This window comes from Grampus griseus, assembly GCF_964374135.1.
Source record: "Grampus griseus genome assembly, chromosome: 4".
NCBI classification, from domain to species: Eukaryota; Metazoa; Chordata; class Mammalia; order Artiodactyla; family Delphinidae; genus Grampus; species Grampus griseus.
Genome location: NC_138997.1, coordinates 2,666,972 through 2,811,150, shown reverse-complemented (window position 1 = coordinate 2,811,150; position 144,179 = coordinate 2,666,972). Strand labels below are relative to the sequence as shown.

At 46.0% G+C, this 144,179-nt stretch overlaps 4 protein-coding genes and 1 pseudogene across 7 annotated transcripts; 2 read left to right on the top strand and 3 right to left on the bottom strand.

Moving 5' to 3' along the window:
- Positions 1–73,643: 73,643 nt before the first annotated feature.
- On the bottom strand, positions 73,644–81,585 carry LOC309821801 (mitochondrial carrier homolog 1-like; annotated as a pseudogene). Its single transcript has 2 exons — positions 81,521–81,585; positions 73,644–75,339 (listed from the first exon to the last, which is right to left on the bottom strand). The product of its transcript is annotated as a mitochondrial carrier homolog 1-like (transcript).
- Positions 81,586–84,779: 3,194 nt separating this feature from the next.
- On the top strand, positions 84,780–105,614 carry PPID (peptidylprolyl isomerase D). 2 transcript variants are annotated; one of them, XM_082653971.1, is made up of 10 exons: positions 84,780–85,019; positions 86,315–86,455; positions 89,381–89,487; positions 91,712–91,900; positions 92,745–92,867; positions 93,032–93,138; positions 95,012–95,153; positions 96,840–96,926; positions 104,259–104,301; positions 105,030–105,614. In XM_082653971.1, exons 1-10 carry the CDS (start codon positions 84,935–84,937, stop codon positions 105,116–105,118), a joined length of 1,113 nt encoding a protein of 370 aa, XP_082510097.1. In that variant the 5' UTR covers positions 84,780–84,934; the 3' UTR covers positions 105,119–105,614. The 2 variants fall into 2 exon arrangements, with proteins under 2 accessions (XP_082510097.1, XP_082510098.1); XM_082653972.1 differs by lacking the exon at positions 105,030–105,614 and adding an exon at positions 102,307–102,358 and having other exon boundaries at positions 104,259–104,313.
- A 117-nt stretch (positions 105,615–105,731) lies between these two features.
- ETFDH (electron transfer flavoprotein dehydrogenase) lies at positions 105,732–140,158 on the bottom strand. 2 transcript variants are annotated; one of them, XM_082653969.1, is made up of 13 exons: positions 140,005–140,158; positions 128,140–128,280; positions 127,364–127,593; positions 125,330–125,411; positions 124,768–124,886; positions 122,454–122,531; positions 116,078–116,224; positions 114,752–114,892; positions 113,416–113,559; positions 109,855–110,023; positions 108,020–108,202; positions 107,520–107,741; positions 105,732–106,103 (listed from the first exon to the last, which is right to left on the bottom strand). In XM_082653969.1, exons 1-13 carry the CDS (start codon positions 140,036–140,038, stop codon positions 105,940–105,942), a joined length of 1,854 nt encoding a protein of 617 aa, XP_082510095.1. In that variant the 5' UTR covers positions 140,039–140,158; the 3' UTR covers positions 105,732–105,939. The 2 variants fall into 2 exon arrangements, with proteins under 2 accessions (XP_082510095.1, XP_082510096.1); XM_082653970.1 differs by lacking the exon at positions 107,520–107,741.
- LOC309821562 (protein Hikeshi-like) lies at positions 131,604–132,161 on the bottom strand (the record flags this gene model as incomplete). Its single annotated transcript, XM_082652964.1, has 1 exon — positions 131,604–132,161. The coding sequence occupies one exon, from the start codon at positions 132,159–132,161 to the stop codon at positions 131,604–131,606; it is 558 nt and encodes a 185-aa protein (XP_082509090.1).
- A 245-nt stretch (positions 140,159–140,403) lies between the features above and the next one.
- On the top strand, positions 140,404–142,514 carry LOC309821757 (renal cancer differentiation gene 1 protein). The gene is made up of 2 exons (XM_082653275.1): positions 140,404–140,873; positions 142,247–142,514. The coding sequence occupies exons 1-2, from the start codon at positions 140,673–140,675 to the stop codon at positions 142,400–142,402; spliced, it is 357 nt and encodes a 118-aa protein (XP_082509401.1). The 5' UTR covers positions 140,404–140,672; the 3' UTR covers positions 142,403–142,514.
- The last annotated feature ends 1,665 nt before the right edge of the window (positions 142,515–144,179 follow it).

Sequence of the window (144,179 nt, the reverse complement as noted above, 5' to 3'; positions counted from 1 at the left end):
GCCTGGCTTGGCAAAAGCACTGTAACCTGAGCCCCAGTGACCACGCCTGCATCCGGCCTGACCAGCTGCCATGAAGGACACTGGGGAGCGAAATCAATGAGATCGGTGCCTACCTCAAAATGCTTACAATCCGACATGGAAGGGCCAACGCACAGACCAATCAGTAAATGCTACCGTCACGGGGATGGAGATAAACATCTACAGAAGGAAGGAGAGGACAAGTCTGCCTAGCGGGGGAGAAGCGTGGGGCGAGGTCACAGACGACGTGACACCTGGAAAATGGGTGACCCTCTAGGGTAGACTGAGCTCCCAGCTCCAGCGCGGCCACTTTCACCCCAGGTGACTCTGGGAAGGCACCGACTCCAAAGCTCAGCTGTCCCCCAGTGCAGCCCTTACCTGCCTCACCAGGCTGCTGGGAAAGACAGAGAATAAGGATGAAAGTACTTTCATAACTGTAACGCAGGCCTCAAAGGTGAGTTCAGATACACGGTCCCTTAACTGAGATCCTTGGGTCCAGATGTTTCAGAATTCGGAATTTTTTTTAATTTTAGAAAGAAGCTTATACCACATATTATATAACAGCTCCTTTAGGGCCTGAGGTGTAATCAAACCCCAACGTCGAATAAATTAGAATCTCACCAGCCCAAGGGATGAATGTTTATGCTAAACGGATTATCAAGAGACTATTATGAATAGTTCAGGTCAGTTTCAACTTTTTTTTCAGAGGTTTTAGGATTTGGGGACTGTAGGATAAGAGGTTGCTGCCCAGTGTCAAGGCCAGAAGTCCCCTCTACATCACCCCAGATATGAGCGGTCCTAACGAGCTGGCGGTGGAGGCTGACGCGTAGGGAGGCCGCCGGTGGCCGGGAGCACGGTTCCCGCCGAGACAGCGCTATGAATGTCCACGCCGGTCACGAGCTCACACCACACAGCCTTCACGTAATACGTTCACACAGCAAAGAGAGAACATCATGAGTCACCACACAGCCTGAGGTTTGGGAGCTACGAACAGGGAACTGTGAAACACCGAAGAGGAAAGACGGATCCCACCCATCCTTCCTGAGCTCGGGGTGACGTCGAGTAGGACTCGGAAGCAGGTGGAGTCTGTGTGGCGCTCCCGGTCCCCACAGCCCCTGGCCGCGGCCAGGCTGCATGCCAGACGCCTGGCCCCCTGCCCGGACGAGCATCTGACCCCAGTGCCCCCTCCTCCGTAAGAGACGGACTGCGGCCAGAATGACCTCCAAGGTCTCAGCCTTCCGACGCTTGATACAAACCATCTACTGGGTGTGCAGAGTACAACTCAGAACAGGTGACCTCAGCCGGGTACGAAGAGGACAGCCACCTTCGTGGACCAACTTCCATCCCTGCGTGGTACCCCTCGCCTTCCTACAGGGAGTCTGCATTGTGATACGGAAGCAGCACAAACGCACCTCGAATCGGCAGAACGTTCAGAGATTGCTGGCAAAGTCTGAAGGGGAAAAGCGCAAGTTCTCTCGAGGCAAGAGTGACGCTGAGTGGGCAGGTGTCCCTGAGGGGCACTGCACCAGCCAGGACGCCGCCCTCGCTGGCTTCCCAGGTTCCGTTGTGGTTATCAACAGGTTCTTCCCTTTCTCCTCTTTAAAAACGTACAGAATTTCTAACTACGGCTCATATTTTCCAAAAGGGTTCCTTGAATTCTTAAAAGAGCACTACTAATTCTTTTCCTGTGTTTAGAAGCTATTTTTTTAAAAAGCAGCTTTGCGATCCACCTCCACACATGCGTTAATTCACTATTCCCTGAGCTAATTCTTTCACACTCTTGTCAGCATAACCCAAACCATCAATATGCATCCCTGTATCCCAGGACGGCTGAGATGTAATTTTCACCTCCGCTCAAAGCTAACTTGCATCAACATGATTCCACAGCTTTTCCTGAAGGGAAGGTTTCCCAGCCTCTCCTCCACCCAGGGAAACTGTCTTACTCATAACAGGTAAGTGAATGAATTTCGAAGTAAACATTCAAGACATAGCCTTATACATGAGTTGATTCTAGATCCATTTAACTTGCACACAGATAAGGTCATGATTCTTTTTCCCTAGAGGTTTCTAGAGGTCAGTTTTTCTAGAGGTTTTCAGAGGTTAAAAGCATGATTCTTTCCATAAGATCTTGTGTTTGCAAAATGGGAAAGTCAAACTAAGTAGAAGCTGTACCTATCTTTGGTCGTAAACTATTATCCCTAGAAGAGATGGGTACAGGCGAGTAGGCGGGGGAGGAGTGGGGAGGCAGTGCTGCAGGGCAGGGGCCAAAATAAGGAAAACAGAGAGAGTGGGAGAAAGAGAGAGAGAGAGAGATGGGTACAAACACACATACTCACATACTCTTTGACCCAGCAATTCCACTTCAGGAATTAATCCTACAGATCAACTTACATCGGTCCAAATTGATTACGCACAAAAAGGGATCCACCGCAGCACCGTTTGGAGCAGTAAAGGACTGGAGCTAAGTGTCAGCATGGGATGGTACATCCCTACAATGGGGTGCTACACGGATACAACCCCGAATGGGGAACTCTCCTCATGTGATGACAGAATACGCGCTAGGACATCACTTTAACTGGAAAAAGAAGTATAAAACGCTGTGTATAGAAAGCTACCATATGTATTTTTGAAAAGGAGACACAAGGAAAAAACTCTGGATTTTATTGTATTTGCACAGAGTGTGTCTAGAAAGACGTGTAGCTGTAAGCCTGGTACCATCTGGAGCGGGGGCTGGGATGTTGGGAGAGAGAAGCAAGTGGGCCCCTCCCTCCAGGGCACAGGGAGAGGGCTTCCTGACACCACATGATGCACGTCTGCCAGGGCCGCAGAGCAAGGGAGCTGCAGGCTCGGGGCCGGGCAGCCTGCGTTTGCGCCCTGCCTCTTCCCAGCCGTGCGGCCTGGCAAGCACATCCCTCTGTGCTCCTCGGCAACCCCCCACCTGCAGAACGGGGATGACAGCGGGACCCTCCTCACGAGTGCTGACTTGAGGGTTAACTGCAAAGTGCTTATCGCAGAGCCAGGCCGCTGGTCAGCGTGCTGCAGGGATTCACTGAGCCTCTGCGGCTTTGGGGGCTTCCCTGGCGGTCCAGTGGTTAAGACTCTGAGCTTCCACTGCAGGGGGCGCGGGTTCCATCCCCAGTTGGGGAACTAAGATCCCGCATGCCTCTCGGCACAGCCAAAAAAATAAAAATAAAAAAGTTAAAAAAAAAAAAAGACACTGTGGCTTTTGAATATTTAACCGTATGACTGTACTCTCTCTGGAAAAATTAAAAATAAATAATGAAACTGAGGAATACAGCAGGAACACTCTTTCTTTAAATCCATCCAAGACTCAAGTATTGCCTTAAGACAGACAAGCTCAATGACAGTTTGCTCCAAGAAGCTTCTGAAGCTGAGGCCTGAGGCAGTGGGTGAAGTCCCTCAGGGAAGCGACCTTAATGGATTCAGGGCCTTCAGATTCCATTTCAAACCCGTAGTTCGGCCTTAGACAGTGACATTTAATGAGCTTCCTTCTCAGCAACCATACGCCACATTCTCCTGCCCCTTTTCACCCCCTGCTTCCCCCAAAGACACGATGACGTTTCTAAGAAAGTGACGCCTCTTCTCATTTATCCAACCTACTTACAGCTTTCAGTTTGTGATTACCATTCCAGGACTGTACTGAATTGATTTCCACCGTATTAAATAACTGTCCATTTTTACTGCATAATCTCAGAGACTAGAGACGCTAGTTCCAGAAGGCCTGACGTCTGGGTGCAGGCTGGGAGGCTGGTGGTGGGAGCCACAGGGCGCCCAAGAGATACCCACCTAACTCCTTTCCAGAATGTACCTGAGCTGGCGTCCACAGATGCCCTGTGAGAGGTGGCACTACACCACCTATTCTGTGCAGAAGTGAGGAGACTTTAATAAGGCTGGAACCAGTAAGTGGCAACGGCGGGACTCGAAACAATGTCTCCTGACCCCAAACTCTGCTCTCCCCGCGCTGCTGGGCCATCACCTCCACACCACGAGCAAACCACTCAGCGTCACACGCTCTGCATCCCAAGACCTCACTCTGCATTTCCCTCTCAGGGTCTAAAGAAATGCTACATTTGAAAAAGAAAAATGCTGATGATACAGTGTTAAGACTGAGAAACAGAACACGGGATTATGTATAGAGTATGACCTCAACTGTGTAGAAAAATGTGACCAAGCACTTTTTGAAAAGTTCACAAAAACGTCAGCGACTCGTATCACAGACAAAGGATTAATCTCCCTAATAGATAAAGAACCACCAGAAATCAATAAAGATTTGCAAACCAATGGAGAGGTGGGCAACGGACACAGACAGTTCACAGAAAAACAAAAATAAGATGGTCCTTAAACACAGGTAAAGATGCTAACTCTCACTCTTGGAAAGAGAAAAGCAAATTAAAGTCATGCCCCTATCAGACTGGCAAAGATCCAAAAGGTAAGACAGCCCACACGAGAGAAATGCAGGCAGAGGCGCAGATCGGTGCAGGTTCAGACGGAGGGTAACTAACTGGTCACAGCTCTGAGAGTCACCAGGATCGTTAACCTTGGAACTCCAATCCTGCTTCTGGAACTAAACAGACGCAAACGTGTGAGTGTAGCTTGTGTGCTAAAAGCAGAGAACTAGAAACAACTGGAGAGAACACAGGCGGGGCAAATTCAATCCCTCCTGCTGGACGCACCCAGCAGGACACGGTTGGGGTGGGGGTGGGTCCCACGGCCAAGTCCACACAGAGGGAGCAGACCCTGGGGCACACACTCCTCCTCCTGTGGAAGAAGGAAGGATACATATTCGTATTTGCTTACTTCCGCACCAAAGAAATGTAAAAAGATTCCGTTTAAGCAAATTGAGTTTTTAAAAAGTAGGAAGGGGAAGAATAGTTCTGACCTCTGATTGCAAAACTCACTAGAATATTCGGCTGACCCAGGTAAGGAGCAACCTTAGTTTATCAGGAGTGGGTGTTTGCTCCATTGGTTCTGCAAGGGAGTTCCAGACCTTGTGGTCCACGGCCAGCCACGGACAGGAGTGGGAGGAAGCCAACAGAACAAGGCCAGGAGCTGGCCCCACACCTCCTAAGCTTGGTTTTTTAACTGAACGGCCAAGACGGTGGATGAGTTGGCCTGGAACTGCCGTCCCTGGCTGGGTGGAGAAGACAAGCCTCGCAAAAGACAGCACTGGGTCACCGTCCTCCACAGGCCAGCAGTCGGGACCTGAGGCCGGAACACGCGTGATCGCTGTGGAAAGGCCTTGCGGGGGAAGGGGGAGGAAGGGCTCGTGCTCCACGGGGGTCGCCACGAGGTCTCCGTGACTCCACGACGTCAGTGGGGAGGCCCTGAGCCACGCTGGCCAAGGGGGCTGGAGAAATGGCCCCCTGCCGCTTCTCACCCCCCCGCCCGCCTGCACCAGGGGGACGCCCGGGACCTGTGTCTGCTGTTCCCGGCATCCAAACTGTCATCTCTTCATCCAAAAAAAAAAGTCCGTATAAAATCTGTCCAGGAATTTTTAGAACAGCACCATTCACGAGGCCCAAAACATGGGAAAAACCACACGTCCCTCGCTGGATGAATAAAATCCGGCCTATCCACTCGACAGAATACGATTCAGCACTAGAAGGGAACGAAATGCCATTACATGCCCAGAACACGGGTGAACCTTGAAAACATGACGTAAACGTAAGAAGTCAACCACGAAAGAACATACGACATGATGGACTGTATGCTGCTGCTTACAGGAAACATCCAGAACCAGGCAAGTCTACAGAGACAGACAGTGAATGAGCGGCTGCCTAGAGCTGAGGAGACCAGGGGACGACAGCCAACTTCTGTGGGGGGCGGTTTCTTTCAAGGGCCGTGAAAATGTCCCGAAGTTGATGTGGTGATGAGTGTATAACCCTGAGGACACAGCACATCCACTTAAGTATGGATAGACTTCAAATGGGTGGATTGTAGTAGTGAGTGACATCTCGATAAAGCTGTTTTAGAAGAAAACGAGATTCCACTTACATTCCCCTTTAACCGACCCTGCGCCAAGGGTGGTGTGCAGTGAGGACGACCACGCGCTGCTGGTGGGAAGGGAGTCGGGCACTAACTTCGGAGAATATTGAGTTAAGCCAAAGGGTCACATTTCCTAAAACTTAAACTCCATTTCTTTCACCCTATGAAATCCATGCAGATGTGCAGACAGGGACACATGTGATACTACTATATGCTGCAACATTGTATATAATAGTAAAATTTGTAAAAAAAAAAAAAAAAAAGAAAGAAAGGTTCATTAATAGACTAACAGATACATAATTTGTAGCATATTCACACAGTGGAGTACTATAGTGAATTTGGAATTAACACACTAGAGTACATGGAGTTATACAAACGGATCTCAAAAACATACAGCTGTATAAAAAAGTAAGCTTCAAAATAATACATACAGTATGATGTCCACTTTAAAACGTTAAATACGTGTAACCCAGTACGATTTATGGATACATCCCAGCCAGTAAATGACAATATGCAGAGGAATGCGAACTACTTCTGGAAGGAAGGGAGGGAGATGGGGCCCAGGAAAGATGATGCAGGAAGCATCATCTACTTCCCTAATGTTTTGTTCTTTTTTTAAAAAATCATACATGTGAAGCAAAAGTGGCAAAATGTTAAGATTTAAGAAAACTGGGCTGTGGTTACACATATGGTTAATATAGCATAGTCTGCACTTTCGGTATGATGAGTATTTCATAATAAAATGAAAGTGTTACATGGCTTTTAAAATGAGAAAAAAAAGAAATTTATAGCAAACTAATAAAACTGATTACCTGAATGGGATGGGGAAGAAAAAAGAGGTAGGAACAACAAGATTCAGATGGATATTCTTTGTTGTTGAACCAAGTGAATGTATTATGTCTGAAGACACGGAGATAAAATGCTCTTCAAAATGTTAAGGAAAAACGCTCACGTTCATACCCTTTAAGAAGTGACTTAGGAACCTAGAGAAGACGTTAGGGCTGGAGGCCTGCTTATCTTTGCCTCCAGGTTCCCAGCAGAGGCCCAGTTCGGACGAGCGTGCCCACTGGTCTCCCGGGGAAGAGGAATCAATTCTGATGGACAACTTGCCTTCACTCTTTGGCATCCACCTGCCTGCAGAGCACACATGCTGACCTGGTCCTCAACTCCCGGCCTCAGGTGCACGGGGCGCGTCCCGCGTGGCAAGGCCGGGGCGCCCGAGGATGCTGAGAACCAGTGAGCAAGCGGTGCCGACTCCTGAGCGTCGACAGGCCACGGCCCCTTGTAACCCACGCTGCCTGTTTCCCACCTACCTGACCAATTTCTGTGTCTCAATTTTCAAATTCTGTTGGGGAAGGAAAATGGGTCTCCTTCAGACTTCCTCCAAGGAAAATCTCCAAGGAAAATGCCCTCCCAAGGAGACCATCAGATATTTGAACACAAATAGGGTTGTAACGTCAAAAACTGGAAACCTTCACATCCATTCAGAACATACCCAAGATTTTTGAGGCCATCAATTTCAGATACTACAAAGTCATTAAAAATTGTCTTAAAAATGTTTTATTGGGCTTCCCTGGTGGCGCAGTGGTTGAGAGTCCGCCTGCCGATGCAGGGGACATGCGTTCGTGCCCCGGTCCGGGAAGATCCCACATGCCGCGGAGCGGCTGGGCCCGTGAGCCATGGCCGCTGAGCCTGTGCGTCCGGAGCCCGTGCTCTGCAACGGGAGAGGCCACAGCAGTGAGAGGCCCGCGTACCACAAAAAAAAAAAAAAAAAAAAAAATGTTTTATTGACATGGGGAAAATGTCGTGGTATAATAGTAAGAAAACAGATTTTATATATATATATATGTATTATATATATATAATACATATATATGTAAAATACATATATATCAATATATGGTTTAGTTAATACAGTGCAGCTTACATCCATGTACCAAAAAGGACTGCAAGGAAATAAAGTATTAATAGGAGTAAAAAGTTGTGTGATAGCACTGCTAGTAATTTAGGTTTTCATTTTTATATTGGCTTGCATTTTCCAAATGCTTTGTAACAAAATTGTACCATTGTGATAATCAGAAAAAATGCTTAAGAAAAATATTAAAAATAAGTTTAGTAACAATATAAAAGAAAAAGATGGAGGCATTTAAAAAGGAGAATGCAACTAACCTGACATGAATGCAGCCATGTTCTGAAAAATATACCTGTTAAAATATTTTTTAAATATTTCATATACTGTCAATTAACAAGTGGAATTTAAAATTAAAAACACAATACTACTTATACTAGCATCCCCCCACCAAAAGAAATAGTTAGGTATAAATCTAACACAATGTATACAAGATCTATATGAAGAAAACGACAAAACTCTGATAAAGGAAATCAAAGGAGAACTAAATAAATGGAGAGATATTCCATGTTCACGGGTGGAAGACTCAAGGCGTCAGTTCTTCCCAAGTTGGTCTAAAGATTCAATGAAATCCCAATCAAAATCCCAATAAGTTACTTTGTGGATATCGACAAACTGGTTCTAAAGTTCACGTGGAAAGGAGGCACAGCACCCAGGACAGCCAACAGGACATTGAAGGAGAAGAACAAAGTCAGAGGAATGACACTACCCAACTTCGGGGCTTACTCCAGTTACAGTAAACAAGACAGCGTGGTCCTGGTGCAAGAACAGACAAATAGATCAACAAAGAAGAGCAGAGGACCCAGACTCAGAGTCACACACACTCAAATGACCTTCGACAAAGGAGCAAAGGCAACACGTTGTAGAAAAGACAGTCTTTCAGCAAACAGTGCTGAAACAAGTGGACACCCACACTCAGAGGAAAGAATCTCGACACAGACCTTAAATCCTTTACAAAGTTTTAACTCAAAATAGATCACAGACCCCAAATGCAAGACTTTAAAACTCCTAGAATAACACAGGAGAAAACAGATGACCTTGAGCATGGTGGTGACCACACAGAAAGGCACGCTCCATGAAAGAAACAGCTGATGTGCCGGACCTCATCAAAATTAAAACCTCTGGTCCGTGAAAGACAACATCAAGAGAAGAAGACAAGCCTCAGACTGGGAGAAAATATTTGCAAAAGACAATTCCGATGAAGGACTGGTATCCGTAATATACAAAAGACTCGTAAAACTCAACAATAAGAAAACAAACAACCCAATTTAAAAACGGGCAAAAGACCTGGACAGCTCACAAAAGATGTACAGATGGCCAATCAGCATATGAAAAAGGTGCTCCACAACATATGTCATTAGAGAAATACACATCAAAACAACGAGATACTACCACAGACCCAGCAGAGTGGCCCACATCCAGAACACTGACAACAGCAAGTGCTAAGAGGCTGTGGAGCAACAGGAACTGTCGCTCGCTGCTGGTGGGAACGCAACATGGTGCAGCCACTCCGGAAGTTTGGTGGTTTCTTACAAAACTAAATAAGCTCTCACCTTACAACTCAGGAACCATACTCCTTGACATTTACCCAGAGGAATTAAACTTAGGTCCACACAAAACCCTGCACGTGGATGTCTACAGCAGCCTTAGTCACAACTGCCAAAATGTGGAAGCAACCAAGACGGCCTTCAGTAGATGACTGGATAAATAAACTGGTACCTCCAGATGATGGAACATTATTCAGTGCTGAACAGAAATGAGCTATCGAGCCATGAGAAGACATGGAGAAGACTTTAATGCATATGACTGAGTGAGGGAAGCCAACGTGAAAAGGCTACGAACTGCATGATTCCAACCAAATGACATTCTAGGAAAGGCAAAACTATCGAGACAGTTGAAAAGATCAGGGCTGCCAGGGAGTTAGGGGACGCGTGAACAGGCAGAACACAGAGGATTTTTAGGGCCGTGAAACTACTCTGTATGACACTCTATTGATGGGTACGTTTCATTACACGTTTGTCCAGACCCACAGAATGAATGCCACCAAGAGTGAACCTCAAATGTAAACCGGGGTTTGGGGTGATGATGATGTGTCAGTTGCAGGTTCATCCGCTGTAACACATGCTGACGGTAGGGGAGGGGTGAGTGAGGGGCAGGCAGGAGACAGGGGCTCTGAACTTCCTGCTTAACTTTCCAGGGCACCTAAAACTGCTCTAAAACATAGAGTCTATTTTTATAAAAATTCAGTGGTCAAGGGGACTTTTAAAATATAGGAACTGAGTAATAAGCACTGGTTTTAAGTTTGCAATAGGATTATTCTCTGAAGATCATTTAGACTGCTAGAGAATTCCCTGTGAAGACGAGAACCAAGGACACGTTACTTGAGCTTGCATGCGGCCGCCGAAGTCTCTGTCCCTGGTTCAGCAGAAGCGCAGGCCGCCTCCCCTGGGGCCCGTGCGCCCACCTGGGAGGAGGGGGGCCTCGCACCGGGCTCTGCAGAGCCTACCGTAGTCCTCCATCAGCTCTCGTAAAAGCAGTTCACACGAAGGCAGCAGTCACTGCCTGGAGAGAACAATGGTTAGACACAAAGAAAAGAGGCTCTGTGGCAGGAATGTTTGTTCTCAAGCAAAGGCCAATGGGCGAGAGGCTGGGGGGCAGGCAAGCTGTGCCTTCCTCTCCCACCGCAGTGCGCAGCTGCAGGCCCGACCGCCCACTCACGGGCCCGCGGAGGACCGCCCACTGGCTGCATCCCTCGGGCATCGCCCAACCGCCCACTCACGGGCCCGCGGAGGACCGCCCACTGGCTGCATCCCTCGGGCATCACTGGTTAGGGTGCACGCCAAGCATGTTCCTGCCTTAGGAGCTCTGCACTTACTCCTCCCTTTCCTGAGAATATGCTTCCTCAAATGCCCACGTGGCTTGCTCCCCAGGTGAGACGGTTATGACTCCCTCGGTTGCCAAGGTCCTCACGTCTGTCTGACATCCCTGGGTCCTGTCGGTTCCTAACAGACAGTCGGCATGTTGGAGCTGGAGGGGCTCAGATACCCCATCTGGTGGTCCCAGACCCGACTCTTCACTAGACCTAACCCCAGAGGCTCTGCGTGTTTGTTTGTAATGAACAAAGCTTCCCAGGCTCCACTTCCAGGAATTTGTCCGGTGGATCTGAAGTGAGGCTCCGGAATCCACATTTTAAGAACACACCTTTGGGGATCACCCGCCCGGTCCACCACTTTAATTTCTTTTAGAAGAGAAAACAGAAAGACAGAGAGATGAGGTGACCACCCAGAAGACACAGCGAGTTCCAGGGGGAGATGAGCCTGAGATGGTGAGATCAAGGCAGAGCAGATCCCAGATCAGAGGAGCTTTCCCTAAACCTGGTGCCACATTCTATGTTCTCACATGTTAGGAGTGAGTTTCTTTAAAAAATCACTAAGTGGAAAAACTAGCTTAGCTCTACCAAGGTTTGGGGTTTTTTTTTTTTCTTTTGTTTGCCTTTGGGGAGGGGGAGGCATGAAAGTGAAAGAAAATGTCATAGTGAGAAAAAAAAAAAAGACCGCATTTTAATTCACATCTGTCTGTGAAGACCGGAGAGTAGTGTTTTGTGGGTTATTTTTAACCTTTCTGAACTAAGAAAGGTCAGAGAGTAAGAGGAGGAGGAAACCCTTCAAGATGTAAATGTCTGATGGATGCGCAACACTCCATATAAAGCCGGGATCCCACGAAGGGGAGGCGCGTTGCCGGGAATCCCCCGGCTGGGTCCCCCTTGGTGAGGTCTGGCTGGGAGTCTAATGACATCAGGCGGGTCACGGGTTATCGCTCTCACCAGCTCCCACGAGGCCTGCTTCCCCTTGTTCAGCGGTTATTCAGCTTCTGTTACTGTAACAATAAGGCGATAAGGCGAGCCTCAGCCTGACTCACAACAGGACTCACCAGGAGACCCAGGAGCCGTGGCCATGCACCCGGCCAGCAGAGCTTGGGGAAAAGCCTTCCGCTGCCGCCCGGCGCCTGGCTGTGGACCCCACAGCTGGAGGGACCTGCCTTCTGCCTGGAACACTGTCCCTCTCCACACGGTTCTCTACGGTGACGAGTAACAAGGGCTTCACCCTGCCTGTCGTCGATACTTATCAGAATAAGAGCCAGACGGAGTGTCAGCCAGTTGGCAGCTTCCATGCGGCAGCCCCCGTACGGAGGCTGCTCTGATTCATCCCTGAGAGATGCGGCCTCAGAGATGAATGTTCTCTGAATCTCAAGCAGCAGGGCTCTGCAGCAACTTCTGCATTCCTGCAGCCATTCACTCATCCTCAGATGACACCTCGAAATCCCATCCACCAACCAGTGCAAACAGACTCTCTTAACGAGGCAGAGAAAACCTCGTGGCACAGGAAGTCAGCGAAAAGGGAAGGCAGGCAGGGAGGTCAGGGAACGTGTGGGGCAATGCCCAGGCATCTGGGAGAGTCCCCCCGCCCGCCCCCGCGTCTGCAGCCCCCTGTGGAGTGGGTCACCAGCACTGGGCTGTCAGCTGGCCCGGGCGGGGCTCTGCCTAGGCCCTGCACTCAACCTGTCCGGCAGCTCCATCTCCTAAGCAGGAAGGTTTTCACGGTGTTTCCAGGTGGAAAGCACAGTGAACACCCCCCGCCCCTCCCCACCCCAGCCTGCCTGACCCTCCCTTTAGTAGCCTTTTACTAAAATCTTCAGAACCCCAAGTACCCTAAACAAAGACGGTGGTGCAGTCACGGGCAGCGTATCTCCGTGAGGCGCGCACCGAGGAAAACACAGCCCGGTTTCTGTATTTGTCTTCTCCGTAAGATCCTTGCACAGACAAGCGAAGGCTCTACCTTTTTCAGTAAAATTAGCTCATCCAAATCGTAGATCAATCAGAGATCTACACTCATTACTTCTGCTCCCTCCGTCCTGGTGACCGTAAAGCAGTACAACGGATCTCTTCTGAATCTAAATGTCAAGATGTGAAACTTCAGGCACCACTGACTCTGAAGGGCTGTTTCAGTTCCTCCTCGGCATGTGTGGGGTACACTTTTCAGGGCCAAGATGTGTCGAATTTTCTCCTGCCATCAGGGAAACAGCAGCTCACGGATAAACATGGCAAATCCTCCCAGAGTCCGCATATAAGCAGCCCTATGGATGTATCTAACTTGCTGGGAAAGCTGGGAAAATCAAGTTATTAGCAGCTTTAAGAAAGCAGATTGGAAGCAATTACATTTGAAGCCCAGCATCGTAGTTCGGAGTTCCCAGGTCTGAAATGTTTCATTCCACAAGAACCACGGAGGGAAGATGGAACGTTTCTCTCTCTGCCCTGCACTGCGCCAGGTTTACACCGTGCCACTGTTAGGTACCTGGCACCTCTCCACCGTGTTTGTGGTATCTTTCTCTTCACCTTTGCCTAAGTGGAAAATCATGAGGAGAGAAGGAAAAAGCGAAAAGAAGAAACTGCTCATCAGTGTGCTCGGCTAAGACGACCACCCGAAACTGTGGATTTAAGGTAACCCAAGAGCAAAGCAGGCGTTGGGAGTCACACCTGGCTGGCTGCCACCTGACCTGGACACACAGACAACTCGTGAGCACTTGGGTGCTCAAGCGCCTAACGATGATTCACTCCATCCTGAGACCAACCCGAGTCCCAGAGAAACTCAGGAAACCAAGCACAGTACTGCACACAACGCACACCTTTTCCAGGCTGTACAAAGGGGAAGAGAAAGTGGGAAAGGGACCAAGACAACTGGTCCAACGAGAGATGAATTCCAACTAAATGACACACACGTCACCACGGTACAGAAGTCTAAAAACGTCTCAGCACCTGAGAAGTAAATCTAAAGGAAATTAAACTAAGGAAAGGAGCTAATGGATGTGAAAACTTCTTGTTAAGTTAAAAGTACTGTTTACATAAAAATGATTAAAATCCTGCCTCAAATAGCAAATTCACTGAAAGTGAGAAGCAGAAGTTCATACCGAAAACTTTAGAAGTTCTGTAAGAATTGGTGTGGCCCTGCACGTCGCCAGCTTCTCATGTGGGTGCCACCCCTGGAACCCCAAATACCTACTTGGGGGAATCCAGAATTGCCTGAATAACAGGAATAGGAAGTTCAGAAGGTCCTGATGTTACCCTGTACAATCTCAGAGAAGGAGAGAATTTCAGAAGTAGTCTGAACCAGCTACACAGCTGAACAGTTGAGAGTGAGACCCAGGAAAGGAGGGGACTCGCCAGGGTTACACGGCCTCCGGGCAGCAGAGCTGGGATCAGGATCGGATCCAGGTCAAGACTCGAGATGACTGAGTGTCAACCCACCACCGGCTCCTCCTGCCACTCAGCCGTCCTTTCTAGATGAGAAACAGACACGGAGAGCACACAAGTGAAACTCGTATCTGAACACTCACGCGAATCTCTGTGACCGAGTGGACAGCACGGGATTTTCAATCTATTAGCGCCTACCCTGCGGGGGACTATATACCATTTTACTAAGTTTCCATTGAAGAAATACAACAATTTTTACACGACAGAAATCATATGCTGATTACCTGTCAACCAAGAACGACCTTTATGGGATAAACAGTTTATGAGTCATAGTAATTTTGAGAAAACTTGTACAAGGAAAAAAGCAGAAACATTTAAGCGAATTTAGAAACTTACACTAATCACGAGAATCAGAGCTTACTCTTTGGCCCTCCTCACTGTCTATCTAACTAAAATTTTGGAATGAAATGCACTTCCCAAAGGACTTTTCTGTTTCACTGATATGCACTAAAATTCTTTACAAGTAGTGTTTCAATTAAGAGCTACTACTAATAAAATGAATGAATTCTTCCAAAATGGATGAAATAATCAACCTAGAAGAATACAGCAAGTCATGGAAGCAGCCTAAATGCCCACTGACAGAGGAATGGATAAAGAAGATGTGGCACATATATACAATGGAATATTACTCAGCCATAAAAAAGGAACGAAATTGGGTCATTTGTAGCAATGTGGATGGACCTAGAGATTGTCACACAGAGTGAAGTAAGGAGAAAAACAAATATCGTATATTAACTCACATATGTGGAACCTAGAAAAATGGTACAGATGAATGGGTTTGCAGGTCAGAAATAGAGACACAGATGTACAGAACAAACGTATGGACATCAAGCAGGGAAAGCGGCTGGGGGGTGGTGGTGGGATGACCTGGGAGATTGGGATTGACATGTATACACTAATATGTATAAAATGGATAACTAATAAGAACCTACTGTATAAAAAATAATAAATCAACAAAAGTACAGAATGAAAACCAAAATAAATAAATAAGTTATATGGGCAAAAAAAAAAGTATGTAATTACTGATTACCAAAGATAAAAAATAACGTGTTTTTCTTCCCCCAAAAGGTATTATTAAATTTACGGTGAAGTAATTGAGAAATATGTACCACAGAATTAGCAGGAGTTTGGAATAAAGCACTATTTGCACATCAGGAAAAGAGGAGAATACAGCCAGAACAATGCTATTCCTTTGATGGGCTGCATCAGGAGCCCCGGTTCATCCCAGCGCCTTCCTTCCTGCCCGTGGAAAGGATTTTCCAGAAGAGGAAGCCCGGGCTCTCCGTCACCACCCACCTCCAGCTGGAGACGCCCAGCCCTCCACACACCGTCCAGACTGAGAAGTGAGGCCCCTGGCCCCGCGCCCCATCTGTCAGCGTGCTGATCCTTCGGGGCCGCACCTCCTTTCCCCGACAGCCCCTGTGGGACCACTGCTCAAGCTTCCACACAGGACAGGCGGCACCGCTGCTTGCAGGCGGCTCCAGCAGCAGCAAAGGAAGGGTCAGGAGGAAGCACAGGGCAGCAGAATCCAAACAGCCACTAGGAAGTGCCCATCCTCTACTTTTTCCGTAAAGGGAGGACGTGTCTGCACACCTACCAGCCACCCCGTGCCTGTCTGCAAACTCAAGTTTCCCATCAACACGCTTTTATCTCCCTGGTGCCCAGTGAATTACAGAAACATTTCTCTGAGATTCTGAGATAGAACTGAAGTTTCAAACCTGTTGTCGAGTTCTGGGGGATCGGTGACCCTTCCCACCCCGGCGCACTTGCAAATCCTCGAGCGCGCAAGTGTCCCGTGCGTCTGCCCATCGCTCACACCCCCGGCCGCGTCCCGCCGGCCCCCCGGCCGGGCTGTGGTCCTGGCTGAGCAGCCACACATCTCCTCGGCAGGCCAGCCCTCTTCTGGGTGGTCCTGACTCTCCGCGTGGACCTGGAAGGTCCCGTTGTTGGAGGATTTCCTCAGTGACCAGCTGTGCTTTAAATGATCCCTGCGCTCCCCGTACGGATGCGGGAGGTGACACGAGCTCCCCGGCTGCAGCCTACTAATTTCCTCTTCCAGAAGTTACACAAAAACAAAACAGGAACATTCGCTTGTTAGGTAAATTAAGCCCTCCGATGATTTGGGAAGTCAGATGCATCCCTCACACTGTAAAACACGCTCTCAGCAAAGCCATTACAATCTGACAAGTCCAAGTCCCACTTCCTACTTCTGTTCCTGGGTTTGTGCTGCGGTTACAAAGGACAAAAACACTCAACCGGCTGAGCAGCTCGGACTGACTCACTCCATCTGTGGCCCTGCTGGGGATGACGTCGTAGCCAATTAATTCATCACAAGACCTCTGAATATGGCTCACAGGGCTCACAGGGCTGTGAGAGAAATGCAGTGACTCGCCTTCAGCTGCAAGGTTGTTCTGACACTGGCCACCACCCTGTGAATGGCTCTCCTGTGACCAAGTGTCAGCTGACAGGTCCTACTCTGCAACCTTGCAAAACGGCCCAGAGCAAGGGAGAGAGATGGTTACCCTCAGCAGATGGACGTAGGGCTTAATGCACAGGGGGTGACATGGGGGCGGGTGCGCAGGGACGCATTCTGGCTTTAATACCAGTATAGAATTTAATTTATTTATGCAAGAAAAGCAATAATAAGCTGAGAAGCCATAAACCCTCACAACTCTTGCACTGGATTCTTAATTCCTAAGCATATTCAAGCTGAGAGAGCCCTGAACTAGCAGAACCCAAGAACAAAAGCAGTTCAGTTTTGACTTCTGACATGAATATACTTCAACTGTAAACTGAGAATAACACTATGGTATCATATATCAATATGATATATCTGTGATATATTGATATATACTGATATATCACATACTTCAATATTTTATATGATACATATTTTATATTTTTGTTATATTTTAAGAAATATATTTTATATGATAGTTATATTTTATGCATTTATGATATATTACGTATTTCCATATGATTTTTATGACACATATTTTACATTTTTGTTATATGTTGTGACATATATGCTATTTTATGATACACGTTTATATGTTACACATTTTATATGACATATCGATACACATATCAATATGATTTTTCCATAGTATTGTGAATTCATGGAAAAAATAATTTTCTCTTTTAGAAGAAATAAAAAGCACTAGTCCTTAAAACACAGGTCAAGTCTTGATACAAAAAACTACAAGGGTCTGTCCCAACTTGTTTTCCTCTTGTCATCCTGGAATCTGGCTGAAGAAAATATTAACAGAGCCCTAAAATCTGATGAGCCCTCAGCTGGGTCTTTAGTCTGAGTAAATAAAATCCATACTTCATGGCAAGACAAGAAAAATTTAAAGATAAAATGTTCCTCTGCCCGTGTGGGCCTCCTTGCTCCCCGCCGGCAAGCTCCGTGTGTCTGCACTGACCACACCTCCTTAGGAGACTACATTCCTTCTTAATCCTGTGCGGGGTCTGGATGATGCTCTACTAACTCTGCGTGCAGATCTGGGTTGTGTAAACTGTCTATACGTCATCCGACGTGTAACCCTTTGTCTCACAAATGTATCTAACTGTGCCGTGACCTCTAACGGGCGGGGCGGTCCTCACAGCTTTCTGAGAGACCGTCTCCCGGGTTATAATCTTCAGGTTGGCTCGAATAAAATTTTCTCTTTCTTTCTTAGATCGACTATTGATTAATCTTTCATCGACAGGCTTCAGAGGGCTTTTAAGTGCATCGACACACGGCAGCCACATATATTTCACTCTGCAAGCGTGACGAGGTCTAACGGTCTTGTGGCAGAAGTCTCAGTTACCTGAAGACGTTATTGTATATGTGACCCTAAAGTTCCTCTGTAACAAACCCACAGAAGATCTTAACTACACCCTCCTCTGAGAGAGAAAGACTGTAACACACCTACGATGGTGACCGGCTCCTCTGCGGCACAGGCTCAAATGACAGACAGGACCAGGTTGGGAGAAAGTGAATCCATTTCTCCAGGGGGGGAACATTTGGAGCTCAAGGCTTAACTTCAGCGGCCACGGTGAGCTCACGGGTTCCTCTTTTCTTCCTCTGAACTGTCTGGAAAACCACTCTCGCTTTTTTACAAGAGGAACTGAGAGCACCTCAGCAGCTCTAACCTGTCCACCTCAGCCCAGGCAGCCCAGCAAGCAAAGGCCAGAAGGAACCCCCTGCACCATCACGCCCACCTGACAGGAGGCCCAAGCGAGGTCCCAGGCAGATGCCTCCAGCTCACCAGGGCCTGGCTGGCCTTGTCTAAAATCACGGCAGAAATGAAAGCATCGTTCCATGCGGATGGGGGCAGGGCCTTTAAAAATGCCCAAGTAGCTAGATTCTATAAAATCTGTACAGGAAACACTGGGGGAACACATCCCACTTTCTATGTGTAAAAAAACAAATTCACTTTTAAAACTTCAGTCTCTAAAACTTATTTATCCAGGCCCTGATGAAAGGACATAAAGCCTTTCTAAATATGTACTCTGGACATACACCTTCCTAGCAGTTAGCCGCAAAGCCGTTCAATCATTCTAACATTTTACGTCTTCCCAAGGCTTCAAACACTGTTATAAAAATGCAATTGTATCCCCTATCCAGACGATGCGAACACTTTTTTTTTTTTTTTTGCAGTACGCGGGCCTCTCACTGCCATGGCCTCTCCCGTTGCGGAGCAGACTCTGGACGCGCACGCTCAGCGGCCATGGCTCACGGGCCCAGCCACTCCGCGGCACGTGGGATCTTCCCAGACCGGGGCATGAACTCGTGTCCCCTGCATCGGCAGACGGACTCTCAACCACTGCGCCACCAGGGAAGCCCCGATGCGAACACTTTTAAACGACAAGAATAATAAGAAAATGACAACGTGGTTACAAAGGACATTTGGATGAAATAAGGATGGAACGGCATTGGGAAAGAATCCCCTTAAACAGAAACTGAGCTGACTAGCAGGGAAACTGACCCACACTCAGCCTTCACCTAACATGCCAGGATGAGCAACAGAAGGAATCAGCATGGTGCCCTGTAGTCTTTGTATGGAGACTTAAGCTGTGTTTCAGTGACCGGTGCTTTTCCTTTCTCCATCAGTGTTTCTCCCTAACTTCAGCCAGCACAGCTTGAGCCTCCATTTCCCTCGTAGGCGGTGCTCAAACTTCACAGGCTCCTAAATGCCCAGTGATGGGCCAACCCCACCCCCGGTTTCCAATTCAGCAGATCCGGGGTGGAATCTGAGAATGCGGTTCTAACTAGTTCCCAGGAGCTGCCGCTCCTGGCCTGGGAAGCACCTGCTGGAGAACCACTTCCCCAGTGAACAGCCCAGCTTCCCCGTGAAGACGTCCCAGGCTTGAATTCTGCCGTGATCTTCCAAAAACACACTTTTAACACTTAACACATAACTGCTTGGCAGTAGAGAAGTGTCTGCATCTTATGATGCTACCCAGATCATACATTCTTTGAGGATAAAAACTGGGTCTCAAGACCAGTTCCCTCTGTGCAGGTCTCACACATGACCTCTTAATTGGGTTAGCACCACTGAGTATTTACATTAAAACTAGGGCATGAATCCAGCCACAGAAAGCTGCCTGCCTCTTGACAGTGTATTCTGAGCACAGGGCGCCGCCTGCGCTCAAACTCGCCCTCTCTCTCTCCTACTTAGCGCAGCACAAATTCCTTTAGAAGCTTTAACATCTCGCGTTCACTCCAATCAACACGACTCGTGCTATTTTACCATTTAACGTTTCCATTTAATGTTTCCCCCTTAAGAACCCTAATTCCACAGTCCAAAATCTGATTGTATGTAATAAGGTAGAGATGTGCGTCAAAACCACTACCGCTGTACTCAAAGGGGATGCCACAATATGGCTCTAAACTGCTTTACATTTAAACGGGAGCTTTAAAATTTCTTCAGTAAATGGAAAAACAAGTAATAATGATACTGTCATATCCATTCTTCTGAAACACGAGAGCAGTGCGTGGAGTAGGTGAGAGAAAGGTAACATCCTGTTCAACCTTGGCCCCGCCTCCCGTGACCTCCTTCTTTTCTTTCCCAAAACGGAATCCTCTCCTACGGGCTCCATCGCTCGTTACCACGCTGGATCCCCTGCTTTTCCATAGAGGGTAACATGCACGCGACCATTCATCGCGGCCCCTCCTCACGGTCAAGCTCTCCATCTCCCCACACGGCTCAGCCAGGCTCACATGCTGGGAGACGGGTCCCCGGTCACCCGCTGGCCCCAGCAGCCCACCCGCAGCTCTGCACGCTGGCTGGAGCAGCTGCCGCCCTCACGGACACCGCCCCGACGGGCGAGCTGTGTCACAGGCTGGGAGGGAGGATGGAGCAGCGTGGCAGCGTGAACCCATGGGCCAAGTGCGCAGAAGGCAGGCTCCTGGTTCAGGTCTGTGAGCTGCATCTGCCGCGCTTCCAACCTCACAGCCCAGAACTGGACCCAATGGTCCCGGAGAAGAGCAGAAGCACCACTTAGACCACACGAGGCAGGTTCCTGGCACTCAAGATCCCGGTCCAGGCCAGGACCTCTCTCCAGTCCTTCCAGCGTGGCGCTCCGGGGCCACCTCCAGCCCCCAGGACGTGGCGGCTGAGGACGACTCCATCCCCATCCCTGACTCAGAGTTGGGAGAATTAAAGTGTCACCCTTCAGGTGACAAAAAACAGTGATCACTGTGTGTAAAGAAAAATCAACTCAAAAGCCACAGCTGAGACGTGGGTTTGCAGAGAGAAAAAACGAAGGCCTAACACAGTGCCCCCAAAAGTCCAGGCTCATCAGTCTTACCTAATGACTCTCCCTCTGCCTCTTCACACTACCTTGATGAAAAGAAGGGAAGCATAAACGGAGAGGAGGGGTGGCGGGCAGGGTTTAGGACCCACAGCCGCGGCAGCGGACCCTCTGACGGGCTCATCCCCTCCCTCCCTAATGCCTTTCCCACACCTAGGAATGACTGAGAGCAAGCCCTCCTACCAGTGGCTCTCGAAGCGCGGTCCCCAGCAGGAGACACCAAGGAAGTCACAGGATGCTCATAAGCTCTTTCTTGATCTGGGCACTGCTGCTGTGAGCAGGCAGCCAGCAGAACACGTACATTTCCTGTCTGTATATTCTCGCTCAGTGTGAAGTTAAAAACACGCCTCCAACAAACACATTAAAGGACGCTCAGCGTCACTAATCATCAGAGAAATGCAAATCAAAGCCACCATGAGGTACCACTTCGCACCGGTCACAACGGGCATCATCAGAAAACCTACAAACAAGAAATGCTGGAGAGGGGGTAGAGAAAAGGGAACCCTCTTGCACTGCTGGTGGGAATGTACACTGGTGCAGTCACTACGGAGAACAGTACGGAGGCTCCTTAAAAAACTACAAATAGAGCTGCCGTATGATCCAGCAATCCCACTCCTGGGCTTATATATCCGGAGAAAACCGTATTCGAAAAGATACATGCACCCCAATGTTCATTGCAGCACTGTTTACAATAGCCAGGACATGGAAGCACCCTAAGTGTCCATGGACAGATGAATGGATAAAGAAGATGTGGTATATATATACAATGGAATATTACTCAGCCATAAAAAAGAATGAAATAATGCCATTTGCAACGACGTGGATGGACCTAGAGATTGTCATACAAAGTGAAGTAAATCAGACAAAGACAAATATTATATGATATCACTTATATGTGGAATCTAAAATATGACACAAACGAACTTGTCTACGAAACAGAAACAGACTCACAGACATAGAGGACAAACTTATGGTTACCAAAGGGGAAAGGGGGAGGGGGAGGGATAAATTTAGAGTTTGGGATTAACAGATACACATTACTACATATAAAATAAACAATGAGGACCTACTGAATAGCAGAGGGAACTACAGTCAATATTTTCTAATGACCTATAAGGGAAAAGAATCTGAAAATGAATACATATACGTATGTATAAGTGAATCACTTTGCTGTACACCTGACACTAACACAACATTGTAAATCACCGACACTTCAATGAAATAAGTTAATTAAATTTAATAAAAGTATCACATTTGAAAAAAGAAGGCCTCCTGCTGGGCTAGAGCTATGGACTCAGGCAGGGGGAGGCAGCATGCTTTCGGGGAACGGGCTTGCAGACAGATGCGGGACGAAGACCACGCCTGCCAGGACGTGGCTGCTGGAGCCTCCGCCCACCCTCAGGACGGCAGTCAGTGGGCGGCGCCCACCGGACCTGCGGAAGCCCACCAGACGAGCTCGCACTCGGGAAGCCCGGCAGCGCGCAGCCAGCCACGCGGGCAGTGACAACCCGCTGGCTTGCCGGTCACAAGGAGTGAGCGGCACTGATTTCTGCAGCAGACGGGCCAAGGCGCCAACCGCCATGGGCCGGGCAAGCTGGGACTCGGGGCACCCTTGCCAGTGCCAGGGGAGCCATGCCTCCCCCCGGCCGGCCTCGGTCCTCGGTCCTCAGGGGCGGATGTCCCCTCCTCCATCCAGGAGGAGGCTGAATGTCCCCGGCTCGACAGTCATGTCCGAGTCTCTCTCCTACAACTCTGACCCCGGCCCCGACACGTCCAGATTCTCACTCACTCAGTCCCAGTCTGTGCACTGCGGTGACCAAGTCTCTCGTGGGACACCTCGCCGGCAATGAACCCTGCCCCGAGAACAGTCCCCGCGCAGGAGCACCCCTCCCGGGCACTGCTCCGCCCTCCTCTCCCAACCTACCCAGCTGAGGCTCGCACTCCTAAACGGAGGGACTTTGATCCATACCAAGTTAGACGGAATGGACAATAAAATTAACCGATATGACTGCTTTGATTTAAAATGAGGAGGCAGCGGAGAGAGAACTGAGCTTTCAGATTCAGATCAAAGCTATTTGAAAGTTCACAGCTCTGTGCAGTCCCGATCATGATCCAGATTATTCCCACTCCCGTACCCCCGGACTCTGAGGACAGAGCACACAGCGCCCAGCATGGAAGAGCCTCTCAGCCACTGAAAGAATGAATGCATGTGTCATGCCTTCCTGAAATCTGTGAAACACAGAAAAATTCTGATGTTACAAAGCCGAATAAAAAGAACCGGATACAACACAAAATGGTGGAGGCACTCTGATAACTAGCGTGAGTCCAGAAAACCAAATGCAGAAAAAGGAACCAAAAAGAAACTTCAGAACGGCTGTGCGCAGCGAGACTCAGAATGCTTTTCCTGTTACAATTCTCCATTTTCCATTTTTCAACAACAGCTATGCCTTACTTACAAACTACGGGGAAAACGACTTCACGTTTTTAAACTCTTGCTGCCAAACCAGTAATGATCACTTCACTTCTCTGTTCTATAACAATTCTGAGGGCTTTATTGTAAGGAAATGGTCAGAGTCAAAACAATCTCAGATGGCTGGAAGGAAAAGCAAAGCACGTACACTATGAGACTGCTGTACTACTCACACAGCTTTTCCTTCCGTGTGATTGCTATCAGTAATACTTACATAAGCCAGCAAAGGTAGAGCGCTGCAGCTGTAGACTCCTTTAAAGCACAAAACTCCCCAATTTCCCTTTATTTGGAGACTCAGCTTAGTACCTAGCAGCAGCACAACGTGCATTAACAACGAGAGGATTTCTTTTTTTCTTTTTTTTTTTTTTTTTTGCGGTACGCGGGCCTCTCACTGCTGTGGCCTCTCCCATTGCGGAGCACAGGCTCCGGACGCGCAGGCTCAGCGGCCATGGCTCACGGGCCCAGCCGCTCCGCGGCATGTGGGATCTTCCCGGACCGGGGCACGAACCCGCATCCCCTGCATCGGCAGGTGGACCCTCAACCACTGCGCCACCAGGGAAGCCCCAACGAGAGGATTTTTAAGCTGCACACAAGGAAAGGAAAGGTGAGACTCCAGGAGGTCCCCAAGCTTGTTAAGTGAACAGGTGGCTCTGAGGAGGCTCGCAGTGAAACTGGGGCTCTAACTGCTTTGTACCTCAACCTTAACAGCAAGGGAGACGGCAGCCAGGCTCGCTAGGGCCGGGTCAGAGGTTCTCTGGGGTGACACTCTCCACCCGCGAGAAGGAGCACTGCTTGTTTTGCCATCGCAGTGAAGTGATTCACTCTTCCTGGAGTCAGCCTGATAACCGGCAATTCAGAGACAAGCTTCCGTCACTTTTTTAGGCCCAGTATCAGACCTCGATCTACAACCCTCCCTCCCTATGACTTTTACAGCCTGGCCCGGCGCCCCCTCCCCCGTTTCTCAGAAATTAACGACAACCAGGATTACTTTTAAGACTTCCAGAAGTTAGAAACACACTGGTGACAACGGATTACACAACTTTTAAAGTTTAACTCTGACTCCGGGCCAGGCTGCCACTAGCGTGTGGACCTGAGCAAAGTGTCAGCAGGCCGGGTCGGGGAAGAGGTTCGGGGCTGAGCTCCAGGGCCGGGGTGTCGGCCCGGGAATCACCCTCTGCAAAGCATGTGACCGGGGCACACGGTGACAGAGTCAGGCGGAAGAGTCAAGTCCTGTCCAGCACAGCACCTCACTCGACTTATTAGACCTCAAGCAGCTCTGCGGGATGGCCAGGTTTCAGGGGTCCCATCTCTCCTTTCAAAACTGCCTTAATTCTCACCCAAACTGTGTAACTCACGAGAAGTAAGCTTTGAGAAATACCTAGGAAGGGGCTTCCCGTCTGTCTCCGTCTCTCTTCCGTTGAACATATAGCTATAACATCATTAAACTTTTCCGTTGATGCTTTGAAGCAGATGCTGGATTGCTCGGGGTACAACGCAGAGCTGTACGAGCAAAGGCATGTCCTAAGGTGCTGTCCCTATTGAGACACGGCAGCTCACACCCCCAGGCCACAGCCGAAGCTCCAGCCCCCCTGGCTGAGCACACAGACCCCCTTGCAGGAGGCCCTCCCATCGTTCTGGAGCCCCTCACAGGCCTTGTGCTATTCAGGTAAACTACACGCCTGTGTCGCACGCTGGACTGGTCTCTGATCTCCCTGGAGAAGAACTCTGTTGTGAAAAGGACTTTCCCCCCGCCCACTCTCTCTTACATTTATAACATTTTTAAAAATGCTTTGAAGCATTTATAATTTTTTTTAACATTTATAACATGGGGATACAGCTATTTATCTCACAGAGGAATAAAGAATTCAATCAAATTACTGTTAATGGTATCACACCAACAACTATTATTATTCTAACTATTATAGCCATTGGGATAATTTTGTAATTACTAGGAGCTACCAATTAAACCGTGCTGTAATGAAATGAACCACCAAATAAGATGAAAAAAAAATAAAAAGCAATTGACGCTCTTCTACAATTTATCAAGATAATCTCATTGGTTTTGCAGAATAATTGGTGACCTTGCCTTGGAAACACGCTCTCTAACGACAAGGGCTCCATTCATTCACCCCTTCAGACGTTGATGTGCCAGGCCCCGTTCAGGATGCTGACGACACAGAGGAAAGTGGCATGAGTGTGGGAACAGTCTCGAAGCAGGTGTGCGATGGGTGACGGGGCCGTCCGTGTCCTGGGGGGTGGGAGGGGGAGAGAGGGTCTTCCTAGAAGTACCCAGAGTACCCAGGCCCGCTCTCCCCTCCCCACTGGTGATATGGAAGCTAGGGAGGGAGGGAGCTGCACGTGGCGCACGTGGCGCTCCTGGCCCCCTCCTGACGTCGCCCCCTCACCCCCCAACCACGGAGACAGGGCAGCCGCATCACCTCCCCGGCTACACCTCGTCCGAGCCCCGGGCCCACCAAGACTATGGCAACAGCTTTCTTACTGGCAGCCCTCCCATTCTCGGCCGGCTACAAGTCCAGTCAATAGAACAGTCGACGTACACAGCAGGATAAAGGTAATGAGAGTAATTCAAGGAACCCGACTAGAGGTCAGGTTAAGAGTAAAGTTAGTGACAGAAGGTGCTTCTCGCCTGTTCTTCGGTCTGGTTTAACAGAGCCGCAACAGCAATGCCACCGTAACAGAGCTAACTAAAATGCACAGCTTCTCATGTTAAGTTTATCACTGGCTAATTAAATGCACCAGAGTCCCCAAGCGCTCTGAGAGCTGTCGCAGCCACAGGGACTGAGGGGGCTGCTTGGGAGTCGGCAGAAGTCAGTTACACGCAGAGAGAGCTGGGAAAGGGCGTGAGCTCTGATCAGCAGACGTGCTCCTCCCGACTCAGTTCCTCATGACGAGGCTGGGGACCAGGCGGCCCAGCAGCCCAAGGGCCAAGCACGGTCGGTGGGTGTCACATGAGGGGAAGGACCGCGGTCTGGGGGGCCCAGGGCTGTGTCCGGCTCCGGCCCCCTCACTCAGGGGCCATGTGACTCTGAGCCTCCGTCTCCTCAACTGGAAATAAATGGTGATGGTGAAACTCACTCTGCCTTCCAGGAAGGTGGATAAGGCTGCTCGCTGCGAGCGTGCGAAAGCCCCCCTGAGAAACCGTACCGCTCAGACAGATGTGGTGCATCCTCCTTTCTACACGCCCATCCAAAAGCACTCACTGTCCTGTCTGAGTGGCTAAGCTCACGGACGACTGCACTGCATTCATACAACACGAAGCCAAGAGAAATAACTTCGGCCACAATGACATCTGGCAAATCATCATTTTATCCGAGACAGTCGCCTCCCACCCGCCTCCTCAAACAGGGCCAAGTCTCTGGAAGCTGCAGGCGATTAAGTCTTCCAAAGCAAACTCACTGCAGAGCCCCTCGGGAACGATAAGCTCTAGAACAAATTAGTGCAACAGTTGGGAAGTGAAATCTATGAAATCATTAGCTTTCGAGTGAACATAAGGCACTCTTTCTTCCACGGATCAGTTTCTTTTCCAGCTCCTGGGTCCCTTCCACCACCCCGACTGCGCCCCCTAAAACACCCTGTGTGTCTAACTCTCTGAGCCAAAGCCTCCGGGTTCTTCCAGGACCCGAACCCAGGGCCATCTATTCTGTAAACGCTCCCCACAAGGACCCTTCTCCTGAAGATGCTCCAACATCTACAATGGGAAGACTGAACTCACAGACAGACAGAGCCCCCGAAGGAGGCTGGCTGTTTCCAGCAGCTCAGAAGCCCTCCGACGCCCTTGCTGTAACCTCCCCTCGGCCGCACCTTGAGCCACAGCCCCTGCGTCTCACACAGGGCGACGGTCCCGCTGCTGGCCACGCACAACCCCCGAGAGAGAACACACGCGAAAGCGGTGCTTACTCAGAGTGACCCTGAATCTGCACTTGGTAATAAACAGTTGTCAGACTGCAGTGCTTTAGCTGCTCCATGTCAGGTATTAATCTCTCCCCGGCAGCATGTTAGAATGTCCGCTATGAGCTTCTAAACCAGACGATGAGCTTCTTGAGGACGTGAGCGCCACGTCTTTCACTTCTTCTGTGTTTCCCTTGTGTTGCTAAAAGCTAACATCGAGCAGAGAGAAGGCACTCGGAAAGTGGTTCTGAAGTTAGAAATAACCCCTCTTCAGTCATACTCACTAAGGCTGCCTCACACACAGCTTGTTCACCCAGGTTCCGAAAACAGTCACTCAGGGACAGGGAAACCTCATTATGGCTCAAGGCGGCATAGAGTCAAGTGCTCCTGTGAAAAATAATTACGCATTTAAAAATCCGACTGGACTTAGTCCAAAACGTGAGCTAACGCTAACATTTATTTCGGTTACGGTCCCCCCAGTACAGATGAATGTTGCCTGTGACACCGAATTACACAAGAATTTCCACAAGAAAAGAACAAACTTCTTAGGAGAATTTTTTCTCTGCAGGGAGATTTTTCGTCTTCACGACAGTACTCCTTTTGTTTACAAGAGCTACATTCAGGTACGCTGGCAACTTCCGCGGAATTACAAAGACAAGTGGACCTAAGAATCTGGTCTTTAGAAGTAGTACCATGGAACAGCGTTTTCAAATTATTCCTAGAAATTCAAAGGGAGCAATGAAACACTGTCCCGCAGAAATTTACGGGGAGCCACACGTACAATGTAAAATTTTCTAATACTCACATTTGAAAAAACACAAAGACGAAATGGACGAAACGTGAATTTTACCCTCGGAGCACAGCTCCGTTCGGGCTGGCCCCGGGCGGCCGCTGGCCGCGGCCCCAGGCATCCCCGAAGGAGAAGGCCAGCAGCGTGGACGTGTCCCACCGGCGGCTCCTCCATCTCCAGCCCGGAGGAGAGTTTGGCAGGGAACGCGGTGCAGGGCAGGGGGGACGCCAGGAAGGCCGGCCTTGCGCAGGAACCTCTCAGAGCATCAGAGGAAGCTGCTCAGCCCCACCCCTCGCAGGAGAACCGAAGGGAACGGCTCCCTCTGTACCGAACCACAGGGTGCCCGCCGCCAGCCTCGGGCCGGGCCAGCAACAGTCGCAGGACAGGGGAACTGGGAACGGAGGGGCCGTGGGCGCCGGCGGAGAACAAGGGAACTGCAAGCGAGAGCTCCCTCCGCTCTGCGGAAGGCGGAGCATCTCAAGACCGGTCCTCACTCCCTCCCCGCCCCCCCAACCTAACCCGCACACCTGGCTGACTCTGGGTCCCTGTCCCACTCGCTCTGGCAAAGGGGGCGGGGCTTGTACGCGGAAACAGCACGTGTGTCTGTGCAGCGAGACCCCGCCCCTCCTCCCACGCCTGCAGGGGCCTCTACGCAGCCGCGTCTACACCGCGACTTGCCGGGTTCCCGATCTCGCCTGAGGGTGCGTGGAACCTCTGGGAAGGCACCCACGGCCGCACGCGGGGGCCCTGGCATCTCCTCCGCACCCGCGGGCTGCCGGCGGGGCCAGGCGTGCTGTGCCGCGGGCGCTGCCTCCCCGTCTGCGCCGCAGCTGTCCGAGCCCTCTGCCTGCGGCCCCCCACCCAGGCCCACCCTCCGTCGACAGCATCCACCCACGGTCTCCCCGTGCCAGTCCACCAGGGCTTCACTTCTTTACCTCCAAGCCCTACCAAGCTTGGCTCTGAGGCCACCTCGTCAGTCCTTCAGCCGGAACAAGCCCAGGGCTCATTCCAGGAGCCGGGGCCCACTCTCCGCCTCCCGGCGCCGGCCGCGTCCAGCGCGGTGCACGCGCGCTGTAAACGCCCCAGGAAGATGGACTTAGCCAGCGCGGAACCACTGCTTTCGGGGGAAATACAGGGTCTGCCCACAGGCCTTTCATCGGCCGATGAGCACTTAGCCTTGTTTCACGTGCGGTTCTGTCATTGCACAGGCGCCGTTGCTTCCTTCACACTGAACTCGCAGCCAACAGTGTCAGAGCGCAGGCCGGGCTCGCAGCGCATCCGCACGCCTTCTCCGTCGGGCCGTGCTGCCTGGGCACACTGGACAGCGCGCTGGCACTATGCTTGGGGCCGTTTCCACAGCCGCGTCACCAGCGAAGGGCACAACAATGCAAAGAGAAACCCACCTCGACAGGAAACAGGCTGCGAAGAGGCCGTGTGTCTGCAGGGAAGGCAAGCGCTACCTCTGCCCTCAGCTGGGAGGTGCACGTCGGGTGGCGGCAGAATTCTGACAGCCTGCCCGCGGCCCTGATCCACCATAAAAGCGGCCCGAGCACTGATCTGAGGGTCACAAACCAATTTCAGGGAGTAGGCGAGCTTGCACACATGGAATCCACGAGTGACGGGGGATGACCACCTGGCACCCGGGCCGGCTTCCAGGACCACTCCCTCTGCCCTCCGCAAGCTCCAGAGAAGCAGCTCGTGTCTCTGTCCTCCGGGGGTCCCAGAGACCCCCCCCCAGTTGCGGGGCGAGTGTCAGTTAACCAGAGCCCTGCCCACAGTCACCTGTGCCTCCTCTAGCGAAGGGGAAGGACTAGCGGCCCCTGTTACCTGGGTCTCAGTGTCTGCGACCTGCTCAGGCCCCATCAGATGCGCACACACACACCTGTCACCCACGTGCAACCCTTCCGTGTAAGGCCCACAGAGCACGGAAGATGGCAGACGTGCGCGGCCCTCACGGTTCACCCCACGCAACGCAGGGGGCGCGTGGGACGCGGAGCAGGACACAGAGGGTCACCGCCGAGGTCGGTGTGGTGGGCGGGTCTGGGAGGCCCCACGGAAGTGGCAACTTTGCAAAAGCATTTCCTGCATCTGAACCGTCGCCGGTCACAACTGGCAAAATTCCTAGTATTGCAAACGCACCAACAGTGAGAACGCCCTACAGGCTCTCACTGCAGAAAAAACGTCTGAAGCCTGGAGTATCTGGGGACCCTGAACAGCAAACGAGGACAGATACGGGACTGGAAGCAATTCAGCCTGAGGGTCTGGGGAGAAACCGCAAAGTCCTGCAGGAAATGCCACGTCCCATCCACTGCCACTCCTCTCACCTAACACTCACCCCACACTGTCCAGCTCCCTGAGTCAGGTCTGCAGGGAACTAGCGGACACATCTGAATCACGTGAACTTGGCTTTCACTTTTAGTAAATCATCTGCAGATGAGATGGAAGGACAACAAGGATTTAAAGACTATGAGCTCAAATATCAAAACGACTTATATATATATTTAGTATCTAACTCTCCAAACGGAAAGATAAAAAAAAAATCTAAGAAAGTGCTAGAAAAAACAACAACAACCTGAAAAACGAAGGCATCTACCAAGCTTAGAGACCTTGATCACGTAACAGACATTTACTGGGCGCTTCTGTAAGGCCCCCGGCCTCTGCCTCATGGCACACTGTTAACTCCTGTTACACCTGTTACAACGGAACCGTATGGAATGAACCTTCGTGGGCTGAACTGCTCAGGGCAGTGATGTGCCTCATTCACCCCTGTATCCGAACAGTTCGCTGTACCTGGAATATGGAAGACGTTCAACAGATGCTTCTGAATGAAGATTTACTGTGCAGGGTCCTGTAAGTTCACCCGTGACTTTCAGAGCTCAGAATGCACGCCAGAAGCATCATTATAAGAGGTGGTCAGAGTACTGGCCCTCCTGCCAACGCCCCTGTGATATACCCATTATTCTAAAAGTGCATGAACTAGCTGCTCTCCGTAACAGAATAGCATCTTTACCATCTTAACTATGTGAAAGTCGCTTCCACGTGGTAAGAGCCTGCTGCGTCTCTCTCTCTCACCCACCCCAGTCCTCCCCTTCTGGAGGCTGAGGGCCGGGCAGGGTGGCAGAGACTCTCAGACCCCGGGGCTGGGGAGCACCTGTGGAAGGCGGCGCGTCTTAGAGAAGAAGGATGAAAGGAGCTGGGCTGCCATGAGCGCGTCCGGTCCCTCGAGCTCTGGGGGCAGCTCAGCGAGGTGTGAGAGACAAAGAGACGCAGGAGCAATGACAAGGCGGCCAGGGGCTTGGGAAGGCAGAAGGACAGCGCTCGCGGCCCCTACTGGCAGAGGCGCAGGTAAACGCCCCTCATGAGCTTCCCAGCAGGGGCTCTGAGGGGTTCCATCCACCTCCCGGGACACCAGTCCCAGCCAAGGGTCACGCCCAGCGGGGGGCAGCACCGCACGTGGGACCGCTCGCTGTGCTAACCCGGCCTGGCATGGTACCGCGCTCGCACCGTCTCATCAGCAGGGATTCTATCTCCACCTGCAGATACGCAGAGACAGGAAGCAACCCACCCAGAGTCACATAGCGGATGAGAAGAGGTGGGACAGGCGCGCATGCGCACACACGCACACACGCACGCACACGCTCGTAATCGCACCCGGCGGGCCACACGGACAGTGCTCAGAGCCGTGGGCGTGCGTGGCCCATCACTCCACCAGGGCAGGGGAGGTGGAGGAAGGCTGGACACACTCAGAAGCGGGCCCTGTCCCACCAGTGGCTCTGCCCTGAAAGCCCAGCCTGCAGCTGGTCTTTGCTTTCCACCACCGCCCCTGAGATCCGAGAGATCTCACAGCAATTGATCGCCGGTATCACTCTTCTTAGCGGGCCGAACCTCCAACGGCTTTGAACAAAGGAATCACGGCGGCCCAGCGAGCCCCGTCCTCCCCCCCTTGCCCCTAAGAAAGGCATTCTTTTCACCGAGAACATCCCACCACGGGGTGGCTGCCAGGGCGAAGCCCCATCTCCACCCTGGAGCAGAAAATGCTTCTCTCTCGTTACTTCCGGCCAGAAACTCTTCTCCTCTTGCATCAGCTTCTCCCTCTGCATTGTCTTCCTTCCTGACTAAGGCCAAGTGGCTTCCAGGCTACACGGTGCCCAGAGCATGCCTGAGGGCCGACAGAACCCCCCAAGCACGGGTTTAGAGCCGGGTGGCGCGGCCGTGACCAGAACGAGGGGATGCCAGACACGGCCAGCGCGGACCTGGCGCTCCCCTCGAGTCCAGCCTGCTCCAGCCCAGTGAGCGGAGCCCACTTCAACCCTGGCTCCGAGGCCACGGCACCTGTCGCAGGGGCCTGTCGGTATGCACCGCCTCTTCGCCAGGGATGAAGCGCCCAAAGCAGCAAAGTTCCAACCCCAGAAGCTCCCAAAAGAACCCCAGGCCCAACCAGGAGGTGGTCTTTTCTATCACGTCTCTCCTCATGCAAAGCCCCCAACGAAAGCTAAGAAGCTCTTCGCAGAAGGGGAGGAAAGCTGAGTCGAAGGCATTCTGCTTACAGGGCCGTCGCTTATTCATTTATTCAAATGTGCCTACACACGTGTCGTGCGCCGTATCCCCCCATGAACACACGGACGCGGCACGTCACCCCTGACCCTGCGGGGCCGTGGCAGAGTCAGGCACAGGCAACGCTGACCCAGCAGGATGGGGTGCTGAGGGCAGTGATGAGCACAAAGCAGCCGGGGCCATCCTGTCCCCTGGAGTGTGGGTGCCCCAGCCCCGGAGCACTTACCAAGGACCAGGCGCTGCTCTCACTCTGCAAGGGCAACCCCACGTCAACCTCCTGGCCGCGTCACCAAGTGCTCGCTATGTTTCCCACTATACCGACGAGAAGGCAGCAGCCCAGCAGAGACGCTCAGGAGCGCGCGCAGGACCACACGGCTGCATGACGGTGATGGCAGCAGGACTGCAAAGCCGAGGTCTGGCTGTGGAGCCCACGCCCGCTCCGGCCCCATACGAGGTAGGAGCTGGGGGTTAGCGGAGGAGGACGAGGCAGGCCCAGGCAAGGAGAGCTTCACAAAGGGAACAGGTTCACTCTGACTCAGGTGAGAAGGAGGGGGACAGCACGGAGAAGCGAGACCCGCCCACCACGTGGGGGAGTCCAGGCCTGACTCTTAAGGGCCACAGGTTACAGCGCTGAGCACCACAATACCAGACAAGAGCACAGACCCCACGTTCAATGATGCTCAAAAGAATGCATTTTTACGATGATTAGAAACTATAAAATGCATTTTAGTTACAAACTCATAACAATTTTTAACAAGTGCAAAACAAGGAAACTGCTACAAACAATACATGCCGGAGAGGGTGTGGAGAAAAGGGAACACTCCTGCACTGCAGGTGGAATGTAAACTGGTGCAGCCACTGTGGAGAACAGTATGGAGGTTCCTTAAACAATTAAAAATAGAGCTACCATATGACCCAGCAATCCCACTCCTGGGCTTATATATCCAAAAAAACCATAATTTGAAAAGACACATGCACCCCAATGTTCACTGCAGCGCTATTTACAATAGCCAGGTCATGGAAGCAACCTAAATGCCCATCGACAGAGGAATGGATAAAGAAGATGTGGTACATATATACAACGAGATACTACTCAGCCATAAAATAGAATGAAATAATACCATTTACAGCAACATGGATGGACCTAGAGATGATCATACAAAGTGAAGTAAATCAGAAAAAGACAAATATTATATGATATCACTTATATGTGGAACCTAAAAAAATGATACAAATGAACTTATTTACAAAACAGAAACCGACTCACAGACATAGAAAACAAACTATGGCTACCAAAGGAGAAAGGGGGGGAGAGATAAATTAGGAGTTTGGGATTAACATGTACATACTACTATGTGTTAAATAGATAATCAACAAGGACCTGCTGTATAGCACAGGGAATTCTGCTCAATATTCTGTAATAACCTATAAGGGAAAAGAATCTGAAAAAGAACGGATACACATATATGTGTAAGTGAATCACTTTGCTGTACACCTGAAACTAACACAACATTGTAAATCAACTCTACTCCACTATAAAATAAAAATTAAAAAAAAAAAAGGGAATCGGCCAAATCTGTGGGGGTGAAAACTGTCCACAGTGCAATGCAGGAGCCCAGAGGTCTGTGTTCCCGACCCAGCCCTCCCTGCACGGGCACCCAGCACCCTGGTCAGGGGGCCCGTGACCTGCTGTATGAAATAAATGCAACCACTTTGGAAAACAAAATCCACGTGATGTGAACTATTACAGTTAAGTCCGTCTCATCAATGTACCCTCTCTGAAACACTGGTCCTTAACACCCAGCAGCACGTGTAACCAATACGCACCTCTCTCATCCCAATTTTTAGAAAAGAAACCCATGGGGGACACTGGTTTACGTGGCAATGTGATTCCTAACTGCAGCACTCTAAACCTCCAGCACGGCTTGTTTCTACTCTGAAACCATCACCACTACATTTCCAGGGCTAAATAAGTCTTTGTCTTTGCCAAGGAAAAGAAATGATTCGAGTAAGAGGACCTCGGGCCAGCTGCACTCGGGGGGTGGGGGGTGGGGGGGGTACTTTCTCAGCAACGTCGAAGTACAAGACGCTGCAATGCCTGTCGCCCTCCCCACCTCCAGGCTTCTGGAGCCACAGGTGCTCCTGTGTCAGATGTAAAGGTCAAATCACAGACTTAGGGATTAAAAGAAACCTTCGGGCCTTGAGAAGCAGTGCTAAGAAAATCATCTCTCCCCATTGTGTCTCCTGTGTCCACACCCCACTGAGAAGTTACCACATCTGAGTCGATAACATGGCAAATTAAGGGTATAGCATGAGGAGGAAACCATGAGGAGGAGGAAACCACAAAAAGTCAAAAGGAGACGGAAAGCCCCAGAGATTAAAACTGCAATACCAGGGGCTTCCCTGGTGGTGCAGTGGTTGAGAATCTGCTTGCCAATACAGGAGACACAGGTTCGAGCCCTGGTCCGGGAAGATCCCACATACTGCAGAGCAACTAAGCCCACGAGCCACAACTACTGAGCCCGCGAGCCACAACTACTGAGCCTGCGCTCTAGAGCCCACGAGCCACAACTACTGAAGCCCACGTGCCTAGAGCCCATGCTCCACAACAAGAGAAGCCACCGCGATGAGAAGCCCGCGCACCACAACAAAGACCCAACGCAGCCATAAATGAATAAATAAAATAAATAAATTAAAAAAAAAAACCTGCAAGACCTCTGACACCAGGGAACTTGTCACTACTTTTTTAAGAGATGGAGCAAGAGTCTCAAGGAATAAAGGCCGCAGAGGGCGACTACCGGAGCTTCTTCCCAATCAAAGCTGTGCTCTCTGGGAAGTAAAAACCACTGTCAACTCTCACCACTATGTGAAGACAGCCACAATTTATGGGTGAAATAAACGCTCTCGGGACTTCCCTGACGGTCCAGTGGTTAAGAATCCGCCTTCTAATGCAGGGGACGCGAGTTCGATCCCTGGTCAGGGAACTAAGATCCCACATGCCGCGGAGCAAGTAAGCCCGCGCGCCATGACTACTGAGCTCACGCACCTCAACTAGAGCCCACGCGCCCTGCAGCCGGCGCGCCACAACTGGAGAAGAGAAAACCCGCACACCACAACTAGAGAGAAGCCCGAGCGCTGCAACGAAAGATCCCCATGCCTCAGCGAAGATCCCGTGTGCCACAACTAAGACCCAACGCAGCCAAAAAAATAAGGAAAATAAATTAAGTAAATAAATTAAAAAAAAAATGCTCTCAAGTCCTAGTTGGCCCTCTCATTTCAAAACTGACATCCACAAAATTCAAATGGGAGGAACAGACGTCTGTTCCTGAAGCTGTAAGTGTATATAATTCATGCACTAGTAAACTTAGGTGGCTTGTGTTTTTAAACTGTGGCCACGAGAATCCAAAACAAGTGTCCCTTTATGCATCCGAGAGCCACCTGCCATTAACGTTTTCACTCTACGAACCACAGGTATCTGGTCACTTGTTTTTACGAGGATAAAACAGTGTGAAGCCAGTAAAATATTTATCTTGGACAGAAATCTGGATTAGGATGAGAAAACAGAAGTAGGCATAAACAAACATTTCTCTGGACGGAGAAGTATAAACAGAGTGGTCTTTTCAGTGATGCGTGAAGAGCGAACTCAACATTTTCATGGGTGATCTGAGGGAGAGGCTGGCCAGGGATAGGGCCACGTGTATCTATGGCACGAAACATTTCCAGCAGGAAAATGCCCAACTAAAGTGGAACACACAGTAAGTCCTTTCAGGTTCTTTGAACAAACAAACAGATAAGTAAATGGTACATGAGTTTTAGTTTGAGCAAAGGTCTGATCAGTTTAGAGAATGACGGCATTCAAGCTAGTCTTATGACAAACCCAAGCTCTCAAAAAAGTATATTCTTTTTTTTTTTTTTTTATGCAGTATGCGGGGCCTCTCACTGTTGTGGCCTTGACGCGCAGGCTCAGCGGCCAAAGGCCCACAGGCCCAGCTGCTCCGCGGCATGTGGGATCCTCCCGGACTGGGGCACGAACCCGTGTCCCGAACCCGTGTCCCCTGCATTGACAGGCGAACTCCCAACCACTGCGCCACCGGGTAAGTCCTCAAAAAAGTATATTCTTAAGAGAATACATCATACGCTTCTTGGCAGTGAACCTCAGAAATCTAAACTGGAACTAGCATAGAAAAAGATAAAACAGTCTATAGGTCTAAGGTTGAAGAAAAATTACGTAACCCTGTAACTGAAAAGAAAGAAGGAAAAGGGGGTAAACACAGTCAAGAGGCACGACAGGGTAAACACACTTACTGGTTAAATTCTGCAATGTAAGTGTGGGGAGATGTCCTTAAAGCTTTAAAGAGGTAAGTTTATGCACAGAAAGGAACTTTATATAATGGCTAATAAATTTATATTCCTCTAAGTAGTGATACTAGCTGAGAAAAAAAACAAAAAACAGGCTCAAATAAATACATCAAACATGACTGAGCTCCAGTCAGTGTTCTCGGTGCTATGCAGTGCATGCACTACAGGGCCGTACATCGATATATTCCGCTCCCTGCACTTACCGTATAATCTGGCTGTGTTTGGTTAATTAGAATACCAGCTGGTAGAATGCTGTCGGTGTCATAAAGACAAAACAAAGAGACAGTGAGTGCAGGAGCTGGGAGGGTGAGCCCTCTGAGGGCTCAAGACAGTCGGGGGGCATCTGAACTCTCGGGAAGAGCAAACAGAATTTCGACAAAAGTAACTTTGAGGGAGGGAACAGAAGAAGAAAAGTCTTGTAATGTACAGCATGGTGACTACAGTTAACATTGTATTGTGTATTTGAAAGTTGCTAAGAAAACAGGTCTTAAAAGTTCTCGTGACAAGAAATTTTTTATAACTACGCAAGGTGACGAATGTTAACTAGACACTGTGATTGTTTCACAATATATATAAATAGAGAATCATGTTGTACACCTGAAACCAATATAATGTTGTAGACCAATTATACTTCAATTTTTTCCCACAATTTTATCTTTTTTATTCTTTATTTTTTACTTTTTGGCCGCGGGGCTTGCGGGATCTTAGTTTCCTGACCAGGGATCGAACCCGCGCCCCACGCATTGGAAGTGCAGAGTCTTACCCACTGGACCTCCAGGGAAGTCCCTCAATTTTTTTAATTACACACACACAAAACGGAAAGAAGAAGAACAGTCTTAAGAGCGAGATGTGGATTTCCTAGGCCCTCTGGCAAATACTGGCCTAAACTCTCCCCTGAACGTCATTACTGGGGTGTCCAGCTGCACCTCAAATTCACGCACAGAAACAAACATACGCGTTCCTTTTTTCAAGTCATTTCTCCTTATAACTGCCCTACTTGCATTAACTATGCTACTGTTTGCCCCGGTTACTCTGGCTCAAACCCTGGAAGTTATTTTATATATTATATTGCTCCTTTTTGAGGATTCTTTACTCTTTTTGTTTACAATTCCCTGTCCCTCTCACTTCCTGTCCCTTTTTCCTCGGAAACATGCCTGATGCACAGTCCTCCATGCATACCATTTAGGCCCCCTGGGGAAACTACCTGCAGAGAACGCAGTGGAGGACAGACAAACCCAAAATTACTTGCTGAGCTTTGACGCCCGGTCTCAGCCTTAAATCCTGGGACGCTGGATTGCACCGGGCTCAGAACAGATGGAGAATTCCAGCCGTGAGGATCTCAGAGCCTAACCCGTGTAGGTCAAAGACCTCTTGCTCTGCCCCCCAAAAGGCCACAGGGAATTAACCTGATGGTGAGGAAGGACCCTCACTGAGAATGTGGGCTGGCAAAAAAAAGAACTGTGAAGCCTGCCCGCCCCAATGCCCAGAGCAGAGGTGGTCAAAGTCCTGCACCCCAAATATTTCTAGGGTGGGAAGGAAAGGTGAGTCTTCTGAGCAGAGGGGTGATAACTGACGGTTCAACAATACTTTGGGATTTGTTTTGAAGGACAGCAGCGATTCTGTTATTTTATCCTCGGGGATAACTATGCCTCCACCCCCCGACGATGTCTCTGGGGTCCTGGAAGCCCAGGGCCCTGCGCACAAAGGTTTCTAAAACACAGGGAGAGAGCTCGGACCTAACATACGATGGACAGCAAGACTGTCACCCCCAGGATGTCACCTGCTACGGCCTGCTGATTGGACCACAACCATCAAGTGCTCATTTTGACGTAATTCTGAAATGAACCTTCCTGTTAAACAGCTACTGAACATGCTAGCAGTCAAGGCAAGCTCAGGCCAGCTCACGTGGCCACCACCATGTTAAACACACTACTGACCTTTACGGTCCAGGCCGTAAGGCTCCATCCTCGGTGCAGCGACCTGAGCAGCGGGCAGTCATCGGCTGTGAGAGCGAAGTCCAGCACCGCCCGGTCGGAAGGGAGGCGGCGTGGAAGAAGGAAGACCGATGCTGAACGCACTGTGAAATGCGGGTGCGGCTGCACCTGCAGGAACCAGGCGGCCTTTGACAGCGTCAGCTGCAGGAGGCGGAGGGCGCGGGCTTTCCGAACTGCAACCCCCCAAGCCCGCTACAGTGAGGACCAGTGCTTAGCGCTTCAGTTCGATGAGATTACGGGATAGCTGCAAGGTTTCCCTTCGTCTAGCTTCTGAGACAAACGCCTCTCTCTCTTTTCCCCTTGCTCCCCCTTCCTGTTTGTGAAAATCTAACTCGTGTTCAAGCTCAATCTCCTCTCCTTGGTGCAGGCCTGCATTTCAGGAAACCGTTCATCAATACAGGAAGCAGAGCTACCGGGAAACTGCTTTGGGGGAAAAATGGAGCTCCTGAGCTATAGAAAGAGATATGTGGGGGTTGGGGAGAGATGACGAGGCCGGGCACAGAGGGTTGTCAGGACCATGAAAATTCTCCGTATGATGTTATCATGGTGGACACGTGTCATTACACATTCGGCCAAACTCACAGAACAAGAGCGAACCAAGAGGCAACCCCAAGGTAAACCAGGGGCTTTGTGTGATCATGGTGTGTGGAAGCAGTTGGTCATTGGTTAAAAAACGGACCGCTCTGGTAAGCTTGCTGATAACTGGAGAGGTTACGCATGTGTGGGGCAGGGGGGACAGGGGAAACCTCGGGGCCTTCCTCTCAGTCTTCCTGGATGCCTAAAACTGCCCTAAAGAAAGTCTTTATTTAAAAAGAGAGAGAGCGCACTCCCTACATGTGCTAGGCTTACCAAGTATGGGTTCTGCCACGGGCTGGGAGGGGAACCACACAGGTGACATTGCTGGCTCGGATCGTTTTGGTTTTCTCCCTTTGGAGATAAGAGAGTCCTGGGATTGCGGATGAGGGGAGACTAAGGAATACCATACACAGTAAAACTGCACTAACTTGGATCCCAGCCCCCAAGTTAAGTGAAGGCGTTGGTGCTGCGCTGCTGCACAGCCACCCACGCTCACGCCTGCGGTGGCTCCCCGGTGCCTGCCGAGAGCGAACGCCACCTCCTGAGGAAGACAAGCCGCTCGCGGCCGCCACAGGCTCGGCACCACCCAGAGTCGGGGTGAACGCAGGGAAGCAGCTGGAGGAGCTGCGCGCAGAGACACGGAACGCTGGGCCCTGAGGGTTACGAGACCCGAGGCCCCGCAGGCACCGAGCGCTGTGCGCCAGGTTTAACTGACGCGTGTAATCTCCAGTCCTCAGGACCGTGCAAGGAAAGCCGTTTTACACCCATCTTACGGAAGAGAACCCTCAGAGACGACATGCCCTACGTGGTAAGTGGGAGAGCCGGCTTTGACTCAAGAATACAGACCCTACCGGAGTCTCTACTCTTTCTATTAACCCTCAAAGTGTAGACCGAGGACGCTCACCTACTCGTCGGGGCCACCTAAGTTTAAAACTGAGCAGGGGTCTTCCCTGGTGGCGCAGTGGTTGATAGTCCGCCTGCCGATGCAGGGGACACGGGTTCGTGCCCCGGTCCGGGAAGATCCCACATGCTGCAGAGCGGCTGGGCTCGTGAGCCATGGCCGCTGAGCCTGCGCGTCCGGAGCCTGTGCTCCGCAACGGGAGAGGCCGCACGGTGAGAGGCCCACGTACCGCAAATAAAAAAACAAAAAACAAAAAACCTGAGCAGGAATAATGCCTGCGAGGCCCTACACAGTCCGGCCCCAGTGGGCCCTGCCTCCCAGGAACACTCTTATTTCAAAGAATCCGGCCCATTCCCTGACCCAGGAACACCTCCAAGGTAAGAGTTGTCTTCATCCTCTCCACCCGAGTCCTACCCATCAGATCCCAGCTCCTGGGTAAAGCCTGCCCTGAAGCAGCCAGTCTAAAGGGCCCTCACCCCTGCCTGACATCTCAACAGGACCGTAGAGACTTGGTCCTGAACTCCTTACTGCTTTGTCTTATCAGTCAGTTTTTTAAACTTAATACCTATCATTTGCACAGTTAAAATGGAAGCCCCCTAGAAATAATAGTTAGACCTCATACTTCCTTATAAACCCCACAGAACATCAACCTCCTAGGAACTTCAAATGTTCACTGGCAGAGAGGGAATACAGACCACGTACCGACTTGGGTTTGAATTCCCAGCACCACTAGTTACCCACACAGTGATCTCCAGCAAGCTTCAGTTTTCATCTGTAAATTATTACAACTTTATACCTATAAATTAGCTAATGAAATACCCAACCTCAAAGCGTAACTTCGAGATGATGTAAGCGAATGCCACGCGGCGCGGGTCCCTCCTCCACAAACACTGCGGGGGGGCTCCGTAAACACTCTGGAGAAGCAGCTACTTACAGGCGTCTTAAAAGACTGCAGAGACGCTGTTTACATACACAGCCCATAACACGTCCACCAGTTAATGAGGTTCACAACATGAAAATACATCTTTAAAGTCACAAACGGCTACTTGCATTACAAAAGAATTTTTTCTCATTTTTTATTTTTTGCCCACGCTATCTTATAACAGTAAACAAATTTTTTAAAAGGATATTTATCCACAAGTTCATTACCCCAGCAAATCAACTCTTGTATTTTCCTGTTTTCCTTTCTAGTCCTTGGTCATACATTTATATATTTTACTAACATATTCATCTTGTAGGTACCACTTGATTTGGGGTTTTTTATTTACCATATCAAACATTTGATTATATTATGTTATATTAAATGTGAATATATTAATTATAACAGTATATATGTATTACATTATATATGTATATTATATAATATATATGTTATAATTAACATATATTTTAACATATAGTATTTAATGTATTTGTTGACATATTAAACATATATAAATATACTTTATATATTATATTAAAACACAATGTGACTATATTAATAGTCTTAATCATTTAGCCATCACATAATATCCTACGAAGCTAACATCACAGTTTAGCTACTTTCCTGCTGTTAGACAACTATTATAATTCTTTTTAGATATTTATCATTATAACAATAATGTCTAAAGAACATCTCCATGTGTGAAAGTTTTTTTGCTTTTTTTTAACATCTTCATGCAGAGAACTGTTTTCTTTTAAATCTAGAACAAGCTAGACAAGGGGTCAACAGCTACCAAGCGAGGGGTAGGGTCCGAGTTTCACCACCAGCCACCAGCACAGTTTCCTCCGGTCACTTTAAATCACCTCCACTAAACAGCCACTCACGTGATGCTGCCAGGAGTGTAAGTAGGTACAGCATCTCTGAAGAGCGATTAGGCATAAGTTCCACCCTGGGTCCTGACCCTAGAAATATACTTGAGCTTATGAATAAGCATCTTCTGACCAGGAAGTTCACCATCTCTAACAAAAAAGCCTGAAAACGATCTAAACATCCGTCAACAGGGGACTGGTTAAACTTAGTGTAGTTGTCTGCCCACTAAAATTACCCGGGGGGTGACAGGTAATGACAGGTAATGACAGGTAATGACAGACCTGTAGGCAACCCGGATCAATGAGATCAGGATCTCAGAGAATGGTCTGGGCATTTAAACCTTGCTGGGTCCCTGCAATGTCCAGCCAGACTTGACAGCCACTGAGTTAGTCTTCCACGCACGTTCACTCAGTGGAAGCCGGGCACCTATCAGCAACACGCTGGACGGTGTGTACAGCAACTACCATTTCTGTGAATGAAAGAGAATGTTTTTTCTTGTATGTGCATCGAATATTTCTGGAAGGATACACTAAAAGAAACTGGTATAATAAGGGTGGCCCTTGGGAAGAGAGATTAGGGGTGTGAAATGAGAGGCTTATATTTCAATGTGTATCATTTTATACTGTTTGAGTTTTAATCAGGTGCCCTGAAAAGTTAATACTCTTGAAAAAAATCATCATTTGTGAGCCGTTTCTCAAGGCCACGTGGTACTGGCCAGTGCCCGTGCTCTCAGGGTCTCCACGGAGCCCTGCACGCGCGGAAGGGACCAAGTGCCCTTCTTGGCCTTGTGCTCACTGCTGTGGCCCTGGCAACTCCCTTACTCAATGTGCCAACCTAAAGCAAACAGTCACCGCCCGATACGCCGGGGAGATGTTTGCCTGTGGCTTCCCTCCTCGCCTCTGAGGCCATCACCAATGACACGTGGTCTGGGCCATCTCTTCCTAAAGAACACGTCAGATTTACAAACCCATTTTTAAGTGATTTTCTCAGCTGCAAAGCAGCGACCATTCCATCCTTTTTCTAAAGCGCTTACTTCAGGTAGCATGCAAACGCCGTCTCTGCGGGGTTCACAGTACCAACATCGTTTTCAGAACTAAGTGAGCTGCATCTTCTATTTGAAACAACCGCTTAGCTAATTTCATTCCATCATGTATTTCAGTTCAACAAGCCACACAAAAATTCAAGGAATCTAAAAGGTATAGAACGCAGTTTTACAGTTAGCAACACACAGCTGATAATTTCAGAGGTTCGCAGAGATTATTTAAATAAAATACTTTTTTCTATACGTTGCTTTCAACAGCTGTGGGAGTTTATAACTGAGTCTCAGATATATTACTTAAGTGTCTCTTTTAGGTGTTTTTTTTTACTTTGAGGAGAGGGCAGGTTCCTTTAGAGTATTTACCTTATGATTTTGATACCAAAAAAAAATTCATTCATATTAATGGAAAGAAGGAAACTGTGTGGTCTATAACAAAATTCCTTTGAAAAATGACAATATGCATGCCAGAAGCATCAAGAAAAAGAATAATATAACGAGAGGTCAGATTCTGGAATACCAGAGAATCTTTAAGGATCGTCTGTTTGCAAAACTCTTAAACGTATTCATTCATTCATTCATTCATCGAACAAGTATTTACTAAGTGCAACCTCCTGCCAAGCCCTGCACTAAGCACTACAGCCACGACAAGAGGGCTAGGATTAGAAGAAGTCCCATATCTAACCACAACATGGACATTTTCTTGTTTCATTCAGTTACCCAAATGTATGCTTAAAGCGGCAAATTTAAATGATATTCTTGTTATATTTCTCAATCATGTTTTATAAGAGAACTTGAGTAAATGAGAACAGTTAATTAAGAGCTAAATGCAATCAAATACACTACACTTGTTCCCCGTCACCCCACAGGTTTCAACTGTAGGTTACAAGAAAGAAAATGTCCAATTTTCCGGGTACACCAGGGAACCACAGTTGGCTATCTAAAGTATTTATAAGGTGCTGAAGGCAGAACACATGAGGCTACTGCTTCTTCCTAACACAGCCCAAAATGAAACACCTGTTTCATCTCTGGAGGAACAAGCAGGTTAACGTCTAACTTGTCTCCAACTTGTGAAGGAACAGAGTTGCCATGACAACTGAACGAAAAGCTTAGTGAGCAGAATTTACCAATGAAATACAAAATTCCACCCAATTCCATTTAACTGGTATGTGTGTACTTGTAAGCAAAGGCTAGTTTTCTGTGTGTTAAACCATCAGAATAAATGATAATGTGTTCTGTGAAAAGTTTCATGGATAAAATGTTTAAAAACACACACTCCTTTTTGTCAGAGTAAGCCACAAATAAATAAAATTGAACAATGACTGTTTGACAAGTCAATATTGGCAATGCGGCCTTTCACATGACAGGGTCTCGAGTATACTTAAATCAAGGAAAACCAGATACTTCTAAAGTTAGTACCTTTCTTAGGTTGTGTTAAATTGTCAGGTAAATTCAGGGACATGTTTCATTTCTACTGATATCCATTACACAATGTCACCTAGGGTATATTCAAATAAACAGACTATCAATTTTCCTAGAAAAATCCTTCTGTCATAAACACACAGTATATTTAGGTTGTGCACACATGCTGCATGATTACATTATTAACGTCCAACATTATCCTCACTGGAAACTAGAGTGAGGTCCCCATCAGATACACAGGTTTCCCATCCGCCCCCGTCGGCTTTGAGGGCCGAATTTCTACTGCCCCAGTGACCGCCCTGCATGAACTGGTGGTCATTTTCAAGTAGACATCTGTGAATAATCAGACACCAGTGGTCACTGATTTAAAGATGTATTACTTCAAACACAGAAATGCTCTTAGTTATGATTAAAAGGTCTCAGGCGTGGTGATAAAATCATCTTCGTAAAGCAGACACGTATCTCTTTATAACACTACACTGGACACAAATTCTAGAGCACGATGTACAAATTAAGCAAGATTCAGGGACGAATAAAAATATTCCAAATGTACATATGAATGAGAAGCGCATGGTTAAAGAGAGGGGAACATGATAGCCGCGGACCCAGACTCGTGCTAACACTAAAATCTTATGTAACAGAAAGCGCCTGCCATGCAACACATCCCCACAACATCAGAGTATTAATGGCTGCGTTTAATGGCTGCGCTTATTGCGCTTAATAGATTATACTATTTTGGCACAAACAGAAAGTGTGCAGTAAGAAAAACCTATGTACGTGATGTGTGAGAAGGCACACTGTCCCTTCCATAAGTCCATCACACAGGCAGCTGGACAGCTTCCGGCTGAACACAGAGGGTCGGCAGCCCACCGGCTTCCATCCCCCCCCCCGCCCCCCGCCCCCGCCTCCCACCGAGCACGCCTCACAAGAGTGCCTGTGCGGCTTGAGCAGTGAGTCGTGGACGTTCCGTTTACAGAGGGGTGGGGTTGAGGGAAATCTCCATTCCATGCCCAGTAAGCTGGAAAAGTCCGTCCTGTTTTTCCTCTTCTCCAGAGTAATCATTTCTCACGGACCAGAGATAAAAAGAACGCTTGGTAAGTAAGAGCTCACTAAATATTTCAGCACTCTTACCCGCAAGGGAAAGACTGACTTTTACAGCCAAGGACACGATCTCACCCTGAGGGCCTAACCACTCACGCCCGCCAGGGACTCAGACAAGCGCGATGAAACATTTGCTCCTTTGCGTCCACACCAAGAAAACCAGTGGCTGGGGAAGTCAGCGCGGTCCCAGTTCCCAAATCAGACTCGCCCGCCAGGAGCTCACACTGGCAGCCGGAGCATTTCACGAGCGCAAGGACGACCTTTTACACCCCCTTGGCCGAGGAAACACAACTGTAAAGGCTTCCTTAGGCTGACTTCACAGGCAGACCATGAGAAACACAACCCAAAGCCACAGCGACAGAAACCAGCGCCCTCGCTACATCCACACTCTGTGCATTAAAACACCACAGGCCCGGCCCACCTCTCAAGACCACCTACTCAGTCTAATGACAACGTGTAACATGACTGACTCGGATTTCAGAACCGAAAATTAAAATGCCTGTCTCAGCTTTCAGAGCAGCCAGTCCGAGCCCCTCAGCGTACCCAAGGTACCCCAAATCTCAAAGGTCGTGTCACCTTTTTCCGTATATTTCAAATAAATCTTACCTAGGTCTCTCTCGATCTCCGACTGGAGAGCTGGGTGCAGCTCCTGAGCCCTGCTGGAGACCAGGCTGCCTGAGGCTGGAGGAGGGCCGGGACCCTGCCCCGCCGATGAAAACTGTGCACACAGATACCGCCTGCGCTCACCAGCCTCCCCGGTTACACTGGCCTCCTGAGGGTCCTCACGGACTTCGGTGTTAAGTGCATTAAAGTTCACAGCATACTGCTCTCCGTAACAGGGACTACCACTTATTTTTACGAGGAAGAGGAAGTCTCTAGAGAGTTGTTACTCAAATCAGGTCTCTCCGCCAGTGTTACACTCAGTCCCTCCCTCACGATGCAAAATACTCCAAAGACTACTTAACATTTAAAATAACGTGGTCTTTTAATGCACAGAGTGTAGATGTAGAGAGGCGCTGGTTTCTGTCGCTTAAATCACAGAGGCAGCACGAATTTGTTAGAGCAAAATCCAAAATACCAACAAAATATAAAACACAGAAGAGTCGAATGAAAGCTTCACCCGCCGGTTGACCACCCCTGTTAAAATACTGGTGTGCAGGGCCGCTCACCTTCGTACAGACACACACAATCAACCCCACACGCCCGTCTTCAGCATATGTGTGCATGTGTATGTGCATGTGTGTATATACATAAATACACATGTACGTGTGATATATATAAATATATATATATATAAACAGACATAAAATAAAGATTTGGTGGCTGCAGAATACCAGCCATTGTGCAGCTGTGTCACTTCACTTAACATATTTCTCCTGCTGCTTAAATAAGATTTTATTCTTGGTAGGAAAAACTTGCAAATAATTCTGAAGAATACACCATACTCCTAAAAACCATTCCTGACTGTCCAGGCCCCTCCACCCGGGTCTCAGTGACTGGTCTTAACGCTCCTCTGAAGACTCAGTCTGTTTCATCACGGACACCATCCAAGTGGGGGGAAAAAAAAAAAAAGTAAAATCACGTGGCTTCTGTTCTTCTCAAGTCTCCCATCTATAGAAAGAGAAGACAGTTCAATGTCCCTAAAGCCCCAATATGAACGATACTGAATTCCATGACTTAAGAGGCTCTCCGTAATACTTAAAATCGTTCTGTACTGCATTTTATTCTTTTCACAAGATTTTCAAATATATTACCTCCTCACCACAACCTTATTACACAGGACGGGCGCGTTACAAACGCCAAAACTGAGGCCCAGAGAAATGGAGAGACATGTGGGTCCCATGGCAACATGGTGCACGAGACAGGACAAAATCGACGGCCTCCGCGATGAAAAGAACCCACGACGTGAGCCCGGACCGGCCCCAAACCCCTAATACCCCGCCGGGACCCAAGGCACGGGTCAGGACCAGGAGATGTGATGGGGGGGGGTGTGCTCACGGATCCAGAGCAGCGCGCAAGGAAGCCTCCAGGAAGACTTAGGAAATAGTAGAAAGCAAGCAACAGGGGCCTTCTGCACAGCACAGGGAACTATATTCCGTATCTTGTAATAACGTATAATGGAAAAGAATATGAAAAAGAAGATGTATGTACAGATGGACGACTGCCTCACTGTGCTGTACACCTGAAACTAACACAACATTGTAAATCGACTGCAGTCCCGTATAAAATAAAAATTAAATTAAAAGAAGATAGTAAGCCATGATTCCTTTCCTCATGTTCTCACTGTCTAGGGAAGGAAAACTCAGGCACGAATCCAGACTCAATTCAGACCACCTTTTGGGTTATCACGTGTATTGCAACTAAATAAAGAGGCTCTCCCCACAGCAACGCCAAAAAAAGAAATGAAACCTGTGATTTCTGTGTCACGTGTCTTATGTTACAGTCAGTAAAAACGTGAGCGTAGTGGGGCTAATCTGTGTTTCTTCCAGAATATCCCCCCGACCCCAGGACAAGCTCATTAGAAATGCTAGCGTCGTGGGAGCTGGCAGTGGAGACTCCTCTGGGAGGGAAGAGTGAATCCTCGGTCACAGCAAGGGTGAGAACAGTGCATCCTCCATGTGTGGTACTTAACGCAGGGGTGAACTCCTCATCCGCGTTGGAATTACCTTCCTGTTATAGTTTCCAGTGCGTTCTTTGCTGTTCGTGCATCTCGGCGTAGGACCTGCTGTCCTCAGACTGTCCTACCTTGGTCTGTATGGGCGGAGCGCAAAGCCGCAAGCCCAGGAGACGAGCATCAGACGCCACTGGATAACAATGGTAAGTGGATTAAACCATACTTACATAATACTAACCCTGGAACGGGTGACTTAATGTTGTTCTAACAGAACCGTTTGGATTAGCACTAACTAGGCCCTGTGGCCTCGGATATGCAGGACTGGAGAGGCGCAGGGGTGGGGTCTCTCCTTCCCAGCATTTACACAGCCACCTACCAAGCGGCTGAGATGCTCTCCTTTACCCCTCACATCCCAAGCAACACGCATGCTTACTCGCTTCGTCTAACTGGTCCCCAATAAGACACTGCCTAACCGGTGACCTCTTCCGCCTCCCTCTTGCATACACATTTGAGGTGGAAACTGGTCCACTAATTTACCAGAGACATTAAAAAAAAACACCTTAAGATAAAACTTCAAACTTGAACCAGACATGCAGCTCAAGAAGTCAGTGGGGGGCTTCTCTGGTGGCGCAGTGGTTGAGAGTCCGCCTGCCGATGCAGGGGACACGGGTTCGTGCCCCGGTGCGGGAGGATCCCACATGCCGCGAAGCGGCTGGGCCCGTGAGCCATGGACTCTGAACCTGCGCGTCCGGAGCCTGTGCTCCGCAACGGGAGAGGCCACAGCAGTGGGAGGCCCGAGTACCGCAAAAAAAAAAAAGAAGTCAGTGGGCACACCTTGGCTTTTAAAAGTTCCTAAATGAACATGCTTCCCTGAGATGCAAGGGAACCAAGAACCCAATTCTACTTGTTTGAGCCTCCAGACAAATAACCTCATTTTGTTCTCGTTTATCCTTCTGGAAAGAAGAGTTATATCACACACACACATATGTGTGTGTGTGCGTGTATGTATATATCAATTAGGTGAAAGTGAAAGCACTGTAAAGGGCAGCAAATAGAGAATTCTCTCAAATTTCAAGACCACGATGCAACTTTATAACTTTAGAGCTTACACTTCACAAATACCACAATCGCAGAGTGTCCCATCTCCTTCTCCCAAACTTGAAAATTCAATCTCTTCTGATTCTTTTTCTGTCTTCCTAGCAAGCTCTTTCCTCAAAGCTATGAAAAGGGCTTCTTGTCGAGATCCTGAAAAAATACACTTAAGAAGGAATCCCAACTGTGATGACCCTTTGCAGGTGGAACGCTGGGAAGCACAAAGATCTGAAAATGACCTGTGAGGTAAGCTACTTACACCAGGCCTCAAAGTTCCTCTCTAATCAAGTCCAGTGAGTGCGAACTGGAGGGACGAGCGGACGGTGAGGAAGTTGGGGAGGTGACAGGGCCGGGCACAGGGCGAGCAGAGCACCATCCAGGGCACGACTGCAGAGAAGGGAGGAAGGGCTTAAGATGACTAGTGAAAGTCCACCACTGAGAGGAGAGAGAGAGAAGAACTCTAAAACAAAAAGATGTATATACAAACTGGGTCTTATTTTTACTTAGGCTTTTCCCTAAAATGCATGGAGATCTATGCTACAAAACCGCCCAAAAGCCAGCCTGAATCTTCCTTTCATTCTCGAGATCTACAAGGTACTGCCTGTATTTAAAGGCACTAAAGAATACAAAATCAGGGACTTCCCAGGCGGTCCAGGGGTTAAGACTCCGCACTTCCACAGGTTCCATCCCTGGTCAGGGAACTAAGATCCCGCGTGCCGTGCGGAGTGGCCAAAGGGGGGGGGAAAGAAGACAAATTTCACAGACACAATTTAAAATACAAATTCCCGTTAGGCGTGCTAGAGGTTCAACCTAAGCATTGCACCTTAACTTCTGAAAATCTATTCAGCTACAAAGTGGGCCCCCAAGGGCAGCTCATTGCCTGTCTGAGGTACCCCTTCCCCCAAAAGCACATGCGAGCTCCTATTTTGTTAAATCTGGATAGATATGAAGTGCGAGGTCATCATTCTGTAGGGCGAGAGAGGGAAATTTTCCACTCTCCCAGGAAGGCTGCGCAGCATCTGAGAGTTCAGCCAGGTGAGGAGAGCAGGAAGAAAGAGTCGCCCGGGTGCCCTTGGTCGACGTGGTGTGACACGGTTGATTTGGCCCTCATCTTCCTGAGTCTTTACTGCATGTCGTTTTCCAAGGGAAACCCTTAGCAGGGACACTGCTGAAGGGCCCTGAGACCTCCAGTTTTCTCCTGGGCATTCACCTCCCAAACTTGCAGAAAATCCTAATGAGGTCAACAAAAACAAACCTCCAAAACCATTCCCTGGCCCAATTTTGTGTTCTTCACTAGACACCAACAGGAAGTCAGAACACTACACTGAGAATGTTCCCACAAAGTTAGAATCAGTTTCCCTAATATGGCCAGGCCCTAAATATAGCCACAGTTTTTTTGTTCAAAAGACACTCCCTTACAGTTGTAGATGGAGGAAACGGTGGTGGGAAAGTGAGCGTAGAGCACAGGAAACCACGACCGTGCATTCAGAGGGCTCTTGTGTCCTTGACAAGGGCTGCCCAAGCAAAGACACCTGGAACACATGCCCTGTCCTCTCCAGGCTTTGTTCCCTCCACCGAGTCTGGCTTACCAGGAGGGAAGAGGAGAAATTACACACCCTGGGCCAGAAGTAATTCTACCGAGTTCTGAGAAGCAACACAGCATCACTAGTACCCAAAGCAGTGAAAGGAGTAGAATTCCCTGCTTGAATTGTAACGATTCAGTACACCTACAGAACACACGGGAATTTAACGAAGGTGTGTCAAGCCTTCACAACTTACCTTCCAAATAACAACACACACCCACACACACCCACGGTCACAAAAGACTGGTAACGTTCACGTAACTGCCGTGAGGGGCTTTGGGCGCTTTCAGCGAATGGGATTTACGCGGAGCAAAATCTAGAACACAAAACTTGGCCCAAAATGCAGTCAAAGTTCCGCTTGAAACTTTTGAAAGGTTAAGTACCCTGGGTCTACACTTCAATTATAAACTCCTTCTGCAAGACATTTTAGCCAAAAAGCACCCAGCAGAGTGTCCAAGTTGGAAGTAGATGCTCAGTAAAACACCTGCTGGGAAAAAACTGTTTCAGGGAAGTAAATGAACTTCTCAACACAAGCGTGCTGAAAGGCAATACAGGCCGTTTTAAGGCCCGTGTTAAAGTTAGCCCAGGAGGGCGGACGGGCCTAGAGCGTTCAAGCTGGACTGTGCGCTCAAAGCGCGCAGGTCAAATGCAGGGTCTGTCGCCCCCATCTGCGGGTCGCGCTCTCTGCGACTTAACGTTCCCTCGGCCGTGAAAGGGGGATCGGATCACACCCGGCGCCCAAGGCTGCCGGGCGAGCAACCGGGAGAAAGCAACCGAAGGCACTCAGGATGCCAGCGCGCCGCCGGCGCGCGCGGCGCGTCTCCGGAGGCGCGTACCGGGGGTCAGTCCGTGCGCACACGCACCAGCTTCGCTGCGCGGGCACCTCGGGCCCCCGCACACGCCCCGCGCAGCCGGCGCCCCGCGGCGGGGAAGCGGCTCGCTGCCAGGCACGCGTCCGAGAGCCGGTCCCACGGCGAGGGAGGAGGCGGTGCCGCGCTCGCGCCACAGCGTCTCCCACACAATAGGCTGCAGCGGCGTCCCAGGCCCCCCACGACCCGCGACCCCCGGGCCCGCGGCGGGTACCCCCGGAGCCCCGGCACCTCCAAGCGGGTGGGGGGGGGAGCGCCGCGCGGCGCCTGATTGGGGCCCACGGTGCCGGGTCGGCGGCGGCGGCGTGCCGGGCGGGCCCCTCCCCTCGTCCCTTCCCGCTCCGAGCCCCTCCGTCCCGCGGCCCCTCACCTGAAGGCCGGCCCCTCCCGGGGCGCCCGGCCCGGGGCTGCCGCCGCCGCCGCCGCCGCCGCCGCGGAGCCGCCGCCGCCCTTCCTGTTGAAGAGCCTCTGCAGCAGAGTCGGGGCCATGGCGCTGCGGCTCGGCTGCGGCTGCGGCTCCGCGGCCTCGGCCCGGCTCAGCGCGCGGCCGGGGGCGGCGGCGGGGCCATCGCGGCGCGGGCAGCTGTGCTCGGCGCCGGGGCCGCCGGCCGGTCATATGACGGGGCTGGCCCGCCGCCGCCGCCGCGCGCTGACAGTTCTCCCCGCGGGAGGAGCCGCCGCCGGCGCGGGAGGAGCGCGGCCGCCATTGGCCCCGGGACCCCGCCCGGCCCCGCATCCGGGGGCGGGGGCCGCGGGGGGCAGGAGGCGGGGGGCAGGGGGCGGGGCGAGGCGAGGCGCTTAAAGGGGGCCTGGGGAGACGCGGGTGGGGGGGCGCTGGGCGCTTAAAGGGGGAGGGGGGGTGGGGCCTCGGGGAGGCGGGGGCAGGGCACTTAAAGGGGGAGGGAGCGGGGGCGGAGAGGGGCGGTGCTTAAAGCGGGGGTCCCGAGGGCGGGGTGCGGGGCCAGCTGGGTGGGGGCCCTGGTGGGCAGGGGGCGGGGACCCGGGGGGTAGGGCTGGGGGCTGGAGTTTGGGGTGGAGGTTGTGGTGTTGGTGGGACGGGGGGCGGGGCCCGGTGGTGTTGGGGCGGGGGGGCGGGAGGGCGCTGGGACGCGGGGCGGGGGAGCGGGAGGGCGCTGGGACGCGGGGCAGGGGGGCGGGAGGGCGCTGGGACGTGGGGCGGGGCCCCTTGGGGGGCCGGGGTGGAGGGGTGGTGCTGGAACTGGGGCCGGGACCCGTGGGAGGGGGCAGGGGGGCGCGGCTCCGAAGGCGGCGGGGGTCCCCGGGGCGCTGCGTCCCTCGGAGCCCCGGAGAGCTGCAGGGCGGGTCTTTGTCGCGTTGAGACAAAGCCGCCGAACCTGGGCTCTCGCCTGTGCAGGTGCGCGGGCTCGTTCGCGGGAGGCGTGCGCTGGGGGAGCGGGCTTCCTGCACGAGGTCGCCGCTCAGGGGTTGATTGGACGGAATCTCGCGACACCCCAGGCACTGGCGCTTGTGCCGGATCCACGTGAGAGTTCTCCGGGTTTGCTTTTATGAGGTTTTGGGGTTTTTTAATATTTGGTCGAGTGATTTGCTGTTTGGCATCTTGGTCCACCATCCCATAGTTACGTAAAAAGTTGCACGTGGAATTCACTACGTAGACTTAGAAACTTAAGCTATTTTAGAACAAGGGACTGCTTTCCTAATCATGTAACAGAGCACATCCTAACCTGATACCAGGCAGACGCTGTTTGGTGTGGGGAAGGGAGGTCTTACCGTGGTACCTGAGTTCACTCAGCTGCCAGCCCCTCCCTGGGTCTGTGAGAACTCCCGGCTGCGGTGTGAGGGACCAGCCTTCCAGCGCTGGCTGCCCAGCGTTTACACGGTGGTGAGATCCCGACCCACACCATGTCCTGCATGAGCCGCGGTCACTGAGCGCTTCACCTGGATTCTCTTAGACTTGTTGGAAGGAGGACTCTTGGAGACTCAAAAAGGCAAATGTATTTCCATGAATAGAAATATAATCCAACATATCTCTTCTGGGCCCAATTTAGTTTGCATTATCATTTTTTTATTGCGTAGGTTTCTGGCCTTGGTGGGAAGCTAGCTGTGAGTGAAGATGTGCTGAAATTTCACAGAAGTATGGGAAAGGTGGTAGAAATTGAAACGCAGTCATTTTTTTTTTCCTTCAGATTTTCACCATTAAAATGGTGAATTAAATGTTCATGCTGGTTCATCCTTTCCCATGATGGAGTGTGCACAGAACCCTGATTTGCAGCTCTGCTGTTTCTCTCTGTTTATTGAAAGCATCTACCTCACAGGACTGCCAGTACTGGTCAGTATCCTGTATTTCAGGTATTGGTCTCATCTGTTATGATTTTATTAAGACAAGGTCCTGAGTCATATTATGGCCGGCCACACACCACCATTCCTTACCCCATCCTTGGTCAGAAAGTATCTTTTATTCTTAAAACTAAAATCTGCATACTCGTGGTGTGCCTAGCAGCTTTTGCAACAGCGTACCAAAGAGGAATTTGGTATGGTGTCCTTGGTTCCTCACCTCCAAGGGCTGTTCCTGTCCCACCCCTGTCCAAGTCTGTGGGATCATCCACAAGGGACAATTAAAAACTCAGCCTGCCCCGCCATCTTTCTCAATTTTGGACCTGACTGGGCAAAGGAAAAGTGTGCATTTACAACTACAGACAACACTTCAGTTAGGGGAGAAAAAAGGAACTGAAATGGTGCCCTTCTCCCACTTTGCTTCCTCTCAACTCCACGTTGTTCCTCATCCTGGTTCTGGCCACACCTTTCTCGCTTTGGATTTTAAGTGTTACAAAAATCCTAACCCACCGAGTTCTGGGAGACAGCTCCAGACAGCCCTTGCACCCCAGCTTCACTGTTTCTCCTCCTGGCTGTTCCGGGCCTCTTCAGAAACCCCTCGAGTCCCCTGGCATCCGTTGGTCACTGCTTCAGCCCTGAGGCTTAGCGCCGTCCCAGGCTCCAGCACTGGTCCTTCCATAGTCTCATACACCTCATCCTCCGTCTTGGACAGTAATCTGCCGGCTGCTCCTGCAGGCGGCCATGGAAAGCAGGAGGAACCCAAACAATATCCTGAGGGTCTGGAGACGCAGAATAGGTCTAAGATGGAGAAGGCTGACTTCCTGGTCCTATTCCATTCTGAGTCCCGGTGAGCGTTCCCTCCAGTCTGAGTGTGAGTTCTGCAAATTGCTTTAGGTGTTTTGCTTCCACAATTAGAATGTCGTGGAGCCTGTAGCCTACCCGATACCTGTTACCCGCTTCTTCCCAACAGAAGTCCAGTTTTGTTCAGGTGTCCGTTCCTCCCTCAGGCCTGCGTGCCTCAGGGAAGACCGACACTGTCCCCAGCCTGAGTCTGAAAGATCTACGGGAAATCCCGTTGCTTTTGCAAGGTGGTAGCTCAGGAATGAGCTAATGGGGAACAGGGGGCAAGAGGGAAAGGAGCTGGAGGGGAAGGAGGTGTTCTGGAAGTTTCTGCACTCTTCATAGAGAGCTATAAGGAGGGAGGTGGGGTTTTCCCTTCCTTTGGAGGTTGTATGTCTACGTGTAACGCGGTAGTTCTTTTGCTGCAGCCTGAGCATGAAACCAGCCAGAGCAGGGAGGTGTGTCCCTCAATAACATTATTGAGCCACAGTCCCTGTACCCCGGCTGACCTTCCCCATTCAGTGAGATAATTTGCTAGTATCTGAAGCCAAAAGCGGTGTATAGGAGAGGGTCCTGTTTTCTGTCCTCAACTGCTTGTTATTTGAGGCAAATAAACCCTACCTGCTTAACTTTCAGTGTACCAGGGGAACAGTCATCACCAATGGACCTCCTCTATTGTTTTCATATTTTGATGTCATTTTGCAAATCATTTATAAGAGGCAAGAATAAAGGAATGGTGAAAATAATTTTTAAATTAATTTTTATTGGAGTATCGTTGCTTTACAATGTTGTGTTAGTTTCTGCTGTACAGCAAAGTGAATCAGCCATACATACACATATATCCTCTTTTTTGGATTTCTTTCCCGTTTAGGTCACCGCAGAGCATTGAGTAGAGTTCCCTTTGTTATACACAGGCTAGGTTCTTGTTAGTTGTCTATGTTATACATAGTTGTGTGAAAAATAATTTTTAAATAAATTTTAAAAAGAATTTAAACATAGCAAACTCAATTTTTTATTGCATATTTTCCTACATTTGAAGGAGCATTACCCTAACTGGCCATGAATACAACTATTGACAGGACCGAGGATTATGGATTTTTGCATCTCCAGCTCCGTACGTGGATTCTGTGAGGTAGTGGTAGCAGGGATGTGGGGTTTTTTGAACAAATTAAATGTAAAAATGTTGATCTGATACTGTTACTTCTCAGTTTAAAAAACTGCCCACAAGACACTCCTTCTTCCAAATTAAAAAAAAAAAGTTTCTTTTCAGGTAATATTTACCTATTTATTAATGCCTCTAAGGTGTGTAACTTTGGTCCAGGCACTTAAATTCATGCACATATTTCAGATTCTGTGGACTTTATTTCACCTCCAGAGGTGAGGTCTTGGGAGCGATACAGAAACCCTCTCCCACACACTCATTCACACTCAAACACAGTGCATAACATTTAGAGGATGCAGGGAGGTACAAAGATGGTTATGGTCATGTGTCCATCTGCAAGCTGGGTAAGTAGAAATAGCTACACATAACATGTGTGTGACCTTCCTTCCTTCCTTTTTCTTTCTTTTTTTTTTTTCTTCTTTGTTCACTTGTTCATTTGACAGGGATTTTATTTTGGGGGTCTGATGACCGCTTAAGTCAGTAGTTCAGCAGACATCATACTTCATTGCTCTTCACTCGTGAATTCTATGTGAATTCATCCAGTTCTCGTATTTAGCCAGTAGTCATCTGGTGTGCCAATGCCACCTGTGCCCTAGCCACTGACTCTTCCCTGTTTGTTGCACAAAAATTACTTTGGAATTCTGCTTCAAACTGGGACTTGCCCACCCACATTCTGCCCCACCTCCCCTTCCTCAAAGCCCACTAAAACGACAGCAGAGGAATAAGAAGGTGTCGGCCTGCAAGGAACAAGGACAAAGGGCAGGAGAGATTTCCACAAACATTTGGCCAAGGACAAGTGTTTGCAGGTGGAAAGTGGATGAAGGAGGAGTAACTAGTTGATCAGAGAGGAGGAGTTCAAACCCAAGAATGAAGACGCAGGCCAGCCCCCCTGAGACTCTGAAGCCTCCGCACTTGGGAGGTGAGGGTCCCTGAAGGATGGGTGAAGGTCTACACGTGAACTAGTTAGACCCCAGGGCCCTTCTCTCCTCACCCTGCACTACCAGGCACCGTCTATCCATCCGTGGGCCAAAGAGGGGCATCAGGTGAGTGCCTGGCCAGAGGGAGAGGATGGCGGCAGACAAAAGCTCTCCAGACATCTGCCGTGGCAGGAGCCCAGTGGAAGGCCGGTCCTCTACTAGAGCACCTGCTTGTGGATTTCACAAATCAGTACTCCACACAGAGAATTTCTTCTAAAATGCTTAGAGTCTCACTCCTCAGTATGAGGGGCAGTCCAGGAATCGGTAACCATGTGATGAACACCTGCAACACGGTAAGGAAAATACACACAGAAGTGAAAGGGAACTGGAGCAAACAGACAATGCAAGGAGAAAGGGACTTCAAAGCTGTAATTGATTAATAGCATCAAAGGGACAAAGTCAGATATGCCTGTAACACAAAAACAGGAAGCGATGAAAGAAGAACACTCAACAAGAAAGCTCTCTTGAAAATTAAATATATGATGTAAATAAAATATTCAGTGAAAAGAACTGAAGGACAAAGTTGGGAAAGATGGAAAATAGAAGAGGAAAGATGAGAATGTTGGTGAATCCATCCAGAGAATTACTAATAGGAGCTTCAGAAAGGAGATCAGAGAAAACAGTGGGGAGCAAATCATCAAAGAAATAATAAAAGAAAATTTCCCATAGCTGAAGAAGAGGTGTCCCCACATGGATAGGGCCTGCCCAGAACAGGACATGTCCTTGAACTTCAAGGCAGTTCATCATTAAATTTCAGAACATCTTGGATAAGGGAAAAAAAACTGTAAAACCTTTCAGAGAGAAAAGCTAATCAAAAAATGGAGCAGGGGGTTTCCCTGGTGGCGCAGTGGTTGAGAGTCCGCCTGCCGATGCAGGGGACACGGGTTCGTGCCCCGGTCCGGGAAGATCCCACATGCCGCGGAGCGACTGGGCCTGTGAGCCATGGCCGCTGAGCTTGCGCGTCCGGAGCCTGTGCTGCGCAACAGGAGAGGCCACAACAGTGAGAGGCCCGCGTACCGGAAAAAAAAAAAAAAAAAGGATCAGGACTCAGAACAGCATCAGAGCCGTTTCTAGCTGCTCTTGATGGTGGCAGACAACAGAGCGGCACCTTAAACGTTCAGAGGGAAGACTGTTTTCATCCTAGGATCCTGGACTAAACTAAACCGTAAATCAGTAGTGTAGAATACACACACTTTTAGATACACAAGTTCTCAAACATTGTACCTCCATGCTTTTTCAGGCAGCTGGAAGATGTACGTACGTTAGCAAAATAGGGGATTAAAACAAGAAAAGGAGATACAGGCAACAGGATACTAGGAAAAAAAGCAGCTAGGTGGCAGGAAGGGTGACCCAGGACCTCTCGAAAACAACACGCTAGGGGCAGGAGAAGGGAAGGGGCTCCAGAGGTAGCTAAGGAAAACAGAACGAAGTATTCGAGTGTAAGGAGTATATTATTAATAAGTATATGGCAGAGGTGCTGAAGCATTGGGGAAAAATTAACGATAGGTAGCTGGAAAACCAAACAAATGATAAAATGAGGCAATTATTAACTTCAGAAAAAAAGAAAGCGTGTGCAGGAAAAGAAAAAGTGGTTGCAATGCGTTAGTTGGCTCTTGGTCACTGAGTGACCGATATTTATATAGTCTCACTAATGTAACGTCAGCTATTGATTTAACAAAAATTATACGTAACTATGCTGGGGGAGGGAAGAAGAAAAGTGGGGTCGGGGTAAGGGAGGGATAGTCTAGTATTTGTTCACAATGGCGGGAAGTCAAGAGACAAGGACTTAAATTGGCAAATCAAGAAACAGTGACAGAAGCATATAACTTTTTAAAGAGATGGAGGAAGATATCAGTGAAGCTAGCTAGAAAAGTTGAAGGTGGTAACCTGTAGGGCTGGGACTGGCTGTGGGGAAGGGTGGGGCAGGAGACCCATGTTTGTTTGTTTTTTAATTTATTTATTTTTGGCTGTGTTGGGTCTTTGTTTCTGTGCGAGGGCTTTCTCCAGTTGCCGCCAGTGGGGGCCACTCTTCACCGCGGGGCGTGGGCCTCTCACTATCACGGCTTCTCCCGCTGCGGAGCACAGGCTCCAGACACACAGGTTCAGTAGTTATGGCTCACAGGCCCAGTTGCTCTGCGGCATGTGGGATCTTCCCAGACCAGGGATCGAACCCGTGTCCCCTATTACTGGCAGGCGGATTCTTAACCACTGCGCCACCAGGGAAGCCCCCGCTGGGTTTTCTTATAAAGCCTTTTAGTACTATTTGACTTTTTATTTTATTTATTTTATTTTTAAAACATCTTTATTGGAGTATAATTGCTTTACAAGGGTGTGTTAGTTTCTGCTGTATAATAAAGTGAATCAGCTACAGGTATACATATATCCCCATATCTCCTCCCTCTTGCGTCTCCCTCCCTCCCACCCTCCCTATCCCACCCCACTAGGTGGTCACAAAGCACTGAGCTGATCTCCCTGTGCTATGCGGCTGCTTCCCACTAGCTATCTATTTTACATTTGGTAGTGTATAGATGTCCATTCCACTCTCTCACTTAGTCCCAGCTTACCCTTCCCCCTCCCCGTGTCCTCAAGTCCATTCTCAATGTCTGTGTCTTTATTCCTGTCCTGCCCCTAGGTTCTTCAGAACCATTTATTTTTTTAGATTCCATATATATGTGTTAGCATACAGTATTTGCTTTTCTCTTTCTGACTTAACCTCACTCTGTGTGACAGACTCTAGGTCCATCCACCTCACTACAAATAACTCAATTTTGTTTCTTTTTATGGCTGAGTAATATCCCATTGTATATATGTGCCACATCTTCTTTATCCATTCGTCTGTTGATGGGCATTTAGGTTGCTTCCATCACCTGGCTATTGTAAATAGTGCTGCAGTGAACATTGTGGTACATGACTCTTTTTGAATTATGGTTTTCTCAGGGTATATGCCCAGTAGTGGGATTGCTGGGTCATGTGGTAGTTCTATTTGTAGTTTTTTAAGGAACCTCCGTACTGTTCTCCATAATGGCTGTATCAATTTACATTCCCACCAACAGTGCAAGAGGGTTCCCTTTTCTCCACACCCTCTCCAGCATTGTTTGTAGATATTTTGATGATGGCCATTCTGACCGGTGTGAGGTGATACCTCATTGTTATTATTATTTTTTTAAAAGAAGATGTTGGGGGTAGGAGTTTATTAATTATTTATTTATTTTTGCTGTGCTGGGTCTTCGTTTCTGTGCGAGGGCTTTCTCTAGTTGTGGCAAGCGGGGGCCACTCTTCATCACGGTGCGCGGGCCTCTCACTATCGCGGCCTCTCTTGTTGCGGAGCACAGGCTCCAGACGTGCAAGCTCAGTCGCTGTGGCTCACGGGTGTGACACGGGATGCTCACACACATCCCGCGGTATGTGGGATCTTCCCAGACCAGGGCTCGAACCCGTGTCCCCTGCATTGGCAGGCAGATTCTCAACCCCTGCGCCACCAGAGAAGCCCCTTCACTGTAATTTTGATTTGCATTTCTCTAATGATTAGTGACGCTGAGCATCCTTCCATGTGATTGTTGGCAATCTGTACATCTTCTTCGGAAACTATTTGACTTTTTAAATGATAGATATGAATGTGCTTGTGTGTGTGTGTGTTTTCCTTTGATAAAAAGTAAAGTTTGTTTTTAAACAGTCTCACTTGTGGACATTGTTCAAGTCCTATTTCTGGGCCTGATCCTGTGAGATTCCAATCTAGTGAGAGTGGGACTCAGGAAATGAACTTTACATAGAACCTCAACAAATTCGGATGCGAGGACTTTCCGGTGGTGCAGTGGTTAGGAGTCCACCTGCCAGTGCAGGCGATACGGGTTCAAGCCCTGGTCCAGGAAGATCCCACATGCCGCGGAGCAACTAAGCCCGTGCACCACAACTGCTGAGCCCACGTGCCACAGCTGCTGAAGCCTGCACGCCTAGAGTCCGTGCTTTGCAACAAGAGAGGCCGCCGCCGTGAGAAGCCCGCGCACCGCAACGAAGAGCAGCCCCTGCTCGCCACAACGAGAGAAAGCCCGCGCACAGCAACGAACACCCAATGCAGCCAAAAATAAATTAATTAATTAAAAAAAAAAAGAAAACTGGATGCAGATGGTTTGTGGACAATACTTTGAGAAACATCACTCAGATCCCCTGAAATTCTACACAAAGTCTTGCAAGAATGTGCAGTTTTTTGGAGAAAGACCATACTTTTAAGATTCTCTTTGATGCCCCCAAACCCAAAAAAGTTGAAGCATTGCTGTTCTCTGTCCGCATTCCTTCCAAGAATAATTGAGATTCCATTCATTAATTAAGGTCAAAAGCACAGCTAATTATTGTTGTAGTGAGTTAAATACTTTGTAAAACTCATTAATGTTATAGACTGGAAAGCACTGGCTGAATTTTCAGTCCATTGCTTAGCATCACCAAGGCGAATAGCAGTGCATTAGTACTTCAGTGCATTGAATATAAATCGAGTGGCTTGATACGCTAACACAAGTGTAAATCAACTATACTTCAATTAAAAAAAAATCTAGTGGCTTGAAAAAGTTAATGTGGATCCATTGGCACCTACCAGTGACGTTGACCAAGCCTATAGTTAAATTTTATTCTGTTGAAAAAAACGTGCATATGTTGTCATTCAGTCGTATCTTTATATAATAATGCCACATAAATAGTGCTGGAGTCCAACTAGAAAAGTTAATGCAGGTATTTTGACAACCTTGTACTTTTATTCAACATTTTAGTAACTTTATGGTGTAAGCCAGCCTTTCTCAAATTTATTTAACCTTTCAACCTTTTAAAAATTGTTTTTGTCTTTATAAAACACAAGAGGAGTTCATGAGTTGTGATTTGGATTAAACTAGACAGCAAAATATGATTTCAGATTAATTGCTGGAAGGAATTAAATTTGGATTCATACATTTCCTTTAAACCTTGTTATACATTAAGAAGTTAGAGCAGTTACTTTTTTATTTTAGTGACTATAAAAAGTATAAAATATTTTTAAAAGATACATCACATAGACCAGCACAAACCAGTAGCCAAGTTAGTATTTGTTGAATGAATAACAACATATAGCATGGCAATTGTTAGTTATTTAAGCAGACTGTATGCCAATTTGCATATCAAATGTTTCTTATTAATAGATCAGTCATCTCTGATATTCTTAGGTGTGGCACACTATTTCTTAAAAATAATAGCAAGGCCATCCGTAACACTTACTGTGTCCCAGACCTTGTCCTAAGCATTTTCTTGTTGTTAGTTCATTTAACCCTGGCAACAACTCTATGAGGGAAGTAGTATTATCACTCCCATTTTACAGATGAGAAAACTGATACACGCAGTTAAGTAGCTGTGCACAGCTAATGAAAAGCCAAGCAATGATTAGAAACCATCAGTCTGGCACTAGAATCTTATCCTTTTAACTACTCTCACAAGACAAACTATTACAGAAAAACAATCACGTAAGCAATTATATCAATATACTGTACAATAAAATATCAAATGAAATCTGCATGATACCTCTTGTTTAACAGGCAAAGATTTTGCATCATTCTTTGATATCCTTGAACTAATATTTCTATTTCACTTGTCCCACATAATTTTATCTTAATGTAAAACAATCTGTATACTTCAAAATCTTTGATTATTCAATTATACTCTGTAACAAAATATGTATATAAATTTAATTTTCTGGGCTAATGAAGCTCTAAATTAAAATATCCTATCATTCTAGTTCAAAATTTATCAATATAACAAAAATTTATAATTCTTAAACATAAAAAATAAAATTGTGCTATAAATGCATTTCTCAATGACAGATAAAGCTAAGATTCACCTTATTCACTCTTATGGATAAATATTACTCATTGCAAGAATCAGACAGGTTCAACATTAATTCATACTTTTCCTTTGTTGTTATAGACGTAAACGCTGAGAAACTGTATTTACGTAAATAAGTAGATGAGAATGGAAGGAATTTTGTTACAGCATTATAATTTTTTCCAAGTCAAATTTTAAAAAAATCACTGTGTTCCAAACATTAAAAATTAGACTGGTGTCCAACATATGAAAAACTCACTGTTAGAAGTTAGCATTAACTTCCAACTGTTTTTCATGGACTTTCTATTCTCTTCTACGTATTTGTTTTTTCCTTTTCAGTCAATTATGAAACTCTCGTCATTATAGATTTAGAGGATATTTTGATTTCCTCTAAATTTTCAAGGGCCAAGTCCCTCACTTACTCTCATTCTCATAAAAAAATTTTTTTGGCTCTTATTTACCTTTCCCAATCATTTTTATATCAACTTGTCAATTTTGTAAAAATCTGGGTTGGGATGTTTACTGAAGTGCACTGCATTTTAGATGAATTTGGGCATATTTGATATTGTTCCAATACTGACTCTTCCCATCCAGGAACTCAGAAAGTCTCTCCACCTCTGCAAGCCTTGTTTCATGTCCCACAATGAAGTTTCATAGTTTTTGTTTCATGGGTTTCGCATATTTTTTTCTGATTTTAAGATACATATATTTTGACCACTTCAAAGGCATTCTTCCTTCCTTCCTTCCTTTTTTTTTTTTTTCCTCTTGCCATCCCAAATAGATTGCAAACCCTTGTGGGATTGGAAATGGACTGCGTTATAACCTCCTAAGTGCCTAGGACAAAGCTGTGCTGGAACGGTTAAGGAAAGAAATACTTGTAGAAGAAATCAATGAATGAAAGTCCTGATTCATAAACTAGAAACGCAACAGGAATGATCTGGGAGAGATTCTTGGAAAGGATTCAAAAGAATTATAGTTCCTTAAAACTGGATGATAGTGTGGCTTGATTCTACCGCATGGCAGATTTGACAAGCCGTTTGATATATTTCTTTTAACTAAAGAGACAAAATGACCTGGATATTGGACAGAGTCTCCCAGTGTGGGTTCACTCAGGGACCCAGAGGACATAAATATTTGCTTCTCATTTCCTAAGGCTTTGAGAAAAATGCTCAAGTTTTTCCCCCTGTGAGGGTTCCAGAAACATTATTTTCACTGAACATTAAGGATCATTTAAAATTTTCTTGTAAGAAGGATGTCTGGGGAGTTCCCTGGGGGCCTAGTGGTGAGGATTTGGCACTTTCACTGCCGTGGCCCTGGGTTCAAGCCCTGGTCGGCGAGCTGAGGTCCCGTAAGCCGCGTGGCATGGACTTGGGGTCTCCTTCCTCCTCGAGGCCACTTTCGAACTCCTCCCCTCCCCCCATCCCCAGCTTTGAATCTCACGTCATCAGATACACCACCTCCTGTGCCTCACTGCCCTTTGCCCTTATTTCTCAGAGATTTTAGCAGCTGGCGCCCTGTCCTCGTCTCCAGGAAAAGTCCTGTCATGATTCTAAGTCATTTCAATATCCGTTTGGCTCGGGCTTCAGCTTTCCAGCCCTCAGCCCCTTGACTTCCTTTCTTCCTAGGCTTTTGCCTGGGTCAGTCACGCACCGTGAGATCACACCCTAGAGCTTGACCTCATACTCTCAATGGCCAGCATGCTCTGGTACCACCACTGCCACCCCCGGCGCCTCTGGTCCCTGACACCCTGTTCCTGTGCTGAGGTCTGCAGCCCCTCGACCCACCACCTCCCAGTCACGGCTCAGCCCCCCGGACCCCCTCTCTCCTCCTTACCTAGCATACTTTCCTTGGTCAATTACTATTTCACTCCCTTGCAGAGAGTTCTAATTATCCACCTGCCCTATCCATCCTCCTTCCTTCCAAGATGCTAGAATTATAGCTGAGCACACAGCTGGCCATATACACGACATTTCCTGGGCTTCCTTGATTTAAATGTGGCCGTAGGACTAACCTTTTACCAACGGAATAAGAGCCTAAGTGATGTGCGACTCCTGCAGGCTGGGCCCTTAAAACAAGCGCAGTGCTTTCTCCTCATGCGTTCTTTCCCCTCCTGATAACGGGTAAAGATGTGCCTGCTTCCCAGTACCCACGATTCAGATGGGAACAAAGCCTTATCACGAAAGCCCCTCCCTCTGCCCCTTAAAGGATCCTCTGAAGCTGAGACCCAGTAACCTGGAACGGTCACTTCGGTCTGTGGCTTGAAATAGACATAAAATCTGCTTTAAGTCTCAGAATTAATGTTGGATTGCTTTGTTACAGCAGCCTAGCTTGACTCTAAAGAATACAGCTCTCGGGGCTTCCCTGGTGGCGCACTGGTTGAGAGTCCGCCTGGCGATGAGGGGGACGCGGGTTCGTGCCCCGGTCTGGGAAGATCCCACGTGCCGCAGAGCGGCTGCGCCCGTGAGCCATGGCTGCTGAGCCTGCGCGTCCGGAGCCTGTGCTGCGCAAAGGGAGAGGCCGCAACAGTGAGAGGCCCGAGTACCGGAAAAAAAAAAAAAAAAGAATACAGTTCTCAACGCCCTTGGTTCTCTCCCGTCTGAATACTCCCCTGGCAAGACCACAAGCCTGGTTGAAACTCCACCTCTCCCTCCCGAGCTCATCCATGGTTTCTGGCCAGAGAAACTCTTGCCGATCAGACTCACTTTAATTTCTGGACACTGAACTCCCAGTAGGCTTTGAACGCTGCCTGGTAATCACACCATCCCTCCCCCTCGCCCGGCCTCTGGGACAAACCATCCTCCTTGCCCAGACCTCCCACAGGGCATCCCCAGCCTCACGCTCGGCTGGTGACCCTGCGTTCTATTTCCCTGAAGGAACTGAAAGCTCCAGGATTTCAAGGCGCGCCTGTCTCCTATGTCCCGAGCCTCTCGCACCCGTGCCCACCTCCTGTTACTGTGGGTGACCGGTCCGCTCTTCCACGTTTGCACCAGATCTCAAAACTTCTTCTCTATGCAGAGACTTTACCCTAGCCATTCTCCCTTCTCTCCGGCACCATCGCATTTTCTCTCTCTGCTTCACCTTCCCCATAGCATACAAATGTTCCTTCATTTCTCCCACCTTGAAAAAAATCTAAAAAGCCTTTCAAGCGCCCTTTCCTTATGGCTATCCCTTCAGCACTGCTGCTGCTTTTTTATATGTCTTGAATTTAGCTTTTGTCTTTTTGTTTTAAATTATTTTGAAAAACTTCAAGCATACACAAAGGTAGAAAGACATATATCATTACCCAGTTTCAAAGACTGTAAACATTTTGTCAATCTTATTTCATGCACCTGCCTTCCCTAAATCTGGAGTATCTTAAACCAAATCCCAGACGTCGTATCATTCACCTGTAAATCATCCACTGTACATCTCTAACACATAATGACTCTAAAAGATGCCAGTCACAATACCAATACCATGCAACAAACCTACAATAAATACATGATCAGGGGTTAAATTTCCTAGTTTGTCTCAAAAACATCTTTCTTTTATAACAGATTGGCTCAACTCAGGCACTCAACATATTGTATTTAGAGGTGGTTTTTCGTCTCTAACAGTTTCGCCCCCTCCCCTTTTCATGTCATTTATGTTTTCTGGTTTTTTATACAAAGCTCATTTTCCCCGTGGAAGTCCCCACGTTCTGGATTCGGCTTACTGCATCCTCATGACTCTTCCAGCATGTTCCTGTCTCTCCTATATTTCCTGTAAATTGATAGTAATAGCTTTTCTTTTTTCCATTTTTAAAAATCAAAGTTGATTTACAATGTTGTGTTAGTTTCAGGTGTACAGAGAAGTGATTCAGTTATATACATATAGAATACATATAATATATATATTTTTCATATTCATTTCCATTATGGTTTATTACGGGATATTGAATATAGTTCCCTGTGCTATACTGTAGGTCCTTGTTGATTATCTATTTCATATACAGTAGTGTTTGCGTGTTAATCCCAAACTCCTAATTTATCCCTCCCCCCCTTTCCCCTTTGGCAACCACAGGTCTGTTCTCTACGCCTGTGAGTCTGTTTCTGTCTCTTAGACAAGCTCATTCGTGTCCTACTCTAGATTCCTCATATAAGTGTGATATCACATGGCATTTATCTTTCTCTGGCTGACTTCACTTAGTGTGCTCATCTCCAGGTCCATCCATGTTGCTGCAAGTGGCATTATTTCATTCTTTTTCTGGATGAGCGGTAGTAACATCTTGGGGCTTGATTCTCTGCTTTCTGGAACCCACCTCGGTCTCGCATTCACCCTCCCACCATCTAAGACTGTGTGTGGTCAGGCTCCTTAATGACCCACATCGCTACGACAGACGGAATGGCCTGTTCTCAGGCCCCTCTTCCCGCTCCAACGGCAGTGTGGGAACTTGTCACTGTGCCCCCTGGGTGACCTCCTATGTCTGGCTCACAGGACTCCATCCTTGGGTTCTGCTCTTAGCCTCGCTTGTTGCTCCTTCCCCGTCTGTTCTGTGGCTCCTCTGACCACTCCTACATCTACGTGTTGGTGCACTGGAGGATGCTTTTCCATTTCCCTTCTCTACATGCACTAACTTGATGCTCTCATCCAGCCAGTTCTCAGGCTTTGCTGACCATTTTACATGTGCTGACTTCCTAATTTTAGAGCTTCGGCCCGGGTCCCTCCCGCAAACCCCAAATTCCCATAGCCAGCTGTTGAGCTGGTATTTCCATTTGCGTGTCTAACGAGCACCTCCGTGTGGTCCTGCCTGTGATTGGACACCTGAGCTCCTTCCCAGTCTGCTCCCCCTTAGACTCCTTCATCACAGTTCATAGAAGGTCACCCTTCCAGTTTTTCAGGTCCGAAATCTCAGAGTCATTCTAGACTCTTTCTCTCAACCCCACGTAGAATCTGTCATAAATCCGAGTGACTACTTTCACAACACACCCACAGTCTGGATATTTCCCACCACCTCTGCTGCTGTCATCTTGATGCCACCCTTTGTCATCTCGCGCCTCACCCCATCGCTCCTAACTGCTCCATCCCACTCCCTGTTCTTAGCACAGCAGTTAGGGTGAGCTTTCAAAAGTGCAGGTCACCACCTCACTCCGGTAAGCATGGCCATCATCACAAAGTCTACAAACAGCAGATGCTGGAGAGGGTGTGGAGAAAAGGGAACATCCTTCCTCCTGCACTGCTGGTGGGAATGTAAACTGGTGCAGCCACTACGGAGAACAGTATGGAGGTTCCTTAAAAAACTAAAAATAGAGTTACCATATGATCCAGCAATCCCACTCCTGGGCATATATCTGGACAAAACTGTAATTCAAAAAGATACATGCACCCCAGTGTTCACAGCAGCACTACTTGCAATAAGCAAGATATAGAAGCAACCTAAGTGTCCATCAACAGAAGAATGGATAAAAAAGATGTGGTACATATATACAATGGAATATTAGCCATAAAAAAGAATGAAATAATGTCATTTGCAGCAATATGGATGGACCTAGAGATTATCATACTAAGTGAAGTAAGTCACACGAAGAGAAGTATCATGATATCACTTATATGTGGAATCTAAAAAAAGATACAAATGAACTTATTTACAAAACAAACAGACCCACAAGCATAGATAACAATCTTATGGTTACCAAAGGGGAAGGGGGAGAGGGATAAACTGGGAATTTGGGATTAACGGATACACACCGCTATATATAAAATAAATAAACAACAAGGACCTACTCTACAGCACAGGGGACTATGCTCAATACCTTGTAATAACCTATAACAGAAAAGAATCTGAAAAAGAATATATATGTATATATTCAGATGTGTATACATATGTGTGTATGTGTGTTTCTGTCCTGCTCCCCCAAAACTTCTCTGCCATCTCCCGCATGGTCTCCCCCTTGCTCTCCCGACTCTGGCCACACTGGCCCTCCTGCTGTCCCACCACCCGCCTGCCTCTCCCTCCCCGTCCCTCTTCCTACCACCCCTGCCCCCCTCCACTCATCTTAGCTTTAGGTGCTCTGACTGGGCTGGTCTTCCCACTGCATCAGCGCAGCTCACTCCCTCACTTCCTTCAGACTTTGCCTTTCCATCGAATCCTTTCCTGACTACCCTCTTCAAACTTCCATTCCCCTAGAAGTAGAATTGGTGGGTCAAAGAGCATAAGCATTTGAGTTTTCATAAATCCTAAATCTGACCAAATTACTGTCACCAGCATGAGCATACAAGTTTCCCCTAGAGCCTGGCCAATTGAGGCTGTTAACAGCTTTTGAATTCTTGAGACAGTGTAGTTTAATTTGCCTTTCTTTTCTCACGTGAGTTTGAACATGAGTTTAAGAGCCATTTCTGGCAATCTGTATATCTTCTTTGGAGAAACGTCTATTTAGGTCTTCTGCCCATTTTTGGATTGGGTTGTTTTTTTGATATTGAGCCACATGAGCTGCTTGTATATTTTGGACGTTAATCCTTTGTCAGTTGCTTCATTTGCAAAGATTTTCTCCCATTCTGAGGGTTGTCTTTTCATCTTGTTTATGGTTTCCTTTGCTGTGCAAAAGCATTTAGGTTTCATTAGGTCCAATTTGTTTATTTTTTATTTCCATTATTCTAGGAGGTGGGTCAAAAAAGATCTTGCTGTGATTTATGTCAAAGAGTGTTCTGCCTATGTTTTCCTCTAAGAGTTTTATAGTGTCTGGCCTTACACATGAAAAGATGTTCAACATCACTAATCATTAGAGAAATGCAAATCAAAACCACAATGAGGTACCTATCACCTCACACTGGTCAGAATGGCCATCATCAAAAAATCAACAAACAATAAACGCTGGAGAGGCATTTATTGGAGAAAAGGGAAGCCTCTTGCACTGTTGGTGGGAATGTAAATTGATACACCCACTGTGGAGAATAGTATGGAAGTTTCTTAAAAAAACAAAAATAGAACTACCACATGACCCAGCAATCCCACTGCTGGGTATATACCCTGAGAAAATCGTAATTCAAAAAGCTACATGTACCACAGTGTTCACTGCAGCACTATTTACAGTTGCCAGGACATGGAAGCAACCTAAGTGTCCATTGACAGATGAATGGATAAAGGAGATGTGGCACATATACAATGGAATATTACTCAGCCATAAAAAGAAACGAAATTGAGTTATTTGTAGTGAGGTGGATGGACCTAGAGTCTGTCATACAGAGAGAAGTCAGTCAGAAAGAGAAAAACAAATACCGTATGCTAACACATATATATGGAATCTAAGAAAACAGTACTGATGAACCTAGTGGCAGGGCAGGAATAAAGACACACATGTAGAGAACGGACTTGAGGACACAGTGGGGGATTGGGAAGCTGGGATGAAGTGAGAGGGTGGCATGGACACATACACACTACCAAACGTAAAATAGATAGCTAGTGGGAAGCAGCCGCATAGCACGGTGAGATCAGCTCCGTGCTTTGTGACCACCTAGAGGGGTGGGATGGTGGGGTGGGAGGGAGGCTCAAGAGGGAGGAGATATGGGGATATATGTATATGTGTAGCTGATTCACTTTGCTATACAGTAGAAACTAACACAACAATGTAAAGCAATTATACTTCAATAAAAATATTAAAAATAAATGAAAATAAAATACAAATGCTACTACATTAAAAAAAGGAGCCATTTATATTCCCATTTCTGAAAGCTGTAAGTTCATATTCCTCAGCCACTTTTCTAAGGATGTTGGTCTTCTCATTTACTTTGTAGCAGCTCTTTGTGAACTACAGAAGTAAGTACTTGCCTGTGATAATAGCTGGAACTGCCAACTACAAACTGGCACTTGCCAGCTCCCTCTACAAGGATTAAATCATGAGGCGCAGCAGCTGCTGACCTTCAACACCCCCTAAAAGGAGTTCAGGCTGGAGATCAGGAATGAGGCCCTCTGTGCTCTGGGAGAAACTGGCAGAACAGGTCTTCAGATAGTTAGATATTTTCAGGAGAAGATTTTATGAACCCAGTTTCTTGCATCTTCTCATACCTAGAAAAGCACTAAAATCCTTCATGGTGACATCTGCTCCTCGAGACTAGCAGCAAACTTCTGCCAAAACGTGTGCTTGATTGCACGTCCCCCCTTCACTAGAGTCACGTACATACCGACCTCCCCCCTCCCCCCGCCTCTGCGGAGCATTTTCTCAGAGCTCTCTGAAATGCTGTCTCTCAGGCCCTAGTCCTCCTTTTGCCCCAAATAAAACTTAACTCACAACTCTCACATTGTGCATTTTTTTTTCAGTCTACAGAATAAAATGTTCCCAGCTTGTCATCTTTGACTTTATGATTTTTCTATGCAGAAGTTTTAAAAATTGGAAGTCTATTTCATTAATATTTTCTTTTATGGGTTCTGAGTATTGTGTCATACTATAAAATCCCTCTCCCATCTAACTTTTTTTCTTTTGCATTTAAATCTTTTATGCATCTGGAATTCATTTTGGTACAAGATGTGCGTTACATGTCCCACTTTATTGCTTTTACAGATGGTCCCCCATTTGCTCCGCACCGTTTGGTGAATGCTCCATGTTTTCTCCGTCGACATGAAACGCCTCCCAGGAGATTCTTGGGCAGACTTCATGGCTTCTGAGCTGAGCTTGTGGTGACAGTGGTTCCTCTTTGTGAAACCTCTCCAGGCAGGCAGAGACCTCAAACACGCCACTGAGAGCTGCAAACAAGTCAAACCTGCACCAGTACCGGCGTATGTGAGGTCTCCAAATTGCAGCCTGGAATGATGTGAGCGCATGATTCTCATCTAGTTGGTTTCTCCACTCCACATACCATCTCTCCAATAAAGTCAGGAGGTGACAGGGAATAGTCACATGGTTTTGGTTGTTTGTTTTGCAGACTTTACTCCGTCAACATGTGAGGAAGACCTGAACTTAATATTTGCAAAGCACTTTGAACTATGGAGAAGAAAGGTGCTATGTAATCCTCGTGTTATCTTTTAGATTTTGAGCATGTTACTGTGACATCAGCATCCTAGGCTTAATGAAGTTTTATTTCAGCTAATATAAGTTCATCCTTCTGTGTTCAACTAGCTGTGAAACCAAGCCACTGGGTGTGGATTATGAGGGCTGAAGCTTTGGGGAGTGCGGTGAAATTTTTCAGAATTCGTGATAGCATATAAGACCACTGAAGCCGGTTTACCTGCCTTCTATCTACAAGGATGCTTTTTAAACTAGGACACACGTCTATTGTTCAGTGATAATTATAGTGATAATGCTGACACCAAGATACTGCAAAATCCTGCTGCACCTTTTGAATTAAGTTCTGAATCATCAAAAATAATTATAATTTAAGTTTCAAGACAATTTGGCTGTGTTCCTTAATGGTTAGGAGTTTTGTTTAAGACACAGACAAGGGTGAATTTAATCTTGATTCTTCCACCTTTTATCTGAGTAACTTTGAGCAAGTATCCCAACTTCTGTAAGCTTTAATTTCTCATATAGAAAATGGTAATGATAATAGTACTTATTGTTATAGGGACTAATAAGAAAATCCATTTAAAGCAAAATAAGGCACTTCCTGTCTGACTGGCAAAGATCAAAAAGATCAATAACACCTCTGGAGGTGACCGTCTGGTGGAGACAGGTATACTGCTCAAGGGGGTGTATATCGATATAGCTACCACATAAAACAGTTTACAGTATCTATCAATATCTATCAAATGCACACACATACCTCTACCAGCACTTCCTCTAGCTGGAATTTATTGAACAGATGTACTTGTAAATGAGCAAACTGATAACTGTAGCAGATATTTATTGCAGTGCTGTTATAGTAAGAATAGAGTGGAAAAAGCCTAAATATCCATCTCTAAGCGTTTGTTCTGATGGACTCATGCAATCACATACCATGCTGTAATAAAGAGCAAGGAAATGTTTATGCCATCGAATGAGATGTTACCAGGATATACTGCTAATCAGAAGAAGCAAGGTGTAAACAGTGTGTAAAAACAGGGGATGGAAATATATATATATAGATATATAGATATGTCTGTATAATCACAGAAAAGCTCAAGAAAAACACTTAAGAAAATGGTAGCATTGACTTCCCCTAAAGCTGGAATTTCCTGGTGGAAATTTTTGAAGTATTTCTTCAGTGGCCAGAAAGCTTTTCACTCTATACCTTTTTCATTTTTTGATTATATTCTTTGAACATGTAAATTATTTCTTAAAAAGCAAATTGATATAAAGTATATAGAACACTGGTGACACATCAGCATGCAATACATATTAGTGCTTATTTAAAATTTCAGTTTAATGGTAATTGATTATCTTCCACTAAAAGATATGTAGAGAATTTAAAAAATCAGCTGTTTAAAAATTAAATACTATAAATTTTATAATATACAAATAATTTTAAACAATAATATTTGCCTTACTATAAATTATAAAGGCATTTCTTTTAGCCCATGCAGTCCCACAATCTGGGCCTGTTACCATTTACATTTCTCATAAATGGTGTTAAAAGACCTGGCAATTTTATTTTATTTTACTTTCTTCAAAATCACCACCAATGCATTTATTTGAGGGAAAAAGGGTAAAATCTTATTAGGAACTTCCAACTGGATAGGACTAGAGACACTGATCTACCTAACATCTGGGTGTTCACAGCCGCACAAGTAACCATATCCTGCACGTGAGGCGTCACCACGAAACCGACGAGCATTTGACAAGGGGGACACATTCTGAGCAGTCACACGGTTTCCATTTAGAAGGTGCTTCCTTATCAGAAAAGCAGTGTTGAGAAAAACGAAGACAGCCTCCTAGCAAAGGCCTGGACATGACGGTGGCTCCTGAAAAGGGATCACACCCTATTTACAAAGCTGGAGAGCGAAGCTCCCAGCTGAGCTGCAGGATAAGAGGGGGGCTGACCTGAGGGCTGTGAATGGGGGCTGGGATCTGACCTCACGAGCCTTTGCTCATCCAACCTCAGGCTCCACGAGCCATTCTCTGGCCCCCTGCAGGAGGCAGACTCGGGAAATCTGCAAAGCCAGGGGATTCTGCCCCACCTTCCCCAGGCCTAACAGTGACCAATTCACTGGACGCAGTCTCATGCCACCCAGCCCCTGCATGGCACCTACGGAAACTGAAGCCCAGCTGGCCTGGAGCACATCTAGGTCTTGCTGGGCTGGTCATCTTACACGTGTCCCACGATGGTCGGCCTCACCCACGGTGTCCTGGCCGAGACAGTGTGCTTTTTTAGGTGATTCAGGTTACTCCAGGGCAAGGTATGATCCTGATGACACCCGGCAGAGGAGGCTGGAGCTTCGGAAGAACTGGCCCTGCACACTCGGGTCCTTCCAGCAGCGGATCCGGATTCGAACACTGAGGAGTGAGGCGGCGGCCCAGCCTGCAGGTGTTCACAGCCATGAGACCGCCCACCAGCAGGAAGGGGTAGGTCAGTACGCTCACTGCCATCCCCATCACATATCTGGGGTGGCTCTGGATGGCTAGGGCCTGGCTGAACTGGGAACCTGGATTCTGGTCGTTCCCCAGCCCCCCTGGAGTGTCACCCACCAGGTAGGCACTGAGGAAGTGGGCCAGCAGGTTACAGCCCCGCAAGGAAACCACACCTTCCAGGAGGTGAGGGATCAAGCCGACAAAGAATCCCAGCAGCCCCTCTTCTGTGAAAATCTTCCCAATGGAGCTCAACTTTCCGCTGTACTTGGCCTTCCTCCCATGAACTGGACCACGCAGTGCACTGAGATGACACGCAGCGGGTGGGCCAGCACGTGGGACATGCCTTGCATCATCATCATCATCAGGTAGGAGGTCTCCTTCACCACCGTCGTCAGAGACGTCTTCGTGCCAGGCTTGACGGAAACCTGCTCCGTCTCCTCCGGAGGGAGAACCTTCTTCACGGCGCCTGGGTCACGGTGCAGAGGGCGGTCGACGCCAGCCAGGGGCTCAGGCCTCGGCACAGCACTAGCTTCCCACCCACCGCGCAGTGTCCTCGGCTTGGGTGGAGACGCTCGGTGGGGAGAGGACTTCCTCTCCGGCACGCCAGTCCCAGTGGTGGGGGGCGGGCAGCGGTTCGTGACCCCCTAGGATGAGCAGCTTCGCTAGAGCAGCGGCTGTTTGAGCACCGTCACTCCCGTGTGCAGCCCAACGGAAAGAGCCTTGGCGGCCAGCACCATCTCCGGGCCCCAGGCCCGCGGCTCCCAGAGCCCGACCCCGCCTGCTGCCACTCCGCCCAGCTTGGCTCTGGGTCCGGTTCCACCTTTCCCCAACACTGATGTCCGGTAAGTTAAAAAATCTACTAAGTGTCTGTGGGCAGAGGAATGGATGAAGAGGCTGTGGCACATATACACGATGGAGTACGATTCGGCCATAAAAAAGAACGAAATAAGGCCATGTGCAGCACCATGGATGCACCTAGAGACTGTCATACTGAGCGAAGTACATCAGACAGAGAAAGACAAATATCATATGGTATCGCTTATAAGTGTAATCTAAAACAAATGATACAAATGAATTTATTTACAAAATAGAAATAGAGCCACAGATGCAGAAAACAAGCTTATGGTTATGGAATAAGGGTGGGGAGGGATAAACTGGGAGATTGGGACTGTTACGGACACACTGTATACATAAAATAGGGAACTAATAAGGACCTGCTGTAGAGCACAGGAAACTCTACTCAATCCTTTGTAATGACCTCTATGGGAAAAGAATCTAGAAAAGAGTGATCTCTGTATACGTAAAACTGATTCACTGTGCTATACACCTGAAACTAACACAACACTGTAAATCAATTATACTCAAATAAAAATTAATTATAAAAAAAATTCTACTTAGGCAAACAACATGACTAGAAGGAAACGTTTTCCATATACAAATGAAAATGTCTCATGAGTTAGTCTTTGAGCAATTGAAAGTTTTGGGTAGATAATATGTGTCATTTAAGCGTCTCTCAAACATTCTTAGATTTTGAATAAGGAATGAAAACACTGAACGTACTCTAGAATTAATAGTCGAGTTTTGCTTACAGTTCTGAGTTTGGAGCAAATCTGGATGAACTGTGAATACATGGAGAGTTCTTTTTCTATTTGACTTTCATGTATTTACACCATCAGGATGCACACTACCTTTTTCCTCAATAAACTGAGAATCTAGGTCTCATTCTTATCAGATGCTCTACTATTAACATTCCATCTTGTTCTCCCCCATACTTTGGGAATAACAGCTTTTCTTTCACTGGTTTTTAATTTTTAATTTCTTAAACAGTTTTTAGGCCATGCTATATGTATAATATTAACAGGTGTCTGCTGGTGAAGTATTTTCTGGAATTTAAGAAGACTTAGATCAAGTGGTGTCTCCCCTATAAAATTGTTAGAGATCTCCAAAGCTGAATCTCCCATTCTTTTCCCACATCTTGAGTATTATACATGTTATTATGTAAATGCATTATACACAAATTATACATATTATACATATATTATAATGATTTGTCTCTTTTGTAAAACAGTGAACTCCTTAAAAACAGCAAGTCTATTTCTCCTTATAACTATATGTCAGGCCTGGCAGGTATTAGGTACTCAGTTATGTCAGCTGAATAAAGACAGTTTTTCTCAGTAGATGTTATACTACTAATGGAAATACTTCAGCAAGTATTATCACTTTATCATATCTGAGTATTTTCCTAGATATAAAAGTAAACTGAAATGAACAGAGTCCTCATCCAGCATGTCTCAAGAATCTGAGTACAGAGGAATTCTGTTTTCCTAGATCCCATTCCAATTCAACCGTGTACTAAATAATTATGATCTAAATTCTCCATTTGAAGCTTAAAAGATTTATTTACTTATTTATTTAAATTTTATTTATTTATTTTTGGCTGCATCGGATCTTCGTTAATGTGTGTGGGCTTTCTCTAGTTGCGGTAAGCAGGGGCTACTCTCTGTTGCAGTGCGCGGGCTTCTCATTGTGGTGGCTTCTCTTGTTGCGGAGCACGGGCCCTAGGTGCGTGGGCTTCAGTAGTTGTGGAACGTGGGCTCAGTAACTGTAGCTCACAGGCTCAGTAGTTGTGGCTCGTGGGCTCTAGAACGCAGGCTCAGTAGTTGTGGCACACGGGCTTAGTCGCTCCATGGCATATGGAATCTTCCTGGACCAGGGCTCAAACCCGTGTTCCCTGCATTGGCAGGAGGATTCTTAACCACTGCGCCACCAGGGAAGTCCAAGATTTGTTATTTTTTAATGACCTGAACACACAGCCTCCTTCCAACAGCATGGTCCAATGGTCACTTTTAAGGGAATACTCAAGAAGCAGCTGAACCGGCTGGCTAATTTTTTCTCAAAAGCAACAATGATAAAACTATCATCACTAATGATAAAAACAAAACCGTTTTATTGGTAGATGTTCCCAAACATCGAGATAGAGAAAGATCAATGCTCTTGCTGACCTAGCCAGCATGTTTCACGGCCTGCCAGCTCTGACAACATAGCCTTGGGACATATTCTTTAGCTTCTTCTACCTGGTTTCCTCCTCTGTGAAAAAGGATTCAAACACCAGCCTCACCGCTTTTACAGTCAAGGTTGACTTTTTTTTTTTTTGGATGATGCTTTGTAGTACAGATTTCTGGGGCAACCAGCAGAGTTCCAGGACTTAAATAGATCCATTGTTGCGATTTGAGGAAAGCCATAACCCTCTCTGAAACCTTTCTTCTTAGCAAGGTGAGATATTCCTTTCTGTGGGCAAAAATACAAGCTCATTTCTCTGCTTCACACTGGTCTGCTATCCAGGGCACTCGAATGACTCTCCTATCAACAGCACAGAAATCCTTCATTTCACATTGTCACTTGTCATCTCAATGATGGAGCCACAATTCAGAGCCTGTTAAAAGCCTAGCTGATACCACATAACCATCAGCAGGAATTGCAAAAAGAACATGATAAGCACTAAGCCCTGGTTTCGCTAAACATAGCCATCCTTCGAATTTGAATTCTAGAAATCTATACCCCTCAATAGACAGTACTATTCTGGCCACCTGTAAAAATGACTTAACAATATGTTCCTTTGTATACTTTTTTTTTTTTTTTGGCGGTACGTGGGCCTCTCCCATTGCGGAGCACAGGCTCCAGACGCACAGGCTCAGCAGCTATGGCTCACAGGCCCAGCCGCTCCGCAGCATGTGGGATCTTCCCGGACCGGGGCACAAACCCGTGCGAACCCGTGTCCCCTGCATCGGCAGGCGGACTCCCAACCACTGTGCCACGAGGGAAGCCCCTGTGTACTTGTTTTTGAGGGTCAATACAAGAAAAAGCCTTGGGGAGTAGTAGAGTCTGTGTTTTGGTATCATCAGGAACGCCATCCATCAGGTTATTTAATGCTCCTCTTATAAACTAGGGGGGAACCTAGAGATGGCAGACCCATCAATGACAATTCCATCTCAGTGTGAAAGCTCCTGAACAGGAGGGAGGTGGCTTTGAGAATGTTATAAAGAGAAACGGACAGATTGTGACAATGAACATTTCTGAGGACCGGCTGCCTGCCAGACGCTTTCTGCTTCTGCAGAGTGAGAGCTTAAATATTTCTAGCCCATGATACTTGTTAAAAAATAGAGAAGGTACGACACGAGGAGAATGTAATTTGAGTGTGGGGACTTGCAGATGAGAGTTCAGTTTTGGACACAACAACTTTGGTGGGATGTGGTATAGGAAAGAGGACTCAAAACCTTCCATGTGACAACTCACCTTTTTGAACTTCAGACTGTCACCACCAGCCATCAGTGTTGATCTACAATGGTTGACATGGACGCTAGGATGCAGACGATGCTTACAAGGCATGTGAAAGCATCAGGCACACAGCAGATATTCAGCAATGTTAGTTCTTTTAATTCCCACAAACCATTCTGCCAAAGGAACTGGATCATGCTGTGGGAAAAAAACCCTCTTTTTCCAAAGACGTTTAAATGTTTACAGGAATTCTATACTGTACTTATCATTTTCAGTAAGTTTAAGGACATTAAAACTAATGTTAAGATTATTGGGAATAAATGTTACTACCATGAATTATTCCACTAGAGATGTAATACCATTGATTATTAACGCCAGAGCGAGGTCATCAGAGACCTCCGTGGTCACTATATTCAGTGGATGTTTTCAGTCCTCTTTTTACTTGACCTCCCACATTTACCTGTCAACCTGTTTTTCACTTTCTCCTCGAAACATTCTTTCTTTCCATGATACCGCATTGGTTTTTTTTGGCTGCGCTGCACAGCTTGTGGGATCTTAGTTCCCCGACCAGGGACTGAACCCAGGCTCTTGACAGTGACAGTGCGGAGTGCTAACCACTGGACTGCCAGGGAGCTCCCAGACACCACATTCTTTCCTTGCTGTGTTTCCGACTTTTCTTCTCTGCCTTCATTTCAGACATATCCTTCTCTCCTGGGCCTTTAAATGCTGTGGTTCCTCAAGGCTCTGCCCTGGGACCTCTTCTCTACTCACCCTCTGCTCTGTTCCCCCCGAAATCACACCTGTCCCCATGAAATTGTCACCCGTATACTAATGACCCCTAAATTTCCATCTTGATCTTAGACCTCCCCCATGATATATCCAATTAACTATTCAACATCCCCACTCGAATGTCTCAAGGGTACCTCAAACTCAACGTATCCAAGACCAGACTTAGGATATTCCACTCAAATATTATCTTCTTCCAGTTTCCCACCATAAATCGCAAATAGCCTTCCCATATCGAGGTGTAGTCTGTCCCTCATCCATTCTCTGTCACATCCCATATCCAATCCATTGCTTGGAACTGTTGATTTCACACCTCCCTCCCCATTTGGCTTTCTCATCTATCAATTTTTATCCAGCTTTACTATCAGCATCGTTGCACAAGCTAGAGTCACCTCTCACCACTACTAAGTGGTGCACAGCCCTCCTTCCATCTGTTGTGGCTCCTTTGATTTTGTTCTCCATGCTAGAACCGGAGTAATCTTTAAAAATGCAAATCTTTTAATGTTAACCCTGCTAAAAATCCTACGTTGCCTCTTTAGAGATAATCCTAAATCCTCAACATATCACAAAAGTCTCTGTCAATCAAAAGGTCCTAACAGACCTTCTCTATATAGATGCTTCTACTTAGGGTAACCCTTCAGTCAGTCACCAGGATTTGTTACTTGCATGTCTATTAGTTTCTTTTGCCTTCAATCTCTGCCCCGAATTAGGGAAATTCATGGAGACGCTAGAAGACTGGCACCAACTCTCTAATCTCTCTGCGAAGTGATTAGGAGGAAATTTTATTATTTTCTTTTTCTATGGAAAAGTGTTTTATTTGCCTCGGTTCACATTCTATAGATAATGACTTACAAAAGGTATAGAAGCCTAAACTGTTTAAGATGCCAGGTCAAAGCCAAGTTATAGAAGGATAAACCAAGTCCAGTGCTGATGTCACAAGGAGCTTGGGGCCCTTTAAATATCTTGGAGTTTCTTACACAGTGTTTAAATCTTATAGGTTTAAAGATACAGTGTCAGGTTCCATCTTTCTAGTACATAGTGAATTGGCTTAGGAGGCCACATCAGGCAACTTTCGTGACCTCGCTAGCACTTATTTGCCTGGTAAGTAAAATAGGATGTTAAGATCACCTATGACACAGTTATGTTGAGGATTAAATAACATTAATTAGGTAAAGCACTCAGCACAGAGGCTGGCACACAGCAATGAGCAGTAGGTGTTGGTATTATTTCTGTTTGTGATAATTATAAAATCCACTTTGAGGAAGTCCTTGTAGATGAATGTGAACATTTTTCTTCAGAGAGAAGGAATACTAAGGATTTCGACAATGGTTTTTTGGGTTCACATTAGTGTATCATTGGTTTTGGTCTATCAGAGAAATACACATTTTGCAATGGAAAACAGAATGAATCTTATTACTCCTCAGGAAAGGAGTAGACACAAACCCTCTTACTGGTGTCACTGTGCACCAGTCATCAATACCCTTTTTTGTTGCATGCCCTCCAGCTCCTGGAGGATGGATCTTGTCACATGGGGGTCCTCAGGCCCAGAGCGCATGGCACCATTTCTGTCTGTGGGATGATTTCTGCTCATGGCAGAGACTCTGCTGTCCCCTGGTGGCATCTGCTGTCTTCCGTTGGTTCAATGTTCCCACCTGGAAGACCTACAATTATCCTTAGAGAGTCACACATCTAGCAGGCAGAGGCTGCGCGTTGCCTTTCCACTCTAATGTTTAACGATTGACCTTGCACTGGAAGCAGCCGTTTCTCTGAGCGGCTCAGAGCAGGGGTCCTTACTGAGGACCTTCTCCAACACCTTGCCACCTCATCCACACCAGCGCTCCTTCTAGGAGCAGAGTCATGTTGTCTCCTTAGAGAGCTGCATGTGGACCTCTTCCCCGAGTTCCGACTTTGCTGTCAGAGGCTGACTCTTAACATCTAAGGTCCTGAAGCTTTCTCCCCAGTCCCTGGTGTCCTTCCTGATTTCTTACCTTTGACAGTGGGGTTGGATGTTACTTCAAACTGGTCTGGGTCCTTATCACAGCCTATTCCCATGTGAAGGTACAAACACAAGTTTATTTTTCTATAACTCACCTTAATTCAGTTTTGAATTGCCTCTTCCAAACGGTTGGTGATACCATAATCTCTGCCAATTCCTGGTATCTCCCACCAACCCCGCAGCTGGATCTAAATTTGAGAATGTCTAGTTTGGTGACGAGTGTTTAGGTTGGGAGCCTCTGGTTTCCAATGCCATCTGTCTACATGGGCATCCAGTGAGAAACACAGCATCTTAATGCAGTCATCAGTTTCCCCAGCCTCTGCTGGGCTCAGAGTTCCCTTCTGCAAGCTCCCTTGAAGTGTGGACGTGTCTTTCTTCTTCCACGGCACACCTGGATATACAGGGATACCATTTTGCTCGCATTCCACGTTAGGGCACAGAAGGTCTTTGAGAGTCCATCTAGTTGCCACCTACCTACTCACACCAGGCGTCCCATGAGTCCATATTCTCTCTCTGGGCCCACTGCCTTCCTGGGCGGTGCTCAGGTCTCTGGGCACACCTTCCTCCTGCTCTCGGATCTCACAAACCCAAATATGGAGGTCTGCAGTGTCCCAAGGATGGGACTGGGGAGCTTGGTTCAGACTCCCTATCTCGGGGAAGGTGGAGACCAGCCCCCACTGCCCCCCTCCTTCTCTCTTGCTTGTACCACTCACAGCCTCCTTGGTCCCCAGCACAGGAGATGGGTTTGTTTCAGTTTTTTCTGCGAGTAGAAAGCCAGGCTCTTACAAAACATGTTTTATCCAAATCTCTTGCTCTGCCAGGAGTCTTTTTTGTTCCTGTAAAGCCAAGTCTTTTGCAACACCAAAGCCAGGAAGGACGCTTTCTTTGCTGTCACATCTTCCCTTAAAGCAATAAGCACAGAATGCCTAGCTGCTCATTTGGGGTGGAGTGATGCACAAAAACATCGAGAGAAGAGGATAGTGGCTGCAGGGGGCAACCTGTTAATATTATCCTGCCACACTTAACGAAGAACAGACAGAAACAGTAATAGGCTCTTCGGAATAATATTCTTCCCTCTCTTGGGATGAAATTGTGTCCTTAGCCTTCAGAGATAGTGCATAGTCTTGGCTCTGTTCTAGCTACACATGGGCAAGATTTCAGAACTCAGAAGCCCTGTCTTAACTAAGCAGACTGACACGTTGTCTTCTAGAAGGATTTATCTTCTCACTGGAGATCAGTTCTGGAGAGGTTTTCAAAGGTATGATTCTGTTATTCGGGTTGGTTCGAGGAATATGACAGTTTATATAAAGCTGTTACTTTACTGTGAAAACTCTAGACACAGTGAGAGTAACATTTGGATTAGTCTCTTACACCCAGAAACCTGTATAACAGGAAGAATCACGTTCTATTTTCTAAGAATGCAGAGGCAGCCTCAAAGCACCTTTGCAGTTTTAACTTCATTTTAAAATATGCTGATATTAGTAATTATTATAATAAAGTATTGGCTATTTATGGTTAGTAATTGCTTACACTTATTGAGTACTTACTGTGTGTCCGATACTAAAACACCTAGATAATTCACTTAATCCTCATAAAAGCCTTAAAATATACATATTGTTACCCAGATTTAGATGAGGAAACTGAGGCAGAGAGGCTACGTAATTTGTCCAAAGTCACAGGATAGTATCTATTAGAGATTGAATTTGAACCCCCCAAAGTCTGACAGCCAAGTAGTAGTGTTTAGTTATGCTGCCTAGTTAATCAGGATATTCATCTTGGTAAGAATGGTTATGAGGTTACGGTGTAAAAGTGACAATTTTTGGAATAATAAGCTAAAACCTGCTTTTAAGCTAGTAAATCAGAATAAAAATTTTAATTATTATGTATCCTTTGATATTTGGAGGCAAAGTCAAAGTTACCAGCTTGCAGCCCGGAAATGAGACTGGGTTAGGGAAGAGTTTACTTCGACTGTTATTTATCAAGGGGCCCAGAGGTTATGTGCTGAGCCCTTCTGGATCTTCAGGGAAACAGAACGGATAAACACCATGAAACCGAAGAACATCAACTCATAAGAAATTAACATTTTACAGTAACTGTTTTTCTTTTTTTGGCTGCGCGGCGGGACGTGGGAGCTTAGCTCCCCGACCACGGATGGCACCCGCGTCCCCTGCACTGCAAGGCGGATTCTTGACCACTGGACCCCCCGGGAGGCCCCTACACTAATTTTAAGGCGCTGGAATTTGAAAAGGTCAGCGCGAGAAGCTGATGGAGCGGCCCTTCTGGAGTTGTCCATAAAGGCACATGGAGACGAACGCTCTTGCTAACATTTTCTCATAAACATTCTCAAGGCCAGACACCGGGAGAAGCGTCGGGGACAGAAAGAGGAAAAGAAAAGACAATTCTTGCCCGGGGTTCCATTCTAACGGGAGATGATAAATGAAGCAGGAAGTTAATAAGCAACGAGAACGCTGCGAAGTGCTAAGAACCACACCACCCTTCTCCAGAATTAGGCTGCACGAAGAGGCGAGGGCGTGCTGCCCCGCGGCGGGGCCAGAGGCCTGCACACACGCCCCTACGGGGACCCGGGCGACAGCAAGGCCGCGGCTCCGGGAACCCTCCGCCCGGCCGCCGCCTCACTCCCACGGCCGGGCGAGAATCGAAGCACAACACAGCCGCCAGGCTGCCCCAAACCCCCGGACCTTGGCATTTCCTGCCCCGTTTCCCAGACAAACGGAGCTTCACAGCAGCGGCCCCTCGCTAGTGAGCGGGACACGGAGGCTGGAAGGGGCGTGGCTGTCCGACACGCTCTCCCCCACGCCACGACGGCAGGAAGAGCCATAAAGCTCGAGCGACAGGGATAGAAATACCTGGGGCTGCGGCTTCAGTGAGCAAGAAAACAGGGCAGGCCGGGGGCAGAGAAAGCACGACCAGGAGAGCACGGCCAAGAGCGCAGTCAGACGCCGCCGGAGGGCGGGAGGAGACGCCGGAAGTCGGGCGGAGACGCCGGAAGTTGGGCGGAGACGCCGGAAGTCGGGCGGAGACGCCGGAAGTCGGGCGGAGACGCCGGAAAGTCGGGCCGCGGCCTCCGGGCTCCTGTGGGAAGCTGGTCGCCAGTGCCGCGGTTCTTCGCAGACGCAGCCGGTTTTGGGGTTCGGGCTGCGCGGCGGCCACGGGGTGTTCCGAGGAGCTCGCGAACACGTCTGCGGGCCACAATGTCGCACCCGTCCCCCCAGGCTAAGCCGTCCAACCCCAGTAACCCCCGAGTCTTCTTGGACGTGGACGTCGGAGGGGAGCGAGGTGAGGAGGCGGGGCTCCCGGGGTCGGGGTCCCAGAGGCTGGGGCGGGCCCGCGACCTTGTACCGGTGCCCTGGGGCGTGCGGAAGTTTCTGGAGGTTTCTGTCCGGGGGTGGTGGCGGCCTTTGGGTCTGTCTCGCCCGACTTGGCCACCCTTCCCCGCCACCTGCTTTTATGTTTGGGGGACATTAAGAAAACCCCGGATATGCGTCTCGGGGGCTCCCGTCGCCTAAAAGTTCCGGATTTTTGTTTTATTTGGTGGACAAAACTGAGGACGTTAAGGCCGGGGTGCAGCCTGGCAGATAGCTCTGAGGACTGCTCTGAAGGGCTAAGGGAGGAGCCGGGATATATAGGAGTTTTTGCAACAAAAACCAGGTCGTGGGAACATCAAAAGATGACCGTTAACAGAGGAAACCAGGCATGTCAAGTTAAGGGACGTAGCGCTTTTCTGTGTATAGGGAGATGCAAGAGTCCGGGCTCACTGAAACCCTTCCTTGGACGTGCACCTCGGCTGCCGGGGCCAGCGTCCTGTGCTTTCTCACCCTGAGTCTCTTCAGGGGGCACCTTTGGGCTGGCTGCAGCGGCTGAGGGCTCGGTGGGCTTGGCACTGGGCAGCCCGTTTGTCTTTATGCTGAGCTCCCGCAGGGCTCACTGTGCAGGCGGCTGTAATGAGAGGGCTCGATGGCTGCAACATCCTTTGCTTACTGGTGGGGCAGGTGATCCTCTTCCATTGACCGCGCGCGCATACACATCCCCCCGCAACACACAGACTTATATGTATCAGTACTTTGATTTTGTTTTGAAATTTAGTGCCAGGTTTATCTTTTACCTGCCTTAGGAATTGTCTAGAATGTGAACTTTTTAGCTTTTGCTTCAGAGGCAGCACTGGGCAGGTTCCACAGAGCACAAAGACTACAGCTGTACCTACAGCATGGCCGACGTGACCCCTCAGGATGTTTCATTTTCTCCTGTTGGTTACTTGGTGATGGGAAGTTATGAGCACATGTCAGAGAAATTAATCAAATGAAAACCATTCCTAGTTCATGGTGTCCTTAAATGGTGCTACTCTTCTGGCTGCTGTGTTGATGATCCTTTGTAAGATGTAGTAAAATAATTGTTTCAAATTCATCTAGATACATGATACTTAACATGAGGTAGACTGAATTTGAATATTAGAAAACTGACCAAAAAAGAGAACTCGGTATTTCAGTCACCATAAAATTACCAACTCTCCTTTTACCATTTGGTTATTTAGCTGGTTGTTCTGCATACTGACACAGTTTCATTTTTTCTTTCAGTTGGTCGAATTGTCTTGGAATTGTTTGCAGATATTGTACCCAAAACTGCAGAAAATTTTCGTGCATTGTGTACAGGAGAAAAAGGCATTGGACCCACCACTGGGAAACCTCTACATTTCAAAGGATGTCCTTTCCATAGAAGTACGAATGCGTTTTCTGAATCTGGTTTTCCTTATAGGTGATTGAATCCTGTTCTTTAGGAGTTAGGGAAGAAAACACTAAGTAGAGGGTGAGAGTTAACAATTACATATATTGGATTATTATTCAGCCATAAAAAGTACTGATACATGGTACCATGGGGAGAAACCTCGAAAATATTATGCTAAGTGATAAAAGCAAGACACAAAAACAAAAGGTCACTTGTTGTTTAACTTCATTTATATGAAATATCCAGAACAGATAAATCCATAGAGACAGAAAGCAGATTGGTGGTTGCCAGGGGCTAGGGGTAGAGGGATGGGGAGTGACTGCTTTTAATTTGTACAAGGTTTCATTTTGGGGTGATGAAAAGAACTTGAAACTAGACAGAGGTGATAATTGCCAATACTGTGAATGTACTAAATGTCACTGAATTGTACACTTTAAAATGGTTAGTGGTTAATTTTATGCTATGTAAATTTTACCTCAATTAAAAAAAATCCTCCAAACTGTATGAACCAAAAAAAAAAAAAAATTACTGTTAGTTTCCAAAAGGATGCTTTGAGATCTGAGATGATAGCTCAGTTTCATAAAGGTTGGTCTGTGGAAGGTGGAATTAATTATGGGAGGGTACTAAGGTTTATTTATACAGAAATGGACTACCTTAGCTTCACCAGGGTGTGGCCATGGTAAACAAACAGAGCTTGGGTAGCTTGACTACCTGGTGACAGAAAGTTATGCCTACTTCTTGGGCAGGATTGCTTGGGAAGACTGCAGCCAACTTAAAGATTCTGTGTCTTGGACACCTGGTGTGATGTGTGATCAAAAGGTGACTTTTCACACTGTGTAGTCATACCTTTGTTCAGTGATTATTTGATGGCTCCCCCAATAGACTGTAGGCTCCCTGAGTTCAGAAACTGTATCTTCTCACCATTTTGTCCTTAGCATCCAGCATAGTTATTGAGTAGGCCCGCAATAAATATTTGTTCAATGAATAAACAAATGAGTTAAACTATAATTATGAGTATTTAAATTCTTCTAAAACTTGATTAAGAAAAAATTAACAGTGATTTTTTTTTAAAAGAAGATGTTGGGGGTAGGAGTTTATTAATTTCTTTTATTTATTTTTGTTGTTTTGGGTCTTCGTTTCTGTGTGAGGGCTTTCTCTAGTTGTGGCAAGTGAGGGCCACTCTTCATCGCAGTGTGCGGGCCTCTCCCTATCGCGGCCTCTCTTTTTGCGGAGCACAGGCTCCAGACGCACAGGCTCAGTAGTTGTGGCCCACGGGCCTAGTTGCTCCACGGCATGTGGGATCCTCCCAGACCAGGGCTCAAACCCGTGTCCCCTGCATTAGCAGGCAGATTCTCAACCACTGTGCCACCAGGGAAGCCCCTAACAGTGATTTTAAAATACTTAAACTGTTGATTTACTTTCACGTTTAATAAACTACCAAAATATAAGCAAACCATGGAGATATTGCAGGTTCAGTTCTAGTCCACTGCAATAAAGCGAATATTGCAGTAAAGCAAGTCACACAAATTTTTGGTTTCCCAGTGCATATAAAAGTTATGTTTATACTGTAGTCTATTGTGTGTAATAACATTATGTCTGAAAAAACAGTATGTACCTTAATCTAAAAATACTTTATTGCTAAAAAATGCCCAAACAATTATAGTAGTAACATCAAAGATTACTCATCACAGATCACCATAACAAATAATAATGAAAGTTTGAAATATTGCAAGAATTACCAAATTTGACACAGAGATATGAAATGAGCAAATGCTTTTGAAAAAAAACGGCACTGATAGACTTGCTCTATGCAGGATTGCCACAAGCCTTGCAAGTTGTAAAGAAAAAAAAAAACACAGTATCTGCAAAGCGCAATAAATGGAGGAGTGCCTGTGTGCTAATAAAGGGTGTGCAGAAAAGAGTTAACGTATCAGGCCTGAGGCTGCTGGCCTTAGAAGAGTCTACTTGCAAGGGTGGCCACTGCCTGGAGTCAGGGAGCGTGGCGCTTGAACCTCTCTCTGAATCCTGGAGGTGATTTACTCTGCCTAGACTCTTTGTGCAATCTGATTTATGCTGGACAGTGCTCTCCTTTGGGAGTCTGGAAGTTTGCTTCCTGCTGGGCAGACAGTGCCTGCAGGATCAGCCCCAGCAGAGACCTCGGGTGCTGAGTCTCTACAGGGCTCTCCTGGGGAGAAACACTGTGCACATGTTGCTGCATTTCTTTGCTGGGGGGAGGAGGAATGTGCCCTGTGACCGTTCATGGGAGCGAGGGAGCATAAGGGAACACCTGGATTCCTCCAGGCTCTGCCCGTATCTTCTCTTCCTGTCATCCAGCTGTGTCTTCTTACTTACTACATCCGTGTAATACAAACAGATACCGAGTTCTGTGAGTCCTGGGAAATCTCTGAGCATGCGGCAGTGTTCTTGGGAACCCTTGCTACTAAGTGATAATATTTGCTGAAGTACTTGCATTACAGTGTAACAAACCTCTTGGGAATAATTGGTTATTCAGTAGCATTTTTGAGTAACCATTATGTGCCCAGCCATGCACATGGTTACCAAGGAGGAAAAAAGGAGTTGCTGTACGTAATTGTTTGCCGGGAGAGACAGATCATTATGATACATATGATAAAAGGGAGGTAGAATCAAGATGCTGTTGGAGAAAAATAAGGAGTTCCAGTTTTGGGGTCTGACAGTTCTGTAGGGGAGGTGCCACGCGGACTGTTCTTTGAGTGTTAGTGGGCCATCAGGGAGTGGGAGTAGCTGGGACTCAGACTGGGAAAAGCCTTTTAAGAGTTTGCAGTTGTGGACGGGGGCGGGGAAGGACAGGAGAGAAGTTGTCCTCATTACGACATATCCGTTAGTCAGCATTGCTGCCGTCATCTGTAGCTTCTAATGGCGATTTTCCTTTTTTGTAGTTATTAAGAAATTTATGATTCAGGGTGGAGACTTCTCAAATCAGAATGGGACAGGTGGAGAAAGTATTTATGGTGAAAAATTTGAAGATGAAAATTTCCATTATAAGGTAAAGTAGACAAAAATGCGTGTTTCTGATAATAAAAGTTATGTGCCTGGGATACTTGTTGAATTAGGATAAATGCCTCAGATGTGCTCAGATCTCCTTTATTTGTGAAAGGTATCATATTTGTAAATATACATCTTTTTTTTGGTTAATAAATTTATTTTATTTATTTATTTTTGGCTGTGTTGGGTCTTCATCGCTGCGCGCGGGCTTTCTCCAGTTGCGGTGAGCGGGGGCTGCTCTTCATTGCGGTGCGCGGGCTTCTCATTGCAGCGGCTTCTCTTGTTGCAGAGCACGGGCTCTAGGCACAGTAGTTGTGGTGCGTGGGCTCAGTAGTTGTGGCTCACGGGCTCTAGAGTGCAGGCGCAGTAGTTGTGGCGCAGGGGCTTAGTCACTCCGCGGCATGTGGGATCTTCCCGGACCAGGGCTCGAACCTGTGTCCCCTGCATTGGCAGGCAGATTCCTAACCACTGCGCCACCAGGGAAGCCCCATAAATATACGTCTTTAATACGCAAAAATTTCATCCAGTAGTGATTTTATTGGCAAGAATGCAACAGCTATTTCATTGTGATCCAGGTTTATATACTTCAGTAAAGCCAGTGTGTTTTTAAGGGTGGCCACCATATGGCAAAACTGTTTCCAGGAAAAATGTGCTCATCAGAGGGATGGTATGCTTTATGCTTAAATTTGAAGAGCAACAAAAGCATCGCTAATGTCTGGGATGTCAGGGGATTTGCACACTACCAGATCTGGTTAACGTCCAGGCTCCTAAAGGACATTAGTGGTGCCTGTGCCTTCTTATCTTCCTGGTTCCAAGATGTCCCCGTTGGGGTATGTTGCATCATTCAGGTTATAAGAATGGACATGTAAGTACAAAAGTAAAGTGACCTTTTTTGGAAATGAGGAATATGAGCAAGGTAATTAGGATAATTTGAGAACAAAATGTCATCAGTCTTTTAAACAGTTTATTGCCTGCAGCTAGTACTGTCACTGGCGCCAAAGAGTTTATAAAAATGAAACGCCTTCATGATAAGGAATTAAAAATCTTGCCAGAAAGACAAGATTAAAACACATAGGACAACTGGAGAATAATACAGTAATACGCTAGTAAATGCTAAGTTGATTGTGACTTTCTGTGTATGCTGTAGGAAGAAAGTATGATACATATTAGGGAAGACACTGAGGGGGAATGGGTACTTAAGCTGGGCAAACTGGACCTCGCAAGGTGGCTGAGATTTGGTTAGAAGGAACTAGAATACAGATGCCAGTTTGAGGGAGGGATGTGAGTGAGGAAGGACAAAGGCGTGAGGAGATAAGGTTAATAATATTTAATATCGTGGGAAGAGCACCAAACTTTTGGAAGGGAGAAAGGGAAGCTACCAGAAGGATGAACACTAAGATCATGTGACGGACATGTTGAGAAGAAGCAAGGGGGCCTTTTGCAAGGGCATCTGGTTCTTCTATACGCTTGGTGGCCTTGAAGGCAGGGCTAGATTTAGGTTGAGGGGTAAAGGCAACTTAGGCGGGAGGACCAGCATGAGTGTTACACGTGCGGCCCAACAAGGAGTGCGTTTAGGAAGCCTTAGGGTCAGGTGGAAAGAGGAAGACAGTGGGGCCACGGAGCCTTTGAACAGGCTGGGCCAAGGTAGGTGTTGGGTTTTGGGAGGTACGCAGCGGTTCCTTTTGGGCATTCTCTCAAGAAGTGCTTCACCGGATGAAAGCCGTGATATTTGGCTTCCTTGGAGAGTAGGAAAGGACCTAACGGAACTTCCAGTCTAAACTGAATGTCCCTCGCTGTTCTCAGTGTAAAGAAAGAATCATAAAGGAAGAATCATAATGTAGGCCTGAGAGCGGGAGCGCTGTTGAGTGCTTTTCAGAAAAAAACGCCCCTGTCATAAGAAAGGGCAAAGCCGAATCACTAGGTCTCCATCTTAAAGACGAAGCGAAAGCACTTTCTCAATACGGCCGGTTTAGAAGTGCCACCCCTGCCCCCCACGATTATTTCTGTTACTTCATTCGGTTTCATAAGCTTTTCTTAAAGTTTAAAAAGGGATTAAGTATCCCACGTTTTGTGAATTAAAGGTTACAGTTGGTACAAAGTAAGATTACACTACACGGTGTGATCTAAATTGTATTGCAGTCCACCCTAGTTTTGTGAATGGTTGGTAGAGAGTAATTCAGACAATAACTCTAACCTTGGTTTTCTTTAATGGCGTATTCCTGCAGCATGATAAGGAGGGATTACTGAGCATGGCAAATGCAGGCCGCAACACAAACGGCTCTCAGTTCTTCATCACGATGGTTCCGACTCCTCACTTGGATGGCAAACACGTGGTGTTTGGCCAAGTGATTAAAGGAATGGGTGTGGCAAGGATTCTGGAGAATGTGGAGGTGAAAGGTGAAAAACCTGCCAAAGTGAGTACCAAGTGACAGGGTAAGACCCTCGTTATCCTAGCTGCCGTCTTAGCAAATATAAGTAAAAGGCTCAGATGATGGTTAGCTGAAAGACGTTAGGACGGCTCTTGTTAAAGAAGCCTGGCCCTGCCACTTTTTCTTCAAAGCTCTTTTGTACACTGGGAGAGATGAGGGCAGTTTAAAAGGAGGTTGTTTTGATTTCAGCATCAGTCTTGCTGATTTTGGTAACTTAACTCTTCTAGACCTGCAAAACTTTGAGTCAGTGTGTATACGAGTACAGAGAGAGCAGGAAACCGGGAAACCTTGGTCTCCTCTCTGCCATTTAACTTGTGGTTTAGGCTTGCTCTTGTTATTTAACTTTCCTTGGCCCGTTTCCTCAGCCTACATAAATCATTTAAGGGTTTAGACTGGATTATGTCACTCCCAAGAGGCTTGTGCTCCAAATGTGTGTGACTCCACCCTCACGGGCAGGGTTGTGAGTGGAATTGGAGACTCAGACCTGCAGGAGGGGGGCTGCCACTCTGTGCGAAGGAAACAGCAGTCAGTGAGTCGAAGGCACATGCCCACGTAAGGAGAATCCCACGGGGAACGATGAAACTTCCCACGTAGTCTGTGTGCACGGAGCTCCTGGACAGCAGCAGCAGGCACGTGTGCTGCGAAGTGACCCTGCTGTGCTCCTCGGGGTGTGTGCAGAGGTGCGCCTCCCGACGCCAGCCTGTCGCATCAGAAGCAGCTTGGACGCTGTTGCTCATGCCTTGCGGCTGGAGAGCTTTTAAGCCCAGACTCTTGTTAAAGTCGTCATTAATATGGTAGACGCTTCTACAATTGAGGGTTGTTTTTACAGTTGTGCGTTACTGCAGACTGCGGAGAACTGAAGGGAGGGGATGATTGGGGAATATTCCCCAAGGATGGATCTGGTGACAGTCATCCAGACTTCCCCGAGGATGCAGACATAGATGTAAAAGATGTGAGTACTTTCACGTGGGTTAAAGTTTAAGTACTTAAACTGCTAAAAATATTTAGCCCTAAAATTTTGATCTTTTTATATCAGTCTGTCTCAATGATAGAACTTAGCACTAAACCGCGTTATATACTAAAACCCAACATATTCGTGTTCTTTCTTTTGTACAGGTAGATAAAATTTTATTAATAACGGAAGACTTAAAAAACATTGGAAATACTTTTTTCAAATCCCAGAACTGGGAGATGGCCATTAAAAAATACACAAAAGTTTTAAGGTAATAAAATATTTTTAATAAATTGCTGTAAGAACTTGAAATTGAATTATAAACTGAAATTCAAGAGTTGTTTTTTCTATTTTTGGCATATTACTTGCAGAGTAACCAGGTATATTGAAATAGGTGCATTTCTTTGGTTGCTTCCAGATTCTTATTTTGAAAAATTTCAAAACACAGAAAAGTTAAGAATAGTACATGGATAGCCATGTACCTTTACCTGTGTTCACCAGTTTTTAAGTTTTGCCACACTTGTTTGTTTTTTTTTTTTTGCGGTACGCGGGCCTCTCACTGTTGTGGCCTCTCCCGTTGCAGAGCACAGGCTCCGGACGCGCAGGCTCAGCGGCCATGGCTCACGGGCCCAGCCGCTCTGCGGCATGTGGGATCTTCCCGGACCGGGGCACGAACCCATGTCCCCTGCATCGGCAGGTGGACTCCCAACCACTGCGCCACCAGGGAAGCCCTGCCACACTTGTTTTTGCAGAATCATTTTGAAAGGAAGTTGCAGATACCATGACACTTTACCCCTCAATATTTTAGCAAGCATTTCCTGAGAAGGCAGGACACACTTCTACTTAGCCTTAAGACTATGAAAACATCTCCCAAATATCATTATGTCATCCATATTCAGAGGTCCCCAGTTGTTTCAATTTTGTTTTGTTTTTATGCCAGTATCCATTATATCCTTTGGTTTTATGTCTCTAAGGCTCCTCTAATCTTTAATCTCCACGTTTTTTAGTCATTTGCATTTTGTGGTGTCGAAGCCCGTTGTCTTACGGAATACCATCTGTGTGTTTATTGCTTCCTCAAGGTTAGTTTGAGGTTACATATTTTAGCAAGGACTTGAATAGGTGACGTGTATGTTTCCTATGATACCGTGTCCTGAAGGCATGTGGCAGTTTCACCCGTTTTGAGTTTTGGCACTTGGTTGAAGTGGCGTTAGCCACGTCTCTGTTATGAAAGTACCTTTCCCCTTTGTAAATAATAAGTCCTCTGTGAGATAACTGTGAGATTTTGTGAACATCTCATTCCTAGCCTTTCATCCAGTGGTTTCAGCATCATTGAAGCCCTTTGCCTGAATCAGTTACTACACTGACGCTTGCAGAACTGCGATTTTCTCAGTCATTCTGCAGTTACGAGCTGGCATTCTTCTGTTTGAAAGACCCTCTACCTCTCCTTCTTTTAAAGTATTACTGTAGTATTTGATCAATTCAACGAATTATACTATTACCGTCGTTCTTTCTGATGCTTGAAGGCTTCCCGATTGTCTGATGGGAGCCCCTTTCCTGTATCCCTTTGACTGTTCTGTTAGTCTGTGAGCTCTTGCTTTCTGCCACAAGATGGTCCAGACCCATCTTATACTTAACCTTGTGTCCAGATCTGAGTTTCTCCAAGGAGCCCTGATTCTTTTCAGTGGGGGACAGACTCTAGAAATCAAATTCTGGGGGCCAGGCCCTTTTCAGTAAACAGCTAGGAACTACAGTAAAAGACAAGTCAGAATCACCACCACAGGGCTCTTCACCTGTCCCCATTCCAGTCCCTGTCCCACAATGACAGCCTTGGTTCCAAACCTAATTACACTGGAAAGTGGGTGATGGAAACCTGAGCTTTACAAATAGAAGTGTTCCTTACTGTATAATCTCTAGGTTTGGGGATTGTTCTTAAGTTGTCTTCTTTGAACATTTTGGGAAAGAAGTTGGAACAAGTAAAAATCTTCTAAAGGAAAGCATTTAATAAAAAGATTGTGGTCATTAAGAACATTAATATTAGCATGTGATGAACTTTTGTATCAGAACTGACGTAGCACGTTTTGACCGAGTGGAGGAGAGCAGAGTTAAGTCTTAATGGGGGCTGCTTGTACCGATGTGTTCTCCAGGTATGTGGAAGGCTCGAAGGCTGCTACTGAGAACGCAGGCAGAGCAAAGCTGCAGCCTGTCACTTTGAGCTGCCTGCTGAATATTGGAGCCTGCAAACTGAAGCTGTCCGATTGGCAGGGAGCAGTCGACAGCTGTTTGGAGGTAAGTCTGTTGATGTTACCTTTTTGAAAGAGTTGGATGATGACTTACTACTTTGAACAAAAGCAGTTTTATGTGACACTACTGTTATCTTATTGCGGAGGACCTAGTGAGACCCAGTGAAACATAATCTAAGTCACTTTATCTCTGAGTATTTTGGACCTCAGTTCTTCCTCTCAGACCATTCATTTAGCTTATAACACTACATCACTTAATTTCTCTGAAGACACTTTCCTCCTCAGCTCATTTATTCACTTAACAGTTGAGTGCCTGTTATGTGCCAGGCATTGGAAGACAGAGCCAGGAATGACTGCGACTGTGGCCGGCAAGGTTGTTAGCAGAGCGTCATCGCTTTGCCATCTTGAGCAAGTTCCTACTTGCAGAGTCTGAGTTTCTTCGTACGCCAAATGGAAATACTGCTTTCCTCCTGGGATTGTTAAGACCATGTGTAATGCACGTAAAGCGTTTAGTGCAGTGCTGGGAGCAGGTTAAGCAGCTAACAGACACTTCGGTGTTTTAATTTAAAGACCCCCCCCCCCTTGAGGAGCTTTTTTGGTGGGAGAAGGAGTCAGTTTCAACGTAGGGTCGTCAGGACTTGTACAGGGACAGTGCGTGCTGTTGGGACACATAGGAAGGTGCCCTGCCTTCACGGGGACGTCCGGGAGTGCTAACGACAAAGCTGGCAAGGTGGCAGCCTGCCTTCCTTAAACAGAGCAGTTATGACTGCCTCCCTCTTGCACAGTTTGTTTGAACAGTTTTCCAAACTAAAACATATATTTTAGAAAGACCGCCTCTAGTAACTTTTATGTATATTGCACATTAATCTAGGTCACAATGATCAGCTATGCCCGAGCAAGTGGAAATAAAATGAGGTCCTAATTTAGTGGGGTAGGTGGAATAAGGAATAAGAATGTGTTTATTAGGAGGGAACATGCGACAGAGGACGAGATCGCTCTTCACTCTGGATCGCTTTTTGACCTTTGTGAGGCAGATAATATACACCCTTTTCAGTAAAATCGAAATATTGACCTCTAAAAGATGTTACTAAAGATGTCACTATTTTTAAAATGTTTCAGAGGAGAAACCTATTAAAAGTTACTCATGCTCCTGAAAAACCCCTAGATGTCAACCAAATGAGTGTATCCAAATTTCTATCCAGAATGTTTTTCTCCTATCAGCTAGGGCCCAATCAGGAGATAGACACCACACAGTAATTCCAACAGAGAAAGGTTACTGTCAGATACACATAAGGGGCAGATTGGAGTAGCGAGGGGTTGGCTAGGAGAGGGAACGCTGAAGGATCTGGGCATTGCAGGGTATATGTGTATGTATATGTGCAGAGACGTGTGTGATGCAGGAGCAGCTGCTCCCTCTGGGGTGCATGGAGGCCCTGGGCCAAGACCCAGGCGCGACGGGGAGGGGGGCTGGGCCACACTGGGTGCCCCGGAGCTTGGGGGAGCTCGCGGGAGGCTCTCAGGGACCTGGAAGGGAAGTGGGTCCCTCGCCCGTGGGCACTGGGCGCCCTCTGCTGACAAAGCAGCGTGTAACCGGAGGCTCTCAGGGCCCAGCGCCCTTATCACAGAACAGTGAATGGCTGGTTTGGAGCTAACGGGCAGTAAATGGAAATCCAGCATGTATACTTAGTACTCAGTACTTAGATAAAAATATTAACTGTATAACTTTCTGTAGGCCCTTGAAATAGATCCGGCAAATACCAAAGCACTGTACCGTAGAGCCCAAGGATGGCAAGGACTAAAAGAATACGACCAAGCATTGGTAAAGTTTTGTTTTAAATTTTATTTTTTAACATCTTTATTGGAGTATAATTGCTTTACAATCGTGTGTTAGTTTCTGCTTTACAACAAAGTGAATCAGTTACACATATACATATATCCCCGTATCTCTTCCCTCTTGTGTCTCCCTCCCACCCTCCCTATCCCAGCCCTCTAGGTGGTCACAAAGCGCCGAGCTGATGTCCCTGTGCTATGCGGCTGCTTCCCACTAGCTAGCTATTTTACGTTTGGTAGTGTATATATGTCATTGCCACTCTCTCACTTTGTCCCAGTTTACCATTCCCCCTCCCCGCATCCTCAAGTCCATTCTCTAGTAGGTCTGCATCTTTATTCCCGTCCTGCCCCTAGGTTCTTCATGACCACTTTTTTTTTTTTTTTTAGATTCCGTATATATGTGTTAGCATACGGTATTTGTTTTTCTCTTTCTGACTAACTTCACTCTGTATGACAGTCTCTAGATCCATCCACCTCACTACAGACAACTCAGTTTTGTTCCATTTTATGGCTAATATTCCATTGTATATATGCGCCACTTCTTCTTTATCCATTCCTCTGTTGATGGACACTTAGGTTGCTTCCATGTCCTGGCTATTGTAAATAGAGCTGCAATAAACACTGTGGTACATGACTCTTTTTGAGTTATGGTTTTCTCAGGGTATATGCCCAGTAGTGGGATTGTTGGGTCATATGGTAGTTCTATTTTTAGTTCTTTAAGGAACCTCCCTACTGTTCTCCATAGTGGCTGTATCAGTTTATATTCCCACCAACAGTGCAAGAGGGTTCCCTTTTCTCCACACCCTCTCCAGCATTTATTGTTTGTAGATTTTTTGATGACGGCCGTCCTGACTGGTGTGAGGTGATACCTCATTGTAGTTTTGATTTGCATTTCTCTAATGATTAATGATATTGAGCATTCTTTCATGTGTCTGTTGGCAATCTGTATACCTTCTTTGGAGAAATGTCTTCTGCCCATTTTCGGAGTGCGTTGTTTGTTTTTTTAATATTGAGCTGCATGAGCTGCTTGTAAAATTTGGAGATTAATCCTTTGTCAGTTGCTTCATTTGCAAATATTTTCTCCCATTCTGAGGGTTGTCTTTTCGTCTTGTTTATGGTTTCCTTTGCCGTGCAAAACCTTTTACGTTTTCTTAGGTCCCATTTGTTTATTTTTGCTTTTATTTCCATTTCTCTAGGAGGTGGGTCAAAAAGAATCTTGCTGTGATTTATGTCATAGAGTGTTCTGCCAATGTTTTCCTTTAAGAGTTTGATGGTGTCTGGCCTTACATTTAGGTCTTTAATCCATTTTGAATTTATTTTTGTGTATGGTGTTAGGGAGTGTTCTAATTTCATTCTTTTACATGTAGCTGTCCAGGTTTCCCAATACCACTTATTGAAAAGGCTGTCTTTTCTCCACTGTATATTCTTGCCTCCTTTATCAAAGATAAGGTGACCATAGGTGCGTGGGTTTATCTCTGGACTTTCTATCCTGTTCCATTGATCTATATTTCTGTTCCTGTGTCAGTACCATACTGACTTGATTACTGTAGCTTTGTAGTATAGTCTGAAGTCAGGGAGCCTGATTCCTCCAGCTCCATTTTTCTTTCTCAAGATTGCTTTGGCTATTCGGGGTCTTTTGTGTTTCCATACAGATTGTGAAATTTCTTGTTCTAGTTCTGTGAACAGTGCCAGTGGTAGTTTGATAGGGATTGCATTGAATCTGTAGATGCTTTGGGTAGTAGAGTCATTTTCACAAGGTTGATTCTTCCAGTCCAAGAACATCGTATATCTCTCCATCTGTTGGTATCATCTTTAATTTCTTTCATCAGTGTCTTATAATTTCCTGCATACAGGTCTTTTGTCTCCTTAGGTAGGTTTGTTCCTAGATATGTTATTCTTTTTGTTGCAATGGTAAATGAGAATGTTTCCTTAATTTCTCTTACAGATTTTTCATCGTTAGTGTATAGGAATGCAAGAGACTTCTGTGCATTAATTTTTTATCCTGCTACTTTACTAAATTCATTGATTAGTTCTAGTTGTTTTCTGGTGGCATCTTTAGGATTCTCTATGTATAGTATCATGTCATCTGCAAACAGTGACAGCTTTACTTCTTTTCCAATTTGGATTCCTATTATTTCTTTTTCTTCTCTGATTGCCGTGGCTAAAACTTCCAAAACTATGTTGAATAAGAGTGGTGAGAGTGGGCAACCTTGTCTTGTTCCTGATCTTAGTGGAAATACTTTCAGTTTTTCACCATTGAGGACGATGTTGGCTGTGGGTTTGCCATATATGGCTTTTATTATGTTGAGGAAAGTTCCCTCTAGGCCTACTTTCTCGAGGGTTTTTATCACAAATGGGTGTTGAATTTTGTCGAAAGCTTTCTCTGCATCTATTGAGATGACCATATGGTTTTTCTCCTTCAATTTGTTAATATGGTGTATCACATTGATTGATTTGCGTATATTGAAGAATCCTTGCATCCCTGGGATAAACCCCACTTGATCATAGTGTATGATCCTTTTAATGTGCTGTTGGATTGTGTTTGCTACTATTTTGTTGAGGATTTTTGCATCTGTGTTTATCAGTGATATTGGCCTGTAGTTCTCTTTCTTTGTGACATCCTTGTCTGGTTTTGGTATCAGGGTGATGGTGGCCTCGTAGAATGAGTTTGGGAGTGTTCCTCCCTCTGCTATAGTTTGGAAGGTTTTGAGAAGGATAGGTGTTAACTCTTCTCTAAATGATGCATAAAATTCGCCTGTGAAGCCGTCTGGTCCTGGGCTTTTGTTTGTTGGAAGTTTTTTTGTGTGTGCGTGTGTGGTACGCGGGCCTCTCACTGTTGCGGCCCCTCCCATTGTGGAGCACAGGCTCCGGTCACGCAAGCTCAGGGGCCATAGCTCATGGGCCCAGCTGCTCCTAGGCACGTGGGATCTTCCTGGACCGGGGCACAAACCCATGTCCCTTGCATCGGCAGGCGAACTCTCAACGACTGCGCCACCAGGGAAGCCCTTGTTGGAAGATTTTTAATCACAGTTTCAATTTCAGTGCTTGTGATTGGTCTGTAGATATTTTCTATTTCTTCCTGGTTCGGTCTCGGAAGGTTGTGCATTTCTAAGAATTTGTCCATTTCTTCCAGTTTGTCCACTTTATTGGCATACACTTGCTTGTAGTAATCTCTCATGATCCTCTGTATTTCGGCAGTGTCATTTGTTACTTCTCATTTTTCATTTGTAATTCTATTGATTTGAGTCTTCTTTTTTTTTTTTGATAAGTCTGGCTAATGGTTTATCAATTTTGCTTATTTTCTCAAAGAATCAGTTCTTAGTTTTATTGCTCTTTGCTATTGTTTCCTTCACTTCTTTTCCTTTATTTCTGATTGGATCTTTATGATTTCTTTCCTAATGCTAACTTTGGGGGGTTTTTGTTCTTCTTTCTCTAATTGCTTTAGGTGTAAGGTTAGGTTGTTTATTTGAGATGTTTCTTGAGGTAGGATTGTACTGCTGTAAACTTCCCTCTTAGAACTGCTTTTGCTGCCTCCTATAGGTTTTGGGTCATCATGTTTTCATTGTCATTTGTTTCTAGGTATTTTTTGATTTCCACTTTGATTTCTTCAGTGATCTCTTGGTTATTTAGTAGCATATTATTTAGACTCCATTGTGTTTGTTATCTCTTTTTCCTGTAATTGATACCTAGTTTCAGCATTGTGGTTGGAAAAGATACTTGATACGATTTCAATTTTCTTAAATTTACCAAGGCTTGATTTGTGACCCAAGATGTGATCTATCCTGGAGAATGTTCCATGAGCACTTGAGACGAACGTATATTCTGTTGTTTTTGGGTGGAATGTCCTATAAATATCAATTAAGTCCATCTTGTTTAATGTATCATTTAAAGCTTGTGTTTCCTTATTTATTTTCATTTTTGATGATCTGTCCATTGGTGAAAGTGGGGTGTTAAAGTCCCCTACTATGATTGTGTTACTGTTGATTTCCCCTTTTATGGCTGTTAGCCTTTGCCTTATGTATTGAGGTGCTCCTATGTTGGGTGCCTAAATATTTACAATCGTTATATCTTCTTCTTGGATCGATCCCTTGATCAGTATCTAGTGTCCTTCTTTGTCTCTTGTAATAGTCTTTGTTTTAAAGTCTATTTTGTCTGATATGAGAATTGCTACTCCAGCTTTCTTTTGGTTTCCATTTGCATGGAATATCTTTTTCCATCCCCTCACTTTCAGTCTGTATGTGTCCCGAGGTCTGAAGTGGGTCTCTTGTAGACAGCATATATATGGGTCTTGTTTTTGTATCCATTCAGCCAGTCTATGTCTTTTGGTTGGAGCATTTAATCCATTTACATTTAAGGTAATTATCAATATGTATGTTCCTATTACCATTTTCTTAATTGTTTTGGGTTTATTATTGTAGGTCTTTTCCTTCTCCTGTGTTTCCTGCCTAGAGAAGTACCTTTAGCGTTTGTTGTAAAGCTGGTTTGGTGTTGCTGAATTCTCTTAGCTTTTGCTTGTCTGTAAAGGTTTTAATTTCTCCATCAAATCTGAATGAGATCCTTGCTGGGTAGAGTAATCTTGGTTGTAGGTTTTTCTCCTTCATCACTTTAAATATGTCCTGCCACTCCGTTCTGGCTAGTAGAGTTTCTGCTGAAAGATCAGCTGTTAACCTTATGGGGATTCCCTTATGTGTTATTTGTTGTTTTTCACTTGCTGCTTTTCATATTTGTTCTTTGTATTTAATTTTTGATAGTTTGATTAATATGTGTCTTGGCATGTTTCTCCCTGGATTTATCCTGTATGGGACTCTCTGTGCTTCCTGGACTTGATTAACTATTTCCTTTCCCATATTAGGGAAGTTTTCAACTATAATCTCTTCAAATATTTTCTCAGTCATTTTCTTTTTCTCTTCTTCTTCTCGGACCCCTATAATTCGAATGTTGGTGTGTTTAATGTTGTCCCAGAGGTCTCTGAGACTGTCCTCAATTCTTTTCATTCTTTTTTCTTTATTCTGCTCTGAGGTAGTTATTTCCACTATTTTATCTTCGAGGTCACTTATCCGTTCTTCTGCCTCAGTTATTCTGCTATTGATACCTTCTAGAGAATTAATCTCATTTATTGTGTTGTTCATCTCTGTTTGTTTGCTCTGTAGTTCTTCTAGGTCCTTGTTAAACGTTTCTTGTATTTTCTCCATTCTATTTCCAAGATTTTGGATCATCTTTACTGTCATTGTTCTGAATTCTTTTTCAGGTAGAGTGCCTATTTCCTCTTCATTTGTTAGGTCTGGTGGGTTTTTGCCTTGCTCCTTCATCTGCTGTGTGTTTCTCTGTCTTCTCCTTTTGCTTAACTTACTGTGGTCTCCTTTTTGCAGGCTGCAGGTTCATAGTTCCCGTTGTTTTTGATGTCTGCCCCCAGTGGCTAAGGTTGGTTCAGTGGGTTGTGTAGGCTTCCTGGTGGAGGGGACTAGTGCCAGTGTTCTGGTGGATGAGGCTGGATCTTGTCTTTCTGGTGGGCAGGTCCACGTCTGGTGGTGGGTTTTGGGGTGTCTGAGGCCTTATTATGATTTTAGGCAGCCTCTCTGCTAATGGGTGGGTTTGTGTTCCTGTCTTGCTAGTTGTTTGGCATAGGGTGTCCAGCACTGGAGATTGCTGGCCGTTGGGTGGAGCTGGGTCTTGGTGTTGAGATGGAGAATTCTGGGAGAGTTTCGCTGTTTGATATTATGTGGAGCTGGGAGGTCTCTGGTGGACCAGTGTCCTGAACTTGGCTCTCCCACCTCAGAGGCTCAGGCCTGACGCCTGGCTGGAGTACCAAGAGCCTGTCCTCCACGCAGCTCAGAATAAAATGTAGAAAAAAAAGAAAGAAAAAGAAGGTAAAATAAAATAAAGTAAAATAAAGTTATTAAAATAAAAAATATTAAGAAAAAAAATTTGTAAGTAATAATAATAAAAAAAAAAAAAACGGACAGACAGAACCCTAGGACAAATGGTAAAAGAAAGCTATACAGACAAAACCACACACAGAAGCATACACATACACACTCAGAAAAAGAGAAAAAGGGAAAAAAAAAATATATCGTTGCTCCCAAAGTCCACCTCCTCAATTTGGGATGATTGTCTATTCATGTATTCCACAGATGCAGGTACATCAAGTTTATTGTGGAGCTTTAATCCGCTGCTCCTGAGGCTGCTGGGAGAGATTTCACTTTCTCTTCTTTGTTCTCACAGCTCCCAGGGGCTCAGCTTTGGATTTGGCCCCGCCTCTGCGTGTAGGTCGCCGGAGGGCATCTGTTCTTCGCTCAGAGAGGACGGGGTTAAAGGAGCCGCTGATTCGGGGGCTCTGGCTCACTCAGGCCGGGGGGAGGGAGGGGTACGGATGTGGGGCGAGCCTGCAGCGGCAGAGGCCGGCATAACATTGCACCAGCCTGAGGCGCGCTGTGTGTTCTCCCGGGGGAGTTGTCCCTGGATCCCGGGACCCTGTCAGTGGTGGGCTGCACAGGCTCCCCGGAAGGGGGGTGTGGATAGTGACCTGTGCTCGCACACAGGCCCCTTGGTGGCGGCAGCAGCAGCCTTAGCGTCTCATGCCCGTCTCTGGGGTCCGTGCTTTTAGCTGAGGCTCGTGCCCGTGTCTGGAGCTCATTTAGGTGGTGCTCTGAATCCCCTCTCCTCGCGCACCACCTGCCTCTTCAGCAGCTCCAGACTTTTCCCGGACTCCCTCCCGGCTAGCTGTGGTGCACTAGCCCACTTCAGACTGTGTTCACGCCGCCAATCCTAGTCCTCTCCCTGGGATCCGACCAAAGCCCAAGCCTTAGCTCCCAGCCCCGCCCGCCCCGGCGGGTGAGCAGACAAGCCTCTCAGGCTGGTGAGTGCTGGTCGGCACCGATCCTCCGTGCGGGAATAATCTCTGCTTTGCCCTCCGCACCCACCCCTGTGGCTGTGCTCTCCTCCGTGGCTCCAAAGCTTCCCCCCTCTGCCATCCGCAGTCTCAGCCCGTGAAGGGGCTTCTAGTGTGTGGAAACCTTTCCTCCTTCATGGCTCCCTGCCAGAGGTGCGGGTCCCGTCCCTATTCTTTTCTCTTTGTTTTTTCTTTTTCTTTTGCCCTACCCAGGTACGTGGGGGAGTTTCTTGCCTTTTGGGAGGTCTGAGGTGTTCTGTAGTTGTTCCATGTGTAGATGTAGTTTTGATGTATCTGTGGGGAGGAAGGTGATGTCCACGTCTTACTCCTCTGCCATCTTGAAGCTCTCTCTGTTTTAAATTTTAATTAAAAAAGAAAACCACTTTCATAACTCATAACCTAATATTTCTTTAATTTTTTTCCCAATTAAAGGCTGATCTTAAGAAAGCTCAGGAGATAGCACCAGAGGATAAAGGTAAGTTGGCAGTTTCTGTAGTGCAAGTTCATTTTGTCCCTTAAGAATTGATCCTCATGAACTAGCATACGCTTTGCCACTTAGAGGTTGCCTTGTCCAGCAGATACTGCAGAGCGCCTGTTCCAGGCCAGACTCCAGGCGTGCTGGAGAAAGCACAAGTCAGGGTCCTGCCTTCAGCTTACACTGCAGCCACTGTCCACGTGTCTGAAGACTGTCTGCTCTGCTGTCCTGTAATTCTAGATGGAAGAGCAGCGTTAGAAGACACAGTATTTAGGGCGAATTTAGTGTTTGGGACCATTTCTTAAGCTGAACGTGGCCCTTACCTAAGTATTCTAGCTACTGAATATGTTTTAGGAAAGTTTTGGAAAGCTGTGACAAAAATAAGCCTGTTTTTCAAATAAACCAAGTACACATGGTGATTCTAGGTCTAGATGTGGACATAGGTCTTTGGGGAGGCACTTCAGTGGGGTCTCCCCTCTGATGGAAGGGAGAAGGCGTATCTGTGTGTAATTCAGTTAGTTCTCTCGGTGGACAGTCTCCTAAAATTGTGCTCTGTGGTTTTTATGTTTGTGTGGTTGCTTTCTCCAAGTAAAATACACTGTTAATACGGCTCAGTTACCCTTCGAACAGTTACATCATTTTTTATCACACTAAAGCATGAGTTTGCTGGCCAGCCTAATTTTTTGGATGTTTTGAGAAATAACTCACATTACATATTTATTTTGCAGCTATCCAGGCAGAATTGCTGAAAGTCAAGCAAAAGATAAAGGCACAGAAAGATAAAGAGAAGGCAGCTTACGCAAAAATGTTTGCTTAATAAGGAATTCAGTTTTGCTTAAGTATGCATTGAAGTGAGACAATTAAAGGATCTTGTCTATTATGTATGATCCCTAATGTGTTCCCTCTGAATTCAGTTCCCATTGTTTGCAGTCTAGGAATACAGGTGGGGATTCACTCTTAATAGACCAGTGTTACAGAATATGCTGAAGCTGAACTCACTTTAAATGGCTCTCTGCATTACAAAGGATAATGGCGTCCAGTGTATTTTAAACTTCTGGACACATCTTGTTTGAATAAACAGATGAAAAGTTAAGTATGTATGTTGTTTCTCTCAGTTCTTTGATGCATCTCTCTGTGACGTGTGCAGGGCTGGCAGACGTCTCTAAAGGGTCAGGTAGACATTACAGTCTGTCACAGCTACCCAGTTCTGCACTTGGAGCCCAAAAGCCCCCATCGACAGTGTGTAAGCCAGGAGGCACTGCTGTGTTCCAGTAAAACTGCGTAAGAAGAGTGGTGGGCTGGACGCCAACCTCTGCTCTAGGAGATACACTTCGCTGGAAGTGCTGAGCCTGATGAGTCAAATGTACATTGGAGGCCAGTAGTGCCAATAGTGTTTGACTCTCGGAAGACTTGGAGAGAGAAGTAGATGCTACATCACTTATAAAGTTTTATTTAAGAGAGATTCATAATATGGGACAGTTTTAGGTATAGTATAAAATTATTTCACTGATAATTACTTTATGAACATTCTGATTAAAAATATATTTAAGCTTTTTTGACACCTGTGAACTTCCAAACATTTGAAGTTAACTTGCCGTCCATTTTAGAGACACTGGCACGGGTGAAGCCGGCTGCAGTTTACATTCCATTGTATGCTGGGCCTCCACCGCCTTCGGGTACCACCCAGTTAATATTCTGACTTGGATCCTTAATATCACATGTTTTACAGTGCACACAGTTCTGAGCATTTATCTGTAGCCGAAATCCATCACCTTGTTCCAAAGGTACAAATTCATAAACTCCTGTAAGAAAACATACGCAACTCTGTGCAATAGCTGCCTTTAAAGCAGAGGCTAAAGTCCTGGAGAAACTAGCCACAGAAGCCCTCAGCGTTTGTGGACTGAATGTTTACCCACAGAATATTACAGAGATCTGGGTGTGTGCATTTGCTGTTGTATAAATTAAAAATGATAAAAGCAGAAGGTACAGCAGCATGTGGCTGAGTTGGTGTTACCAACAAGGGAACTCGAGGTTGAGCAGTTTTCGGGTGTGATGTTATATACGGACATACTTCAGAGACCCAGACGCCGCAATAAAGTGAATTATCACAATAGAGCAAGTCATGTGAATTTTTTTGTTGCCAGTGCATATGTAACAGTTACATTTACGCTACTTTGCAGTCTGTGAAGCGTGCAATAACAGCATTATGTCTAAAAAACAATGTACATGCCTTACTTAAAATACACTTTATTGCTAAAAAATGCTATCTGAGCCTTCAGCGAGTCATACTAACATCAAAGATCACGGAGCACAATATCAAATACAATAATGAGAAAGTTTGAAATTTTGCAAGAATTACCGCATGTGACACGTGGAGTGAGCAAATGGAAAAATGGCGCCAGTAGGCTTCTTCAGCACGGGGTTGCCAGGGACCTTCGCTTTGTAAAAAAAGCAGTATCTGCCAGGTGCAATAAAGTGAGATCTTCCCGTATACGTGTGTGCCACGACTGCACAGACAGATTAGGTCAGCCCTTACCCTCAGCTTACAACCCAGTGAGATGACAGAAATGGTGAAAAGATAAAGTCAAGACAGTCAAGGTCCCTCCCTCACAGGGCGTATGTTCTAGTTCCTGTCCAGAATGTACTGATTTTCACACACCTGAATGCTGTTCTACCAGCACTCGAGACCCAGTTCCTACTATAATTCTAGTTGAAAGCTCAGCACTGGAAGATACTGTATCCATGATGGATTTAAAGTCCAGGACGATTTCCCTGAGCTGCATGTGGCCAAAATCTAGTATTTTAGGCTATGTACACATATATAATGTATATGTGTGTGTGTACATGAGCATACATATATACAGACAGGAGCAGCCATGACAGAAACGATTTTTTTTTTAAGTCACGTGAACACGGAAAGAGGTGTTTGGTGCTTTTCCCCGTAACCCCTAACCTCGCGCTGAGGGTGAAAAGAGAAAGGCTGCTTTTGAGAAATGCCATCTGAATTAGGCTTAACGAGAAATCCCTACTACTATAGCATTAGAGTAGAAACATAAGAATAATGAGTTTTCAAAAGGAAGCTGGAGATGGGAGTCATTCACAGTTTCCAAGCAATAGAAGGAGAAATGTCTTTAAAAAAACGGAAGCCTATTTCTAACGTGTTTCAAGCAAATCCTCCTATTGATGTTTCAAGAGTGGATGGAAATGAGTGCACTGACCTGCAGGGCAGAACCGCTGCTCAGGCCCGTCGTATATGGTCAGGTTTCTGTTTACAGGTACACTGTCATCTTTCAAGGTCAGATGTGCCGGCTGGTCGTGTTCATGGTTGGTGCCACTCAGAGCCACGGACGACAAAAGGTCAAAACTGATCTGCCCGTCTGGTTTTGGATACTCAATAGGTGTGCAGTCCTTGGCTGGCCTGAGCTGATCGGAGTCAGAACCTTCCCAAGTTTTGAGGAAGGTTTTTAGTAAAAATGTATCTAATTCTAAAGTACTTCCTTAGACATTTTAATAAAAACCTGTAAATATTATACTGAAGAAATAAGACTTTAGCCCTCTTTCAACAATGATACCCTGTCTTCCTAAAGATACTGAATTCATCATTTCTCTAAGAAAGCAAGTTTAAAACAGTAAAGTGTAGAAGGTCACCTTTTTTCCCTACTTATTGGATCCCGTTTCCTGAGTTAAGGACTAACATTCATACTCAGGCCGGAATTACCTTTATGTTTTAGGGTCCAGGGCTCCATCCCTCTGAATATCCAGTAGAAGATTCCAGTGTAAATCATCCCTCCGTACACACCCAGGACGCCATGGCAGGACGGTCTGACGTTCCTGATGGCATATAGCTCTTTCCACACCCATGATTTCTTCAAATTGTCCTCATACTCAGTTACATCAAGTCCTTTTTATGAAAAACATGAAATGTTAAGTGAAATTGCCTCAAGGAGTATAAAACACTTTATTGTCAAGGTACTTTGCTACCGAAATAACAGATGACTTTTACATAGTTAAAAAAGCAGGTGGTCATATGAGACCACACTTGAAGAACGTTTCATGTATAAATGCTGACATCTTCCAAAAAGATACCCACTTGACAGGTTGTTTAACAGGCAGTAAGGCCATACTGGTAGCATGGAATATTAGTTGCAAAATTCAGTGAACCTGAAAAGGAAGCTAAGAGAGTTTATGCTACCTATGGAGCTGATCACTGAAACACTTCTGTTACGGGCTGAACCGTGATGGCCCAGAGAGGTATTTTCAAGTCCTGACCCCTAGTTGTCTCAGAATCGGTCAGAAGAGGGTCGCTGCCGGTATACCGAGTTAAGACGAGGGCATGCTGGAGCGGCCTGGACCCTTGGTCCAATGACTGGCGTCCAGGAGACAGCCAGAGGAGGACAAGGCAGGGGCTGGCGGTGCTCTGCCAGGAGCCCGGGGCCCCCGGAAGCTGGAGACTCGGACACAGCTGCGAAGTGCTTGCCTGCGGAACTCTGAACACCTTCCTGGTTAAAGCTGCCCAGCTCATAGCGCTCGGCTGTGGTGGCCCTAGGAGGTGGCAGCACCTAAAGCTTGGGGCCCTGCACTTAATCTCCAACAGGACGTCCTGGTTCTCGTGACCACCCTCCTCCTGGTGCCGGTGACCTGCCTGCTCCGGCCCGACCTGCGCGGGGCAAGCGGGCTGGCGCCCGGCGGGATGCGGACTTGGTGAGGCGGTCTGAGGCACCGGCCCTGCCTCTCCTGTCCCCGGGCATGCCTGAAGGTACAGTCCACCTGGAGGAGCGTGTCACCCGACTCTACGGAACGCGGCTCATCTATCGGGTATCTACGGACTTGCTCCTGGTGTTTGCGTCCACAGGGAGCCAAGCCCCTACTCTGGGAGGAGTGTTCCGTCCAAGGAAACGAGGTTGATCAATAAGTACGTTAAACGGTGAGCCGAGCCGGAAGGTGGAACACACCGGAGAGGGAGCGGCGCGGTGAGAGGGGCTGGCAGGGCTGTGTGCCTATGTGCAGTGCAGATTCACTGGTGAGGTCCGCGCGAGGCCCCCGGAGAGAGATCCGAGCCGAGGTGCGGGGAGCTTGGGGGCTGGCCATCAGCTGAGTGCCCCCGGGACCCAGGAAGCGTGTCTGGGATGGAGGGTGACAGGAGGTGAAGGCGGAGGCGGGTCCGCTGCCTGCCCTGGAGTGAAGGTCTGGGGGCGCCTGCAAGGGTCCACCTGGGCCTGTGCGATGTGAGGCGGGACCCTCACGTTGAACTTGTTTCCAGGGGGTGGGACACCTCGGGCTCGTTCTACTTTCCATTCATGAAACGGCACGTGGCCGTAAAAACCTCACGGCGAGCAGGCTGCAGTGTGCTTTGCCCAGCAGGCATCTCGACGCTTTGTGTAGAGGGACAGTCACACTCTGCATCTTTCAATGCCCAGTCAGATAAACATACAAGACCAGCAAGATTTCTAACTGTATCTACTGTCATCCTCTATCCGTACCCTGAGTGTATGTTTAAATAGCTTCTTTTTAAACATCCCCATGAAGAACCTGAGAATAAATGGGAGTTCTTACCTATCGTCTTTGATTGGAGATTCTCACTAGTTAGTTGATTAAAAATAGATTCTGCTGCCAAAATCCCACTTTTCATTGCCGTGTGGGTCCCTTTGATCTTGGGAACATTCATGAAACCAGGGCTACAACCAATTAGTAAGCCCCCAGGAAAGGTGAGTTTTGGTATAGACTGAGGAAAGAAACAGTCAAAGTGCATCTGTTAGTTCAAATTAAACAAACAGAACCGAATACTCCAAATTATAGCCTCTTTGAAAGCTGTAGGGAAAAAACGAAAAAAAAGAAAATTACATGCAAATGAATACGAGTGAAGAGAAAAATCAGAGCAAGGGCAGTTTTTCTCCTCCTCTAGAAACAAGGATCAGAACTATTGCTCTGATCTCTTTTCCATCTCCCTCCCCATGACTTACCTGCATGAGACAGACGTTAACACCAGAGCATTAACATTTACATAAAATGTTTTTATTTATACATATCTATGTCATAATGAAAAGAATATTCTCTAAATCTGAACGTCTATTATCTAAATTGTGATCTGCTTTTACACGCATTGTGGGTAACACATGATTTACAAAGGATGTTATCTTAACTCTTCATACCTCCTTGTTTTACCTTGATGTCCAGGGAGTTTCGGAAACCTAGGTTCTAATCATGGCATCACCACAATTAGCCACTACCTTAAATAATATATTTTAATTAACCGAAGAATAAACTGAATTTCCAAAATAAACTTTAAGATGGTTGTTTGGGCCTCAGTATACACTTCTGACGGAAAACAACGTACTAAAGGGTGGGTGACGGTTTTGGTTTAGCCCCACGATGTAGCAGCTAAGTTACCGACTGCCTCCCTCAGGAGACTGTACTGTAACCTAGAGTGTGGAGAGGAAGAAAAGAGAGCTGTGGAGTTGCTCTTTCCTCCTGGAGGCTTCCCACAGTACGCCACGGGTCTTTGTTGAGAAAGTGGTGGGTGGATGACAGTGTGGCTGATGGGCGGAGAGGGACCCTGAGGAGAGGAGGTCAACAGGGAGCCCGCCACCATCAGCCGCCACGCCGCGGGGCTGTGGCCACGCTCCCGTGATTACAGAGTTCTAACTGCGCGGGAGTGGCGGTGAGAAGCAAAAGCAACGCTGGCACAAGAAGGCTCGGGGCCCAGGGGTGACTGCTGTTCTCCAACCAAACTCAGCATCAGAAACATGCAGATAAGAGAGCGTGAAATCAGGACCGCAGAGCAGACAACAAGGGGAAAGGGCTTTCTGGAATGCCAGGAGCTGCAAACAGAGATAATGGTTAGGAACCTGGATCGTGACAATGCTCCTCTCAAAGCAGGCTGTGGCCCTGCTAATCCTACGTCTGATTCAAGAGCCAGAAGACTGACGTTTAATAAAAGGACACGGACTGCTAGTGCAAATTCTTCCAAATGGGCGCTTAAGTCCTAAGAATAAAAAACGTTATGGCCCAAGGGAAATGTGTGTTTTTCAGTTCTGCGAGGATCCTACCCTGTGCGGGCAGCTGGACATCTTGTTAAGGACCTGGGGGACCCAGGAAAAGTCGTACAGAGAGATGTATTCTGGGACATCCATTAAACGGGGGTTAGAGCTTCCCTGGTGGTGCAGTGGTTAAGAATCCGCCTGCCAATGCAGGGGACATGGGATCGAGCCCTGGTCCGGGAAGAGCTCACATGCCGTGGAGCGACTAAGCCCGTGCGCCACAACTACTGAGCCTACGCGCCTAGAGCCCTGCTCCACAGCGGGAGAGGCCACCCACTGCAGTGGGAGGCCTGCGCACCACAGTGTGGAGTGGCCCCCGCTCGCCGCAACTAGAGAATCGCCGCAACTAGAGAAAGCCCGTGCACAGCAACGGAGAACCAAGGCAGCCAAAAGTAAATAAAATAAATTAAAAAAACAAACAAACAAAAAAACGGGGGTTAAAATGAGGAACCAGGCCATATCACTGAAGAAGATGGGTATGGCCTGGAGTAGTTCTACAGTAACAGATTTTACCCTTCCACCTGACAATTGGTAAAATCAGTCTCGTAACTTCCTTTTCCTAGGACTTTTCTGTAACCTAATCTATTTCTGCACCAAAATAAAATCACACTTCCCTGCACTAAAAGAAAAAAAAAGGACCTCCCCCCCCCCCACCAAAAAAAACACGGGTTAAATACTAGAAACCCATCAGGAAAGGGGAGCTTTGGTACAGACTGAAGAAAGAGAAATAAAAAGGCATGTAATACTTGTTGGTGCAGAATAAAATTGGATGTTCCAAATTTTTGTCTCTGAAGGGTCTTCAAAAACTTAATGGAAGTAAGTTTCTGGATCTTTGACTAATTAAATCAGAAAACTTAGGTAAAAAGTGTATTGTGTGTGTGGGGTCATCTCTTCCCGCTCATCTAAAGATCATCTGAGGTGCTGAAGCACACAAGGCAGGTGTCATAAACACGAGTCTGTATGTACTACTGAATATACAGCAGCCTTTACACTGTAAATTAAAAGTAGAATTAGGCTGGCAATAGGTATTATGCACATTATTCAAAAAGGTTTAATGGGCTTGAACATAGGAAATTTAGCAAATATTATTGCAAACGAATAACTGCTCTAGAACTAAAAACAACCTCATGGGAGGTAACTCCGCAGCAATGGAATTTAGGGACAGTGTTATTTTTAGGGTTCTAGTGATGACATTCATAATTTAGCTGTGATTGTACTTGACTTTACGAATGTATTTAGAACTTCACTTTAAAGGTTAAGTCAACTTTTCTCCCCAATTTTCTATGATCTATTTGTTACTTTTACAACAGATTAAAAACAAAAAGATATCAGATTTCTAAAATATCAACAGTTCTAGATTCCTAGAATATTAGAGACAGAAGGGATCATCTTTATTTTACAGATGATCCCTTAACGCCCGAGGAGTTAAATAACTTGACCAAACCGTTTGGTATAAGTTTTAGAGCTGACTTTTAGATCATCTTACCTGTCGAATACTATTTCCAAAACAGTTCTAATAGCTTTTGTCATAGTTAGCCATCTAGCTCTTATTTCATTGTTTAATAACTAAATACTTAATAAATTATTTCATTGTTTAATAACTAAAAACTTAATAAATTAACTGCATTTGATAGTATTTATTTTGAACATATACTAAAATAGGACAATTAAGGGTAAAAACTTAACAGAGGCCACCTAAAGGGCATGGATGACACTAGGTAGTTGAGATTAATTAATTACCTTTGCTGAAAACTACATCTGTCCTTGAGTTTCCTGGCAGCAAAGGAATAAAGGAAAAGATCTTGGATCACATAGTTTAAATTCTCTGGTTAAAGACAAACCAATAAACAAAAAAGCCCATGAATTTTTCTCTAGAAATCAATATATCCTTAAAATTAAATTCATGGTGTCATTTAACTCTGGTGTGGTACAGTTTTATAAATACTAGGGTGCTTTGCTTAGTTACTTAAATTTTCTTCCTGAGATAATCTTCTATCCTTTATTTAAAGTTGTTACCTTATGTTTGAACGTTGAATTTATAATACAGAAATAAGGATTAAAAACGCGGAAGTGTTACCTGAAAGCCACCTTCATTGAGGGCTCTGGCTCCATATGCAACCCTTTTCCCGCCTTCCAACGTCGGCTGGATGCTAGGGTGGTGTTTCCACCTCTGGAACTCTCTAAATGGACTTAGGTACGGATTTTGATAGTCTAGACCAACCTTAAAATGTTTATATTTAAATGAGACATCGTTATTTCAAATTATATCAGGCTGAAATGTGAGCAATATTTACCAGAGAACATGTACATTAAACTGCTTGTACTCCAAGTACTTAGAGAAAGGTATGCAATGACCCAAATTTAAATAAATAACCCAATAAAATCTGTTTGGAAAAGAAAGGGTAAACAAAAGGATGCCATGTGTTTAGAATTGGCAGAACTTGAAAACATTTAGAACGTACTAATAAATCATTGTGCTTTGTAAATCAAAGTCCAAATTAGAAAAATATTTGTAGGTAAGTGTTACACATTATGTTTCTACAAAAGGAGTTGTAATAATTTATCATTCATTTCTCAATACCAACTCCAGAAATAAACTAATAAGCTCGATGCAGTACTACTGAGGCAAAAATGAAGAAAAAGAATGTAATCGCACTTACAAAAAAAGAAGGTGAAAAACATTAGAGATTACATTTTTACCAAAAATGCTGAAATTAATATCCAAACGCTTTTTGCTTTGAAAAGATTAAGTCACTATAAAAACTAAATCAAAGTGATGCACCGAACACAATAATACATAAATTTAACAACGTGTCATGTACAAGTCTAATCATGACATTGAACTATAAAGCTGCAACTGCAAGGTGCAGTAACTCATATCACTTTTCCATTCCTTGTAATGTTCAAGATGTAATTTACTGTAAGGATGTTTAAGCGACCAAAAGGGAGGAAATGGTCCTGTTTTAGTTAGAGGTTCAAACCCAGTACGGACTGCACTTCCTGCAGTGGCATGCCACAGTGGACATGGGCTTCAGGTCAGACAGGTTCGGGCATGAGTCCTGCCTCTGTCACTTAATGCGTGTGTCTGGGAAGGCTGTTTAGCTTGTCTGGACTTCAGTTTTCCCACCGGTAAAATAACGCTAGGCCAACTTCACAGGATTTTTATGGACCAGGATTCCCAGGGAAGCATCCAGCACAGGGCCTGGCGTGTAGCAGCTACTGTACTACAGCTATGTGAGCTGAAGCAGACCACTGTCTACAGTGGCCATAAGCACTTCAGATGTGGACAAAAGCAGAGAGGAAGCTTTAAATGAGAAGCCTTTTACATTCTCCAGATGCAAAGCCCTGGATTTGTGACACTGAAGACCCAGTGGCTCTCAGAGTGGAACTTCCCATCACGGAGTGTAACTTACCACGAAGCCGAGCGCTACGAGGGGCTCCCCTTCATTCAGGTGATAGAGGAATGAGCCCCCATACGTGTGTCTGTCCAGGGGCCAGCCGACAGTGTGATCAACTCTCCCGGGTTTCCACTTCTTCTCATCGATAATCCATAACTTTAAAAAAAAGTCCTAGAGTATTATTTAGATGTTTTATGTCACCACATGTATAAAACTTGCTAAGTTTTATGTCTTATTTATGAAAGTTACAACTGAAAAGCAGAAATAAGAGAAACACACAAAAAAGTACTTCAAATATCCCAGAAAATGACATCAAAATGCAGCAGGATGATCGGAGTAAAGAAACAGGTGAGGAACTCTGTAAGACATTAATTAAGTTCTCAGATGGGTAAGGCGTTCGTGCGGTTGTGGGAAACGCCGCTGAAGAGATGGGGTGCTGGGAACCACCTACACCTTGACCCGGGTGACGGCCACACGGGCGTGTTTGCCTCATGAACGTGAGCTGCGCCCTGCACTTCGGATCTGTTACTTTACAGGACAGATGTCATTCTTCAGTTAAAAAAACCAGTGTGCTCCCTCCTGCACCACCCTCTCCCCGACTGAAGCTAACTGATCATCCTGTTTTCAGAATGGTTAAGTTTTAAATTGCAAACAACAATTTCCACAGGAAATGTTATCTAAAAATCAGATATGACGTGCCACCACACAGAATTATGTACAGTCTACCAAAACAATTAAGCCCTTACCCACAATATAATGAATCTAGTTATATATAGAATTTGAAACTTTCTGAGCTTTACCCTAAAAAGATTCTTAACAAAAGAGTTATGATGAAACTTTTGCACTAATAGACCTAAGGTCTGGATAAACTGAGAAAATATACAACACTCAGCCTAATTAAATTTTAGGCTGCAGGTCAATATACTATGGCTGAGTGTATATTTCATAAACTAAATTATCTTTACGTTATAATTTTGAATAAACAATTCTTGTAGGATGTGGTCATTTTACAAAGAGCATTGGATAACAGGTCAAATCCTATTAGGGCAGATGGCATTACCATGAAAAAAATCAGTATCACAAATATTTTCAAATTCAACACTTCAATCAACATCTGATAAAACAACTAGAACATGCAGACACAATTTAGGTAATAGTAAAATTTGATTAGTAATATTCTCCAGCCCCTTGAAAAATATCCCTAATGTTTTCAGTCATTATGAACATTTCAGGTTAATGAAAAATATAACTATAAAATTAAATCAATTTATAAACCACACAATACAAACGAATGTAAGCTTCATCTTTTCACACGAAAGTCACACCGGCAAACTCGAGTACCTCCTTGAGCCCGATCCCGTACGTCTGGGGCTCGCAGTTGGCCCTCAAGTCGAACTTCCTGTACAGCTGCTTGGCCAGGTGTCCGTGGCAGCCCTCTGCAAAGACTGTGACTTTGGCATGTAGTTCCAGCCCCCGCTCAAAAGTTGTCTAAGAAACAGGAACACGTTAAATTGCAATGTTTGACAATTTTAAAAATATTCACATTCTGGTCAATTTTGAATTGATCTATGATTCAGGTATAGAAGAGAAGGTGCAGATATATAATTTTAGTAACAGAACTAAACACTGTTGTAAGTGGAATCTAATTTAAATTTTATAACGTATCTTGTGTCTTTGTCATATTGATCGAATGGTTAAGTCTGTATGCATTAAAAAAACAAATAAAGCATGCTCATCCCCCCACGAAAAATTATCTACAAATGAATGTACAGTGAGAAGTGAAGGGGGGCAGCCGAAATGAGTGAAGGGGGTCAGTGTGTGGTGATAGGTGGTAACCAGGCTTGGGGTGCTCACCACTGTCTAGTGTATACAGATGTCAAATTATAATGCTAGACACCTGAAACTTATATAAGTAAAAGAAAATTTTTTTAAAGTGAAAGGCCATTTCCCCATTGTTCCTGATTTTCTAGTCCCATGATTTGAAGCAAAAAACACCATTAATAGATTTCTTGTAAATCATGCCAGAAAATTTCCATGAATAAAAAAACTACATGAGTCTGTTTATATGCTTCTAACACAAACAAGATCATCGTAAACATACTCTTCAGCTACTTGCTCTTTTCACTTTAATTTTACTTGTTCTCTATTGCTGGATATATACTGTAAAACTGAAACTTGTTTCTTCCAAGGGGAAAAAATAAGCTACAATTAAAAAGTCTCTCTCTCTCTCTTGCTCTCTGTATTTTGCACTTATATCCGGCACATGGTAGGTACTCAGTAAAGCTCCTGAATAAAGGAATGCAGAATAATAAGGAAAGTCTCTTATGAAATATATATTTCCCGGTATTTCTCCATTCATATGTTTACAGGTATTGTGTGTATACAGAAACATTCATACAAAAAAAAGGTTTACACGGACAAAGCATTTTATAACTGTTTTCACATTATACAATATAAAGTGATTTGCCTAAGGCAATATATACCAAATTAAACATTCATTTTTTAATTAATTAATTAATTTTTGGCCGCGTTGGGTCTTCGTTGTTGTGCGCCGGCTTTCTCTAGTTGCAGAGAGCAGGGGCTGCTCTTCATTGTGGTGCACAGGCTTCTCACTGTGGTGGCTTCTCTTGCTGTGGAGCACGGGCTCTAGGCATGCAGGCTCAAGTAGCTGTAGCTCGCGGGCTCAGTAGCTGTGGCTCACAGGCTATAGAGTGCAGGCTCAGTAGTTGTGGCGCACGGGCTTAGTTCCTCCACGGCATGTGGGATCTTCCCAGGCCAGGGCTCGAACCCGTGTCCCCCGCACTGGCAGGCGGATTCTTAACCACTGCACCATCAGGGAAGCCCTAAGCATTCATTTTTAATGCTTGAATAGATTCCTACCTTCTCAATCAGCTCTCAATAACTGGACGTTTAGGTTATTCCAGGCTGTTTCACTATTATAAACATGGCTCAGATTGATATCCTTGATGCGAAATATTCTCGGTATAAGTGGTAAGAACTATTTCACTACTGATTTCATACATTCAGTCACTAGAGAGTCTGAACATCTTTCACGTTTGTTGGTGACTCTGTGTTTCTCTGTGCAGAGCTCACCAACGTCATACACGTGCACACACGTCCTATAAGTGACTGTGCTGAGTACCTTTGGATTTGTTCCCATCTCTTTCCTCTTACTATACTTCACTCATCCATAAACCCTGTTAACAGCCTAGCACGCCAAGTTTTACCCAAATATATATACATACGCACCTGTGGACTGAGGTATTTACATAGACACCTCAACTTTTTTGGTTCCTGATTCATTTCACAATGGTAGCATCATATAATACAGACTTTTCTGTATCTTACTTCTCTCACAATAATACTTCATGGAAACCTTTCCAAGTCACTATGTGGCTCAAATCTTTCTTTTTAATGGCGGGCAGTAGTCCGTGTGGGAACACCATAGGTTATCCAGCCATTCTGCTAATGGGTAATAGCCATTCACTGTTTCCAGTTTATTTGCTATGATAAGCAATGTCATAAAACATACACCCTGTATATGTATCCTTACAACATTGGTGCTTTTATTCCTGTAAGCTAGGTTCCCAGGAGTGGCACTGTACAATCAAAGGGCACACCTACTTTTATTTTATGAGATGTTCCCAGACTGCTTTCCCCAAAGCCTGAACAATTCACATTTCCACCCACAGTGTATAAGAAGACCCTTTTCCTATTTCTAGCTAGTGACAGTATAACTGTTCCTTTCACGGTTTTGCTAAGTGTAGAGCTGGCTAACTTACTGCTATTTTAATTTGCATTTTCTGGATTACTCTTTTCAGCAACTTTTTCTTTTTGATTCAAGAAATATTAACTGAGCACCTCTGGTGTGCCAGGTTGTATGCTAGGCACTGGGGCAGAGATGACAGAAAAACACTGTCCCTTTCCCTGGGGCCAGGCACGGAGGCAGAGCTAAACATAAGTAACTACGCGGGCGTGCAAGGACTAGGTGTGACTGTGTGCCGTGAGGAGGGCTGGGGAGCCGGCACAGGAGCCTGGGGCCCAGATAAGAGGCATCAGAGGACCTGCCTCCTGGCTAGTGGTTACTGCTCGCCGGGATCTGCTCTTCATTTTGTAAGATTCTGCCCGTTTTTCTACTGTGTTCGCTTTTTTCTTGTCAATGTAGAAGTGCTCTTTGACATCACGGGTCGTCAAAAATTTTCCCCCGATCTCCTGCTTATCTGCAGACTCACTAGTATTTTTGGTATACAGAAGTGTTTAATTTTTAAATAGTTAAAAAAGGCCTGCCTCTTATAGGTTTTTAATTTCTTGCCTTTATAGGATGGTTTATCTACCCTACACCTAGGTTGTAATTATAACCTAGATTTCTAATTTTTTTATTGTTTTAAGAAATCATCAGAATTAAAATAAAATGAAAGTCTAACTATTTGCTTCCAGATGGACATGCAGTTTACTCAGCACCACTTATAAAACAACTCGATCTTAATGGACTAAAATATTCCTCTTAGAGGCAATATGCTCCTTAGTGTGCAAGGGGCAGCTCTAGAGCCTCTATTCCAACCCCAGCTCCACTACCTAACAGTGGCCTGACCCTGGGCAAGTTACTTAACCTCTGAAACATGAAAACATCCACATCAGAATTCTGACAGTAAGATGCCTATTAGACCTAAGATTAGAGCTACTGAATGAGCAGCAGGACGCAGGATTCTGGGACTCAGGGTAGACGTGTTTCAAGCACTGTCACTGGATACTCAGAGGACAGGGCGTAGAGGAAGAGCAAGCAAAGGCGGCAGGAGGGGCCCTGAAACACCAGGAAAACCAGGAGAAGGTGGTGTGAAAAGCCAGGTCCAGACAGTGTTTCAGGAATGAAAAAGTTATTCAGCTGTGCCAGCACTGCCCACCAGGGGCCAAGTGAGAGGACAGAGAACTGGGTACCACCAGGCGGAGGTGTCTGTGAGCGACGAGAATGTTTCCGTGCAAGAGCAGGAGGAAGCCTAACCACGCCGGGATCAACGGAGCCAATTGGTGGAGAACAAAGAATCCATCCCTGCTTCTCCTCACCCCACCAGCCGTATGAAAATAAACTTGCATGGGCTTCCCTGGTGGCGCAGTGGTTAAGAATCCACCTGCCAATGCAGGGGACACGGGTTTGAGCCCTGGTCTGGGAAGATCCCATGTGCCGCAGAGCAACTAAGCCCGTGCGCCACAACTACTGAGCCTGCACTCCAGAGCCCGCGAGCCACAACTACTGAAGCCCACGCACCTAGAGCCCATGCTCCACAACAAGAGAAGCTACCACAATAAGAAGCCTACGTACCGCAACAAAGAGTAGCCCCTGCTCACCACAACTAGAGAAAGCCCACGTACAGTAACAAAGACCCAACACAGCCAAAAATAAATAAAATAAATTAAAAAAAAAGAAAGGGGGACTCCCCTGGTGGCACAGTAGTTAAGAATTCGCCTGCCAATGTAGGGGACACAGGTTCAAGCCCTGGTCCGGGAAGATCCCACATGCTGCAGAGCAACTAAGCCTGTGCGCCACAACTACTGAGCCTGCGCTCTAGAGCCCGCGAGCCACAACTACTGAGCCCACGAGCCATAACTAATGAAGCCCGCGTGCCTAGAGCCTATGCTCCACAACAAGAGAAGCCACTGCAATGAGAAGCCTGCGCACAGCAACGAAGAGTAGCCCCTGCTCGCCGTAACTAGAGAAAGCCGCACGCAGCAACGAAGACCCAACACAGCCAAAAATAAATAAATAAATTTTAAAAAAAAGAAAAAGAAATTTACAAACTCAAATTACTGAGACTCCACTATACTCTTCTATGCTTTTATATCTATATAAATACAAAATATGAGTGTTTTTACAACTACAAAGCACAAGACACAAAAATATACATTTGAACAAATACCCTGACAATACACACACAAAAAGAACTATCAGAATGGTAGAATTTGCATGCTTCAATGTTGCTGTAATATTAAATACGGACGTTTTTAAAGAATAAAATGCAATTTATAATCAAATGATCATAATACAGAAAAGAATAGCCATAACACAGGAAAGAATGTAAGAAAGACAGTATTCTTTTATCATCACTGAGTTCCCTTAAGCCCGAGCTCCCTTACTGAGTTCATGATTCCTCTCCATCCAGAACTCTGTTCCCTTTCTGTGCCCTCTGACCTCATCCTGTGCTCACTCAACACCAGTCAACTAGAGTCCGATGACTACAATGGCTGTCACTGATAACATAGTCACTGTACTAAAATGGCTCTTGTAGATCTCATCACTAACGTACAAACTCAGGCTGTTTCTCCAGGGCAAGATGAGCCCAGAGACCCCCGAGGTGTGGACCACCCGGCCAGAGCATCGTCAGTCAGAGACACCCTGACCCCCGAAACAGAGTAAGAAATGTCACGAGATGATGATTCTTCCCAGCTTCTTTATTCTTCTGCTTTAAAACACCCCGAACCCAAAGACTGGGTGCAGTGGATCTGCAAGGCTTGTCTCACACCCCCTTGCTGGGAGCCCCGCAATAAACTCTTACTTTGTTGCAAACTCCTGCTATCAGAGTCTGGCCTTCTGTGCTGAGGGTACAGGTCACACTATAAGAAGCAGGATGAGATACCAGGTGTTGCAAACCTGGCTATGCATCAGAACCCCTGGGGCTTGATACAAGACAGCTTCTCGGGCCCTGCCACAGGACAGGCTGAGCCCCAAGGCCTCAGGCGATTCTGGGGCAGCCAGCCAAGCCACTAGGAGAACCACGATGCAGGTAAGACTCGAGAGCTTTGCCACTTGCTAATCTCTGTGCAGGAAGGATTGAAAAGCAGGACGATCTGCTGGAGGAGGCTTAGACTGGATGCCCAGCTCTGTTCTAGAATGGCAGAGAGGACTAACTAGGAGTTGACAAATCTCTACTGCGGCCCTGGCACTGCCTGGCACTATGCTAGCTCTGGAGTAACCCTCCATGATCTCTGAGGTTCTAATCTACTTGAGAAATTAAGACAATTAACAAATAAACATGAATAGGCAAGTTAGTTTATCAAGATGTTAATTTGTGTTTTGCTCTTGTTATCATAGGAAAGCAAGGTATTTTTTTTCCTTGTCCTTTCCAAGGGATCTTACAGAGTGTGAGATCCATGTCTTAGGAGCTCTTCTTTTACAAATGCAAAAATAACAAGTTGTGAAAACCAGAAGGCCATTGAAGCCTATTTTGAAAGAGATGAGGTCAATCAGTTTTGCATTTACCAAAAGATGTCAAAATCCTGTCAAAGAGCCCATCAGCATTACTGACAGTAATAATGCAAATGACTCTTGTCCACAGAAGTGGAAACTGTGGAGGTGGCCCAGCTGCTGACCCACGTGTGCATGGTTTTTGATTCTCCTTGAACTGGTTGTAACATCTTACTGATTCCCTCATTAATTAATGAGTGAAATAAAATCTTTGACCCATGTTTGTTTGATATTTGTATGTCATGTTTTTTCTTTTAAGAAAATCATTGTTAAACATGTTATATCTACTTGCCTAAATTACGGTTAGTTCAAAGATGTTTCTCTATTTTTTAACAATGAGAAAAATTCCACATTAATAACTAATGTTCTAACATGCACCTAATTAATGTGCAGTTTGTAGCAAGACTAAATTATTGGGTGTGAGTTGATTCTTTCTCTTTCACTGTCAGTTTGCGAAGCGCAGAACTGTTACGTGCATACCTTGGGCGCACCATCCTTCTGTATCCCTACGTCGTTGGTGGCAATTCCTTTCACGCTACCGTCTTCATGAAAAAGGATCTAGAATGAAAACACGTTTGGTTATCACCTGGGGATTCACAACCACTTGCAAAGAAACGAACAGCCTTCGATTTTTAGAAGGTGAGCTTGTTCTCAATGTTATAGAGACAAAGGCTTAAGAACGTTCCAGCAAAAAAAGGGGATGTGCTTCTAAGCTACTCCCTCCTAGACAAAACACAGCTCAAACAGCTGGAAATGAAGGAAATGCCCCGACCTGGTGAGGAAGAACAGGGGGAGCTGCCAGAGAACAACGAAGGAGCCGGGAAGATGCAGCAGGACGCCCTCTGACGAGTTCAGGGGTCAAAGGCATGTGCACAGAACTTGGGGTCAGCGCCCGTGACAGGCTGGACCGTCAGGTGGGCGGCTGAGGAGAGTGTCGGGAAAGCCTCTGTCTCCAGTGAGCCCAGACCCCAAAACCAAAAGACCAAACAACAAGACAAAACAGAGAGGGGCTGAAGGCAGTCCAAGTTATTTCTGGACCACAAAGAAAAGGGAAAACTGGTCAAAGGTATGATTCTGAAGATGAGCAATAACAATTCTCTTATTTGGTTTCTGTTTCCTCCGGAGGAAAATGCTCTTTGGACAGGAAAGAACAAACTGTACACTAGAACCTCACAGCAGAAAGCACGGGAGAGGAAAGGCGAAACAAGAACCAGCAGCAATGGACGTGACACCTTGAAAACAAATCCACAGTAGTATGTGGCTGTGGCCTGGACCCGAAAACGGCCTCGGTGTACAAAACCTGGGGAGGAGAGGAGAGCTGCAGGGGACCAGAGAGAGACAGAGAGAGACACGGAGGGAGAGAGAGCGCACGCGAGCGGGCATGTGTGCAGATACACTCAAAAAGTGAAAATCATGGATGCTACAAAACACCTACTTGTGACTTTGATTCCTGTTGAAGACAGTTTAACTGGGAGAAATGCAAAACCAAATGCATGTGCATGAACTGGGAAACCAGAAATCAGTAGTGGCAAGTGTAATGCAGGGACCATGTATTTTATTTGGTTTATATACTGTAAAGGTAAAAACAAAGTTTTTCAATTTTCGCTTGTGCCAAAAACAAGAACACTCCCTCTCTCATCCAGATTTTTTTTAGCATTTCCTTTAGAAAACTTAACTGTAAACCCTTTCTCTGTCTCTCTTAGATATATGGGAGTCATGTTAAAAGCTAAGTAAGACTCCTGCCAGGTCTGTATCTCAGCAATGAGTTTCTTGGGTACTCGGGGACACACCTGAGATGTGACCAAGGAGGAGGATGGTGGCCGGTCTCCCTCTCTCTGGGGGAAGAGTCTGGGCTCCGTGCTGGCCTCCGCGTTGTCACTTCCCACTTGTCACAAAGATACAGGACGCTTTATTTGTCCTTTGGATAGAGACGATTAACGTGCATGTAATGGACTGTATCTGCCTGACTCTGTAAAAGGGTGAGATTTCTTTCTGTTTCGGCGACCTCCCTAGCAGATGGCCTGTAGCTGCACTGTAGTCTTGGCAAGAAAAAAACTGTTTCATTCTTGTTTATAATATGTAGAGGTGATTTTTCTGGGCTGGCAGGAGATTTTAGTTTTAATAATTTCCCCAACAGTATTCAGTGAGAAGCTACAGTCCAATGTGGCCGCCAGAAGTTATTTTGAGGAAATTACTGGGAGAACAGTTTCCAGAATGAAGAGGGGAATGGCTCTGCTGTACAGCAGGCTTGAAGTAGTGCAGACATTCTGGGTGCCACTTCGAAAGGGAATAAAAAGGGAACGCGGTCAGAGGAGGGCAAGGAGAATACTGAAGGGACTCAAAATATTTACATATTATATGGTGGCTGTAAGAATGGAGGCTATTTAACTGGGAAGAGAAAAACCACCTGCGAAGGCAGGGAAGGAGAGCAGGGCATAGTTATAACTGGAGAGTTCTCCCTGGAGGAGGGCACAGATTCGTTCCACACAGTATAAAACAGTAAATAAACGTCTCCTCAACTTAAGGAAGAGAGTATCACCAACAAACCAAACATCGGAGATATTTTTTCATCCTTGAAGGTGTTGTCCTAAGCTGGACAGTCACATGATGTGGTGACAAGGACTTCAAGTACCCTTTGCGTGAGATCTTGCTAAGATTTCTTCTGATCTTGCAATTCTAAAATCCTATGGCTGTTGGAAAATATACATCTATTTACCTCTGCACCCATCTTGGTTGCTTTTCAGAAGAAACAGAGACCGCGTCCTATAAGCACTAAGAACAGGGCCGCACAAACCTCTGCAGCCGCGTAGCCGGGGTACACTTCCACACCCAGGGCTTCCGCCTGCTCTCCCATCCAGCTCACCAGATGTCCCAGGCGCACAATGTAATTGCCATGATTGTTCATCGGGAGACCTACAGATACATGCTTGGTTTAGAAGTCTGACTTTTTATGGGTAAAACATCTCAAAAACAGAAATACTTAATTTAGAAATTCTAATCAATGTCTAATTTCTACATAAATACACACACATCATCTTATGGCCATAATTTCAATTTATTTTCTAACAATTCTGGTCTAGAGTTCAAATTATTACATTGAAAACGACATTACAGACTAAATTAAAAATCCCTGGTTGCCGTACAAGACTCTCAATTCTTCTAGACTGGAAGACAAAAGCACTGGGCTCTAGGCCTGCTTTCTTCCCCACAAGCTAGCTGTGAAATTTTGGTTAAGTCCTTCGAGTCTCTGGGACTTAGTTTTCTCATCTGTAAAAGGAAGGGATTCCACCCAATGAAATGCAGCTCCTTCCAGCTGTGGAATTCTGTTCAGTCTACGGGTATTTATCATTCCTCACCTGGGAGAATTGGCACAGGAATTCTATATTTCTCTGTCAAAATTCCAAATCTATCTTCTGTTACGGGAGTGTTAAGTGGAGCCTGGAAACAAAAGGAGGAGAGAAAAGGACTTTAGTTCATACTCGTGAGGTAAATACAAATCATAAACTACTGTGTCAAAAAGGAAAGGGAACTATCCTCCTCACTTTTCTTCCATCACTTCCTTTGGAGAACTTGACACCGTAAATCCTTTGTCTCTTTGAGATGCATGGGAATCTTTTTAAACCTAAATAAGCCAGTTTGCATCCCAGGAATGTCTTTGCTGGGGGCCTTGGAGCCACCTTTGAAAGTGAACATCAGGGGGGCTGTCTTCCTGTCTCCCTGCCTCTGTGTGAGATGCCTAGGCACCTGCTGTAACTTCCTGCTCCATGGAAAGAGAAGAGTTTTAGTTTTCCTCTGGATAAAGGCAATAAACAGGCATGGAAGGGACTGGATCTGCCTGGCTACATAAGGCTTTGATGTGAAAAACTTTTTCTATTAGAACTGATATTGTGTCAATAATAATTCAGTGATACCTATTTTTGATATAACATTGAAGAGAGAAAGTTAATGAGGCATAGTTACAGCATTTCTAGTTCCAAGGAGCTCACTACTTTAGAAAGAAGAGCATCGTCCCTTGTGCTAAGCCCCACGTCAGCAAACCCAGCCCTGACCTTAACCTCATTCAGTTCCGGCCTCTCCAAGGAATGTAATCTTACGCGTCAGCCTCTCCACCAGTCCTCGTGAGGCACCACCTGAAGCCTCGCCTGGTAGGCAACAGTGCCTGAACTAACCCTTTCCCTCCCCCCCCCTTTTTTTAAATCGTAGAGTCCTAACCACTGGCCTGCCAGGGAATACCCTGAAATAACCCTTTTGCTTATGACTTCCATGCCCCACCCACTTTCTGCCTGTCAAACCCTTTCCTTTTCTGCTGCTCCTTGGAGCCCCCTTCTGTTTGCTAGATGGGATGCTGCCCAGAATCACTGAATAAAGCCAATTTGATCTTTAAATTTACTCAGGTGAATTTTGATTTTTAACAATCTTTACAGAGTATGTTCACAGATACTAAATATTCTAACACTGAATACCTTGAACAGGAGTAATAAAACCCATCTTACAGGGCTTCCCTGGTGGCACAGTGGTTAAGAATCTGCCTGCCAATGCAGGGGACATGGGTTCGAGCCCTGGTCTGGGGAGATCCCACATGCTGCGGAGCAACTAAGCCCATGCACCACAACTACTGAGCCCGCGTGCCACAACTACTGAGCCCGCGTGCCACAACTACTGAAGCCCGTGCGCCTAGAGCCCTTACTCTGCAACAAGAGAAGCCACCACAGTGAGAAGCCCGTGCACCGCAACGAAGAGCAGCCACTGCTCGCCGCAACTAGAGAGCCCGCACGCAGCAACAAAGACCCAAGGCAGCCAAAAATAAAACAACAACAACAAAAAACCCCATCTTACAGAAGAAAAAAATTGAGATGCATAGCGTACAATATTTTAACCAAGGTCATACAAATGATGACTGCAGTAAAACTAGCACTTGATTCTCTGTGTATCATACCAGTGACTTTTCTGCTTACGTTATAAGGGGTCTTATTAATGTATTTCCTTAGAAAATTAGATTAAATTATCCTCCTTGGCTTTAGATACTGCAATGTCCCAGGAAAGTTATAGAACACTTTATTAAGAACAATGATATAAACACCTATGGAACAAGTTAGGAAATACCCTCAAAATCAAAAAGCTATATTTATCCAAAGATCTCCTCAAGATAATACCTTCTCATAAATCCAGTACACAGATACCATGTACAGAAGGCATTAAATGAGTTAATAGCTTAAAATTTTAACTATATTTGATATGATTCAAATTTTTTGGCCCTTTTACAATTAAAAATCTATCTACAAGTATCCTCTAAGAGACAGAACTGGGTGAAAAGGTTTTCCACATTCCTTTCATTTGCAAATAGAGATGCAATAAAGACGAGACTGGGTATAAAAAACTACTTTTCATACTCCCTTCTCCTTCCAGTCTGGGAACAGCTCTTGGAGAGCTCGTGGGTCCAGGCAAGCCCCTGAGAGTGTGTGCGTGCCTATCTGAGCAGCTTTCTCCACCAGACACACACGGATGTCCTTCTCGTGCTGGGCTGCCAGCTGCTTGAGCCGAGCGGCTGCTGAGAGCCCCGCAGGGCCGGCACCCACGATTACCACGTCTGCCTCGTCTGCAAACCGCTCCATGTTCACCCCTGGAGGGGAGAGGGTTGAAACATATGTAACATCTGTAACTCCATTTCTGCTTTGCGAAGAAGTTCATTTGTACCATTTTTTTAGATTCCACTCACTTTGCTGTAAGGCAGAAAGTAACACAACACTGTAAATCAACTATACTCCAAAAAAACCCACATATCAATTCTGGGATGACTATTACCTGATAAAATTACAGGCTGGGTTACAAGTTCCCACTATCCTTTAGAGCATTATTTATAGAAATAACCCCTCTGCTTCCCATGAGAATTATACTAAGTCCATTACTGTCTTAGTTTATTCTCTTAGGTTCTGTTCGAGGACGTATCTTATTTTAACTTCCATAATCCAACTTTTATTACTGAGATTTATTATTATAAGTTTGCAAGCATTTGCTTATCTAAATATTAATATGTAACAGATTTTGTAAAGTTATAAAATATTATTAGATGATTTTACACTATCATGAAAAATACAGTATTTACCTCCACAAAATGATACAAACTGTCTAGAAAAGTCTCAACAATTTTACAGAAATGATTACTTACCTTGCCATCGCTTGTCCTTATCCCGGGGATGAACAGTATAGTGGGTAGTGATTCGAGGTACAGTAGAAGTTGAAGACCATCTTGTAGCACACAGAGGTAGATAATTTTTCTTAATTTGTAAGGCATGAAAGCACTGGTATGCTGCACAAAAATCATGAACAGTATTATTTTTCTAATTAGTTTTTCTCAGCAGTAGATTGAAAAAAAATTTTTTTAAAGCAAAAAAAAAAAAATCTACGACTGGGGATCAGATCTGGCTTCTGTTTGGTTTTCTGTTAATTACCCTAAACCCTTAAACAGATCACTTAACTGCTTTAGATTTCAGTTTCCTCATTCAAAAAAGTAAAGGGCTACCAGGTGATCACTAAGGGACCATCTTTTTTTTGTTTTGGGCCGCACCACGCAGCTTGCGGCATCTTAGTTTCCCAACCAGGGACTGAACCCGGGGTCACAGCAGTGAAAGCGCTGAATCCTCACCACTGGACCGCCAGGGAACTCCTCCACTGAGGTACCACCTTGACCTGAAATTTTATGAGTCCACGTGATACCTTCTCTTTGGAAACATGTATATCTTCTGGACACGTCAACACTGCGGACTGTCAGTGAATGGTTACATCTATGCTGCAGAGCCCTCAGCTGTGAATTGTCTTTCCTAGGTGAACAATTCAGCTGGCTTTTCCTCAGAAAGCAGTGCTTTCAAATTATAACATTTTAAAAGTATCTAATAGGGCTTCCCTGGTGGCGCAGTGGTTGAGAGTCCGCCTGCCGATGCAGGGTACACGGGTTCGTACCCCGGTCTGGGAAGATCCCACATGCCGCGGAGCGGCTGGGCCCGTGAGCCATGGCCGCTGAGCCTGCGCGTCCAGAGCCTGTGCTCCGCAACGGGAGAGGCCACAACAGTGAGAGGCCCGCGTACAGCAAAAAAAAAAAAAAGTATCTAATAAACTAATTTATTCAATTTACCTCATGTCAAGCTTCATTTATAAATAGAATGACCATATAATTTATCACCTAAACTGGATACTTTGAAAGTAATAAGGGGCAGTTACTAATGGTTATGCCGGGACAAGGTGGCAAACTGCATTTCAGCTTCCTTTTAAATTAAGTGGACCCTGCCATATAGCAGCATCTTCTGAGAGCCTCAAAAACGTATCTATTCTCTGAGTTAGCAAACAGGATTTTATAGAAATAAACAGAAGTGTGCAAAGATTTATCTGCAAGAATGTTCATTAAACCTCTGTCGTCCTTAAACCTTCTCCTCTATCTCCTCCCTCCCTTACCTGAAACCAAGCACATCAAACCTCACAGAAAGACAGAAGCAATCAGGTAGGAACTGTCTCAATTCCTGGCACGAACCTCTAATGTAATCTGTATTGTGTCCATCCTTTGTTCATTCTCTCAGGTTATAATAAGAGATGTCTTTTCTCTTCACTTAGAGTAATCCTTCCACCTGGATGACGAGGCTAACCTTTCCCATCTTCTTAGAGACATTCCTACGTCAAAGACCCCCCTAACTCCTGTATCTTCAATTTCTCACTCCCTTCTCTGGTACTCCTCTCCATGGCAATCCTTCCCGTAATAAAAGAAGGGCAGAGAATCCTCCCTTGGGAATAGCCCTGAAAGATATAAAAACTTATATTTGTAGCTTAAATAATTAAAATCTGTTATGGGAGAAGGGATGGAATAATCAAAGGAACAGAATAAAGAGTTTAGAAATAGACGGAATACACTTAAGGATCTGTCATATGATAAAGACACCATTTCAAATAAGGAAGAAGAGACAGCTCGTCATTAAATGGTCAGAGACAGGTAGTAGAAAATTTGGAAAAAAGTATACCTCTCTCTTTATATGAAAATGAATTCCATTTGATCAATGATTTTAACAGGAAAAGTCAAAGTATAAAAGTTTATGGTGACGACTTCCCTGGTGGCGCAGTGGTTAAGAATCCACCTGCCAATGCAGGGGACACGGGTTCGAGTCCTGGTCCAGGAAGATCCCACATGCCGCGCAGTAACTAAGCCCGTGAGCTGCAACTACTGAGCCTGCGCTCTAGAGCCCACGAGCCACAACTACTGAGCCCACGCGCCAAGCCCATGCTCCGCAACAAGAGAAGACACAGCAATGAGAAGCCCACGCACCACAACGAAGAGTAGCCCCCACTCACCACAACTAGAGAAAGCCCGTGCGCAGCAACGAAGACTAAACGCAGCCAAAAATAAATAAATTAATTAATTAAAAAAAGATTATGGTGATAGATCCACAAATTATTTGCCTCTCTGCTTTTGAGTGTGGGCTGAACTTAAGGATTAGCTTCCAACAAGTAGAGTGCGGCAGGGAAAAATACTAGCTTTACAGTAGAGAAGTATGACAGACACTTTACCCAAGTGATCAAGTTTACCATTACCAGCAACAAGACATCCTGGCATCACACGATGTAATGTCATGAGAAGGGCTCCTCACCTTCGTGCTATGCCTCCCCCAAATCCACAACCTTAGTCTAATCGAGAGGAAGCAGCAGACAGACTCGGATCGAGGGACCTCCTACAAAGCGCCTGACCAGCGCACACTGCAAGTGCCAGGTCATGAGAGACAAGAAGAGACAGTGGAATTACCACACTGAAGTGGACTTGATATGAGAAGACGTGACAGTTGAAGCAATGTGGGGTCCTGGACAGAAAAGGATCTGAATAAAGTCTGTAGTTTAGTTAACAGTACTGCACCAATGTTAGTTTCTTACCAATTGTTCTACGGATATGAAGTTAAGCTGGGTGAAGGGTGTATGGGAACTCCTCAGTGCTATCTCAAAAAAAAAAAAAAGGGTGTAAATATTTGTGACCTTGGATTAGGCAATGGTTTCTTAGCTATGACACCAAAAGCACAAGCAACAAAAGAGAAAACAGATACACTGTCCTTCATAAAAATGATAACTTTTTGTTTTTAAAAGATACCAACAAGAAAGGGAAAAGCTAACTCATGGAAGGGGAGAAAATATCCGCATGTCGTATATCTGATAAGGGATTTGTATCTGGCATATATAAAGAACTAATTTCTAATAACAAAAAGACAAACAACCCAATTAAAAACACACAAAGAATCTGAATAGATGTTTCTCCAAAGGAGATAAACAAATGTCCAATAAGCACATGAAAAGATGCTCAATATCATTAACCATCAGAGAAATACAAATCAAAACCACAACACGATACCACTTTATATCCACTAAGACGGCTATAATCAATAAGACATAACAAGTGCTGGAGAGGATGTGCAGAAATTGGAACCCTTGTGCACTGCTGGGCGGGGGGAGTAAAATGGCGCAGCCACTTCGGAAAACAGTCTGGCAGTTCCTCAGAATGTTAAACATACAGTTTCCATATAACTCAGTCATAGGTATATACTTTCTTTTCCATTAAAAATTAATTTATTCAGATTATGTTTTCCAAAAGAGAGGGTTCTGTGCTAGTCATCTTTGAAAGTTTTCATACCATTTCAGAACCACATTTGTTGGAATGAACACTTCAGATGGACTTGGTGTCATCTGGGCCTGAGAGACATCAAATGAAGCAAAACTGTAGGAGCTGTCCAACATCTTTTGTGGGAACTGAGTAAATGAGTCAACTGAAGACACAGCAGCATTACCTCCAGGAGTCTGCTGAGCCAGACTGTCCAATAATTCCACTGAACTTCCCATGTGAGCAACAGATGGAGTCCGGACACTATTCATGGCCCCAGAAGGGTGCTGGCTTCCTCCTCCAGGTTTAAGACCTGAAGTTTTGAAGATGGCACTCGGTTTCCCACTCGCGGCAAATCCTAGGAGTTGCCGTACTGGCATTCCATTTGAATCAGGACAGGAGAAGTAGACAGATCCTCCCATTCCCTCAGGAAATGGGACTGTTCCCAGCATAAAAACCACAGCACGGCTGATATTTTCATAATCAGGCAAGTCAACAACAAATTTATCCTCTGCCACTTGCTGTGCAGCTGTCTGCACCAGCCTCCCCGCCACCAAGCGGCCAAACATGGTGGCGGCTCCACTCAGCCAGCAGAGACCCGAAGTCCTGGCGCTACTGCCCTAGTCGAGCCCAAGAACCTTCCAGAACGTGGCGGCGGATGCCTACCCCTCTGCTACACAGCAACTAGGCCAGCGGCAGAAATGCCTCCTGCCCCCATGACCTCTGACCTCTCCTTCCTCAGGTATATACTTAAGATAAAAGAGAACATATGTCTGCACAAAAACTTGTACATGAATGTTCATAGGTATGTTATTCACAGCAGCCCCACAGTGGAAACGACCCAAATGTCCATTAGTGGATGGAGAGTTGTTACCTAGGGCTGGAGGGGCTGGGGAGTGATGGTTAATGAGTATGAGCTTTCTTTCTGGGATGATGGCAACGTTCTAAGACACACTGTGGTGACGGTTGCTCAACTCTGTGAATATACTAAACACCACTGAGTCGTATCCTTCAGATGACGTGATTGTATGGTGTGTGACTTGTATCTCAATAAAACTCTTGCTTAAAAAAGAACATTTACAGTCACACACAAAAAAGATTATGGGGAAAACAACTGTAATTTTTTTTTAAAGAAACTTTGATTTGGAAAGCTTTGTCTAAGTGTGGCAAAAAAATCTCAAAACTCATAAGATCACTTAACTAAAAATTTAAAACATCTATATGACCAAAAAATGACATAAACATAACTGTCTTTTTTATTTTTGAGATTTAAACACTTAGACACACCGGCTGAATTGTGGTAAAGAAGTGAGGTCAAAAAGTCCAGTGAACTCATAACATCACCATACAAAATCACAGATGGCAATTCTATGTCCATCTCTGATGCCAGTAGTGCTAACACCAGGCTATGAAATGGCAATGATTTAAATACCCAATGAAAATAGAAATGGTAATTTGGGTGGAATTTGGATAGCACTTGACCCAAGAATGATTTCAACTAAATTAAGAGTAGGGCAGATAGTGTCCGATTTACTTTGATATTCCAAAAAACATAAAGCAAACTGTGGACAAAGAATGTCGCCTGTCATCTCAGTAAACAAAGGATGTTGAGGCCATGAAGCCCTCAGCCACTGCAGCTGCCCCCAAGAGTGCACCCTGAGGGGATTCAGGATGGAGAAAAGCAGGATACTGGCCCTAGATGGTATAGGTGCACATCAAAGGAATAATTTCAATGAGCCCAGACTCTTGCATCTTCCCATACAGGGAAAAGCACTAAATTCATTAACTTGAGATTTTTAGTTTTCTCTAATTAGCAGTAATCTTTTGATGTTCCAACTACCTGGTTTTTTTTGTTTTTTGTTTTGGTTGTTACTGTTGCAAAAACTCTCCAGATCCTGGCTCTTCCCTTATGTCTCCGGAGCAGTCCCTCAGAGCCGTCTCAGAGGTTGTCTCCTGGGCTGTAGTCCTCAGAATGCCTGTTGACTAAAACATAATTCTCAACTTTTACATTGTGTTCTTTTATCCCCCAGGTGACAGTCTGGCGACCACTAAGGGACCTAGAGCTGACTTCTCTCCTTCACCTGAACTCTCTGAGGAACAGGAGCCTTGGTACCAGCAGAGGCCTCTTCTGTCCACCCACCTCCTGAGAGACTCCAGACGAATCTGGGTGAGTCTCCCCTGGTTCTCAGAGCTCCAGATTATTGGTTGATGATCCAGAGTTTTATGTGGCGGTGTGTAACAGGCACCTGGCTCCCAAGCTGAAAGATACTGGGGGTGGGGGGCCTGGCTAAAAGACACTGGGGGCTCTGGACTGGGTGATGAGGTGAGAGGCTGGCCTAATATCTTTGCCTCCAACTAAGACTCCAGCCAGGTTTATGTACGTACAAACCTTATACTTACAAGTACTTACTTAATTGGGAATTAAAGGAAATCTTGCCTCAAAAATGACAAAGATGGGGCTTTTTTATTGTGCACACAGTTAAGTTAGAGAAAACCGGCTTGATAAGACACCTTTTCAGAATTCTGACCTTAAAGTAACAAAAGTCCTTCTAGGGGGAGCTTGCATTTCCCTTCCTGTGTCTTTGAGATGTAAATGTTCTACCTGATCTTCGGTGCTGTGTGTGTTTTTAAACTTGGTCTCTGCCATCCGGAAGGTAACATACGGTGTACATCTGTCAGCCAATGGAACAGACTGGAATTCCGGCAGTCTTCTGTCTGTGCCAACTCTCAGGCACTTTTTTTGCCATCTTAACCTTCATCGTGTCAGCCTGTTCAACGAAGGCCTTTACTTTCTTAGACTATTTTTGGGAGTAAACCTTCTGGATCTTGTTTAGTCGGCACCCTCCACGCTCTCTTATTGGGAAGCCTCTTGCATTTTATTGGTTTGAGCCACTATTAAGATATACCTCATTAAGGGCCAGATGATGGATCCTGTAAACTGGAGATACTTCTAAACTGGTAGAACTTTAGAGCGCTCTCATAGTGAGCAGTTGTTTTATTGGCACCCATGAAAAAAACAAATTAGAAGGTGGAAAAGACATACATAATGATTAACCTAAGAACTCCTTTAAAACAAACAAAGAAAAAAACAGTTTGGGAAGACTTATTTGTGGTCTCTGCTTCCCCTCAATGGGTCTTACAGATGCTAATAAAAGCATTAGGCTGATTAATGTTAACTAGTTTAACATGGAAGTTAAAAAAAATGAAGGGAAAAGTCTAGAGACTTCTCCCTGACAAGGTGGAAATTTTAGAGACTGGTACCCCCCAAATAAAGAAATCTACAGATGGTTATTAATAAATGGGATAAATAAAATGGATGTTAGTGGGATTAAAACAAAAGGTTTTGATGTAACACTACCTATGGATGATGGGCCAAAGGGACCCCCTATTGGTTCCCAACATTAAAGGGCCCCAAACAAGTCCACTCTACCCAGTTTAAAAAACATATATATTTAAAAGGCTGGAAGAAAATTACATTTAGATACCTGACCAACAGTTACTTGGGGCAACAGGCCAACTAATCAAATGAAGACTGACAAAAGGGCCTGAGTCTCTTGGTTCAACCCCTCGCTAGGGACCCCAGAGCCTTTTAAACAAAATAGATAAAATGGTTGGGGAATGAAAGAAAGCTTCTAGGACTCCTTGTACGACCAAAGCTTGTTGATTGGGTCCTAATGGGAACCAAAGTTAAAGGTATAAAAGTTGACAGAATTGAGATGAAAGTTTATAAAAATTGGTATATTTAAATAGGCTTTATATAAGATGTTTACATCTCTTTTGCTGAAATTGTGGGATAGACATGTTTCACTGGGATAGACATGTTTCACTGGGCTTGTGGGATATTTATTGTGGGATAGACATGTTTCACTGGGCTTCCTCTACTTGGTATTATAAGACAGGGCATATGAATCTGGCCCTCATGAACTATTAAACATATGAAATGAAACCAATAGGGTTACCTGAGCCCATACAATATGAGGTAAAAAATGGGAACTAATATTCAGGGGTCAATAAAAATAATAGTAGACATTTTGCTCTGGGTCTACCCTATGCACTCAAAAAGAGGGCCGTTGTTAATGCCTTATGCAAGCTTTTGAAGTCATGATAAATTAAATCCTAAAGTTCTAGAACATGGAACTCTTGATTTTCAGTTTAGTTGGAAATCTTCTCTCTGATACAAAAGCAAATAAAGTAAGTATAGTTGGGCAAATCAATATTTTAATATCATTTAGGTGGCAGATCAGTTCTTTGGAGAATTAGGAGCAGATGTACCTTTCAAATCTCTACAAATCAGAAATGTAAATATAGCCCACAAAAACCAGAGACTGATACTAATTAGCTCAAACAGGTAAAACCTGAAACCAAGGGGGAAAAAAGGGAAAAAAGGCCTTTTTAAACTCAAACTGTTGGAAAGATTTCCTCACCCAAAATCTAATTCATAGCCTCCTTAAGGGTTTATCAAGGACAAATACAAATCTTAAGTCTTTTCCACAAATAGTGAAGCCTTGGTCATCTGAGCAAACAAATTTAACTTACTCCAACTGTTACTTATAAACTAGTGAGTTTATATGGTAATACCTGATTCATAACTAAGCTTTTAGAGTGAAGCTAGGCGATCTCTAGTTTTGTCTGTTTATATGTCTGGGTGTACATTACATATGAGATGTCTCAAACTCTGGAAAATATTATCAAAATTAAACTTATAAAAGAGCTCTATTTAATTGACTTAAAATAAGCACTTACAAACTAAATATTTCTAAATATAAAAGAAACTGGCCAGAGTGAATTTTGGGTTCACATGATCTAGGAAATATTCAATATTAAATTAATATCTGATATTAAAGCTATCTTAAGCTTGTTGGTTTAGTCAGTACAGACTAAAAGTAACCATGTCTTACTTTTATTGTACCTAGGTTTACTGAAGGTCATAAGTTCATGTTATTTGTAACAGTTTGTCAACAAGAAAAAAAATTAAATAGTACGATTTTCATAAGTTACATAATAAAGGTAAATGAGATAAGAGTTTTCAGGTGAACTCTTCAGGAATAATTATGTTTTGGGTATGTCTATCTTAAAATAGTTTCTTCAGATTTTTGGTAATTTGAGTTTTGACAAGTTAAAAATGATGGGAATTTATTGAATATCCAGGTTATTTCAAATAAGATAAAATACTGGAACGTTAATTGCTAAACAGGTCTAAATCTACCTACTTTTGTCTCCTTACGAGAGGGAAACTAAAGATGTTTGGGTTTATTTGACACATGTCTTGTACCACACTGAGGAAAGAAATTATGCTATAAGAAGATGTATGTTTCTAGAGGTTTTAGAATATTCAACTCAGGAAATGCTGTTTGTGAACAAACAGTTCATAATCACTTGCTCCTTTTCAGTTTTTGCTAAAGATTAAGGTTTTTAAGGGTTAAAACTGTAATATGTAATCAAAGCTACTAAAAATATCAAGGGAAACATTTCAGTGGGCTAGAAAAGTAGGATGTATGTTCTCAGCAAAAGAAGATATGAAGAATAGAAATGAATTTGTTGGAAAAAGAAGGGTGATTTTGTCCTAGAGACATTTACTTCTCCTTAAAAAAATTCCTTAAAAAAAATTAAGGAACAAACTAATATGAACACAGAAAGTTGTGGAAGGTTTGCAGAAAGGGAGCCCTGAAAAGGAGTTCTGGACATGGTCAGGCTGGGATTAGATTAAATTTAATTAGGTAAATGGATTTTGTTATTAAAAATAGGCTGATGTTGGAATGGACTTGGTTCCTCTCTCTGTTAAGAGAACAAAGTTTTCACTGCTTTTGATAAGAGATTGAGTTTCCGTGACTCTAAGTGATCTGTTTTTGCTTTTGAAGTATTTTGTCACTTTCGTTAAGTGAACTAAGTGTTGTTTCACAGCGACCTATGATCCTATTTGACCAAGTGTTTTGAAACCTTTTTGATACTTTTGACAAACTTCCCAAATCAAAAATTCTAACTAAAGTTCTTCTGACCCCCAGCTAACTCTGAGATGTTTCAAAGGAATCCTGGGATATCTCGAAGAGAGATATAACTAAGTTTATTTATGTTAACGTACATGGGAAACACTGTCAAATAAGTGGTGATAATACCTTCTAAGGTTAGATGTCATTCATATAGATATTCCAAAATTTGTGAAGAATTCCTAAAAGTCTGATATGTCCTGGTATAATGCTATCAGTCATAATTCTATTTATTATCTTAAAATGTTGTCACAGAAATATCCAAGTTTCTTGTCAATTGCATTGTGATCAGATCTTTAACCATGCCATATTAAGTCTTTTGTCGTTTTTAGACAATCATTGTTTTACTCTGATGCTTTTATATAATGAAGATCTTCAAGAAGATTTACAAAAAGGACTATTTGACAAATACAAGTTTCTGACAACTTTTAGATCATACCACTGAGCTGGAAAACCTTTCCTCTTACACCTACCCCAAGTTGATTAAGTATACCTTTGTAAACAAAGATGAAACATTTCTTTTTCTCTCTACCTGATCCCTCCAGAATTTGGCTTCTCCAGCTGGCTCCCTTGGGGACTTGATGGCTTATTTCGACCAGATTACAACTAGTTATACTAATCATTGTTTTAATTTGCTCTCTTGTTAGTTTCAAATTACTTATGACTTGGCCCTCTCTCTGCTGCACTCTGACCTTACTAATGTTATTAGCTGTATTATTTATATCCTGTCTATTTTATAAGATCGCTTTCTCTTGTATTACCCAATGTGTAACCAGGCCTCCAACAATATCAATGATGTCTTAAGACAGCTGATCACATACATAACTCTAGAATAATTGTAACAGTGCAACTTTAGATATGGGAAGAAGTAACAAGGGAAAACAGCTCCTGGATCGTCATCAACTAGTAAGACAGGCGCTGCAGAGAATTTTAGATTACCAACAGGGCCCAATCCCCAAAATAACCCGTTGGGTGGCCTCTCAACAGAATCTTCGCCTGATCTAGGAATGAGCCCTCCTAGCGCCATGGGACAAAAACTGGTCATGAAATGACTCCCAAACATTGGTCAAATTTATGAGTAAGAGGAGGCACTGTGGACAAAGAATGTCACCTGCCATCTCAGTAAACAAAGGATGTAGAGCCATCAAGCCCTCTGCCACTGCAGCTGTCCCAGCTGTGCACCCTGGGGGGATTCAGGATGAAGAGAAGCAGGACACTGGCCCCAGAGAGCAAAGGTGCACATCAAAGGAATGAGTTCAATGAGGCCAGACTCTTGGATCTTCCCATACCGGGCAAAATGCTGAATTCATTAACTTGAGATATCTCGTTTTCACTAATGAGCAGTAATCTTTTCATGTTCCAACTACCTGGCTTTTTTTTTTTTTTTGCTTGTGTGTGTTTGTTTTTACAAAAACTCCTCTGCATCTTGGCTTCTCCCTGACCTCTTCAGAAGAGTCCCTCAGAGCTATCTGAAGAGGCTGTCTCCTGGGCTTAAGTGCTCAGTGTGTCTGCGAATAAAACGTAATTCGCAATCTTTAGGTTGTGCTTTTTTTTTTTCAGTCAACAGTACATACCCGTTAGGTGTAGTAATACACGCACGAGGTATAGAAACTTTAAATGAAATCCTAACTATTTAATCCACGATGGCCGAATTTGACAATTCTAATTTAATGAAATTCGTTGACTTTGCAATAGGTACACCTGTTTATTCTATAACCACAAATTAATTTAAAGAAACTAAAGATAAAAACTAAGTCCGTTGTGGGAGAATTCAATATCCTGGAGTAAACTTTTTTTTTTTTAACTTTTTAACGGTTCTTTTGTTTTTAAGTAAAACAAAACAAAACCAAACCCATCCCGCTGCATCATTCTACTTTTTTTTCTTAAGTGAAAGGAGGGGCGGGTAATGAGGTATTTTACCAAGTCATCCTGACGGTTCTAGGGGCAACCATGACACGACAAGCCCTAGAGTTAATTTCAGGCAACGCAGAAAAATTCCTGGCCCCAGATCCACTCTGGTCACTTGGGCAGCATTTGAAAGTTACTGCTGGTGGCAGAACGGTTCAAATTCTTAAGAAAGGAGTAGGACGACTGCCAAGACGCCAGCCAGCTGAAGACCAAGGGGAAAAGCTGTGCAAATGTTAGTTTACCCATTTCCAACTCGGCAACAGACAACGCCTGGGCTTCGGGAGGGGGCTCAGCACAGGCGCTCGGGGAGATTCCGCGGCGGCGCCGTGCTGACAAGTTTCCTCCGCCCGTGACCTCTGGCCTAGTTAGTTGTCAACTCTGCAGCTGGACGAGCCGGGGAGGAATCCAGGGTCCGCCGGGCGCTGACCGTGCGACCTCTGCCTTCGTTCCACCCAACGACGCGGGCCCGGGCTGCCCCGCGACCTCGCTCCCCTCACCCGCGCGCCCAGACCCCGCTCACCCGGGCAGGCCAGCCTGGCCAGCGGCACCTGCATGTTCACTGCAGTCGATACGCTGGCGGACGCCGCGGGAGGAGCTCGCGCTCGGCTCGCCCGGGCGCGTGACCTCTAGGCCACGGGGGGCGCCATCGCCCGCCTGCACGCGCGGAGACTCCGCCTCCCTCCTCAGCGACTGCTCCGCCTTCATGGCGCTCCCACCTCCCTCTTGCTGTGCACTGACGCCGCGCGAGACGCGACGAAGGCAGTGCTTCCGGGTCACGGACTGAGGGGGCAAGGGAAGAGACTCCAAGTCCCGGCGCGGCCCGCGGCTAAAGGCGGCGCGGCCTCTCACCGGGGCGCGGCCTCTCACCGGGGCGCACGGAGGCCGCCGGAGCTCCGGGGGGCCGAGACCACCAATCCCAGGGCGCTTCGCGCGCGCAGTGCCAAGAAGGTGGGGCGGGGCGGCGCGCACGGCACCCTGGGAGGTGTTGTCTTCTGCTCCGGGAGCGCAGAGCTGCCCGAGGCGCACTCACTGGCACCTGATTGGCTGTCCCGAGAAAGTGACAGGGCTTCGCGGCCCAGGGCCGAGAGCGGCGAGGAGGCGGGCCAGCTGGGATTTAGGCGCGAGCGGTTGAAAGTCGGTTGGTATTAGTTCGGCCGCCGAGGTGCCGTCCCACCCCCAGCCCTCTCCATGGCGGACCCGGAGGAGCTGCGGCTTTCCCCGCAGCCGCTTCGGCTTTCCCCGCAGCCGCCGCCCTCCTCTGCCTCGTCTTCAGACGCGTCTTCAGCATCTTCCCCCGGCACCCCGGAGGGTTTGGACCGGACGGTTCCGAACAGGAACAGCGGCCGGCCGGTGGACCCGCTGGAGGAGGTGGAGCTGCAGATCGGAGACGTGAGTGCGGCCGGCGGGTCCGGGCCGGTCCCGCCCGTGTTCAGGATCCGCGTCGGGAGTCCCGGGCATCCCTCCCGCGCCGCGCCCGCGCCGGGGGTTCTTCGTGCTCGGCTGCCGGGTTCCAGTCCGGCGCTGTAACCCGAAACCGCGCAGTTCGCATCGCCCGCCCCACCTCGTCTGCTGGGCTGAGGGCCAGGCCGTGATCCCTCTGCCGGGACTTAAGGCGCCCCCGTCCTGGTTGGCTACCTGCCCAGAGCCCGCTGACAAGGCGATTATCTGTACAGGCGGACCCAGTCAGGACGGGTCACTCCCCGCCCGGTGGTCCAGACGGCTTCCACTAACGGGGCAGAGACCCCTCCCCGGGGTGTCTGCTGGGACGCCGGGTCTGGACGGCTTCTGTTGAACCTCCAATTTCCAAATCCCTCCTCCCCGAGGGGTCCCGGTTTCAGAATTTAAGGTCAAGTGTAGGGTGTGTCTTAACTGGGAGACCCTCCCGTGCAGATCACAAACTGCGGAGTGAACTCCGTTAATGTCTCGTTGCTCAGTCGGTATTTGTTGTTCTAGAAGATGGCGAGAGTGCTGCAGCAGTTTGTCTCTGCTGAGCAGGCTGGTTCCAAGTGAGTGCGTAGAATGCAGTGCGGATGTGTAACTTGAGGGTCTGTTCTTTGGTCTGTACGTTTTCACGGTCTGCCGCGTTCACAGGTAAAGACAGTGGAGCACGGCCCTTGGTACCCACGTATCAGTAAGAGCTGTGTCATAAGAAGACCTTCAGATACTTCTGGTACTTGGTGTCAACGGGCCCAAGGCGTCTTGTTGAGCTAAATGAGATTCTAGTGTATTTTCAACGAAAAAAAATGCTGACTGCTCATGTCTCATCCGTCATGGATTATCTTTCTCGCAGACATACTTCCTCAAAGCTTCATATAGAAAAACTTCTGGGACTTCCCGGGTGGTCCAGTGGTTAAGAATCCGCCTTGCAACGCAGCGGAGGCGGGCCGAGCCCTGGTCTGGGGACTAAGATCCCGCGTGCCACCTGGGCATCTGAGCCGCGCGCTGTAGAGCCGGCGCCGGACAGCTAGCGAGCCCGCGTGCCCCAGGGACGAGCCTGCCTGCTGCAACTAAGACCCGGTGCAAGCAAAGAAGCAACTAAATTTAAAAAAAAAAAAGAAAGAAAATTTATTAGGTTCCACGAGCTGATCAGTTCCAAGAGCTGATGTTTTAGTTTGTAGATTTTTTTACTTTGAAAGAAAATAACTTGGGCATTGGATTCGAGGTTCTAAGTTATTTTCAGGTTGGTTTATAAGATGTGGAGAGAATTTTAAAAAAAAAAACCTTCTATTGTTTGACTTTTTTTTTTTTTTTTATAATTTCAGGCAGCATTTTCATTAACCAAACTTCTTGAAGCTGCATCTGCAGTATCAGCTCAAGTGGAAGAGCTTGCCTTCAAATGTACAGAAAATGCACGTTTCCTTAAAACATGGCGGGACCTCTTGAAAGAAGGCTATGATTCCTTGAAGCCTGACAACTGATTTGACTGTAATAATCCATACCACCTCATATGATGTGTGCATATGTACCGTGTGGATAGGATAACCACCAGCAGTTCTGTATACAGAAGATGAAATTTTTCTTGGTTTTCTTCATTTTGTGAAAACAGAATATGATGTTATTTTTGATGCTGGCCCGTTTATCTTTAAACATTTTCTGTTCTCTAAACTTTCAAAGATTCTTCTATGGAAGTTAATTTAATCAGTAAATAATATTAATAATGCCACAGTGCTACCAGTAGCAGGTGGACCATTATTCTCTTCAGTTTGCAAGAAGATACCAAAAATTGCAGAGTTTGAAGTCGAGCTTTATTATATGGACCAATGTTAGATTCAGCTCCATTAGGCTAAGTTCCCTAGAACCAATGATTGTGTCTTATTACTTATATATGTCCAGCAGCTAGAAGTCTGTTACACAACAATCACTAAATGTTTGATGAATAAGAGTTGACAACGTAATTAAAATCTGTTTTTTCTTCCTGTTTTTAGCATAAAGATTATAATTGTTTCTCGAAAAGATATTTGAGTCAGAACCTCGTTGACCTGAAGGAAAATGTTATCTTTTTTTTTAAACAGGATTTTGAACTTTAACTGTTGACAGCTTTTTAAAATATATGATAAATATTTTTCACCCTCCTATGATGCTTTCCAAAAAAGCGTTTACTGAAACCTGCCTTGAAAGAATGCCTATTTTTTTTTCTAAGGTTAACTGCTTTTATGGATATTTCTCATATTTGATGTTGTTACATGTTTGCTCTCTTTAAAGTGCCTTATCAAAATTGTGGCTCTGTATTATTTTGGAGCTTGACAAGTAATAATTCTAAATTCTAAATATAATAATTCTAAACAAGTTACTTTTTTTTTTTTTTTTTTTTGCGGTACGCAGGCCTCTCACTGTCGTGGCCTCTCCCATTGCGGAGCACAGGCTCCGGACGCGCAGGCTCAGCGGCCATGGCTCACGGGCCCAGCCGCTCCGCGGCATGTGGGATCCTCCCAGACCGGGGCACGAACCCGCGTTCCCTGCATCGGCAGGCGGACTCCTAACCACTGAGCCACCAGGGAAGCCCTAAACAAGTTACTTTTTAAAAATGCATCACATTTAAATGGTGTAATTATTTTCCTATTATTCGATCTTCATGACAGTGTTCTATTTCACTTGTCCCGTATCTTACGTTGCGCTCCCTCTCTCTCTCTTTCTCTTTTTTGGTGGGTTTGTGTCGTATATGTCAGTGATTGAACCAACTAATTCTCTTGCTGTGTAACTTCTGGATGCCTCCGATACAGTATCTTACTTCTTTGTAGGTAAGGAGGTATGTACGGAACTATATTCCCAAGCCCCACAATGGGCCTGTGAAAGGGGACACATGGATGGGCAAAGGATAGTTTTGTTTAGCATATTAGGTCATGGTTCTTGATTAATTTTTTTAAGTTAAGGATAACACATATGGTGTGTTCCTATACCAAAGAGATGCTTGTTTTGATATTAGAAAACTGTTTTTCTTATGTGTCATGAAAATTGCAATTTTTAAAATGTACAAAAATAAACTTTTGTTCAAACCAAATGTTATTTCCATTTTTTGGGGTTCATTATTTTAAAACTTTTTACTGAAATATTTCAAACCTAACAGGAAAGGTGAATGATTTGAAGAACACCCATGTATTCTCACCGTGTGGATTTACTGAATTAGCAGTTGGTATGTTTTCTTCAGATCTGTGCATGTATGTAAATGTTAGATGCATTTGAAGCTTGTTTTGTTAC

Coding starts and splice junctions, on each gene's coding strand:
- ETFDH (XM_082653969.1), bottom strand. CDS start 140,038: ATGCAGGTGCCGCTGGCCAGGCTGGCCTGCCCGG. Junction 122,532..124,767: donor CCGGCTACGCGGCTGCAGAG/GTTTGTGCGGCC, acceptor TTTTCATTCTAG/ATCCTTTTTCATGAAGACGG. Junction 114,893..116,077: donor ACGGGATCGGGCTCAAGGAG/GTACTCGAGTTT, acceptor TTTTTTTTAAAG/TTATGGATTATCGATGAGAA.
- PPID (XM_082653971.1), top strand. CDS start 84,935: ATGTCGCACCCGTCCCCCCAGGCTAAGCCGTCCAACCCCAGTAACCCC. Junction 89,488..91,711: donor ATGAAAATTTCCATTATAAG/GTAAAGTAGACA, acceptor GTATTCCTGCAG/CATGATAAGGAGGGATTACT. Junction 95,154..96,839: donor CAGTCGACAGCTGTTTGGAG/GTAAGTCTGTTG, acceptor AACTTTCTGTAG/GCCCTTGAAATAGATCCGGC.
- LOC309821757 (XM_082653275.1), top strand. CDS start 140,673: ATGGCGGACCCGGAGGAGCTGCGGCTTTCCCCGCAGCCGCTTCGGCTT. Junction 140,874..142,246: donor TGGAGCTGCAGATCGGAGAC/GTGAGTGCGGCC, acceptor TTATAATTTCAG/GCAGCATTTTCATTAACCAA.